The 144,179-nt window shown below is 40.9% G+C and overlaps 2 protein-coding genes across 3 annotated transcripts; both read right to left on the reverse strand.

The window, feature by feature from the left end:
- Positions 1-11,674: 11,674 nt before the first annotated feature.
- Aqr (aquarius intron-binding spliceosomal factor) lies at positions 11,675-98,215 on the reverse strand. Of its 2 annotated transcripts, XM_074065600.1 has the most exons (35): positions 97,957-98,213; positions 94,111-94,167; positions 92,704-92,744; positions 89,735-89,770; positions 85,365-85,485; positions 83,142-83,282; positions 81,095-81,163; positions 79,963-80,063; positions 76,495-76,571; positions 73,302-73,366; positions 72,321-72,437; positions 70,932-71,045; positions 69,610-69,713; positions 67,041-67,143; positions 64,096-64,216; positions 62,114-62,255; positions 57,972-58,150; positions 54,986-55,153; positions 53,460-53,629; positions 50,023-50,264; positions 48,321-48,467; positions 47,721-47,790; positions 46,400-46,510; positions 45,981-46,090; positions 34,789-34,924; positions 33,128-33,337; positions 31,529-31,666; positions 29,294-29,365; positions 25,753-25,940; positions 24,797-24,968; positions 23,213-23,383; positions 20,177-20,262; positions 17,750-17,924; positions 16,332-16,445; positions 11,675-14,662 (listed from the first exon to the last, which is right to left on the reverse strand). In XM_074065600.1, exons 1-35 carry the CDS (start codon positions 98,029-98,031, stop codon positions 14,426-14,428), a joined length of 4,380 nt encoding a protein of 1,459 aa, XP_073921701.1. In that variant the 5' UTR covers positions 98,032-98,213; the 3' UTR covers positions 11,675-14,425. The 2 variants fall into 2 exon arrangements, with proteins under 2 accessions (XP_073921701.1, XP_073921702.1); XM_074065601.1 differs by lacking the exons at positions 11,675-14,662; positions 16,332-16,445; positions 17,750-17,924; ... (13 more) ...; positions 53,460-53,629; positions 57,972-58,150 and having other exon boundaries at positions 55,010-55,153; positions 97,957-98,215.
- A 3,826-nt stretch (positions 98,216-102,041) lies between these two features.
- Znf770 (zinc finger protein 770) lies at positions 102,042-110,315 on the reverse strand. The gene is made up of 2 exons (XM_020153604.2): positions 110,188-110,315; positions 102,042-106,274 (listed from the first exon to the last, which is right to left on the reverse strand). Exon 2 carries the CDS (start codon positions 106,194-106,196, stop codon positions 104,121-104,123), a length of 2,076 nt encoding a protein of 691 aa, XP_020009193.2. The 5' UTR covers positions 106,197-106,274; positions 110,188-110,315; the 3' UTR covers positions 102,042-104,120.
- Between the last annotated feature and the right edge of the window lie 33,864 nt (positions 110,316-144,179).

The raw sequence follows: 144,179 nt of genomic DNA on the forward strand, positions 1-144,179 counted from the left end.
CAAAAGATTTATAGTATTAAATTTTCTGTCTAGATCTAAAAGCTAACCTTAATTTTATGTAAGGTGTGAAGTAGAGAATCAAGAATTATGGGTTTATCCAGTTTTTCTGTTTGTTAAAATGACCTGCTTTTCTTTCTCAACTGAATTGGTTCGATGGTCAAAAACCTGCTGTCTTCCTCCCTCAGGGTTCTGTTCCCTAGCACTGTTCTGCTAAACCAATGTGCACCCAAAGCAGAAGACTTGGGTTATGTCAGGACTGAGGAGGCACATTCTGGTGAACACCAATCTTTCAGGACATGTCAAACCACACCACGCAGGTAAAAGGACAGCACAGATTTATTACACTATTGTTCTGTCCAATGGAAGGCTAGGATACAAGGCAAGGACCATTTAGCTTTAGCTAAATGATTCTTTTCTGATGAGCAAACCAAGTGATATGCCTCTTCTTCAATACAAGGTGGTTTCTAACCCATTTGCGACAAGAAAGCTACTTTGGAATCCAGGCTAGCATGGAGACAAAAGCATCCACAAGCAGCTAACTGCTGTGTCACGTGACAATGCTACTGTTTAGATGATGGAGATGATGGCAGTGACAGCTATCATTTACTGAGCTCCTGCTGTGTGTCTGTGCCTACATGAGTCCATTCCCACGTCTCAACATATTTAATCTTTCTAGCTCTTCACAGAGGGCATCATTACCCCAATTAGGTAGAGGAGCAAACTAAGGCCATGTGGCTGAAGGTCACTCCCTCAGCTAAGGACTAGACCACACTTGGTGGCTGGGCTGGGACAGGTGGTCATGGAGAGCACAGCTGAGCAGCAGGAGAGGTGAGGGAAGTTTCATGGAGGAGGAGACATTGACTTTGTAGAATCAGGAACTTGCGAGGGCAGTAAGAAAGAGCTTTTCCCAAAAGAAGCCACAACCAACCAATACAGAAACATGCTGCTTTGGGGAACTGGCTCAATATCAAGGCAGCACAGAGTTCATGGATGGGGCGACTGTTGTCAGGCTCTACCTGTATGCTGAGCCACGTGTCCCATGCCGGCTGTCATCACTCCTCACAGCCTCCAGTGTGTGGACACTGCCTTGCCCTGCCTGCACTGCATTTGCATTTGGTTTTGCTCCCAGATGCAGTGGCAGCTGACATTAATGCTACCCCCCTAGGACCAACCCTGGGCTTCCTTTCCTGATCATCAGATTCCTCTAACTAGTCCTCCTGTAGCGCAGGACAATCGAGCCATCCAGTCTTGCTTGAGGCTGAGGACGTTTTCCACATGCTATCTCAGTCTCATAGCCCCAGAAATGGAAGAGGACTCTATCCTCTAGGCCACTAGGAAAACATGGGTGGATGGGCTCCTCGGAATCATAAAGCATTAGAATTCTTGGGTGGTGAAGTGACTCTAGTGGTAGAGTGCCTCCCGACCAATGGCAACGCTCTGAGTTCAAACTCTAGTACAATCAAAAGAAAAAAAAGAAAGAAGAAAAAAAAACAGCTTCCAAAACATTAGAATTCTAGGCAAAATACTTTGAATTGTTAAAGGGAAATGAAGCTTTCATTATATGTTTTTCTCAAAGGGAATTACGGCTCTTCTAGAAAGGTTAAAAACACAGAAGTGCTGTCTAATGTTGTATACAGCTACTTGCTACATGTGACTATTTAAATTATCTAAATGTTAAATTTAAAATTCAATTATTAATTCTCACTAGCCACATTTCAACTGCAACTGTGGACAACGGACAGCACAGATTATGGAACTCCATATTTGTAGAAAGTTCTACTGGAAACCAGTGCTGGCTTAGATTACAGGGAGCCATCGAGCGTGTTACAGGGGAGCATGTGATTTGAAAGGTGAACTCTAGTCGCAAAGTGGAGGACATATTTGAGGAGAGAATCACCTTGAGAACTGATCTGTGCAGAGGTAATGTGGATGGAAAGGAGAGGAGGTCATGATTTTGAGAGCACTCAGGGAAGGACTGGGCCAGGGGATAGAGGCAGAAAAAGAAGTCACAAAGACTACTCTACACTTACACTTTTGACCAGTAGGAAATGCTAAATCCAGTTCCTCTCTGGTCTCTTTTCCTTCTGCTGCCCCCTTCATTTGCCCTGAACACCTGGGGCGAGGTCCTGAGTCAGGACTCCTACACTGCTGCCCCTCTGCCCATGTGAACATCTCCGGCCCTCCTTTACAACAAGTGCTTGCTTACTGGGCCTCCTCTCATCTGCATGGGGATGAGCAGGTGCGGCAATGGCCCTTACAGAAGCAGGTGTGATCGAGAGGAAATAATGGGCCATCCTGCATGGAACAAGTTTGTGGCATCCAAGAAGGGCAGGCTAGCAAAACTGCTCACTCACCCCAGGAGGCCAGTTCCTCAAGTACTCTCTCTTCCCTAACCTTCTCTCAGGAACTGTGCTGGCAACTATTCACACTAAGTCCTAACAAACCAATATGCACAAGTGAGTTTCATTTTAACATGAGAAATGGTGCTGTGTCCTAAGACAATTTCTAGTGGTGAATTTTTAAGTGTCACTGACAAGTCTGTGGAGAACAAACTTCTCTACCTCCCCCCACACTCCCCCTCCTCCTGCCCCATACCTGGCCTCCTTATGAGATGACTAAAGGAACTTTTTTTTTTGGTGAGACTGGGGTTTGAACTCAGGACTTCATGCTTGCAAAGAAGAAACTTTTGAAAAGCATTCAGCAAAGGGTGAACAGAAAATTCTTTATGACTAACTCCTCCTTACTCAGAAAGTTTAGGTAAGTCAAATGTCTCATCCCCCTACCCTCTGAGTATCTTGGTAATCACAATGCTACTGTATAATGTGAAAATTTCCACTAAGCTCAGTCCTATAAATATACATGATTAAGGTTTCAAATATAGCACTGCTTTCTTTTCATGGGGGCTATTTCTGTGTGGTGATTGCCTGGCTGATATGCAATTTCAGAATACAAATGGCTTTTCTCCATAACTAACGGGAAACTTGGCAGGGCACTGCACACCCAGACCCTCTCTGGGAAGTCTGTTAAACTGGGTGAGAACTCCAATTCTGAATTATATAAGCAGAGCTGACAGGAGGCACTAGTCAACTCCACATCCAGCGAGGATGGAACAGTGTCTGGTTTTCTTCTGGTACAGGAGGAATACTGACTCTTCTTGTAAAAATAATATGATGGTCGTGAGCACACATCCTGACTCTGTTCTAAATAAAGTAAGTACATTGGAGTACGGTTAGAAAAAGTACCAGTGGAGATTTCTCTGACCCTGGACTCATAAGGAATAAAAGTTTAAATAAGAATGATGTAAGTAACTTCATAACCACGGCAACTGAACCACACAGGAAATGCCTGAAGGAGAACCTATGGCTGACATAAACAAAAACACTGACCAAAGGGTTTACCATCTCTACCCAGTAGAGAAAAGTGGATTTAGGATCGCTCATTCTAAAAAAGTACTAAGCCACTTTTCTAGTACCATCACAGACAACAGAACCCACTTCCAAGTCAGGCTTTAGGTCAAATTTTATAATTATCACAAAATAATTATATTTTGAAGCAACTTAGAGAATGATGGATTTTGGACTCAAAGTTCAAATCCCAGTTTTCACACCAGGACTTGCCTCCTGGCTACCTTTGTTGGCTGCCAGTTTGGTCTGAGACCCCTGAGCCCAGCCTACCTTGCTGAATCATGTGATTCCTCCAATAGGGAGGTGAACTGCAGGTGAGAGTTTGCTACCAGGTAGGACTGACAACCCGAGGCCCAGGCCTTTTGAGTCACATGATTTCCACAGCCTCCTCCCAACATAGGGAGGTGAAATGCCAGTGGGGTCTGAAAGCACTGAGACCAGCAGACAGACTGCCCCAGTCCCTTAGTTCTCTCCTACAGATGTAGAATTCAATACTCTGTTTGTTCCCTGCTCCCCCCCCATTCTCTGATGAATTTGGGGGACACCCATTGTCTTGGACATTTGCTGTCCCTGGTGACACAAACTGAGGGACTTGTGGAGAAAATGCCTTGCTGCAAAATTTCCCAGGGCCAGCACCAGCTCCCAGCGTACAAAGAAAACCCTCTATAGAGAAAGCAGGCCAGAAGCAGACAGCTAACCCTTCTACAGAGACTACAGCTAGTTTTCCTTGATCTGAGCAGTGCTGGGATGAATCTTGGTGCCAAAGAGCATGTGGGAGAATGCCTGGCTACTGAGTTATAACCCCAGTCTAGTGGTGAGAAACAGCATCTCAACGCTGTGTGAACATTGAGAATACTTCAACAGAAAGATTACAGGTGATTAAAAATTTCACCCAATGACTTGGCCTCAGATGCATAAATCCCAATACAGAAACAAGAAATAGGAAAAATTAAGGTAATATGATTCTTCCAAAAGTCAACAACTCCACACCAATGGACACTAATGACAGTGAAGTTGATGAAGTTCCAAAGAACTCAAAAGAATAATTATAAGAATGATCAATGAAATAAAAGAGGACACAAATGCCTGAGTGAATTCCAAGAGAATACAAATAAATGGTTGGATGAAATAAGAAAGACAATGCAGGATGGATGAGAAATTCAGTAAAGATATAGAAATCTTGAAAAAAATCAAATTGAAATTGTGGAAATGAAAAGCTCAGTAAGTCAAATAAAAAAACTCAGTCGAAAGCCTCTTCAGTATACTGGATCAAACTGAAGACAGAAGGTCAGGATCTGAAGACAACCCTGTCTTAGATGTATTTAGAACATGCAGACAAAGAACAAAGGAAAAATAGACCAAACCTAGAGTCAGGCACTGGTGACGCCTGTCTGTAATCCCAGCTATTCAGGAGGCAGAGATCAGAAAGGTCGTGGTTTGAACCCAGCCCAGGCAAATAGTTCAATAGCCCCTAGCTTGAAAATACCAACACAAAAAGCCTGGTGGAGTGACTCAAGTGGTAGAGCACCTGCCTAGCAAGCGTAAAGCCCTGAGTTCAAACCCCAGTACCACAAAAGAAAAAGGGGGAAAAAAAAAAAAGACCAAACCTAGGAATCCTGGGCATAGAAGGTTCTCAACAGAGACTTTAAAAGTAAGAAAGGGATGGAATGATGTACTTTAAGCCCTGAAAAATCAAACAAAACAAAACAACTGCCAGCCTACATTACTATATCCAAAGCAGCCTGTGTACTGCTTGCTCAGTGTTTCCTACCATCCACTGAAAGTACAGACCTCCATGGACCACCCTGGACTTGTGGGATGTGTGGAGGGACTGCGTCACACACATACACACCAGTGCACACACACACACACATGCACACACTGGTGCTCGCACTGTTTTGCTGGGAGCCATGCAGCTCCTTTGCCTGATCATCCAGGATCTTAGGCTTTCTGCATAACTTATTAGCTTAAGTAGGGTAACATCAAATCCCAAGCCCAAAACAGGCTGCTTACAACAGAAAAATGCTAGGTAGCAGGGCATGGAAAGGTTAAGTAAGAGTGTTTTAAAAAAAAAAAAAAGAAAGAAAAGAGGAGAGGCTGGGGGTGTGTCTTGGTGTAGGGCACTGCCTAGTAAATACAAGGCCCTGAGTTTCATTACTAGCATCACAAAAAAAAAAAAAAAAAAAAGGAAAAGAAAGCTGTTGTAGGCATATTAACCTAAGACAAAGAAGTTGTTCAGGCAAGAAGCATCTCAAGTTAACGAGAAATGGTACCAAATAATAAAGGAAGTCCATCCATTAAGAAGTTATAATAATTCTGCTTCTATGCTTTTAATAACATAACCTTAAAATACAAAAAGAACTAAAATAATTAACAAATCTACAATCACACTGGGAAGTTTTTTAAACACTTCTCTCAGTACTGACAGAAAAAGCAGGTTAAAAAAAAAGATGAAATTTGAATAAAACAATTAACACACACATTCCCCAAAACTACAAAATACACAATATTTTCAAGTACGTGCAGAACATGTAGCATAAAGCTGTAAATTTCAAACTTCTGACCTCTTTTTTCAACACTATGTTAGAGTTCTTCAACAGACCAATAAAGGCAGAAAATGGAAATAAAAGACATATAGACAGAAAAAGTATGAAGAGGAAAAAAACTTTCATTATTCACAGAAGACACACTTATGTACATACAGAATCCAAAAGAATCTATAAACTGTAAGTGAACTCAACAAAATTGCTACAAGTCAGTTCAACACACAATATATGGCATTTCTGTATGCTAGTAACAATTGACTAGGAATGTAATAAAATGAGCCATTTACAACAGCATAAACAAACCAATCACTTTGGAATAAATTAAACAAGATGGTCAAGACTTTACACTGAGAATTAAAAAAAATTATTGAGATGGAGACCTAAAGAGAGGTAGTGTACCTAAGTAGTAAAGATGTCACTTTTCCCCAAATTCTATAGCTCAGTCCCAGTAACAGTATCAGCAAGATGCTGTTTAGTTGTTGTGAAATAGACAAGATGATTCTAAAATTTCTACAATGACTAAGAGTGGACAACATTCATAAAGAGCCCAGATGAAGATTATGTACAATCAGATGTCAACTTTTATGACACTTGTACAATTAAAATACACTGTTGGCACAAGAAAAGTAAACCAGTGAAAGGAAGGTTCTTCCAACAGACCAACATCATGATAAGGATGTCAGGGTGGACTTTGTGTGTGTGGTACTGGGGTTTGAACTCAGGGCCTTTACCTTGAGCTTCTCCACCAGCCCTATTTCTGTGATGGGTTTTTTTTTTGAGATAGGGTCTTGTGAACTATTTGCCCCAGGGGTGGCTTCGAACCACGATCCTTCTGATGTACCTCCTGAGTAGCTAGGATTACAGGCATGAAACACTGGCGCCTGGCTCAGGGTGGCCTTTTTATATGTACCTAGTGAGTCTACTGGCTCTGCCTGATGTCAGGCAGTATTTGAGAAGGCAGAAATAAAAGATGTGACACAAAAACATTGTTCACGACAGAGATGTGCTGATTGTTTTCCTTTGAAAGGGAGTAATGGTGGTAAGGGGTCCTACAGAGACGTTCTGGGGAGTTGGCAATGTCTATTTCTTGATTTGGGTGATGATTGCACAATTGCATTCACATTGTGAAAAAAGCAAATTCTTTGCCTGTGACTTGCATGTTTTCCTGTATGTGTAGAACACTTCATTAAAAAGCTTAAACAGAAGAGAGTGGTGTATGCACAGCTGACATCAGAACCACACGCACAGGAGTGTGCCTGTTCAAAGATACAGATCTTTAGGCTTACCCATAAGCCCTTTGCTCCATCGTGAGAGAATATAGAGTCTGCTTGCCACACGTCTTTCCAGTATGCCCCTGACATCAGAAACACTACAAGGGGGCTGTCTGGGGGTGGTGGTGGGGGAATAGCAGGAGGGGGGAAGGGGAAAGGAACTGGAATTGGGGGATGAAGAAGACACACACACATACACAAAGACAGCATAATGAAACCCACCAAACACTGTTTCAAAAGGGGGGTGCAGGAAAAAAGGGGATTAAAAGAATATAGTAGAGGGAGTGAACTTTTTCAAAGTACACTGTATGCATCTATGACAATTTCACAATGAAACCTCATTATACTATTAACATATCCTAATAAAATAGTTAAAACATTTATAGCAAAGCAAAGTGCTTAGAAGTTTACTTTTAAACAGGTTGATTTGGTCTTCTAGTTGGATTACTTTAAAGTCACTATTTTATCCTTCTCCTCCTGGAAATCATCCAAAGGCCTATAGAGAAAACAGGAAATGAAACACAAATGCCATTTCAGCAAACCAGAAAACAGCAAACATCTGTAGACTCCAAAATAGGCGAACAGAGCTGCGAAGCTGATGTCTGCACGAGAGCAGAGGCACTGCTAAGGAAGGCAGAGGACTCAAGACACTACTTCCCTTAAATGTGGGCTGCCCAACAGTTACAAAAGCCTCACCCCTGTGGGCAGCAGTTGAATAGGGGAGTCCCCTACACCCAGGTTGATTCTAAAGAGCAGGGAGTGTGAGAGACACAGAAATAAGTCACATTCAGAAGTGTGGCTGCAAAGGTCTTATCTGGTGTCTTCCAAAAGAGAACCTCCTACAACTACCCTCCAGGAAAATCCAGTCTCCTATAAGTGTTGAGCAATTAAAAACGAGGCCAACCCCAAATCCAACGAGGCCACCCCTAAATCCAAACAAAGTAGATCTAGAACCAAAAGTGAGGCGTGTGTGGAAGGAACATCAAACCATAATGGACGTGAGAAGGGAGAAAGAATGTGGAAGATGACTGAATATACAATTTCTTCATTTGTAGTTAGCTGTGTGTTAAAGATAGTATTCACAGCTGGTGAGTGACGTGACAGAATTATGACCATATTTATGAGATAAACACTGAGAACATAAATGACCAATTGAAAGCTGAAAAAAGAGGAAGAGGAGGGAAGAGAAAGAAGAACATACTAGTTTACCCACTGCCAATACTAGGGAACTAGCAGATGCTGCTTAAAGAAGTAGAATGCCTAAGGTATTCCCCAAAGTTATGCTATAACAAGAACTGCAAGAACAAAACAACACAAATGTCCTAAATTGCAAAAGCATGCACACATAATGCACACAACCCTTCAAAATATAGTAAGGTATAAAGACTTTGTAAAAAGCTATGTAAAAAGACAAAACAAGACAATGAATAAACATACCTATCAATAAATGTAAAGGACCTAAATCCAAATATTAAAAAAAAGGACTTTCCAACTAAGTCACAAGCAAAGGCAATTCTACATTGCATGTAAGAAATACATTTAAATTGAAATGATCACCACAGAAGTTAAAAACAATAAAGATGGCTGGGTGCTGGTGGCTCATGCCTGTAATTTTACCTAGTCAGGAGGCAGAGATCAGGAGGATTGCAGTTCAAAGCCAGCCAAGGCAAATAGTTAGCAAGACCCTATCTCAAAAATCCCTTCACAAAAAACGGCTGGTGGAATGGTTCAAGGTGAAGGCCCTGAGTTCAAGCCCCAGTATCATAAGAAAAAAAGATGGGTGAAGATAAATACAAATCATCTTAAACATATGAAAAGACTCAACTTCACTGTAACAAGAGAAGTTAAAATTACATTAAAACACCATTCTTCACTTAACAATGGCAAACATTGAGAAGTCTACTCTGGGCAAACAGCTTGTCCCATACTTGTCTGTGGTAGTTAGATCAATACACTTTAGGAAGGACACTGAGGCAATATCTATCAGTTACAAATGCATGTAACTTTTGGTTCTTTAATTCTACTTGTAGGGATTTTATCTTTGAAATACACTCTCACAGAGTAAGATGCTTTCAATACAAGGCTATACCTTGCAGTAGCTGGCTAGTATAAAAATATCAGAAATCAGTTCAGTGTATACTATTATGAAATAAAATTGGTTAAAAATGGTGCATGAATAAAACATGGCCTCTCCATTTATTTGTAATACTCTCTAGTTACAGAAGTGAAGATCTTTATGTATTATTATGGAAATGTGTTCAAGTTATATTAAAAGTGAAAAAGACATTAAATTCTGCATATCATGCTACCATTTGTGTGAAGATGGGAAAAGCTACAAATTTAATCTATTTAATATACAGAAATATTTCCAAAGTACAAGAAAGTACAAACAGTGGTTGCCCATGGGGGACAAAGGTAGAGGGCTAATATGTTATTATACTTTTTAATCACAAAAATGCATTCCTTATTCAAAATATTAATAAATTCTGCCTTTAAACGATGACAATCCAGAACTGTGGACTTTTTGAAAAGTCACTAAGCTCAGCTTTTCAAGAGAGCTTTTTATATTAAACCAAATAGAGATGGCTGCCTTTGAGGTTCTGGAACTCAGCTACCAAGACAGAGTCAGGTGTGGGGCATATGTAACATGCTCACCAACGTGGAGGGAAGAAGACTATGGGGCAGCCACCTCTGGAGATCAGCCAACAGAATTCACCATGTCTGATGTAAGGTAACTCTGGGGTCCTGTGTTAAACATTCTCATCAAAGGAAACTGGACTCATTTTTATTTTATTGTGGTACTGGGGTTTGAACTCAGGGCCTTCACCTTGAACCACTCCACCAGACTTTATGAAAGGTTTTTTCGAGATAGGGTCTCATGAACTACTTGCCCAGGCTGGCTTCGAACCACGATCCTCTGCTCTCTGCCTCCTGGGTAGCTAGGATTACAGGTGTGAGCCACTGGTGCCTGGCCTTTTTTTCCATTTGCCTCAATTTTCTTCCATTACTTCTGGCCCACCCTACTGGCTATGTTAAATAATTCTTTTCTTTTTTTTGGGATTTCAACTTTTTAAGGAAAAAGAAGGAATAGACACATCTGAAGCACAAACTCTTAGGGCAGGTAGGAGACCAGAAGACAAGGTCGGTGTGAAATTCTGGAGCCTCAAATGAAGATGTGAAGAGAGAGTGCTTGGTGACGTTTTCTCAGGTGGCCCACATGAAGGAGTGTCTCAGAATACTGGCCAAACTTACTAATTTGCATTTCTAGGATTCACTAGTAATGCCTGTTGACATCCGGCAAATTACACTAGAAGTGACATTTTGTACACATCATCTCACCTCGTTTTCTCTTAGCTCTGTTACTTTGGCCTCTGGTTACTTATTGGCAGAAATGTATTTGGGTTTATTTTCTAATGAGAAGTACAAGTTCTTCCAAACTGTGTCTGAGCGAATAGCTAACAATGTTGTTAGCTAATAATAAGAAATCTTGTTTCCCAAATTTATTTGATCATGGAACATGCTTTTCCAGGATTTTTCAAGTCTAATATTTTCTGTAATATATGGTAAGAAATAGGGTCAGACATCTTTGTATGTAAGTACAAAAGTTTTAACCAGCCACTGAACTAGAGTAGCAGAAAGCTAAGCGAGTAAGCTTAGCTGCATTCTGATCCACTCCTGGGGACTGGTGAGCTAGGGCTTGTCCCTGTGAACTAAAACTAGGGCGTCCACAGGGTCGGGTTCCACGCAGTGAAAACCGTTTTGGGATGCCAGTGGATGCAGGAAAAACAGCCCCGCATGTATTCATTTCCATGCCTGGCTCAGCACAGCCCAGTGCTGTTATTCTTAAACATCTATTAACATGATTGCTTGGTAATTACAAAGGGTAACCACCAACAATTTTTTCACAGGAAGCAAGGCACTGATCATCTTCAACTGCTCCTCTGGCTTGTGCAAAAGAGTCAATGTTTTAAAAAAAATCTCTTGTATCACTGTAACTGAAGAAGAATCTCTATCATTTGAATGACAGCAAGTTAATACATTCAAGGCACATAGTTAAGCAAATGAACATTACAAATGGCTGAAGGGAGGGGCAGTACGGATTCTGATATATGGATAAAAATTATCCATATCAGAAGCCTGGTGGGACCTAGTGACTTCCTCTGTCACATTGTTCTAAGAGTCTTTTAATTTCAGCAGAAACCATCCATGATGTTACAATGGACTGTCAGTAGACTTGACCTTGATCCTTAAGTCAGCTGCCACCACTGGTCCTCTTCATCGTCCTCAAAGCTAAGTGCTGTTACAGATGAGCTGGCAATATCCCAACTGTCACAAAGGCTTGGGGGGGAAATGAAAGGAGAGGACTGATGTTTACAGGGACAGAGCACTTAGGTTGCTAGATAGTTTTTATAAACATCATGCCCTAAAACAAAGAAACCAAAACAGCCTGAAGAATAGTTTTTCTGTTTTATGGATGAAGCTGGTGCTTAGTGATAACAAACTTTGTCCAAGGTTACAACAAAGACTGATAAGTGAGGTAAATTCCAAGCCAGGTCTAGGCAAGTCCAAAGTCAGTTTATACTGTTACGCTGTCTCATTATATAAAAGAAAAAAAAAAAGACCCATTTACACACTTTCTCACTATCTAGCCAAACACCCCAACTTTATCATCACTCCAGCCTCAAGAGTCCTGATATGGCTTAGTTCTTCCTATTCACTTGCCCAAATCAATGGAGATACTTATTCTTAGCTGCTGGCAATGAACTTTCATAACTCAGCATTTTTGGGGAAAAAGCCTCAATACTTGAATTGCTTCATTTCACGCTCATTCTCCCGGCACACATCTTTCTGGTCCCCTTTTAAAAATAGATTCCAAAATCATGACATATTCAAATATTCGGGGAGGACAGAGCACAGTGGGAGCGCTAATCAAAGTCGCACAGCAACTTGGTGTCTGTTGGAACCAATCCAAAATCAGAGAACTCCTGTGTCTGTGGAGCCATCACCCACATTCCATCTAGAAAAAAATCAAAGTGTTCTCTTCCGACAGTGGACTTGGACACTGCTCCTGTTCCCCAGTCAGGTCTGGGGGAGCCACCCAGGTTAGGTGTCTCTATTGTGTTTCCTCATTGTTTGAGAAATAAATCAATCTTCCAACTTCCCTTAAAAATTGTGTGAATCTGGGGCAACCCATTTGGGACCCTCCCTCCTGTGGGGACTTTGTAAAATAAATAATTTTTAGTCAAATGTAACTCCCTGGTCTTCCCAGTGAGTGAATAATTTAAAATTCAAATCCCACCCTCCTTTCAATTCCTTTGACAAAGGGCTTACACATCTTCCACCTTCATTACTTTTTAGTGTGGTAGAAAAACCAAATATCAAAGCCAAAAGTATGGTCCCCCCGCTAGAGAGTGGTAGGTAGTTTGGAAGTGGTTGATTCAGGAAAGCTGCCTCCCAACTGTGCTTATTTGGGTTGCAGATACCATAATTCATATCCGCTGAAGGACAGAAAAAAAATCAATCTTTTCCAGAAAAGAGGGTAATACAGCAAAGCTGCTGTATTTGTTGAAAACAACTCCTTGAGTGCTATTCCCCACACACATCCCACACACCTGCCTTCAAATCTTACATCAAATTATATCACATTGTCTGGCTTGATCCTTGCTCTGGTAACGAATACCCAGGGCTTCCTGGGCATTTCCGTCTTTTTAACATCTTTTTACCTAACACTTACACAGGGATTCTGTGCAGAGGGGCTGTAAGATGATAGAGGGGCTCACATCCACCAAGTCTGGCGCTGAGCACACTCGTCACTTAGCAGAAATGACTTAATGACTGGGTTTAATTTCCTTAAAATCAATCATTCCTTGTAGTGCATCAGGATTAGATGGCTTCAATGGCACTGTGTCGTTCTTGCTTATTTCTGCAAAGATCCCTTGGACGCACACTAGAGGGACACCTTGGGGAAACTCCCCTCAGCCACTCTAGCAAATGATCAGAATGGGAACTTCCCCACCCCCCAGACACATACCCAGTTCTTGTCTTCTGCCTCTGGCCACCATGCCCAGGGTCCTCATGGGCAGCGGGCATTTACCAGCAAACGCTGGTCACACTGTCAATTCTACCACCGTGGCCTCAATTCACGTAAGGATAGCACAGGACCAAACACAAAACTGCTCAGACCACAGGTGTACATGAACCACTTGAGGACTGTCAAAAAAAACCACTTCCATACGACACTAGTGCTACTAGTTCGCTAACCTCACTTGTGTAGCAAGGTCCTGGTAACTCTGTCCTCCCATGTTTGAAGCACACTTGGCCTGGTTACCTACCAACAAAATAAACAGGGCGCACAACTGAGAATCCTGCGTGGGGAGATGTCCCGTCTGTAAACGGGAGCTCAGCCTGCACGCCCGTGCTGCCCACAGAGATTTGCCAGGCTTTGCATTCAGCTGAATGACAGAACCTGGCTCCGCCTCTCTAGCCTTATCTGATGCCATGGTGGTGTGGAGAACCTGCCCTGTCTGAATTCTGACTTATTAGACCTGAAGGGACGAGACATCTGAGGTGTCCTCATGCAGCTCCAGACTCGGGGGAATGAAACGCATGCAATTCTGTGATAGACTGGAGAGAACTTTACCTCACGGTTGTTAATGTCCTTACCGAAAGAGATGAAGAAAAAGGCACAGAACTGAGCATGAGACAGGTTAACAGAAGAAGGAACACCTTGTTCCCTACTCTGGGTTATGAGCTCACAGGCATTTATACTCACTCCAGTGTATTCTGTCCTGCTTCCTAAAGTTCACACTAAGCAGTATTTCTTATGTATTCTACAGAAAAATACTTTAATATAGGTCAGATACATTCAGTGATCAAAACAGCAAAAGAAGGGCTCAAGTGGTAGAGCATCTGCCTAGCAAGAAAAGGCCAAGTTCAAACCCCAGTCCTGAAAAAAAAAAAAAAAAAAAAAAAAAATCAAAGGAATGGTTATTTGCCCTTCTGATTAAATAAACAAAACAGGAATTGTTCACATATATACGATTTAAAAAATATATATATATACAAGACAAGGAAACCAGTTATAAAAATAAGGACTGAACCTTAGTGGCACTGAAACAGTAGGAGCAAATGTAAAATACAAAAGTAACTTCACTGGGGCTTCATGAAGGAGGCGTCCCCCCTCCCTCAGAAGGTTACAGTCTGGCTACTCAGTGTCTGCTGGGGCCGTGTCAGGCCCTGCTCCAGGAGCAGCGGCCTCACACGGAGCAGGGGTGACCTCTGTCTGTGCTGGGGGGGTCTCGTGACTGCAGCTGGCATCTGTTGGACTAGGGGTGCTATCGGCATGAGCAGGCACAGTCTCTTCTTCTGTTTCCAATTCTGTTTCTTGATTTTGAACTTCCTCACTTTCTTCCACCATAGCCGGTGGTAGCTGTAAGAAGGTCTAATAAAAAGAGAAGACGACACCAATATGAGTTCAAGTGAAAATACGAAAAAAAAAAAACATTTTATAAAGCTAAGCTGTCAAGTCATCTTCCTTAAGCTGCCCGTCACATGACAGATGTAAGACTGTGTTCCACTAACAGGAAGGATTACATCTACACAATTATGGCATGTTAGTGATCAAACGCCAAGTCTTCAGAAAGACAACGTAATACGCTGTCAGGTTTTGGGCAAAGGCATCTGGTGTAACACGTATAAGGAAACAGTGGATGACCAGGCCTGACTGCCACACCAGCTCAGAGGAGGGTCGGCTGTGATGAAGGTGCCCTGATGGGTGGAGAGGAGCAAGCCTGGAGGCCATGGCAGGGAGGGAGGGCAGAGTGCAGGCTTCCATCTCGTTCAACTACAAGTTGGAGCAGCTGCAGGTGCCTAGTGTCGCCTCTAGCCATGGCAGTCTGGAGCTAAGGTGTAGCTTCTCTCCTTGTAGTCGCCACGTCTAAAGTGGAGCTTCGAGCTGCGCTGCTGCAGTCAAGGGAGTGTGACAAGGATGAGAGGACACACCGAGCATGAGCGTCCACGCCACATGATGCTGTGACTGAGATCACAGTGGGTCACAAGAGAATAAAGCAGTTTACTCCAGAAATGGTGCTGAGACGTTCAAATGGAAGCTCAAAACACACCATACCTGTAGGTGCCACACTGCACAACTGTTAGAGGGAAAGCTTTGTAACTCTGGGTTAAACTCAGTATTTTAAGATACAAAGCATGAATCACAAGAGAGTAATTTTATACACGGAACATCAAGATTCAAAACTTCTCCTTGAAAGATACTTTAAAAAATTCAAAAAAACAAGTTAGTCTATAAGGAAATATTCGTAAAACATGTACCTGGTATAAGTTCTATAGCTGAAGTACATTAAAACCTCTCAAAACTCTTAACAATAAAACCCAGCAATCTAAGCAGACACATTCCCAAACAAGATAGACAGGTGGCAAATAATCATGAGAACATTCAAATTAGGGAAAAAATGTAAAAACCACACTAAGCTCTCTGCACATCTGTCCCAGCTGCTAAAACAAGGAACACTTAGCATATCACGTGCAGTGAGAATGCAGAACCACCACTCTCACACCCGGAGAGAGGACATCGAGGAACAACCACTTTGAAAAAGAGGCTGGCAGATTGTCTCATACACGTAAAAAGTTATCCAGCCATTCCACTCCTAGGGTTACACCCAAGAGAAAGTGCAGACTTGTATGTATTATCTGCTGATAAGTGAATGAGTAAACATGGTATATCCATACAATACACAACTACTCAGCACAAAAAAGGAATGGACTACTGGTAATGCAGCAGCATAAAGAAAAGAACTCAGGCTGTATGACTCCATTCACACAAATGCCTGGAAAATGGAGCTGGCCTAGGGAGGTGAGAAGGGCACTGAGGAGAACAAGGAGTGATTACAAGAAGGCAAAGGCAACTTTTGGGGGTAATAGATGTGCTCATTATCATGGCTGTGGTGATGGCTTCACAGGGATCAGTCAGAGCATATCAAATTGTACATTTTGAACATGTCACTTTATTATATTCCAAATTCTACCCAGAGAAGACGTTTCAAGAACAGGAATGCTGCATGAAGCCCTACTGTAGTTCAGGTGGAGGTACTCACCTGTTGATAATGGTGTGTGGTCTGTATCAAATGCATGTACATGTTGTACACAAAGTTTGCCATCTGGGGCATATTCTTGATTATCTGTACCTCGTGAGATGGTCTTTCTCCATTCTAGAAGGCAGAAAGAAAGGGAAGTTTCTTGTGAAGAAGCCCTAGGAACTAACATTTTCATATCTGCCCTTCTTGAGCTCATCAACACGCACTATGACTAGGGTTTGGAGGGCACAGATGCAGGTGTGAGAGCCCAATGAGTATGTCATGAAGAGCATGATTCCATCTGAATTCAGAAAGGCAGAGACTAGGAAAGTTAAGGGTCACCAGCCTTCGAGACAATTTTGGGCTGATAAATGAAGTGTGGGTTCTAGTCTAATGATGGATGTAGAAGAACAAAAGAAAATAATCTGAACAGGTATCAACATGGGCCAAAGCAGCAGTTTTCGATACTGTGCATGCTCCAAAGACAGTTGAGATAATCAGAAAGGCCCTGATTAATTATGTTTGTCTAAAACATAAGAAGTTAATATTTATTATTATTTAACATGTAGACTGTTAGTCATGGAGGCAACTATTCAAATGCTGCCTGTTAAACTTAGTAGTAGCTGTCAGAGTTCCCTTGGGGGGTCACTGTTAGACTGCAGGTGCCTCGGCTGCAGCCCCTGAGAGTAGGTTGGGAAGTCTGGGATACAGTGAGGTGGTTTTTAGGGAGCAATTTCTGACAACAATATGACAGGATTGGTATGTATACCGTGAACACTTACAATTTTACTTAAAACCTAATGGACCTCCAGGACATTTCACTACATGAAAAAAGCAAAACTCAAAAGTCTATAGTGTGCTAACCTTCACATAAGAAACAAATAATCTAAGAAAATAAATAAGGATCTGCTCCTTTGTGCAAAAGAGTGCAAGGATAAACCATATAACAGCTTGTCTGGGGAGGTAGTAGGAAACAGGTGGAAGAGGGAGGAATAAAGTAGGGGCACTTCTGAATCTGTTGTTTGGTATGTGAGCTCTTCTGTCCCCCATTCCCCAAAAATGCAAGCTGCTTCAAAACTGTTTTTGCCTCTGTTAGTAAGTTACCAAGCTGAAGAGCGGAGGTACAGAGCAGCCAGAGCAGCGATTAGCGCTGTGGACTCTGGAATCAGAATGCCTGTGTTCTGAACCTTGGATCCTCCACCATACTAGATGCAGGGTGAAACTATTAACTTCTCTCCCCAGGTTTCCTCTATGTAAATGGGGTTAAAAGGAAATCTGAACAGGGTTATTGTTGGATGAAATGAAGTATGCCTGCAGGGTTAACTGCTTGGTGCATGGAAGGTGCTCTGTGAACGTTACAGAGGCTCTCATTCCGTTCCTTAGTTCCTTAGGCTCCTTGCCCATGCCCCCACCGCTCTGCCTCTTGGAAGAATGCCCACCTTTCTAGTGGTTGGGAAGGGCTCGGTTGGAATTATATGCAAATGAAGCGGGCGGGCCGTGAGCTGGCTGAAAGCTGGAGTGAGCTCAAAGCAGTTTTGGAACAGGGAAACTCTGGCGAAGATGTACAGTCCAAGCCTGGCTCTAGACATGGCCACCACCAAGCGACGGACGTCCCTTTGAGAAATAAAGATTAGTAACATAATTATGCAACCTATTCGTTCTTTTTAAACATATTCCAGAGAAACTACAGCACCACAAAAATTAAGCTTCTGAGTACTTAATAAACATAAAGTTGATAATCATATCACTAGTGAGCCAAGTAGAAAGTGATTCTTTGTCACTAACATCTTGGGTTTTAAATTTTATTTAAGAAGCCCCATGAGTACCATGCACAGCTGCGATGCAGGTTGCCAACGCACTGTGTTCACCATGCAGTCATCTGAACCATTTCTTTCTGCCAACCCAGGCTCCATCAAGGTCAAATTTTACTTCTCAGAGAACCATAACCACATTGCTTTATACATATGACTGTAACTGTTTCTGTTTCCTCACATTTCTCTCTCTTATTGGCAGTACTGGGGTTTGAACTCATGGTCTCATGCTTGCTCCACAGCAGCTCTGCCACTTGAGCCTCGTGCCCCAGCCCTTGTTCACTTATTTTTCAGCTAGAGTCTCGTTTTTGCCCAAGGCTGGTCTTGGACCTTGGTCTTCCTCTTCTGCCCTCCTCAAAGATGAGACTCCAAATGTGCACTGCCTTGTCCAGCTTGTCTGTTGAGATAGGGTCTCACTAACTTCTATCTTTCTGACTTCTGCCTCCAGAGTAGCTGGGAATGCAGGCATGAGCTACCTGCCCATCCAGGTTATGATTCCATTTCTATTAATAAGCAAATCCACAGAGACAGAAAGTAGACTGGTGCTGGCCAAGGGTTTGGGGGGAGGAAAGGGTGTGAGTATTAATAATCATAAGACTTTTTGCTCAGGAAATGGAAACATTCTGAGGCTGGTTTAGGAGACAGTTGCGCAATTCTGTGAATGCACAAAAAACCACTGCATTGTATTCTTAGCACAGGTGAGCTGCATGGAATGTGAATCACATCTCAAAGCTGCTATGGAAAGATGAAATATGGCAGGAAGTAGCTTTCCTTGGCCTCTGTGACATAAACAGGGAAGGGTATGAAGGACCAGCTCTAAAACCAAACTTGTAGGAAGAATTTGATAAGATTCTGGCTAAGATACTAGAATGACCCATGTGGGTAACTAGAACCAGAAATGAGAGTTGAATGGACAGAGCCTCTGTGCGGACACTGCCACCACTAGGACCTGCTAACAAAGAAGTTCCATTTCAGAAGGACACTGTGGCAAATCAAAGACGATCTGGTCATTTGGATCAGTTTTTGCTTAGGAAATTTTGACTTTCAGGGCAATACTGAAATCAGGTTCTTTTTACCCTCTGTTTACAAGAGTTTTATCATCAGAATCTTACATTCATACTGGAAGTTTTTGAGAGATTTATGTAAAACACCATTCAGATGTAGTTATCAATGTCAGTGAGGAAAAAAAGGAAATGCTTTTTGGAAAGGACTCTTAAGTATGTGCTTGGCACCATAATAAGTAGGCAAAAGTACTCTATTATCTTGGAACAACTTCTTAAAACATCACCTTTGCTTTCTCGCACATAAAGTTGATAATCATATCACTAGTCAAAGTCTCCAACAGACTCCACCTAATGAAAATATTACTAGAGAGTGAGGATTTGTTATTATACCCACCAGACAAAATAACACGATGAATGCTCCATGTAGTTCTGCTGGAAAGTCACGACACGAAGACTTATATAAAACTAAATGGCCGTGATGTAATATTATTCACTAATATTCAGCACAGAAATACACCACCACAAATGATAAAAAGGGACTGGTGGAGTGGCTCAAATGGTAGAGCATCTGCCTAGTAAATGTGAGGCCCTGAGTTCAAACCCCAGTGCTGCCAAAAAAGAAAAAGAAGTAATAAGAATAGGTTACTGTTTGTGTGACAACTCTAAATCCTGGGAGGACAAATCCTCCTTTACACCCTAACACTGAAGTGAGAGATTGGGGAGAGAGATGAGATACACTGTGCTGTGGAAAACTTACTCTGTTTTCCACCCTGTTGCCAAAAATGCCATCTATGAATGTGACTAACCAGTGAAAAAGTTAATATTAATGAGGGAGAGGAACTGCCTTCCCCACTAACACGTGGGTGTATGAACTTGAGCAGCAACAGAAGTGGTGAGCCACAGGAAGGTCGGCCATGCTACATTCTAAGAAGAAGCACCCCTGCATCATCAAGTACAGCATAAACTTAGAGGGAAGGAGACCGGCTTCACACCCAGTTCAAAATTTCAGGAGTCGAGTTCAATAAAACGGTGAAAACTTTTTCCCTCTCACCTTAGATGGCCCACTGCCCTGGTTCGTACCAGAGAAAGAAGAATGTAATCATTCTGTTGACCTTGAAATCTATCAACAGTTGTCACCTACGAGAAAAAGGGGAAATATGATGTTTTCGAAAGCAGAATAAAAAGGCTCTAGAGATTAAAATAAATAAATACCTTACCTTTAAGATACTCAATCCCCAAGGAAATGTTATCATAAACTTGGGATTGCAAGAACAGGTTACTGAACACGAGATGAACAATGCATGATCCATAGTTACCACAGCAGGCTGCAACGCTTGGCCCATCTTAACCTTTGCTAATAATTTAACTGCCTTCAGAATTCAGCCTTCCCCCAGTAGACAGCCAAATCGCCTCCTGAAGGCGGGTCTATGTCTAGCTTATTAACTGGTTTAATGTCCAATGCTCAGAAATGTAACTTACTATTTCACATCTAGCCTTACTATTTGACAGCATTCTTCTGTCAAAGAAACAAAGCCAATGATCTTCTTAGCACTTTTTGTTTGGTCCGTAAGTACAAGTATAAACAAGGAAGTTTAGGAAATTTTAGTTACTTCTGTTAGCCACCTGAGAAAAAGTTTTATTGCTTACCCTACAGAGAACATAATTAATGGTCCCTCTGCCTTTGGGACACTCACAACACACTTCCTTCTAAGTCAGCTCTGCAGAGGGGCAGTCAGATTATGAGGAAACATGCCCATGTGTGTGGACAACTAGGCATCTGTCTGGCATCTTCCACGCAGCATGACGCTCTGAGATGGCTCCATGGGTGTGCACTGTTTTACTGCTGAGCAGCGCTCATGAGTGAACACGCCATGAGTGGTTTTTCACTCACATGGACATGCTGACCATGTCTAGCTTGGAGCTGTTTTGGATGAAGATGCACTGCACGCTGAAGTCAAGTATTTTTGTGGACGTATGTTTTCATTGCTGGGAGTGAAACTGCTGGGCTGTACATGAGCTGAATTTGATGAGACCCTGTCAGTGTCTCCCAGAGTGGCTGCACAGATTCACAAACTCACCAGTGATGTCCATGCTGTGCCACTCCACATCCTTGCCCACACCTGGCATCCTCGGTCTTGACCATCTTACCCATTCTACTGGGTGTCAGTCCTGGTCTCTGAACTCAGCACTTCACGTGTGTGAGGCAGGCAATCTTCGGTCAGAGCCACACTTCTGGCCCCTGTGCTGCAGCATCTCTTTGTGCCTTAACTTACGCAGCAGCCAATGATGTAAAGCATTTGGGGGAGGGGTGGTCTTACTGGTTACGTGCAAGTCATCCTGTGAACAGCATCTGTTCAATTCACTTGCCCATTTGGAACCGGATGTCTTATTTAGTAACACATATTCTGAATGTAAGTCCTCTGCTATTATGTGTTGGCACTGCTACCCTGACCATGAGGAGAGCCTGCCTGCACTGATATGGCCTGAGAGCTGAGTTACACTGATACAGCCCAAGAGCTGGGCTGCACTGAGGATGTGGACACAAGGTCATTTGGTCACCTCACTGAGACCCCGCAGACTGCTGTGAACACCTGATTTCCATCTTCTGGGGAAGAGACAGGACTTGAGGCCTGTGTGTTTCTCCTTTTCACTCCTCCATGGCATCTATGCCTGTCTGTGTTCCTTTTGATTTTCATTTTACTTTTTCTAGCTCACACTTCACCTCTTCCAGAATTCTTACATTTCTCTGCTTTGTATCCTTCACTAAGTATTTTATAGAAATAGCTACTTTGCCACGTATTAAAAAATTTAAAATACAAAATATGTATTTTAAATCTTGTGTTCTATATCACATGCTCTCTGAAGTGTGTATCTTGTCTATGGCTCTCTCTCAAACTCTAGGCTCTAGCAATCCGCCTGCCTCAGCCATCCTAACAGCTGCACCACTGCACCCAGTCTACCTTGTCTGTGTGTTGGCAATTTTCACATGTAAACTGAGCCGTGCTAACCCTCTGTACTGTTTCTCATTGAGTAAGATCAGCTATGTGTAAGAAGTTAAGTTGGGGCTTAGGAGCGAGATGGTTTTCTAAGGGCTGGATGTTTTCCTCTATTCCTGCAGACAGTCTACATTTTGCAGACACTGCTCTCCTCCAGGCTTCTTTGGTCCAATCTGGGATCAGGAAGGCCTCTGCTCACCCAGATTCCCACACACACTGTTGGAAAATGTGGATGTAACTCTCACATTGCAAGTGGTCCTCTCTTTTTCAGAAACTGTACTTTTGTAGCACTTTCACTCTCATTCCCTAAATTCTTTTTCTCCCATGTTTTCTAACTGATCTTAGTCACCTGATCTACGTAATTTCACTAAAAATGGAGTTTATCTCCCTCCTCCTCCTCCTGTTTTTGTTACTTTTAGATGATTTCTGAGAAAAGGCAAAAGAGCTTTTACACTGACATGTAGAAAACCACAGCCCTAATTTTATCATTAGTAACACCATATTTATATTTTGTTATTCTCTATTTATTCAATCCTTTATACTCACATTTCTTTACACAAAAAGTTTAATCTTGAGGTCTGAATACACTTTGCAATCTTCACTTATCTCCCAGACAACCCCCACCACAAAGCAGTCCAAATTATATGTTTGCAAAAAACAAAACAAAATACTACAGCTCATATTTCTGGAACAGTGCATAAATTATAATGAAATTTTCTAAGTCATCATTTTATCAATAAAATGTTTTAGAAACATTTGTTTCTATGTTGGGGTTTGGCTCAAATGGTAGAGCACTTGCCTAGCAAGTGCGAAGCCCTGAGCGAGTCCAATCCCCAGTACTACCAAAAAAAAAAAAACCAAAAAAACACATTTGTTTCTGATCACTATCAACAGGTCTTCAATGTGGTAGCTGAGATGGAAGATGTTAGAGCAGTCAAACTGTTAGATAGGATTGCCCTGGATTTGCTGTTTCGATGATTTCATCAACAGATAGGCTTGCCCCCAGATTTACGGTCCCTATGATTTCATCTTCTCATACACCTTAAGAGGAATCCAAAGCGGAGCAATACAAATAACTGGTAATAAATCACCTTATTTGGCCTTCCAATCAGTGGGTTGTTCCCACAGCGTCTGTTGATGATGTCACGGATAAGGTGCTTCTGCCCGTTGTATGTGGTCAGAATGCTGATCCTGTCTGCAGGGTAGCCAAGCAAGCACATGTACATAAAGAGTGCTACTACGTACTCTGCCTCTCCAAGATTCTGTAAGGCAAACACAGCCACGTAGTGCATTCTTTTCCTTACCTTCAATTTTATAGACAAAATGGCTTATCCAGTACAACTTGCTCACCTCAAGAAGTGAACACATGAACAGTTTTGGTACTAGTGAGAGATAAGCTTATTATAGGTAATACTAATAAAAACTTTGACATTTGCAATGTGTTTATGGTACATGGCACAATCCTAACAGTTACCAACTTAAAGATCTAATACTCTTGGAACCCCAATAATCAGGATAAATGCACAATATTCTATAGAGTGCATTTCAACTCTGTATTAATGAAAAGAAATTGTAGTATAAAGGAAGGAATTTATCCAAAAGCCAACACAAAACATAGTCTAATAGCGTACACCTGAATCCTACAGCTGACTTAACTCCTGAACAGACTTTCTTACACCCTTGTGTTTCCTGATGCCTTTTCTGTGTGTTTTGTTTTTGCTCTATTCCAACTTTTGTTCTGACTCAAGCTCGTCAGTGTGGCTTACTGGTAAAATTAGAGGCTCTCGTTAGAACTGGATAAGAAATAACTTAAAGCCAGTTGGGCCAGTTCAGTGGAGACCACATTCCAAGGACCGGATGAGACGGAATGTCAAATGAGCATAAACATGGTGTGACAATCAAGAGGACAAGTGCTGAATTTCAGGCAAAGGCAAGAGGAAAATTACTGAAAGACTGTCAAAAATACCATTTATATTCTGGTTCCTGGTGAACAGCCTGAACTACCTTTTATTTAAATTTTCTAGTTCTTTAGAAGGTGAGTGAGAAAAGAAGCCACATGACTACTGGTAGCAAAAATACATTATCTAAGTATCGGCTCTAATATAGGTAAAAGAACAAACTGGGAATCATGGAATGACCATAATAAAAGGTAGAGCTGAAATTCAGTTTTCAGGACTTAGGTATTTTAGACAAGATTAACACAATGGGCTCTCAACAAACAGAATCCACTTCTGTGTTCATGTGAAAAATGAACACTGCCTGATTTAATAATCTGCTTATAGAACAATGTGAACTTCATTTTAACAAACACTTTAGAACCTGGGCCAAGCAGGTCCAGGGCACTTCAAATTAGTCACTTTTACTCATGCCTCTGTCCTGTTCTCAGACACTAACTCTTCAAATGTGCTGCCTCAGTGCAGACAGCACTCATTTGGCGGACTTTCCAACTCTTTGGAAATGTGCATGTCATCAACATTGACTCAGTACTTTCCAGTGAGGTCACAGCTTTGTTTCTTTGGTTCTTCTTTAATCCACCTGAGACTGACTTGTGTGTGCCATGTGGAAGGTGATGCTCTAAACTTTCCCTTTTGCAATGCTACACAGCTCAGCATTGCGGGACTGTGAGACACTGCAGGCCAGGCTCTTACAAACTATCCGAAAGCCTCGTGTTTTACCTGATAGAAGTAAGGATTGGGCTCAGACTCCCCAACTCCCTGGAAGTCCTCCACGTTGATGAGCTGGAAGTCGTACAGCAAGCCAGCATTTGCTGTGCTGAACTCTGGCAAGAGCTGCACATGGGGTAAGTTTCCCAGGTTCTTGTATCGCCAGTTGTACAGGTTACACAAGCTTTCCAAAACAAAACCCCAAACAGGAGAGATCAGAACATGAAGTCCATTTTAACACTCACGAAGAAGTTCCTAAGGCTGAGAGCTCCCTTTACGTTCCATGTCACCCACTTTGTTCACCTTTTAAACCTTACTTCAAGTCACAAACAGTCAGGAGACTGAAGATATTACAAAAGCAACAGCTCTACTGAGCTCTCTGAAGTAAAACGCTATTGTCATAAATTAAAAACTCAGGGAAGACCTGATAAATGGAGAACTATGGAGCTAGAGTTCTTTATGAAGTGAGGACTGGTGAATTCCCCTCTTGCTCACTTTGGCTTCATGTTTCAAAATTACATTAACTGTGTATCTTTTGGGGACATGAAGAAATGGGAAGGGAGCCAAGAGTGGTGGCTCATGCCTGTAATCCAAGGTATGTGTGAGGCAGAGAGGAAGATCATGCAAGATAATGAGACCTATCTAAGAAAAACTAAGGTGAAAATATCTGGGGGCCTGGCTCAAGAAATAGAGTGCTTGCCTAGCCAGCATGAGTTCAAACCTCAGTACTGCCAAAAAGAAAAGAAAGGGGAAGGACAATGAAGGCACCACATTAGAAGTCACTTAAAGAGCTCTCAATCGGCAGAATGAAGCAAGTAACTTATGTGGTCACTTCACACCTCCAGCAGAAGGCAAGACAGGTGCTTTCTGATCTGTAGAGGGCAGGTTAAAGCTGACACAGCAAAGCCTGCAGCACTCGGTCACAGAGTTCAGTTACACAGGAGTGACATTTTCCCCGTACCCTCTACCTGGCCCTGGCTCTCCCTTGAGCATCGAGGTCCACGGTAGGAACCCCGACCCGGACGAAGCGAGTGAAGAGAGACTGCTCCATGTTGGAATACTTCTGGAAGGCCATGTTCTTAATCACTGGAGGCAACTGGTGATGGTCACCAATCATAATCCACCGCTTCAGGCGGCTGAATCCATCCTGAGGGTTCTAGAGCGAGAAGAGGAAACAGCAGCATTCTGTAATCAGCACATCTTCCAGTCAGTCTCTAACTCATCATGTGAGACATCTGCTCTTCACCACATGGGAGCTTGGCAAACGCACAGGATGCCGGTGAACCATGTGTGGAGGAAGGACTGACTGAGAGGGCAAGTGTGGAACAGCCCTACTTTAGCAGCTGGGAAATCTACAGAGGTCCTGAAGCAAATTTAGGCAAAGGGTGCGTACACAAAGGAATGGATGCCCGGGAGCAGAAAGAGGAAGACTCAAAGGAACACCTGTCTACCAGTTCTGAGCCCTGCAAGACAGTGAAACTCCACTGCCACTTTCACTTCCTACTCTCCACGCCTCCTTGCTCCTTGAAACATACCCTGCACTGGATAAAATATGCTAGGTTCCGAAGAGCTTGGCTCCTACAAAAACCTTCTGTAACTCAATGTATCTGTAACTTAGAGCAGTCTATTCAAACTGCCAATCCCAAATCTTGTTTTTAATGCTTCAGTAGGAGAGAGTATTTCACAGTAAGAATCATTCGTAAAATATCACTATTTGGCTCAAAAGATTAGGCATAAAATAGAGAAAAGCAACACAGTGAACATAACAGACAGTTCTAGAAATACTCTCACAAAACCAATGAAGAGAACTCATTTTCCCTTCAAGCTGTGCAACAATGTGATTTTCTTGATTAAAATTGTTGTTTTCTCAAAACTATGCTGTAGATATAAACCATGAATTTTCTTTTCTTTTTTTTTATTATTCATATGTACATACAAGGCTTGGTTCATTTCTCTCCCCTGCCCCCACCCCCTCCCTTACCACTCACTCCACCCCTTCCTTCTCCCCCCCAACCCCTCAATACCCAGCAGAAACTATTTTGCCCTTATTTCTAATTTTGTTGTAGAGAGAGTATAAGCAATAACAGGAAGGGACAAGGGTTTTTGCTGGTTGAGATAAGGATAGCTATACAGGGAGTTGACTCACATTGATTTCCTGTGCGTGGTGTTACCTTCTAGGTTAATTCTTTTTGATCTAACCTTTTCTCTAGTACCTGTTCCCCTTTTCCTATTGGCCTCAGTTGCATTTAAGGTATCTGCTTTAGTTTCTCTGCGTTAAGGGCAACAAATGCTAGCTAATTTTTTAGGTGTCTTACCTATCCTCACCCCTCCTTTGTGTGCTCTCGCTTTTATCATGTGCTCATAGTCCAATCCCCTTGTTGTGTTTGCCCTTGATCTAATGTCCACATATGAGGGGAGAACACACGATTTTTGGTCTTTTGGGCCAGGCTAACCTCACTCAGAATGATGTTCTCCAATTCCATCCATTTACCAGCGAATGATAACATTTCGTTCTTCTTCATGGCTGCATAAAATTCCATTCTGTATAGATACCACATTTTCTTAATCCATTCGTCAGTGGTGGGGCATCTTGGCTGTTTCCATAACTTGGTTATTGTGAATAGTGCCTCAATAAACATGGGTGTGCAGGTGCCTCTGGAGTAACCTGTGTCACAGTCTTTTGGGTATATCCCCAAGAGTGGAATTGCTGGATCAAATGGTAGATCGATGTCTAGCTTTTTAAGTAGCCTCCAAATTTTTTTTCCAGAGTGGTTGTACTAGTCTACATCCCCACCAACAGTGTAAGAGGGTTCCTTTTTCCCCACATCCTCACCAACACCTGTTGTTGGTGGTGTCGCTAATGATGGCTATTCTAACAGGGGTGAGGTGGAATCTTAGCGTGGTTTTAATTTGCATTTCCTTTATTGCTAGAGATGGTGAGCATTTTTTCATGTGTTTTTTGGCCATTTGAATTTCTTCTTTTGAGAAAGTTCTGTTTAGTTCACTTGCCCATTTCTTTATTGGTTCACTAGTTTTGGGAGAATTTAGTTTTTTAAGTTCCCTATATATTCTGGTTATCAGTCCTTTGTCTGATGTATAGTTGGCAAATATTTTCTCCCACTCTGTGGGTGTTCTCTTCAGTTTAGAGACCATTTCTTTTGATGAACAGAAGCTTTTTAGCTTTATGAGGTCCCATTTATCTATGCTATCTCTTAGTTGCTGTGCTGCTGGGGTTTCATTGAGAAAGTTCTTACCTATACCTACTAACTCCAGAGTATTTCCTACTCTTTCTTGTATCAACTTTAGAGTTTGGGGTCTGATATTAAGATCCTTGATCCATTTTGAGTTAATCTTGGTATAGGGTGATATACATGGATCTACTTTCAGTTTTTTGCAGACTGCTAACCAGTTTTCCCAGCAGTTTTTGTTGAAGAGGCTGCTATTTCTCCATCGTATATTTTTAGCTCCTTTGTCAAAGACAAGTTGGTTATAGTTGTTTGGCTTCATATCTGGGTCCTCTATTCTGTTCCACTGGTCTTCATGTCTGTTTTTGTGCCAGTCCCATGCTGTTTTTATTGTTATTGCTTTGTAATATAGTTTGAAGTCAGGTATTGTGATACCTCCTGCATTGTTCTTTTGACTGAGTATTGCCTTGGCTATTCGTGGCCTCTTGTGTTTCCATATAAATTTAATGGTAGATTTTTCAATCTCTTTAATGAATGTCATTGGAATTTTGATGGGAATTGCATTAAACATGTAGATTACTTTTGGGAGTATCGACATTTTTACTATGTTGATTCTACCAATCCATGAGCATGGGAGATCTCTCCACTTTCTATAGTCTTCCTCAATCTCTTTCTTCAGAAGTGTATAGTTTTCCTTGTAGAGGTCTTTGACATCTTTTGTTAGGTTTACACCTAGGTATTTGATTTTTTTTGAGGCTATTGTAAATGGAATTGTTTTCATACATTCTTTTTCCGTTTGCTCATTGTTAGTGTATAGAAATGCTAATGATTTTTCTATGTTGATTTTATATCCTGCTACCTTGCTATAGCTATTGATGATGTCTAGAAGCTTCTGAGTAGAGTTTTTTGGGTCTTTAAGGTATAGGATCATGTTGTCTGCAAATAGGGATATTGTGACAGTTTCTTTACCTATTTGTATTCCTTTTATTCCTTCTTCTTGCCTAATTGCTCTGGCTAGGAATTCCAGTACTATGTTGAATAGGAGTGGAGATAGTGGACATCCTTGTCTGGTTCCTGATTTTAGAGGGAATGGTTTTAGTTTTTCTCTGTTAAGTATAATGCTGGCTGTAGATAAACCATGAATTTTAAACAGTACTCCCCAAAGCAATACAAAGAGATTAAAGGAAATTCATAGGCTTAAAATAAAATGCCAAGCAAAGCGAGGTGAAGGACAAGGTCAATGCAACAATCAGCACCCCAAACCCAGCAGCCCTCTGAGGACCCCCATGTTTGTACAACTCTGCCTCAGATCTAAATTTCTTACCTGTAGGAGAAGAGGTATAAAAGTTTCTATCTCCAGAATTTGAGCAGCTTCTTCCATTAAAATGTTGTCATACTGAGGAAGTGAGAAAGCGGAATCTGGTCACAAGATGGCCAAAAAGCCAAACATTATCACCCTAACATCAACAGTTGCCAAAGTCCCCAGTGACCCGAGGTCAAGCAGCAGCACACATGTCATTCCAACAGGAGGCTTATGACCTTCCTCATCACCACCACCCCATCCCCCACTCACGCCTCCCACCTCAGGAAGTCCCCTGAGCACACGCCACATTGAGGAGATCCTGTGCATCACTTCTTGGATTGCAGAAACATCTTAGATCTTTCCAATTTTATTTTCTAAGTTCCACATGAGCCAGGATCATTTTACATTCATGCGTGAGGTCCTTCTCACTGACATTCTTAGCCGAGGTGGTATTTTGAGGTAGCTTTCCCTTTAGGAATCATAACCATCACAACCATCTACCTCTGTCTCACACCTGAGCATTCCATCTGTCACCAAGGTATGCTGATTTTACCTTTAATGCTCCCTCTCGAATCCATCTGCTTGCCTCTATTTCACCAGTCCTGCACTCAAGTCAGAGCCACCACTACGGCTACTGGCAGCAGTTGATGCCCTCCCCATCCTGTCTTAGGAGCCACTGACCACTCACAGGATCACATCACCTCCTGGCCTTTGTTTTTACAGCGGCAGTTAAAAAAATTTCTTTATTATCATGATTGTTGTACTGGGGGTGCACTGTTTTTCACAAAAGTGCTTAGAACACATCAGACTTGAATTCTCTCACCCATCATTCTCCTTTATCCCTCCTCCCCCATTCCTGGAACAGTTTCAGCATGTCTCATTTTCCCATTTTCACTCATGAGTACATAAAATTTCCACCACATTTATCCTCCTATACCCTTTCCTTGTATCTCCCTCTTCCCACCGGAACCAACCCCCAGACAGGACCTGTTTTACCTTCCTGTTCTCCGTTTTCCAAAAAAAGACATTTTTGTTTGTTTAAACTCTTGGTTTCAAGGCCTTCATACTATCTTAGGAAAAAAATCCTCCTCATGGTCTACTCAAAGCAGGAGAGGGCAGCCCAGTTTAAGTAGGTTTATAAGGCTTTTAAATTCTTCAACAACATTATTTTTTAGAATTCACGTGAAAAGCTGTATCATAGCACAAAATGCTAGCTATGATTCCATTAGTTCCCCTTATCAGTAAGCTGATACGATTTAACATCAAATCAAAGTGTATTTTATAACTCAGTCCCAAGAACAAAATACTTAGGTGAAAAGTTCTCACTAATAATTTGCAAAAGGATAAGTTCACACCACTGTGGTTAAGTTCACACTACCTTTTAATAAATTATCGTATTTGCCCCTCCCCACAACTGAGGAAACTTTCATCCTAGATAACAACAATTCTATCACCTTGAATTTATTTAACACTATCTTTCAGTGAGCTCATACATCTTAAAATTGTCAGTTGCTTTCATCAACAAATTGCTAGCTTTGCATTCAAAACCAGTACACAAGCCCTATTTTAAACCACAATAAGTAAATCAGGTGCAGGAAAGTTAAGTGATTTGTATTAACATCAGAGTTTAGGTAGCAACGCTAGGAAAGTCACAGATATTCTACAAATTCAGATTCACAGCTCAATCATCGCATTCCACCAAGTAATAGGCTGTCAGCCACTTCCTCTTCATTTTAATATCTCATCCTGCATTCTGAATAGGAGAAACCATATCCTGAAATGGAAGTCTTTTATTTGTGGAGTGAATAAACTAAATAAATGACAAGAATTGGATATATGTTTCACATATGAACAAGGCAAGCACACGATGCCTCACAGGTGAAAGTCACTGTGAAATATTTTTATAGCCTTTAGTTCTGTTTGAAGATTTTTAAACAAGTGATAATTAGTAAAAATAAAACCTTAATAAATATGAGAATCTGGCCAGACAACCATATGGTTCTAATGTTAATTAATAGACATATTACTGATAACTAGAGATAGAAAAAAATAGATTAAGGTTCACTAATCATCTAAAAGTGGTATCATCATCACTTTCAAAAGAGATATTTTAAAGTAATTATAAATGACAACTTTCATAAAAAGTGAGCCAGTCAAGGGAAAAGGTCTAGATAATTCAAAACAAAACATATAAAGACCAAAAGCTAACAAATGAATAGATGATGGCTTAAGGAACTAAAACACAAGTCTTTGTACCTTGAAGCCTAACTTGACCAAGTCATGTCGCTTTAAGGCAGCGTGGGTACAGGTCATAGCGATGATTTTGGCTTCTTTCACCAAAAGGTATTTGGATCTGTCCAGGCCACTGCGAAGCAGTTCAGAGGCTCTGAATTCCTGCAGGAGTGGGGCCAGTGAAAGACGACTTTAGGATAACAACACAGTTTATGCATACAACCATATATTCCAGTTAATTAGGCTTAGTTCCTGAGAAGTTAATAAAATATGAAATAAGCTAGCCTAATGAATCATAATTCTTTATTATTTAGGTACCAATTGAGTTCAAGTAGTAGCTGATATTCAAGCTACAATTTGGACTATCGTTTGTAAAAGGCAAGATACTTACAGTAAAAGCAAGAATAATGAGTAAAATATTAATTACCACTGTACCTGAATTACTTCAAGTACCCATATGGAAGGGGGTTTATCAGAGCCCAGGGACTAGGGTCATAAAGCTGGAACCAGCGCAGGCCAGCCCAGCAGACACTGGGGGAAATGGACAAGAGGAACCTGGGCAGGGGCAAGTGAAGGAGAGATTCTGGATTCTCGCTTTCCTCGACTCCTGCCCCATAGCTCAGGATGTGCTTAACCGGCCAGAAGTCAGCTGACCCAGAAAGCTGCAAGGAGCAGCCTAAACCTCAGCAAAGGACCCACAGAACATAAGACAATGGACAACTGATGGGCAAGAAGGGCTAACGGGCCCAAACTGGGCCTGAAATCTGAACACTGCCTATACTTAATTTCATGTTTTTGTCTTGTTTCTTAAATAATTTAAACATTACTGATATAGCTGAGGGACTGTGTATATTCTTCTCTCCACTCCCTACTAAAGCAACTACTTCTATGAATTGAGTTTGTTTTCATCCTTTTACTTAGATGTGCTGATGTAATCATAAACATAAAACATTGTCTTGCAGCTTAAAAATCTCATTATCACACTTTATTTTTGCTATTCTGTACATCCACCCACCTATCCACATACACACCAACACTGACTGAACATCTACCATGCGTGAGATACTGTTCTAGGAAGGGGACAGGAATGTCTTAGAGATTCAAAACCAATGGACACACACTACCTGCCCTTTTTATTTGGGGTGATCCTGAAACTTTTTACTGAGGATCTGGGCCTGAGTGTGACAGCTCTGCAGGACTGCTAGTCTTCCAATGACGTTTGCTACAGGGTGTGAAAAACCAGGTGATGGCCCAAGGGCTCCTGGGATCCAGCCACATTCTTCTGTCTCTGTGTATCGATGGTTCTGACTTCACTTTAATATCAGGATTAACCATCCTAACACAGGAACCTTGCTTTCTGTCTACTGATCAAGAGGCATAAGGAACTCAGAATGGCTGCATCTCAAATTCCCATTAAAGAACTATTGTAAGTCTTTTATAGCAGAAAAACTAAAATAATGGGATACAACTCATCTTAATTTTTGCTTATTTTGTGAACTAAAAAATCAGAAATATTTTCATTAACTTTAAAGGAAAGTCTGATTTTCCAGATTTACTTCATTGGAAAAATAATCTAACCTTCAAACTTTCAAAGAAAAGTTAAAAGAACATAAAAATCCTTACCTCAAGCTGAGTGAAGATTTTCTTAATATGCCTGAAGCATCCTTCTGCTATCTCCATGTCTTCTTCATAAGACCTGCCTTTAAAGATAGGCTGAGGAGCATTTGCAAAATACTCTTGGAATGGGAAGAACGTGGAGACCTCTGTGACATCTGGCAATGTGCTGCCTTTGTTCTTCACTTTGCTTATGTACTCCTCCCAACGAGACATCACCTGCCGGAGAAGGGACTCCAGGTTTACTAGGTCTGCAAATAGTACCTTCAGTGATAAAACTAGAAACAAATCAGTGAAAAAAAGGAAACAACATGCAGTCTTTGACCCAGTGTTACTAGTTCTCATCCAAGTCACTGACAGATGGCTCTTCTTTTTAAAAAGTAACCTGAGGATTTGGGAAAAAGGGCTCCATGAAAATGTAGAAGCTGAAAAGACCCTCAAGGACATCTCATGGGATCCTGTCTGAGCACACTCAAAATGGCATATTGCCAATGCAGAGAAGGGAAGAGGGCTAAGCTAAGCTCTCTGCACAGTGGTTCCTATTTTTCATTATCTCAGTTTCTCTCCAAATGTGGTAGGCTCAGCTTGCTCACTCTATCAATTTGACACTTCTCAACCCCTTTTCCAAGCCTCTGTAATGTTTTCAATGCTTTCTAGAACTTATAAAGAACTTCTGATTGAGTATGTATTTGAAAGCTTGCCCGGTGACTTTTGTGACAAATATCTGTCTACAATGTCAGTTATGCCTCTACCAGCTAGTTCCTACCTCGTCTTAGTCTGTCTAATTCTCCTGGGTCTTTTTCTGTTACAAGTTCAGTGTTTTTCAAAGTGTAGTCCTTAGGCAGAATATCCGAGGAGCTAAATAAAAATGTAAATTTTCAGATCCTATTGAATGAGAATTTCTTAGGGCAGAGCTTGGGAATTTGACCTTTGAAATACTTTTCCAATGTTACTCTTGTGTAATTTGATTATGACTTAACACATTTAAAATTATTAGTAATTTAAGTTTATTTTTATTCAGTTTACTTGGATTTCTATTTCTCACTGGTTTTCATATTCAAAAAATTAACCTTACCAAGAGAAAAAAAACCTCACCTTCCAATTGAAGTCAACAGAGGTTTTGGCTTAAATCCCACTGTGTGATTAGTTGGTGTAATTTATCCCTGGAGATGTGAAGGAATATGGCTTCCTTCATTAGTTGATTAATGCTATAATTAAATTACAGAGCTGTACACTGTTACCACTGTGTAACTAAAAATTTAGTTATATTCCTACAGTAATGGCAGAATGAGAAAGAAAAGAGGAAAGGGAGAGAGAGGGGGAAGGAAGGAAAGAAAAGGAGGAAGGGGGAGAGAGAAAGGAGTAATAAGAAAAGAAAACACAAACTAGCAATATTGGTTTTTCACTGAATGAGTCATCAAGCAAAGTTATTTTATCAAAGAAAATTTCAGAAAATATAAAAATAAAAACACTTAACATTCACAATCGCACTGCCAACACAATATAGTCTAATAAACACACACAACATCACAATAGCTTTGGTAATAGCACAAATTTTAATCAGCAAAACAAAAAATAAGCTTTCAAGAAGAATCTCAAGAACTTATCTCTGTTTCCACCTGGAAACCACCTTCTAATGAAGTAGGATTTAAAAGCCCCTAGCAACTTACCTGATACAAGAAGAAATACCCTGCAGTCTCACAAGTGTATGAAGCATCGCCTGGAACCCCCAGACTCTTCTGCAATCGTTTGACCTCTTCTAAAAGTTCTATTCTTCGAGCCAGGACATAATTAACTCTTCCATACCTACCAATATTCATTAGATCAAAAGGCAAAACTGTGACTTTCATAGAAAATGTCAGCAAAACTCAAGAAAATCAAAATACAAACTAAAAATGGCCAACAAGAAAAATAAGTATGAATCATAATTTATATTAACTGTAAAAGGTGGTTCTTGGATCACTTTACACCTAAGCTTCTTAAATTGTGCCCTAAGGTCCAGGGCTCATCTGCAAAACAAACAATTATCTTCTTTTTTTTTTTTTTTTTTGGCGGGGGTGGGGGGAGTTGGGTGGGGAGACTATAGCAAAACTTCCATAAGCAGTGCAGTGCACCCTGAAGCTAGACGAAGAACATATGGTTTACAGTCGGGGTTCTTTAGATAGTACTGTTTTGCACTCTTATAAAAGTACATTAGTTTTAAAGGCTTTGTTATTTGCTTGTTGTCTGTCACCTACACATCCTAGCAGATAGCATGGCACCCAGACCTAGCAGTTACATAAATATTTGGTGAGTGAGTAAAAAAACTCTAAGTCTGGAAAGAAAAGAAAGTAGTGGAACCAGATTTCGATGCTAAGGTTTATGTGCACTCTATCTGCAACAGTAAAGTGCTTGCTATACCCTTCAAGGCTTAAAAAGATAAAGTGTAATCACTGCTACTGACATGTTCAAAGCCTTCACAAAGGAGAAGCATATTCCCAGCTCCTCTCTAGTTCAGAGGCTGACCTTTGAGGCAGAAAGGAATAGCTGAGCAAAGAGAAGATATAACATATGTTCCATAAGAATTTTGTTTGCTTATCTATAGTTGAATTTCTTTTCTGCAATGAGTACTTTGGCAATGAGAACAAATTAGGATTGGTTATAAAGAGTCCTATATGCACTGGAACTAGCTCCATGTAAAACTGCTCAATTATTCTGTAAATCTACAACTGTACTAAACACCACAAATAGCCTAAGTACACAAAGAAATCCTAACTGAAAGGCAGTGATGTCACTATTAGTTGTTAGTATTTATGAATGGGCATGGTCCCGCCACTACTTCGCTAGTTTTGACTTTTTCCTTTAGGGAACTGGTATTAATTTTATTGTGGTACAATCACTATTTTTCTTCTTTATTATGACAAAGAGAAAAATCAAAGAATATGTGCAGTTGAGTCAACACGCACATGGGGTTTGGCTTTTGTATCAGGAAGCAAAACTAAAAATCCCCCAGAAAATGGCAGCATATGAAATCATTTTAAAAATTCTTCTTTTCTATTACAATATTCTGTAAAAACTATAAATTCTACTGCAGTACACTTCTAATTACAGTGTCCTCCATTCCCTCTAGCACCCATGAGCACTGAATTCTGAGTTATTAAGATTTGAGTCTAACCCACTTTCGTAAGTTGGATTTAACATGAGGAAACACCTATAGGCAAAGATCAGGGAAGGATCTTAGCTGACCCAAACTTAGGAATCTAGAGCCCCACTGACTATAGTGTAGTGTTCTTTGCTCCATGCAACATACTGATCTTTTAGAAGCTAAGTAATTGTGATCTCTGTAATGTAAGAACACAGAATATATATGACACAGAACTTCAACATTCTTTTAATGTCTATGATCAGTTTAGTCAAAGGTCATGTTCAATTGCCATTAAGCACCTTGGAGGAAGCAGCTCACTTGAGTTGAGTTGCAGCAGGTGGTGGCTGTGAAACACACCCACCTGGTGGTGAGCCTCAGCTACACATCACTAAATCATCACCCTGCACCTCACGAAATGAATCAGCCTCTGAATTGGCACCTAAAACATATGGAAATAAATTTCTGGAAGAAATGTGAGGAAGGGAGCATTCAAAACTAAGTTTTCAACTGGAAACAATAAAAACTACTCTACAAACTCAAAATGAATGGCAACGTACGATTTCAAAAAGATGAGCAAGATAGTTCTCTTCCCACAAATGAGTGTGTACATGAGGTGTTGGGGTACTTTAACTTGCAGCCCACCTAGCCTAAAAATCAGCTATAACTGGCATGACCCTTGGGTAACCTCGTGAAGAGGAAGATAGCCTTGAAACTGGGTTGTAAAACATGGTAAACTGTCAATTAAAAGCTGTAACCTCGGACAGAGCTGTGAGGAATTGCCCATTAGAGCCATGCAAAAGTTCGGGACCGAGATGAAAGGCACCATGCAGAGATAAGCACCCATTCCTGCCTTTCTTTGTCTCCACTTGTAAATAAACTTTCCAAAACAGGACTCCCCTGCTGTTCTTATCTAAACCTTAGGTTTCTATTCCACTACTGGCCCCTAATTTATGGGAGAACACATTCCTTGTAACCTGATAAGTAAACCTCTGGTGTTTCTCCAGTTCCCAATAAATAATCTTACCCCACCACCAGGATGTGGGCAAGATCAGGAAAATGTGACCCCAGGGGCATGAGGAATTCCTATGTGACGATGATTGATGCTTTAAAGAGTATAAGACCTGCTTAAACTTTGCTTTCAGGGTCCTTGTTGAAACCTGCTGCGTCAGGCGGACGCTTGGACCCTAGCTAGCTAGAAAATAAACCTCGCCTTGTGATTTCGTTTGTCTCGAGTGTCCTTTGTCCTCTCAGAAGGTGGCCAGCCTCATACCCTAACAGCTGGAGGTTCCACCGAGATCGGCCCCTGAGAGGAACAAACGGCCTCCGATACCGAGGTTTAATTGGGAAAAACCGCGGAAGGAGGATTGGTCACCTCCGTTTGGAGGGACTTAGAGTCCCCATCTGAATTTGGTTGGGAATTCTCATTGAGTGAAAGGAAGGGGTTCCAGCCCTGGAGGCTTCACTATTGGAAGTCGTGGGAAACGTCTCCGACAGTCAGGAGCCGCACCGACGTCCTCAGTGGACGCCGTTTGGGCGGTCTTTGGGTAAGGATCCTGAATCTGGTGTGAATGGAAGTGCGCCTGTGAGAGTAGTCTGGTTGACCGGCCGGTACTTGTGTATGTTGGAGAGTCCTGTGTGAATTTGTTTGTCTGCTGGAATTGTCTCTTTTGTTCTTTGTTGTCTCCTTTGTCCATCTCTTCTGATCATCATGGGACCCTAGGTAACTCCTAAGACCCTTCTTCTTAGTCATTTTTCAGAAATCCGTGCTAAGGGACACAATTATGGCGTGGAAATTAAGAAAGGTAAGTTTGATGCCGTTTGCTCAGTGGAATGGCCAACCTTTAATGTAGGCTGGCCTCCTCAGGGTACCTTCTCCTTGGACACAATTAAGAAGGTCCGTGATGTCATTAATAAACCTGGTCTTCATGGCCACCCTGATCAATATCCCTACATCCTTATGTGGCAGACTTTAGTAGAGGATCCCCCTTCCTGGCTGCGGCCGTTTATCAATGAGGCACCTACAGACCGGACCACGATACTGGCCATGTTGGGGAACGCCCCACTCCTGTTAATTCCCCTAAGAAGCCTATTCTGCAGGAAGAACTGACTTCCCATCTGTCCTTGATAGACTTAGATTTTGAGGCAAGCCCCCCCTCCCCGTATGCCGCTGCCGCTCCAGCCAGAGGCAGCTGCCCCCCCTGAACCTCCCCATTCATCAACCTCCCCATCTGCACCCCCCGCCCCGGTCTCAGGACCGGCGAGGGGACTCAGGCCCCGTAGGCAGCGAGAAGAAATTCCAGAGGAGGAGCCCTCCTCCACCTCCACTGCACCCCCCATCCTCCCGGTGTGGGCTCTGGGCAGTGCTGGTCCCGATGGGGGACGCGTCTATCAGTATTGGCCCTTTTCAAGTAGTGACCTGTACAACTGGAAAGCCCAGAATCCTCCTTTTTCTGAGGATCCTAGAGGCCTGACTGATCTGTTCGAGTCCATTTTACATACTCACAGTCCTACATGGGAGCTACTGTCAGTAGCTCCTTAAGACTCTATTCACCACTGAGGAACGGGAGCGGATTCTCACTGAAGCCAGAAAGAATGTCCCCGGCGACAATGGACGACCGACTACTCTGCCAAACCTGATTGATGACCATTTTCCCTTAAACAGACCCAAATGGGACTATGGGAACGCAGAAGGTAGGGAGCGTCTCCGGGTCTACCACCAGACTCTTATGGCAGGCCTCCGGGCAGCAGCTCGCTGCCCTACCAATCTGGCTAAGGTAAAGACGATAGTGCAGGGGGAGAATGAAAGCCCAGCCACATTCCTTGAGCGCCTTTACGATGCATACAGACAGTATACCCTTCTAGATCCACTAGCGGAGGTGAATCAGTCAGCCGTTATAATGTCCTTCATAAATCAGGCTGCCCCCGATATTAGGAAGAAACTATATAAGCAGGAAGGACTTGGGGAAATGACTATCCGGGATCTGATGAAAGTAGCTGAAAAAGGTTTTAACACTCGAGAAACACCAGAAGAGCGAGAGGATAGAATCAAGAAAGAAAATCAGGAACTACAAGAAAGGATTCGGAGGGAGGACAGGGAACACCAGAGTAAGGAAAACAAGAAACAGCAGAAGGAAATGGCTAAAATATTGCTAGCAGGGGTCCAAGGTTTGGCTGGACCAGGCTCTGGATGGACTGGCCCCCCCAATCCCCAAAGAGACAATGTGCCTATTGTAAGGAATATGGACACTGGAAGAGAGAATGTCCTAGGCTCCAGGGTCACTTGAGGCCAAATAGCAGGCCCAACAATGACACCGGGTCCTGTTAACTGAATTGGAAAATGACTAGAGGGGACGGGACTCAGAACCCCTCCCCAAGTCTTGGGTAACCACATATGTGGAGGGGAAGCCCGTGAGATGCATGGTGGATACAGGGCCTCAATATTCAGTTCTAAATAAACCTACTGGACCACTGTCTCAGAAAATTAGTCTCGTGCAAGGAGCCACTGGGTCCAAGGCATATCAATGGACTAGCAAGCGTCAGGTGGATTTGGGCCGGCATCAGGTGACCCATTCCTTTTTGGTCATTCCTGAATGCCCTGCCCCCCTTTGGGATGCGATCTGCTAACTAAGGTGAGGGCTCACATTCACTTTGAGCTGGATGGAATCAAAGTGATGGATGGACGAGGACAACCCCTCCAAGTCTTGACTGTGTCTCTCGAGGATGAACATCGCTTGTTCTCCTTGCGGGACCCTCCCCCGAAACCTATTGAGTGGTCCCCTGAAATGACTTATTGGATTCAAACCTTCCCCCAGGCTTGGGCGGAAATAACAGGTGTGGGGCTGGCGAAACATAGAGCACCGGTAATAGTAGAAATTGAGGCTTCAGCTCAGCCCATCCGAGTCCATCAGTATCCCATGTCTTCCGAGGCACGGAGGGGGATTGCCCCTCACATTAACCGTATCCTGGAGGCTGGAATATGATGGCCCTGCCATTCTGCTTGGAACACTCCACTCCTCCCCATTAAGAAACCCGGGGGAAAAGTCTATAGGCCAGTCCAAGATTTAAGGGAAGTAAATATGAGGGTCGAGGACATCCACCCCACAGTCCCCAACCCCTATACCTTGCTGAGCCATTTGCCCCCTTTCCATGTTTGGTATACCACTTTGAACTTGAAAAATGCTTTTTTTAGCATAGCCCTGGCACCCAACAGTCAACACATTTTTGCCTTTGAATGGCTTGATGAAAATACGGGAACCCCTGGACAGTTAACATGGACTAGACTCCCACAGGGTTTCAAAAACTCCCATACTCTGTTCAATGAGGCTCTTAATCAGGATCTGGACTCATATCGCCGGACCACAGTTCCGTCACACTTTTGCAGTATGTAGATGACTTGCTTCTGGCAACTGCATCTGAAGCTGAATGCTGGCAAGCCACTGGAGACCTCCTCCAGGAGCTGGGGAAATTGGGCTATTGGGCCAGTGCAAAGAAGGCCCAAATTTGTAGACAAACAGTCACCTACCTGGGGTATGAACTAAAAGAGGGAACCAGATGGTTAACGAATGCTATGGAAGAAACTATTCTCAGACTCCCTGTCCCACCTCAGCTCAAAAAGTTTGTGAGTTCCTGGGGACGGCGGGCTACTGCCGGCTGTGGATATTGGGGTATGCTGAACTGGCAAAACCCTTATACGAGGCAACTAAAGATAAGGCCCTGTGGGTCTGGGGGCCAGATCAACAGAAGGCCTTTGAGGAGCTCAAGACCACCCTCCTAAGAACTCCAGCCCTGGCACTGCCAGACCCTCTAAAGCCCTTCACCCTCTTTGTAGACGAAAGGAGGGGAATAGCGAAAGGGGTACTAACGCAGTGCCTAGGGCCTTGGAAGCATCCAGTTGCTTATCTATCCAAAAGGTTGGACCCAGTTGCAGCAGGCTGGCCCCCATGCTTGCGGATCATAGTGGCAGTTGCCCTAATGGTAAAGGACGCAGATAAGCTCATTTTTGGGCAACATCTGAAGGTGGTAACCCCCCATGCAGTAGAGGGGGTCCTAAAGCACCCTCCAGGTAGATGGATGACCAACGCCCAACTGACTCATTACCAAGGGCTCTTGCTGGATGCTCCCTGTATCCTCTTCTCCAAACCAGTCTCTCTGAACCCGGCCACCTTGCTGCCAAATCTGGACCTGGAAGCCCCCCTACATGACTGTCAAGAGATCATAGCTGAAATCACCCAAGTGCGCCCCGATCTTCAGGACCTAGCCCTACCCAACAGCAAGCTGGTATGGTATACAAATGGAAGTAGCTTTGTCTCGGATGGGGTGTGTAAGGCTGGGGCAGTGGTGGTGGACCAAGGTGGGAACATAATTTGGAGTGCCCCAATGACCCCGGGGACCTCAGCCTAGAAGGCCGAACTGATCGCGCCGGCAGAGGGACTCGAGCGGGCTGAGGGAAAATGAGTGACTGTTTATACTGATAGCCGCTACGCTTTCGGCACCGTCCATGTACATGGCGCCATCTACCGGGTAAGGGGTTTCATTACAGTGGAAGGAAAGGAGCTACGTAATCTCCCGGAGATCCAGAGACTACTGATCGCAGTGCAGAAGCCTCAGGCTGTGGTGGTAGTACATGTTCCTGGTCACCAGTGTTCCCAGACTCCGGAAGCTATGGGGAACCGGCAAGCGGACGAAGCAGCCCGAAACGCTGCTTTGGCCTCCACGACCCTAGCACTGACTTTACCCATGCCCGAACTTCTGCACTTGCCACCATGACCCAAGTACACCTTGGAAGACGGACAGGGGATCCAAGGTCACTGATGCCCGGAGTCCAACCAGCAAGGCTGGTATCGTGATGACGAAGGGCAACTGATCCTTCCTGAAAAGTTAGGACTGTTTCTCCTCTTCAACCTACATCGAGCCAACCATTTAGGCAAGAAAAAACTACTCGGCCTCCTTGAGTCAGCCCGCCTCCAGTTCCCACACCAAACAGCCCAGATTCAAAAGACTGTGGACCAATGTGCCGGGTGCCAGGCTATGAAACCAAGCAAAAAGGGACTCCTACATACAGGTACACGGGTACGGGGGAGGGCGCCAGGACTGAGCTGGGAAGTGGATTTCACTGAGGTGAAGCCGGGAAGGTATGGGTATAAGTATTTGTTGGTTCTGATAGACACCTTCTCAGGCTGGGTGGAGGCTTTTCCTACAAAACGAGAGACTGCTCAGGTTGTAGCTAAGGTTTTGCTGGAGGAAATCATACCCAGATATGGCATCCCCGAAACTCTAGGCTCTATGGTCCGGCTTTCATCAGTAACGTCCTACAAGGGCTGGCCCGGGCAGTGGGGACTAATTGGAAGCTGCATTGTGAATATAACCTCCAGAGCTCAGGGCAGATAGAAAGAATGACTTGGACCCTGAAGGAGACCTTATCTAAATTAGCCATCGAGACTGGCGGAGACTGGGTGGTCCTCCTACCCTATGCCATCTTCCGGGTTCGAAATTCACCATATGTACATGGATTGACACCTTTTGAAATTCTTTATGGGGCTCCGCCCCCCATTGTTGTCTGAACTCTACCGGACCAAGACCCCAGTATGGCCCCAAATTACTTGGCTAGCTTAAAGGCCCTACAGGAGGTCCAACAAGAGATCTGGCCCTTAGTGCACTCCTTGTATGAGACCAAAGATGCAACAAACCCAGAACATGGCATTGTCCCAGGGGATTGGGTATGGGTAAAGAGACACAGAGCCCACACTTTAGAAGAAAGATGGAAGGGCCCTTACATGGTCATTCTGGTTACCCCCACGGCTCTTAAGGTTGACGGTGTTGGGCCTTGGGTCCATCACTCCCATGTGCATCAAGCCTGTCAGCAAGAACAGGAAGAGGCTAGAGTGGATCACACGGCGACACCCCAATAATCCATTAAAACTGAAGCTCATCCGGCGTGATGATTCATCTCCACGTGACTCTCAATGCCCCCCCTGCAGTGACCTCCGGACCAGGCAGACCCCAAGGCCCACTGGTCAGCAAGATGATAAAATTCCTCCTGTGCATTCTAAGCCTTCCGTGTCTATACTGGGTGGGACCTGCCCAGAACCTTAATCCCCACCAGCCCTACCACCTCACCTGGGTGGTCATAGATACATCCACAGGGGAGACTCTCACTCAGACCTCCAAGGTGACCCCTCCCAACGTCTGGTTCCCTGACTTAACTTTTGATCTGACAAAACTGGTGGCCCGTGTGGGGATTCTGAAGGACAACTTTTACGTCTGTCCAGGACACCTAAAAGGTAAAAGTAATAGTAAACAGTGCAGGGGGGCATCGAATTATTTTTGCGCTTCCTGGTCTTGTGTGTCCACTGGCAACATCTGGTGGCCACCCCCTGAAAAAAACAGACCTAATTACCGTGTCTAAGGGCTGTATAACAAAACAAAGAAGCCACTGGAGGCCCCGCTGTGACCTTGTAAAAATCAAATTTACAGAAAAAGGTAAAGTTGACACTCGATGGATATCAGGCTTCATCTGGGGAATTCGCCGCTATGACCCAACGAGGCTCGGGGTCCAAGACCAGGGAGCCCTATTTATCATTTGGCTCACACAGCAACCAGCCCCTACTCGGGCGATAGACCCCAATAAAGTACTTAAGCTGCCCTATATGGAGCCACCTCCCTGACCTCGCATAACCCCGGTCCCTTCCCGACCTCACACAAATGCTAGTATTACAACTCCAGGACCGCTAGGAACTGGCACTTCCCTGGGAAGGCCCAGCTCCATGACCGGGTCTACGGACCCCCTTTGGAATTTGGTAAATGCTGCATTCCTAACATTGAACCACACCAGCCCTAATATGACTACCTCCTGCTGGCTGTGCTATGATGTGAGGCCTCCATTCTATGAGGCAATAGGACTAAATGCCACCTACAATGTCTCGACTAGTGAAAACCCCACTCAATGTTCCTGGGGAAACCGTAAGAGAGGTCTGACCATACAACAAGTGAGCAGCCAAGGAACCTGCTTAGGGAAGGTGCCGGCAGGAAAACAGGACCTATGTGCTGTTGTAGGTAACAACTCCACCTGGGGCGATGGTATTAAGTGGGTAATTCCAAAAGACAATGGATGGTGGATATGCTCACAGTCTGGGCTCACCCCTTGCCTATCGACTAATGTCTTTAACGGCTCCAAGGAATTCTGTGTCCTAGTGACTGTGTTGCCCCGCATCATCTATCATTCTGAGGAGAGCCTATATTCACAATGGAATACAGGAACGGGTGAAAGAAAAAAGAGAGAGCCTATTTCTGCATTAACCATTGCTACCCTACTTAGCCTAGGAGTGGCTGGAGCAGGAACCGGCATAGCTTCCCTGGCTACTCAACATAGTGGGATGTCCTCGCTGCGCGCGGCCATAGATGAAGACATAGAATAGAAGCCTCCATTAGTCACCTAGAAAAATCCCTTACCTCCCTTTCTGAGGTAGTACTTCAGAACAGACGGGGGCTAGACTTATTGTTCCTTCAGCAGGAGGGAATATGTGCCGCCTTACAGGAGGAATGTTGTTTCTATGCTGATCATTCGGGAGTAGTTAGGGAGTCTATGTCTAAAGTGAGGGAAGGACTGGCAAAAAGGAAGCAGGAAAGAGAAGCCCAAGAAAGTTGGTTCGAAGCTTGGTTCAATAGGTCCCCCTGGTTTACTACCTTGGTCTCCACCCTGGTGGGTCCCTTGCTTATACTGCTGCTTTTCCTAACTTTCGGTCCATGCATTCTGAATAAGCTAGTGAACTTTGTAAAAGATTGAGTTAGTACAGTCCAACTCATGGTCGTGAGACAGCAATATGAAGGGCTACCTAGCCCTGAAAATGTTTACGCGTATCATCCAAATGAGCATGATTCCTCATTATGAACATCTAAAGGGAGGAATGTTGGGGTACTTTAACTTGCAGCCCACCTAGCCTAAAATTTTCAGCTATAACTGGCATGACCCTTGGGTAACCTCGTGAAGAGGAAGATAGCCTTGAAACTGGGTTGTAAAACATGGTAAACTGTCAATTAAAAGCTGTAACCTCGGACAGAGCTGTGAGGAATTGCCCATTAGAGCCATGCAAAAGTTCGGGACCGAGATGAAAGGCACCATGCAGAGATAAGCACCCATTCCTGCCTTTCTTTGTCTCCACTTGTAAATAAACTTTCCAAAACAGGACTCCCCTGTTGTTCTTATCTAAACCTTAGGTTTCTATTCCACTACTGGCCCCTAATTTATGGGAGAACACATTCCTTGTAACCTGATAAGTAAACCTCTGGTGTTTCTCCAGTTCCCAATAAATAATCTTACCCCACCACCAGGATGTGGGCAAGATCAGGAAAATGTGACCCCAGGGGCATGAGGAATTCCTATGTGACGATGATTGATGCTTTAAAGAGTATAAGACCTGCTTAAACTTTGCTTTCAGGGTCCTTGTTGAAACCTGCTGCGTCAGGCGGACGCTTGGACCCTAGCTAGCTAGAAAATAAACCTCGCCTTGTGACTTCGTTTGTCTCGAGTGTCCTTTGTCCTCTCAGAAGGTGACATGGTGCAAACACAGAACACAAGCTGAGTGGGAACATCACCAGACTTTAAGGTTAACATTTGGTCTGAGAGGGTTACACCAGAGCCTTTCAGAATTAAGCCTGGATATTTATAGCTCTCTCCTCTTAGTGCTTCTTTAAGAAGAGAAAGTTGAAAATTCTTTTGCACACTGTTTGAAATCTGCTTACCTGCTGAAGTCTTTCTCTGTCTCTAGCTCTTCCTCTCCGTGACCAAGACGCAGCAGATGGCGCTCATCGATGTCTAAAGCCATGATCTTCTCAAACAACTGGTTCAGGGCCTGGAAATAAAGTAAAAGAATGATGGTGAGTTTCAGAATTCAGTGGGTGACTTTCAACAGTAAAAACTGGGCTAGGGGCATGGCTCAAGCACAAGGCCCTGAGTTCAAACCCAGTACCATCAAATAAATACATATACACATACATACAAACATTCAGAAGAACAGAGCAGAGTACTACTCAGTTGAACACCTTAGTCATTAGGAATATCCATTCTACTAAATAAAGAAAAATGCTACTGATTAGGGCTGGCTAACGTTTCCAGTTTTAATGTGAAAGAACACCCTCCCTACACATACCCTGTCACCTACCTGGTTGGAGTGAGTGACAATTAGTGTCCTCTGCTCTGGGAAATTGTGGTAGATGTTGGATATGATCTGGACTGCCACATCTGTCTTTCCTGTACCAGGTGGGCCCACAACCTAAAAACATGATGAACACTAAGTTATCACATTACCAGAAAATGGAAATCCTAAAACTAAAAGATTAAATAGTAAATAAGAAAATTCAGTGGATAGACTTAGTAACATAATAGACAAGAGTCAGAAAACTTGAAGACAGATCAATGGAAATAACCCAGTCTGAAAAGCAAAAAAAAAAGATTGAAAAAAAAGTAAACAGAGACTCAGAAGTCTCTGTAATAGTATCAAAAAGTCTAATATCCATGTCACTGAATTCCTAGGAAAGGAAAATGTGCCCAGGATAGGAAAAATTTTTGAAGAAATAATGGCTGAAAATAAAGTAACAGATCCTAAGAATAGGCTGTTTAAAAGACACTCACTTCAAATAAACTAGAGATGTTAGAAGTAAAATGGTAAGACAGAAATATCACGCAAACATCACTCAAAAGGAAGGTATAGTGACTGTTAATATGAGCCACAGTGGACTTTGGAGCAAACTGCAGTGATGGGGGCATTTACATAATAGTAAAGGGTCAATTCACCAAGACTACACAATAACCTTGAAGACATGTGTACCCATCCTCAAAGCTCCAAAATACAGGACACAGAAACTTCCAGAGATGAAAAGAGAAACAGATAAACTCCTAACTATAGGTGGGGAATTCAATCTTCTCTCAGCAATCAACAGCAATGACTGTTTCAGTGGACAAACCATCCATCAGCAAGTAGAGAGAATAACTGAACAAAACTAGCCAAAAGGATATAATGGACACTTAAAGTTTGCTCTACAGAGCTCTAATGCATGTGAAAGTTCACAAACACAGAGCATATTCTAGGCCACACAATAAATCTTAATAAATTAAAAAGGAAAACAGTAATCATATGGTCAGACCATAATCAATAACTGAAAGACAATGTCCAGGAAAATTTCCAAAAACTTGGAAATGAAACATACTTTTCAATCAGTTATTGGGACACCTTTTCCACAAAGGGCAGAGAGTGAACATCATAGGCTTTGCGGGCCACACAATCTCTGTTGCACATACTTAACTCTGTGACTATAGCACAAAAGTGGCCATTAGTAATATAGAATTGACAGGCATGATCACATTCTAATAAAGCTGTATTTATGGACACTAAAGTGAGCAGCAAGATCTCCATATGCAGAAGATGCCACAAGTACTTATTCTACTCTTAATCCAGTAGCAACATGTAACAGCAGTTCTATTACCATAGTCAGCCCGGGCTGCATTCCAGCGCGGATGGCCTCTATCTGTGTATGAGTGAACTGAATGGTATTGCTGCAAACACAAGAGCACATAAGCATAGTTAGGAGTCACCAATGACATTCATAAATCTGGACAGCAACAGCTGAGGGTGAAGGTCTGTCCTGCACACGCGCAACTCTTTACTTTTACCCCTGGCCCCAAAATGACTACACAGAAAAATCTTATGGAAAGACCAGTTTTCACTACATGTAGCTCATTCCAGACCTCCTTTGGTCTGCCAAAGTTCCAATTCCTAAATACAATGACACTTTTTTAGTTATGGCACACATCCACGAGGGCTACTGCTACATATAGCATGGGGTTGTGAAGTAGAAACTGTGCTTGAACTAAGGCAGCCCTGTGACACTGATTTTCCTCAGCATCTAAAAATGCTTCTTTTTAAAAAATTATTATTGAGACTGGGTAAATGTCTGGGTCTTCAGCCAACTAACAGAAAAGAAGGAACAAAAGTATACCAAGGTCTTCAAAGAATTAGAAAATGTAAAAATACCACTGACTCATTTTAAGCAGCAGAGCATCATGAAAACAGGTAGTGGACTCACCGTTTGGGCTGGTTGTAGGGGTAAGGACCCCTATTGGGAATGACGTGAGGTTCAACAATCAAGGTTTTTGCCTCTTCAGTGTCTTCATCTTCAGTGTCTGCATCTTTCCTTTTCTTCCCCTTTCCACTTCTTACTGGGAAAGTTATCCTACAAGAGCAAAGCCTTTGTTCATTTTTACAATTAAGTAAGGCTTACTAAGCACCTATCTTGTGTCTTTGGGTGAGGAAAAAGTCATCCCTTTAATGGGAGAATCAAAGAACATTAAATATTTATGTCATACACACTAAAAAGTGTTTTTATTCATGTGCTTCATGTTTAATTAAGAAAGACTTCCAAGGGCAAGTACAGGTATGATGGGAGGGATGGAAGTAAAAGCAAGGACAAGTGGCTACATTTTGCTGGAGCCCTGAGACAGACAGAGGGAGAGAGACAGGCTAGAGCCTTGTCATGATGCCTCAAGCTCTTAAGGCAGAGGTTCCAGCCTGCAGTTAGGGGGCAATGCTCCACAGATACCCAAGGGAATTCATGAGCTCCTAAAAACTAAATTTAGCAATTAACCCTCTACGTGTACTTTTCTCAGTCATCTTTCACATTCTTAAAAGGTCAGACAGTACCTAAAACTGCTGAGACCTCAAGAAGCTAAGAGGTTAGGATCAACAGAAACAATCGGCTTTTAGGCATGGATCATTTCTAGTGACGAGACAGGCAGGGAAGCCACCACCACCATAAAGACTGGAGGCATAGCAACCAGGAGTGACAGATGACAGCACTGCTCCTCAAGCAGAATGTAGCTATATGGAACAAGTCATGAGAGTAAAGAGACTCAAAAATAATGCTAGATTTCAACATTGAGGGGGGAACAGAATTTGTGCACATGGTGTGGGTGCTATGAAGGATGTTTTCAGCATGTTGAATTACGTTCATACTTAGCCATCAGTTGGAGGTGTGTGCTCTAAGTTCTAGTGGAGAAGGTAACCCATGTATTACCACCACAGGTACTTGCGCGTGTCGTCTCTAATCTACAACCACGTGCTTCAGATAGTTCACTCTCCTTCTGCTCAAATTTTAAACCAAAAGCTCGTTTAACATTAAAAGTAACAATGTTCTGAATCCACATCACGACCTCTGATTTGAAAATTCCAATTCTAAAATGTTCCAAAATCTGAAGCTTCAAAAATTTTGGATTTTGAACATTTCAGATCTCAGACTTTCAGATTAGAATTCTTAACTGGTAAAGTTATGTAAATACTCCAAAATCTGTAAAACCCAGAAATCTAAAATACTTCTTGGCCTAAGCACTTTAAATAAAGGGTACTCGACCTGCATTTAAAATCTCTGAAAGCAGTAAAGGTTCAAAGAAAAAAATCAAAATAAAGTTGAGCATCACATGCTTGTGTGCATTAACTGGGAATTACACTAGAGTATGTACAATATGCAAAGATCTATTTCTTTAGTCAAATAATGTGCTCATGCAGTTCTCTTCAGACAACACATGCTGACTGATCCTTTATATGACATGAAGCTTGTGGTCTTAAAATAGGTTCTCCACTAAGAGTTCAAAACAGATTCAAATATAATAAACATCCCAGCAATTACATGGTGATGGTAGGGATTGCTAAAGCAAAATCCAGATATAATAGTCAAAACGCAGTTCAATCAACAGTGCTGTGGTCTAACCCTGAGTGCTTATGGCTGACTTTACCTGAACGGGGGTATCTGCAGAGCTGGGTCGTCAGCAGTGACTTTGACATTGTGACCAGGGAAGCTGGCTTTCAAGTGCTCAATGGAGAGAAAGGTATCGTTGAAATCAAGGGTGGCAATCTGATTAGGCATTTTTGAATAATGGGCACTACTTGGGTCCCCATAACCTAAGATGATATCATGCAGCCAGTCAGGCACCACACAATCAGTATTCATCAGGTTCCGAATAGTCTCCAGCACAGCCTGTGAGCAAAAGAACAGAAAAGAGTGTCAATGCAAGACATCTGAAACATTTGGACTCTTTGGAACGCAGAGCTGGTGCACTAATCCAGAGTCCCAAGTGTTTCAGGGCAAGAAGCTATTTTCTGCTGACAGGTGCTTGGCTGGACTGAATCGACAGCTATATATTTTCAGCTGATACCATACGCTGAGCTAAACAAAAGACTGAACTTAGCAAGAACAGTTTATCCGTTAAGTGTTCACTTCGACAGAATGACATACGTGAGTATGCCACTTGGCTCCTACTGAGTAGGACAAAAATCAGACTCACATCAACCCAACCCAACAGCAAAAAGCACTGAACAAGCCCTTAAAGAAAATGCTTCTTCTTGGACACTCCTGAAGTCTCCACTCTTTTTGTACCCCATAGCTCTTTAACGCTAACACCCCACAATCAGAAACATTAATGCATGCCTCAGTTGTGAAAGAGCCCACAACTTAGAAATACTCAAGTCAGTACAGTGAGAAATAAGAAGAAAAATGAACAAAACAATAAAACAGAATGAAAGATTTAGGACTACAATAAAAGATCATAGCAATTAGCAAATACACGGTCAAGAGGCATTACCAAAAAGTCAAGGCAAACTTTGAGACAGCCAAAAAACCATTTCCCACACAAGGAAATTAGGAGGCAAGGTTATTAGTTTCAAATAAAATAACCTAAATGATAATTCTTTAATCATAAATTTCCAACTTAACAAAACCTTTAAAATCCAACTTCAATATATATAACCCAACCTTAAAAAAAACACACTATCAACTTTACTTGTACAGTCTATGTTAACTGAATTGCCTAGTTCTATGTACTTGCACTTATCACTCTTTGTTGAGACTTGGCTATTCGCTTACCATTTGTTTAAGCCACACTAACAAAATCTCCAGAAAAATAAGGACCTAGAAGAGTTTAAATAGAGGATGGTTGAATGGATGAAAAGCATAGAGAAGGTTCACGTAGCACTGGTGACTAAGATGAGAACTCTGATCTCTAAGGGAATTAGAGATAAAGTGCTTGACAATGATATAAAACAACAGAACGTGGTACAAGATGAAGACCATCACGAACTATGATGGGAGTGTGGCCCCAGAGATGGGAAATGGATGCAGGGGAGATTTAAGATTAGGAAAGGTTTCAGAGGAAATTTAGCTCAAATAAACAATTTTAGTTTAGCTTGAGTAAAAACTTTCTGAAGAGGTCTATTTATTTTTTCATGAGTGCAAAGTCGCAGAAATGTTTTAAGAAGCAGATTAAAATGACCCAGCAATAGGACGAGTGTGAAAAACAGGTGCACCTGATTGTGAGGAGACTAGGAAGAGAAAGAGGCCAGCCAACGGTCCCAGTAAGAAGTGAAGTGTCCAGGTTAGAAGAGGTTACGCAGACTGGAAAAGAGAAGGGAATAAATGAGGTGTGCAGTCCAGGTGCACAAGAGAACCACCCCCTTTCCTTCTCTGACCTCCTGTGGCACTGTCACCTGCACCCTTCTCATATCTGTGGCACCTCCTAATCATTCATGGCAGTTATGGACTTATATCTCTTAACTCTTGCACTGTAGTTAAGCTCCCTGAAGGTGAAAACCATGTCTTATTTATCTTTATAAGGTTTAGTACAATATCAGACACAAAATAGACATTAAATAAAATGGTCAAATAAATAAATGACTTGAGATTCACTAAGTGTGAGACCATCCCAGATACTAAAAACTTGGAAACAGACTTTTCCATTTTTTATTTGCTTTACAAATGCTATACACAACAGGCAAAACAGAGCACCTCCCCTCACATACTTGAAATCTAATGAGGAACTCAGCTATAAGTACCAGGTATGATAAGGGCACTGAGGAAAAAAAAAGCGCTAAAGGGCAGAGATTAGCAAGATGTGGAGAATAAAGTAGGTAATCTCACCTCCTGCGGTAAGATCACCAGGGCAGGCCTCTCTTAGGAGGTGACATTTATGCTGAGGAAAACTGCCTAGGGAGAGGGAGCGCCATGTGCAAAGCCTTGTGCTATTAATCAGCAGAAAAGGTCACTGTGGCTGCTATGAAATGAACGAGGGAAAAGGACAGAAGAAAGCGGGCAGTGTCAGGTGCCTAGAGGCACGTCTCTAGGTTATGTAAAGACTTTTGAATGTGATAGGAATCATTACAGAATGCTGAGGAGATATTAACAAAGACAATTTACATCTTTTTGTTTTTGTGGTACTAGAGCTTGAACTCAGGGCCTTGTGCTTGCTTTACTACTTAAGCCACTCCACCAGCTACAATTCACTTCTTAAAAGGCTTCTTCTGCCACTAAGTGGAGAGCAGTCAAGAAAGAAGCAGGGGTGTGAGAGAAGACAGTGTCTGGACATGGCACTGAGGCAGGTGGAGAGCCAGTCGGACCACCGATAATCGGATGTGGAGTGAGAGACAAAAAGAAATCAAGGGTATCACCACTGCTTTACGTCTTCAGCAACACTGCAAGGTGGAGAATGAGTTCCTTTATGTGAGAGGTTTCATTTATTTTCACACAGCAATCATTAAGAGAAGGCCATAAAGGGACAGGAATATACAAGAAGTAATGCACTTCGGGGCGGAGAGAAAAGAGAGGCACACTGCACAACTACATGTTAAAAGATGTTACAACTGCTCAATCTTAAAGTTTTATAATGTAATTTAAAATAGTAACTTTTGAATCTCCCTTTAGTAAAATTCTTCTCCCTACCAAATTATAAAAGTAAAACTATAAGTTCCCAAGTCTCCCCTTCCCATTGAGAAAAGTATCACTCTACTAAAGCATAAAGTAATTCAGAGCCTTAAGGTTCTGCATATATATTCCTAAAGATATTTGGAAGTTCACCTATTTTTAATCTAAATCCCCAACACATAAGTAAACCACTTCCCACACCTCATACTGGGGCATATACTGAGTATCTAATACAGGCTGACCTTTACAGCAATCCTGGGCTTGTTCATGACTTTACCTCCTCAAGACAAATTGATTCAGCAAATGAATATCCTTAAATTTTATATTTAATCAGCATGCTAAGAATTCAAGAGGATTATTTAGAATAAAAAAGCAATGGTTTTCTTAACAAATCTTTTTTATCTAATACTGATGCATATATGTTTTAGAATTACTTAAATTATGATGTGAGTACTTTTAGAGACAGAATCAAGAAGTTACCTTAAAGTTGTTTTCCTTTGGTTTTCTCCTCATTATCACGTTGAAGGTATCATACACATCTTCTACTCCATTTTGTATTGTATTGGTCATGTCCTGTTGATACTGGTTTGGATCCAAAAACACTCTAAATGTCCTTGACTCCCCTCTAAGATTGGGTCTGGGCTCAGGTCCTGGACATTTATTAAAGTTTGTTAAAATGAAAATACACTTTTCAAATGCAGAGTAAGTTAACAGTATCTATTTTCTACAAATGAGGGTAAACTGCCCAGACTCCAGCCACCCATCCTTATAACATCCTTCTACCTTTTTTTTTCCCAACCCATGTAGTATGTAGACACAGCGGCATGAGTTGCCCTCAGCTAAAACAGGAGCGTGCAGAAGTCAAAGACCATTTCTTTACTTCTGTCAGTCACCCACAGCTCTCACCAGGGCCTTACATATACTTAAGGACTCAGTAAATATGTTCTGGTTAAATAATTGGATGTACTTTACAATTCAGGATGTAGCTTTTCTATTTCTTAATTTGGCAAAGGTTGATCAATCTTTTCAACCTTCCACATTCCACCTAGTATCGCCAGCACAGAAGGAAACCTCATACACAGAGATACTAGTAGCTGAAAGTTCAGAGTCTCTTCCTGAGCCTTCTCTCCTGTTTAGGGTCAGACCATGGCCTTGGGTTTATTCTGCCTCCATTCCAGAAAGGAATGGCTTAACCATCAGCAGTTTAGCAACTGCCTGATCTCAAACTCACAGATGGCAGACGCTGATCAAGTTTTGAAGGAAGTGAAGCTGTGAAATAAGCATGAGAAGGATGCAGCTGTAATTTAATCACAAGTGTTTTTACAAAGGAAGTCAGGACAACAGAAGAAAGAATTCAAAGGGATGAACATTGCCAAGCATGAGAATTCAAGAGCTGATGGCCTCATAGGGCAGGTTTTGAGGAGGGTGATGCTGGACCTCAGCCACAAAATGCCAAGAGCCTGCCATTCACCATCCCTGTCCCAGCTGTGACAATCTCAATGTCACCATAAATTTCCAAATGCAGGGCAGAACTGTTTCTAGTTGAGAACCACTGCCATAATGAATCAAAGTAGTAAAACTTAAGATGGAAGAAAATTAAGACACTTACATCATTCAACACAGAAAGCTTTGAACAATTCCAAGAGGTGTTTAGAGGTTTCTAAAATTAAAATCATGAAGTATTGTAAAAGATTTGAATAAATGTGATTTGGAAAGCTCCCATCCTTTCTAACATCTAACCTAGAAGTCTTAACAATACTTAATGACACATAATAAAGGTGTGTATTTATGAGGTATAATGTGCTATTTCAAAACATTTACCACAGAAGTTTTGAACCATAATACCTATTTCTAAATCCATGAAGTATGTTCCACACACACTTATATTTTAGACATAATCTCTTTTGTCTGTAATATGCAAGACAGCTAAAATTTTTACCTACAAGGCAAAAAGGGAAAAGGCAAACAAGCTTGTCACTGTGCACTCTCCGCACAGAGCAGCGTACCGTCCTCGATGACGCGACCCCTATCATCCAGCATGCCCTGGACCTCGCAGCCTCGAACGTAAACCAGGCCGACCTGCTCAGTGAAAGGCCTCCTCCGGTCACACTTAGTGCCATAAGGTTTTGTGGGACGCACGGTAATTAAGAAGCAGACATCATGCTTACGAAGACCTAATAAAACATAAAGACACTTTATGTTTAAATATGTAAAATATTTACAATAAAAACGGTCACCAATGATTCCATCTGTGTAACACAAAGATGATTTTCATATAATTGTTTGCTAACACTCAGTATTTCATAGCAATAATTAAAACCGTTTTGTATTAAAATTAGAAAATTTTATGCCATGAGTTCATTACTGAATAAGCCTTCCAACTCTTGCTGCAGCTCCAAAATTGTATGTTCGTCATCGCTCCTATTTTTAACATTCTTAATAAGTGACCAAAAATATGGTTGGCATATAATTCATCTGTGTCTTATCTAGCAGGTTTCTGCCACCAGTTTAAGCTATCTATCAGTGTCATTCCAACCACAGCCAAACTGTACTTCACTAAAACAGTTCTGTTTACAAATCCTGTCTACAGAAAGACAGCTGAACATATAGTTTCAGTTAGCAAATAGTGAAAATTTTTATAGGTGAATGTCAAGAAATAGATTTGTGCCAACATCCAAAGCTTGTCAGTCACCAGATCAAAAATGGACCCAATTGGCTTCCTAGTTCAAGTACAGATAACAGAGGACAAGGAAAACTAAAGTTACTGTCACACCACTTCATCTTCATTTCTTTTCTGGTTCATTTTTGTTAGCTACTGTGTGATATAATTGTAAACTTAAATAGTCTGCTTGCTTATCTTAGTTAATGAGATCCACACCTGAGTTAAATAGGCAATGTGAATGTGTGGTTCATATTACTAGGACCCTTAGGGTTTGTTTCCACTTGTAGTGTTTGAGAGCGGGTAAAGCTAGAAAGACCTCTGTCAGTAAATACTGAAGTTCTATGCAGACACAGGAAAGGCAAGGGGCACCACGGGCACGGTCGTTCTATCTCGGTTACACTGCCTGCACAAGGAATCTGCATAATGCACTGAAACTTCTAAGCGCTAGCACTCCCCACTGAAGTTATCACACTGTAGGATGTCTAACGTCTACATTTTCTAAACCTGCATCACAGTAAGCTCACTTCTCTCTCTCCCCAAACATCTGTATTCACCGACTCCTAGCCATGCTTTCTGGAGCACACTCACCATTCAGTTCTGGTAATTCTGCTTCTTTATGGGAGAGAGGGGGAGATAAGGGCCTGAGCTTCAAATCTTCTGGAGGTGTAAAAGGAAACTTTTGATTTTTTACTTTAAATTTTTCAAAACTTTTCTCTGATTTTGCAACACTTCCATTACTATTTATAGAGTATTTCTTTCATTTTTTTGGCTCCCATGATAAATTCAGGAGATGAATCTGGGTGCTGGCCCACAATATCCCATAAAATGAATCACTCATCCTCAAACACGTCACTGCTCCCTATCTTGTTCATCAAAATATACCCATTCTATTTAATTCTCTCAAAGGCCTACATTTAAAGGAGAGGAGAGAGAAGGGTAGGAGGATAGGAAAAGGAAGAGGGAGGAGGAAAGAGGGAGGGAAGAAGGGGAGGAACAGAAAAAAGGATAGGAACAGAGAGAGGGAAGAGAGGAAGAGGAGCAAGGAGAGAGACAGGGGAGGAAGAGGGAGAAACAGTGAGAAACTGTGTTTACTCCTCCTTAGGTTTCAGGGAGTGATAAGCACAAGACCTTGTCTAGAAAGTTTATATATATATTTTTTTCCAGGTTCTGCAACAATAAAGATACACCCTTTCTAGAAGTTCAAAATGGACTTCTCTGGAAGGGTACAGAAGTCACAGAACCAATATCACCAATGACACCCACTGGAGTGGCCATCTGTTAAAACAGATGGCCAGTGTCACTGCTGTGTGCCTTCAGAATTCTTAGGTAAATAGATCATACATTCCCCAAGGTTACAGCTATGCTGGGAGCAACAACTTCTGAAAACCGACCCATTAAAGGACTAACCCTTTCCTCCGGTATTCAAAGAAGGTGGCAGGAGATTAAAGCTACTAGCTGCTATTTCTCACAACAGGGCTGCAAGCAAGAGCTCTTACAGACAGCTGGGGTAAAATACATGTGCCACTTCTGGCACAGGTGTTAGCGATGTTTTCATTCTTTTGACTAACTAACTCTGGACATTTCATCCCTAAAATCTTAAAAAAATAGGAAAACAAGTGGTTTAATTTCTATGCAGCTGTGGCACACCCTTGAGAAAATCTGATTTTGCTGGCTCTTTATTGGCCCTCTTCCTGCAGTAAAAACAAACCACTGCTTCCTTCCGAGTTATTCTACTCTACCTCTCTCCCCACCCAAATTCCTTTCTGATCTTTATTCTCTTCACAAAGTATTTGCATCCCTATTCTTTTACCCTTTGAAAATATTGAGTCTTCCTTGTAAGTACACATATACACATTACTTGTGGTTCTGACCTCTCTGGAGAGCACAAACATTTCTATTCTTTTTGTATTGACCCTACAGTCCATGAACATCTAGCCAAACATGAGTAAAAATGCTTGCTTTGAAACTGCAGCTTTCAAAACCTTTGACAGGTATGATTCTATGCTATTAAAACAAATACACACAAAATCCTATGTACTTTTACTACTGGTAATTAGAAAACAAATGCATTTCTTTTTGCTTGTTTGTGTTGGGTTTTTTTTGAGACAAGTTCTATATGCAGCTCAGGCTGGTCTCAGATTGTTGGGATTATAGGCACAAACCACCATGCCCAGCTTCAACTGCCATTCTTTAAATCAAATTTCAAGGTTAAAAATGAACAAAAGTTTAAAAAAGACAACATTCAGTAAAAGTATTATGCTAATACTTTAAGTGAAAACCTATGCACTAAAAAGGCAAACAGTGACTTCACTTCTGAAATACAGAATTACCTTCCCACTCATCTTTGATGTGATCTCTGACATTCAGGTTGATGGTGACGTCTGCACGAACTCGGGTTGGCCAGTTCTCACCTATGTTGGGCTTGGCAACCTCAACTACAGTAAAGGCCACAATGGGCTGGGCCATCCGTGCCCAGCCACCAAACACTACACCACCGTACTCAGACTGCCTGAAAGCCAAAGAAGTGGATGATTATGCCAACAGAAAACAGTGCAGCTGCAACCCCCGTTAACACTTAGACAAGTAAAACTTCCAAGAAAACATATTCAGCCAGTGTTTAAGTCCTAGAATGGGTTATCCACAGTAGGATTTCCTTCCTTTTCAAAGCTCTAGTGTATGTATAAGTACACACATTTTTATACTCTTGGCCACAGGTTAACCCTCATGGCCACAGGTATGTTCCTGTCTTGGCTACTGTGAATAGTGCTGTGATGAAAACAGCACTGATACTGTTCAGGATAGTGGTTTCACCTCCTTCAGATCTACATTCAGAAATGGGACTGCTGGATCACAGGGTTTTCATTTCTGAGAAACTGCCACACTGCCTTTGATAATGGCTGTACCAATTTCTATTCCCACTAACAGGTGGGAAGCTGTCTCTGAGCTTCTGACAACAGCCATCCTACCAGGTGTTCAGTGATAACCTAACTGTGATTTGAACTTAACTCCCATTGATGATAAGTGACAATGAACACCTATTTATATCTGCTGGCCATCTGCATGCCTTCATTGGGAGAATGTCATTCAGATCTTTTGCCTTTTATGTTTATTTATTTTTGCTATGGAGTTGTATGTATTCCTTATACATTTTTGGTATTAACCTATTATTAGAGAATGCTGTGTAAACTTTTCCTCCTGTCTCTTAGGGTTTCATTTTCAATTAGTTGTTTCTGTGCTGTGCAATAAGTGCTTAGATCAGTGCAGTCCCCACTGGTTTTAATTTTGCTTGTGTTGTATCAAAAAAATAGTCAATGCTAAGACCAACATAATAGCTGTTTTCTTCGAGGGCCTTTATGGTTTCTGGTCCTAGGTTAAGTCTTCGGTCTATTTTGGGTTCATTTCTGGATACAGCATAACACAGAGATTAATGTTGGGTTTTTTTGCAGGCATATCTATCCTTTTTCCCAATACCATTTATTGAAAAGATCATCCTTTGCCTATTGTGTATTCTTGGCAGGTGTCTTATGTGCATGCTTCACCCCTGGGCTTTCTGTTCTTATATACGGTTCTATGTGTGCTGTTCTCATCACAGTAGCTTTGTAATATAATCTGAAACCAGAAGAGTGATGCCTCCAGCTTTGTTCTTCTTGAGCCAGATTGCTTGAACTACTCAGGGTCTGTTCTTGTTACTGACTGGCATTCTTCCACTTCACCTTGAAGAACTCCTAAAGGCAGGTCTAGTGGTGAACACCCTTAGCTTTTTGTCTTTATCTCACCTTCATTTCTAAAGGACAGGTTTACTTAGTTTTACTTTATATGTTTATCCCCTTTCCATAAAAGTCTCAATTGCTAATATTTTTATATTCTGTAGTTATTTTATAAGTTGCTTCAAATGCATTTTAGAACGAGCTATAATTTAAAAAAATAAAAATATGCAAACAAATATTTATACAAACACCTCCTTTAGGATATAATGTTTAAATGAAATGACTTAGAAGATGCTGAGGATTGGAAGGAAAAATAAGCTAATTGTAGTAACTAGAGCCACTAATATCTCAATGCCTATTCTCCATGTTAGTCTAACTTGTACTTTGTTTTTAAATTAAAGTTTAATCAAAATACAAAAACCGCCGCAGCCAGGCACCAGTGGCTCATGCCTATAATCCTATCTACTCAGGAGGCAGAGATCAGGAAGATCACAGATCGAAGTCAGCCAGGGCAAATAGTTCTGTGAGACCCTATCTTGAAAAAACCCATCACAAAAATAGGGCTAGTGAAGTGGCTCAAGGGGAAGGCCCTGAGTTCAAGCCCCAGTACCTCAAAAACAAACAAACAAAAACTGCAGCAGCACTACAAAATTTGAACGAAAAGTCATACAACTTCATAGAATCAAGAGAAACTACTTAAAAATAAAAGTTCTGCAACCAATGCTTGGTTAGCTTAGCAGTGGTACAATTTCTAAAGGTATTACCTTGGGTTTAAACCATATAAAATAATTTTCTATCACTACTGACACATTGGATAATCAGTCTAAAGCAGAAGTGACACACTTTTCTGAAACCCATTCATTCTCAATATACAATTCAAGGACTTTTAGTAAATTTACACAATGGAATTTCAGAACACTTTCACCATCCTTAAAAAAGATCCTTCTTATCCAACTGACTCACTTCCTGCTCCCATTCCAGGGACCACTCATCCAGTCCCCTTTCTTCTTTATCTTGTACAGTCTACCTGGAGTACAATGCACTGAAAAGCATAGCTGTGCACCCCTCGTGAGGGTACCACTAGGTGTCCACAGCCTGAACATGTGTTCACAGAAACAATGGGCAGAAAGAGGCAGAGGACACTTTCCCACCTTCAGGATACATGGCACAGGACAAAGTCTGCCCTGTTCTCAATCCCATCATTTTAAGTCTTCAAAGATGGCTCTTGGAATGTAAATTTAGAAAATTTTATTATTACAAATGTGAATGAATTAACTCCAGAAAGTGACACTTTCTTTCTCCCACCACAAAATGCTGTAATTAAAGTTGTTTTCCTCTATTAATAGACCATAAGAACTTCAAGCATTTTTGTTTTATTTGGCATTTAAATAAAATATAAGTGAATTCTATTTGTTGAACTGCTAGTTAATAAATCGCTATTTTGCAAAATGGCCAAAATTAGGCCCTGAATGTAAACACATCAAATCAAGGTAACCATAATTGTAAGGAGGCTCTCTGGTGAAGCGCTCCCGCCGGGTCCCAACAATGGGCAGTGAGCTCAGCAAGCCGTGGGCGGGACAATCAGCCAGCAGTGTCACATCTCACAGTGCTGGCTGCTCATGGACTCAACTGATTATTAAGTCAAAAATACTGTGTTGTGTTTTGTAGTCTCACCAGAATAACTTTTCACATGACAACTAATTAGAAAATAGAACTGTGTATAAAATAAAATATGGAACAGAAAAAAACCAGGCCATAATCACAGCATCTATGTTAGCTCTCTGTAATTAGTAAACAGAGAAGCCTGGAAGATACTTGAGTCAGTATATGGAAATAAAATGCAGTATATAAATTTAATCTGCTTACACAGTATAACTGTAAAGAAATGAAAATGCATTTCACAGAATTAAGTTTACTGATTTGCAATGAAGAGCATTTACTCAAAGTCAATCAAATCTAAAAAGCTAAAATTCAGGCTGGTGGAGTGGCTTAAGTGGTGGAATGCCTGCCTCGCAAGTGTGAGGTCTTGAGTTCAAACATCAGTACCGCCAATAAAAAAAAAAGAAAAACCCTAAAATGAATCTTCAGAAATCCCATAATGCAGAACCATCAACCATAACTAGAATGAAAGACTTTTCTTAAAGAAATTCCAGATATAAGCTGGCAGGTAAAGAGTCAAATTTAAACAGAAGTGTTCCTCAAATAACTATGCCTACTCAACTAGTCCTACAAATAAATCCTGGTAATTTAGTTTCTTCAAGGCATCTCTGGACAGAGGGCCTCAGAAAACTTTGCAATGTACCTCCAGTCACACCCCTCATCCCTGGCCAAATTCCCAGAGAAACTGGGCCTGAGCTGGCTGGAGCTAACAGGCAAGTCCAAGAGCAGTGGGAGTAGAGAAATTATCCCTTTATTCTCACTTCACCCATGACTATCCTGCTCTAGTACAGAAGGCTGGTCATCCACGACCTCCCTCTTTACCCGCACAAAGTCCAGCCTACTCCCCTGGACATTTCTCCCTTCCTGCCTAAGCAGGACAATATCTCCTTCCTATCCCGAGTTCCCCAACCCCACCTCCAAGTACTAAGATGCATTATTTTATGTTTTAGCACTTCTGATGTATTTTAATTCACACCACAGAACTTCTATTTTGGAAGGCATCTTCATGCCAGGTATATATTTTAAAAACACTTAAAAGAGTTTCTGACAGAAGTGTACGAGTTACTGCATACACTCTTCATTACAGGTGAAACCAATTTACTAACCATGGCTTCATTCTGCTGACACTGTCCTCGATGTCTTGCCTGATTTCATATGTTGATTCTAAGCGGAAGAGATTGAAATTCCTTAGGAGGTAGTCATGTAGAGTCAAAAACTGCAGATTCAACTTGGGAAGCGCAAGACAACCTGAAAAGGAGATTATCAACAGTGACTTACTCTTTTAATCATGCTCTATGTGTAAAAAATGTATCCAGACACTGAATAAGACTCTTACGCAGAGCATTTGCTAAAACCTTTCTTTTCACACAGAAATTAAAACCAGGTTAACAATCACTACCTCTTAGGAACTGAGGGTGGAGGATGAACTGTATTAATACCTATCATCTGTGAATCAACAATTCAAATGCACACAGTGCTTATTAAAAGTATGTGAAAAGATTTAACATGAGTGCAATCTCAAGTAATTTAGACCTGACGGACAAGCATATGTTTGTTACTACAGACTTGCTCTTCTCTGTTAATGAACCCTATTCTTTCCATGATCCTCAATTACCACTGTTTCTCTTGGAAAGTAAGTGATCAGCACTCCGCAGCATTATAAAAAGTTTAAAATAAGCCACAGCACATATTACTGGCAACCCATTAATTTCATGATCCTTATTCATACTATCAAAGCAACAGTAAATAACTTACATGAAAGAAGCACTGATCATCACAACACTTGTATTACTGAAGTCTGGCCTGTACACTGACGGCACATTTTTGTTCTTAAAAAAGAATTAAAATACTGCACTCCATCTTGATTGAATCAGCAGATGTAAATATTAAGAATCAATGACTACTAATATTTCAAAGAGAGAGACAGCCAGTGTTGCATCTCCTGGTGAAAGAGTACACCACCCTGACACTGCCAGGAGAACCCTGCCTCATGAACTCTTGCACCCAGGTGCCGAGTTGTAAGGCAAGGGAACAGCAGAGCACGTTCTGGGCCCAGAATATTCAACCTGAAAAATCTAGATGGGGAAGCTAAAGATCCAGCACCCAGACTCTTCAGCAGAGGGGAGAAGAGGACACATGGGAAAATACACCAGCAACATGAAGGGCATTTTAAAAGTGAAGCCTTGTGGTCTCCTTGTCAGCTGGCCCAGACCCTCCCATCTGCCCTCTCCTAGCTACAACTTCTTCCTTCCCTCTGAAAGTGACTCTTCCTGACTTTCACGGGAATCACTTTTGAATTTATCCCTGAAGGGAACATCCCTAGGCATTTGAGATCAATGCAGTAATCACAGTAAGAACATAAAAAGGTATGAAGACTGTCCGCTGTGAATCTAGCACAGTTTTAGTATGCTGGTTTTACTAGTTATGCATCTATGATAGGACAGTGAAGTAATTTTTCTTTTTAATAAATGAACCAACATGTATACTTGGAATGTCATTAAAACAGTTACATCTCCTTTAATAATGATGCAATTGGTTAAATGGCGTCTTCCAAAAGAGGCCTTCAAAAGACACAGAACGTCCTTCTGCATTAACTCAGTTGTGCCAATTCTCATTCTCGGGGGATGAGTGAAGAGCACTCAGAACCAATCTGGTGAAATAGTAGGTGAACAAACCAGGCAACATCACTGTGGACCAAAACTAAGTTTATGAGCTACTACTGAATTGTCTTTTGTTGGCAGTCATAACTTGGCTTCACAAGAATTCAAGAGCCTTTATAAGAGGCTTTCAATAGTAAAGCTCTATCAAACAGCCTTCACAGTGACACAATGAAAGCAATACTCCTGCATGATTAAATCTCCTTAAAAACATGTATTTTATACAGGGCGATATATATTCTAGCATATAGTTTAATTTAACACAATTCAAACTTCTAAATCTTTCCAATTTTCTGAAGTTGAACTTCAGACTTCCAGAAAAACATCCCAACATATAGAACAGAATGGGGTACATTTTCAAGTATACGTGATGATCTACATTAAGCTTCAGGTTACACCTGAGTTCTCTATTTTTTTTTTCCCAACCATACCTTCCCCAGAATAGTACTCAGTTGGGACAATATTTTCATCCCATATAATTTTCTCAGTTGGATACAAAGGCATCTGATTCAACTGCTGAATCTGAGAAATTCGACGTTCATGGCGAGAAACCTAAAAGAAAGGAAATAGGTTCAGTCAGAAAGTAAGTACCTTTGTTCAAAATAATTTATGGAGAAATCCACCCATTAAGTACAGAATGAGAACCTGTGTCTTTCAGTCCTTGTAGCACTATAACAAAATTTTCCCCTTCCCCATTTTCTCCGTAAGTCAGATATGAAAGCAGTATGAACGGCCTCAGAACAAACTGACCTGGGTCAAATCCCACTCCTCTACTTATGAGCAATGTAAGATAAAAACAGGCAACTTACTAGACCTTGCTGACCTGAGTTTTCTTCTCAATAAAGAAGACAGAATGACACCTACCTCTCAGGTTTCTTACAAAATGAAATGGAATGCTGTAAAATAGAGTGAAAGTCCCTGACGTATGCCAAGAGTATAAGAAATGCAAAATTTAAAAAATTGAAGCCCTGAGTCCTGGATTTGCTTTCCTTCTTTCACTAACCAGGTTACACAATCTGGGAATATTCTCCCTTGCGGAATGGGAGGTGGAGTGATCTGTAGTTCCCGCCAGTGATGACCTCTATTACTCTTGATATTAATCTATGTCAATATAAAAGTAAGTTTGTCACCTAACTTACAATGAGAAAGCAACACATTTGAAACACATTACATTTTCTTCAGTAAACATAGCATTATTTTGGGAAAAACCATATTGTGACATTTAAGCAATCTGTATATCTCAGCACATTAGCTGTACTTTGGCTACCAGGAGAATCCAAAAAATGAGGCACTCCTTCAGGAAAAAGAAGAAACAAAAGCCAATGTTTTATCACTGTTAAGCTATAAAACTTTATCTTTTGCATAACTAAATTTTAAGGATAAAATTTTAGTTACAAGACACTGGAAGGCACAGGACCTATATCTTACTCAAACTTATTTCCATTAGAACAATTTCTGGAAAAACCTCTTTCTTTCATTAATAAAGACTTATTATTAATCCCAATAACCTGACTCACTGGAGATTTTACATGGTTAGAATGCAGCATAAGGAACTTTTAGGAAGCAGATGTAGTTAAGATGGTGAAAAGTGATCTGTCAGAAGAAAGACAAAGACAGTAGCTTAAGACATCTTTACGTGAGTAAACATGTTAGTGAAAAAGTATTTTCCGAACTCAAATTAATATAAAATGCTTCCCAAGGATTCCTCCCCTAATGGCATCTGAACACCTGCTACTATACTTTAAACATCTGTTACAAATAGTTTCTTATCTCTGTCCCCCAAAACTAGTGGGTCATCATCTCTCCTACAGCCACGACTGTGCTTTACATCTTATGTTAAAACATCAGCTTGGGAAATAAACCACAAAAACAGTGTACCTAATATGGCTCCCAGTATGTAAGAAAAATATATATACACATCAACACAGTATGCTTGTTTAGGCACAAAAAAATGAAAACTGCCTTAAATATGTGAAAAGTTACTCAATTTTATAACAGTGAGCAAAAAGAAAATTAAAACCGTTTTCTTTAACCCATCAGAGACTGGTAACAATGGGAAAGGGATAGCACCCAGTGGTGGGAAGAGCTCAGGGAGACAAGACTTTAACTTGCTTGACAGAATATATATGCTGTGGAGGATGATGTGGCAGCTCCAGGTTTTTCTCCTCCATGTCCACATATGGGCACAGAGGCATACACAATGAGAGCACCATTAATTGTAAAAGTGGAACTGCCAGCAGCCTTTTAAATATACATTGCTAGAGTATGGTTAAACACTCATCTATTCATGAAATATTGTACTAAAGTCACAAACAAGGCACATCTACACTACACAGTGAGCTAAACCCCAAAACAATGTAAGTGAGAAAAAAGCAAACTGCACAAGAATACAGCATGATCCAAACATGATCCAAACTGTGGTTTAAACACACACACACACACACACACACACACACAAAACTAGATTCCTACATTACTTGCAGCTGTTTTTTAATAAGAAAACTCTGGAATGATTTATGTTTTCTTTTCCTCCAATGCTAGGGACGAACCCAGGGATGCCAGGCCAGTGTTGTACCCCTGAGCTCATCCCCAGTGTGAATTTTAACTATATATTCTTCATTACAACAAATTGCACTCAGTATTATATAGTTCACTCAAGTAATTAAAAATCACAAATTTAAAAACATCTGGAAGGATGTAGATGAAAGTCAGCAGTGCTCACCTCAGGGGCTAGAACATGAGTTCAAAGAGGATAAGAACTCTACTTTTGAGCTCCAAATACATGGAATTATGTTTTATTCTTAACATCATAGAAAACTAAGATTTCCATGAAACTATAAAACCTGACATGGGGCTTAGATGATGGAGAAAGCCCTTAGAGTTCTGAAGCACTTAGTGATAGCCCACCATATCTCTAACACCATGAGCTTCTCTATTCCTAAAGGTCACAGCCTGCTAACCATGGCACTGTCTGTGAGTGATTACTTTAAAAGTAAACCCAGATGAATGTTTATGCAACTATGTGTTTTTGTTTTTGTTTTTTTTGTTTGTTTTTTTTTTTTGTTTTGTTTTTGTGTAACCTCATTAAAGAAAGGAATGGTGTAACCTGTACCACAATGGATTAACCCAAGGCTCACAAATGCTTGTTAATACAATGAATTCTTGACAGAAAATAGTTTTAAGAGATGAAAGACTTAAGAGAAGAAACTCAAGAGATGAAAAAACAAATGTGATGAAGTCAAATGGTAATTCCAAACAGGTGATAATAAACTATCTAATCTTTAGTCCAAAAGAAAGCAAAGCAAACCTACATCTTTCTGAATGGCTCAAAATGTATGGAACCCATGTGAAAAATTTATAGCACATTGATATTTACCAGTAACTCTAGAAGAAATTCTTTATCAAAAGTTGTGTCCTCATTTTTAGGAAGGGTTGGCAATAAGCAGAGGTATGACGCCACCTGGTGGAGGGTGTTTGAACTGCAGAATAAAGAATACTGAGATGAAATTTCACTTTTGAAATACTTACTTCCACAGGCAGCAAATACAAAAAGACAGCAGTGAAAAATAAACCGTGAGTGCAGGATTTTCTACAAACTTTATGGCAACTGAAGTGAAAAAATATCACTGCAATTAAGTTTGGATTCTTAAAAAGCCATTTAAAAAAAAGTCTATCACAACACAGGAAGTCCACAATTTTTCTGTGAAAGAACTGAGGGACTGTGCTTATTTGGTGTTGGATAAATAGTGATTTTTTTCAAATTTGAATGAAGTACGCCTGTAACTTAAAGGAAAACAACTAGTAGAACTCACTGCCAGTGACATTTTCAACTATGAATGGAAACCTGCATTCAAACTGTCCCAACAATCCCCCAAATCCTCTCATGTCACTTGCTGTATCAAACCCCCTCTGCACTGCAACCCCGACAACTGCTAACCTATTTTCAAGTCAGCTAACTGGTTTAACACACCTGGCGGCCTTGTGGTGCTGGCTGTGCAGTGCATGTGGAATTGTGCACTGTGGTGCAGGTCCCTAACTGGCTCCTTCACGTTGCTCAGCAGCACTCCACTACATGGATGTACTCGTGGTTATTCACTTACCAGGTGAAGACATTGATGGATTCTAGCTTTTGACAATTATTCAAATAAGGCCATGGTATATGGTTTTGTAGATTTTTGTGTGAACGTTTCATTTCTCCTGAATATACCTTTACTTATTTCATTTTATTTCTTTCTTGAGATGGGGGTTTTGCTTTGTAGTACAGGCTGGTCTTGAACTAACAATCCCCCTGCCTCAGCCTCCTGAGTGCTGGGATTATAGGCATGCACCCCTGTGCCAGGCTGGGTGTATCTTTCAATGGGAAACGCTCGATCATATAAGTTAGCACGGTTAAATTTCCAAAGTGGGTATCCCATTTTCAGTTCCCACCAGCATCGAGAAGTCCAGTGCTCCCCACCTTTGACAACAGTTAAAGTTTTCTGCTTTTCTTTTTTAAACAATTCTGACAGGAAGGAGTGGTATATCATACAATTTAAACTTATTTCCCAAATAACTAAAGATGCTAAGCATCCTTCTGTGGGCTCGCACAGACATTTCTCCTCTCCTGCCATTTCTTTATTGAGTTACTTTCTTGCTATTGTGCTCTGAGGCTTTTGGTAGTAGCTCTTCAGCAGACACATGCTTTCTTTCACCCATGTTTTCTCCCAATTTGGGTCTTGACTCTTCATTCTCTTAACTATGTCTTTCACAGAGCTGACATTTTAAAATGTTATTAAACATCAAAAAGCGTATCTATTTCTCCATCGTGCTATGGTGTCTACAGAACTATTGGTACAAACCACAATCACAAAGACTCCCATGTAAGTTTTAGTGTGGACACAGCAATCTGCAGTTCACTCTGAGTTAACCTGTGCGTGTGCCTGTCCCGCTGTTCCAGCACCACTGTTGAAAATTATCCTTTCTCCATTTGGTTGCTGTAGCACATCTACTAAACAAATATGTACACTGTACGTGTCTGCAGAATTATCACAATGAAACTCCCTTGCACCATTAATGCATTCTAATCAGGAAAACAAGCAACAGAATACAAAAGAGCAAAGAACAGCAACAGGCAAGTTTACAGAAGGAATTCAGATGACCAAGAAAAACACTCCATTTCCCACAGATGCTCTCAGCTTCCCACCTGCTGTGAGGTGAGCATCTTCTTTGCCAGAACTCCTTTTGTGATGTCTTGCCACCTCATGGGCCCAATGCAAGTGGACCAAGCAACCCTGTGCTGAATGAAGTCTCTAGAACTGTGGGCCAAAACAAACCTGTCCTCTTTAAGTTGACTTATCTCAACAGCCACAGTGAGCTGACTGCACAGATGCTTGTTAATAGCCAAAAAATTGAAAATTAAAGATCCATCAACAGGACAGCAATTAAAACACAGTGTGGTAGTACCACTTAACAAGAGCTCTCGGCAGTTGTGTAAATATCAATGGTTATTTTAAGTACACGACACAGTTTACAAAGTAAATAAACAGGCTATTACTACTTTCCAAAAAGTATTTTAGTAGATAACTAAGGGCCAAAGAAGATTTCTAGTTCTATATATCTTAACCACACAAAAATTCTCCTGTGCCTTGCCTATAATGTCACGCAGGAAGAAACTTTACCAGCTTCTGTTACTTGTGGTTCTGACTAGTCAACGCTCCAGTCTAGGAAAGATGCATGCTCTGGGAAAATACGTAAGTCATGAAAAATGAACATTTTACCCCTCCCTCAAAAAGAAAAAGATAAATAATAATATTTAAGTAACTTAAAGATACCAAAATGCACTAGATAAGCAGCAGTTCTAGACGTCCACAAACAGTAATATAACAAGTACCTAAAGTAGGAAATGAACAAAAGTAAAACTCAAGCAGCATGGTACTAGAAGGCCTCCTTGAAGTTGTGCTGCCTACCTAAGAGGTCCAAAACACTTGACCAAGGACTCCCGAGTATCCACCTCTGCCACATTTGAGAGGGCAAAATCATAGAGCTCAGGGAAATGTGCAAAAGCAGCTCTCTGGAAAGGAACAGGAGAAATGTCAGTAAGCACCATCCATATACCACAAAGTCATCTCAGTTTACATGCTATTTGGAGGAAAGGTTCCATAAAAATATTCCTGCATTACCTCTTTTTACATGTGCCTTCTCCGTGACCTCTGCCTTATTCAGACAAAAGCATGTAAGACAATGGGAAAAACAAGAACTGTTCTATCAGGAAAGCGAAAAGAGTCACTGTTCAGTTTATTTCTAAAAGTGATTCAGAATACACATGAAAACAGAAATGAACGCTAGGTTCATTGATGTGAGGAAGGAAAAAACAAACATTTTATTATTCAGAACTGGCCTAAAAAGACTAAAAGGAAATTCTAAGGGAAATAATCCGAGGAAGGACTCCACAATGCAATGTGCCCATGGCCTGCTTTTGTTTGGAAGTCTGGGAAGAGAAGGCTGGCCAGGTGACACTTCAGCACCATGAAGTAGGCTGCGAGAAGATAGCACTAGCAGCACTGTGGTGACTTGGCTCCTGGGGACCAAAAATCACACCTGGCCTGTGCCAATGGGCCAGACCGTGCACAGCAGCTAGGGTCACTTCAGAGCAGAGGCAAAACAAAACACTAGTGCTCTGAGAAAAGCAGGAAAAGATGTCTGAGCTCACTCCTCCTCCAAAACAATATGACTATCAAATGTGTACCCCAAGGGCCACCTGGGGAAGTAAGAGGGAGATCAGAAACTCAACAGGGCAGAAGTGACTACGAAAGAGTTTGAACTGACTTTGACTAAGTCTACGCCCCCAGAAAGACTCTACAGCAAAATGACACACCTACTTTAGATTGACAAATAAAAGTTCCCCTCTGCCACCAGAGGAAAAGGAGCACAGGAGCAATGAGATGAATTAAGAAGACAAGGGTACTTTTGTGGCCATTTTGAACTATACTGGGTAGTTTCAATCCTGCTGTGTATATTTATCTTAAAAATGTGCAAAGTGCTTATGACACCTTGCCATATAGTGAAGATTATTAAAATAAAACAGCAGGGCTGATATTTGTATACTGATTTATAGGATACTATGAAAGTCATTCTTCTCATGAATTAATCAGAATTAGAAACATTTAAGAAATTGAAAATGAAAACAGTATTAAATTAATACCTTTTCCTATGTGCATTTATACAAAACTGAAGTATAGTATCATACAGCCTCATGGAGCTTAAGAACAGCCATGTGCATGCTGGTTACCTGCAGAGAAGTGATCCTGTCATAGTGAATAGTGGTCATCTCGTTCTCTGTCAGTGCATTTCCAGTCTGGTCATTAATTTCAAAGCCAGTGTAGAACTTAAGCATGTCTAAAAGCTGAAAAACGGGTTTAAGTTACTAAACTGTGCGAACACAATACCAAGAGGGCCTAACTCTATTTAGAAAAATAAGTTCATGCACTGTCTTAGAGGTGCTAAGAAAGTCTGGAAAGCAGCATTGCACGAGTACTTCAGAACACACCCAAACATGTTTAGTTTATGTGAAAATAAAGCATGCACCTCATGAATAAAGTGTTAAGTCAATTTTATATACACAATCTACTTCTACAAAGAAAATTTAAACTGCCATCCCAGTGCTTGTGAGACATTAAGGAGATAATCCAAGGAAGCCCAATATTTTAATGAAAAAAAAAAACAAAAAAAACCCAACAACACTACGAAACCACACCACTAGAGGGACCTCTACAGTTCACGTAGGTAGACTTTACTAAATGAGGGTTCTGTAACCATAAATGTTCTTTCCTATGCACTATTCAGTTAGGGAAAGAAGCTCACTCACTCCTCTCACAGTCCCCAGGCCAGATGACCTCTCGTTAGCTCCGCTCCTGAGGCTAACAAAGCCCTGAGTTCCCACTGTGGGAGCAGCACCAACACAGCCTACTGGCTGTATTCATTCCAAACCTCCATTATTTTCAGTTCTAACCTCTGGTGGATTACACATCAATCAGATCTTAATTGGGTCAATGAGATACTGTTAAGTTTTTAATACGGCAAATCACTGGATAAAAATCTATAGAAAATGAGGAAGAAAAGGATTGTTTTACAAACACAGATAAATGAATAATAACACACAAAACTTCATCTCTGATTAAGCTCTCACTGAAAACCAAGAATTATAAGGTCAAGACTTTAATCCCAGATACCTGGGAGGGGGAGGTAGGAGGACTATAGTACAAGGCCAGACCCAGGCAAAAAGCATAAGACCCTATCTGAAAAATAATTAAAGCAAAAAAAGTTGGAGGTGTGGCTTAAGTGGTAGGCTCTGTACGGTCCTGTACCCTAGTACCACCAAAAAAAAAAAAAGGCGAATTATTTCCATTACATTTCATGGAATTGAAATATATCAACATGAAAGACATATCACAATTTAATCTAATGATAAAACCACAACATAAGGTTATTACATACAATTGCTAGCTTGCATAGGTGCACCCAGGAACACATGCACTTTAGGCATGCAGATTTTACTTTAAAATTCAATAATATTCAAAAACTTTACTTCAAATCCTGCCCTGGTGCTCCTTCCAGGTGCATAATGAATGGAAAATATCAACTTGGAAATGAAACAAAAGTACCAGGTGCCAGTGCTCACCTGGGAAAAAAGATGGCCATCTTCTTCCCTGTGGACAAGACTGGAAAGGTAACAGTGAACCAGAAGGTGAGAGTCATCCAGGATGGTGTTAAACCAGCGCCTCGTGGGGAGCAGGGCCTAGGGAAGATACACACAACAGTCACAGGTGTAGTCTCTGCAGCTGAACACCACAAAGCACCTTCTGGCTTCCCCAAAGACATTCTGCACACAAGGCAACAGGCCTGGTCCATGCTATAAATAAACCCAGTGGCAAGGCTTTTAGCTTTAAAACCAAGAGTAGCAGAACTGAAAGATAAAGGTACAGGAAGGAATCTCAGACCATCTCAGCTAGCAGGACTCAAAAAAAGCCTACATGAAACCCCAGGATGCACTATGTTCAGGTTTAAAAGTGGAGAGGCTCTAAAAGAGAAGGAAGAAGGTCCCCTAAAAGGGAGAGTTCTTCTCCATTTCCTGTCCCCATGTCCTCCTATGACAGCCAGAAAGATAATGAGAAACTGAGGCTGTGATATTCTGAACACTACTCATATCTCATCAAATATTCTCATTTAATAGAACCAACCTATTGGGAGGTCATAAATTAGTTACTGGCAGAGCCAGAATATGAATGGAGAACTTATGAATAAATGCCACCTCAAAATGAGAAACTTGCAGAGTTCCTGTCCATCTCCCACGTAACAGGGAAAGAAAAGGAAATGGATTCAAGCTAAACTACATTAAGTCTTTATTTGAACTTCTTATCAAAATCCTGCACCTAACAGTATGAAATCTCCTTTAAATATCTTAATTTTAAAAACTGACAATACACAGCAGCCCATGTGAAACCTCAGGGGATGAACACCTGTGATTTGCTTGTGTACATAGCACTTGGAACAGGTATAAACTCAGGCCGGCGGAGGTGGAAGGAAACATTCCAAGTGCAGTCACAGGTCCAGCCTTAGATTCTTATGGGTTATGTCAGAGGTCACTGCAGAAATTTCTTACCTCTAGATCAATCATAAGTTCAATGAATCTTTCACAGTAATGAACCTTGTCCATAGTGACCGGATCTAGACAGAGAGAATCATGTTAGACACTTTGTGTGCTATTTCTTAAAACTGGCAGTTACTTGATAACTTAAGCAAAACCATTTGTCTCTTACTCATCACAACCAGACTAGGAATCTCACGAGTATTTTGCAAAAGGTGGGTCACACCCTCATGTTTAGCTTTACAAATATGAGAAATGAAAACCAGCTTGGGTCAAAGTGGACTTTAAAACTTTGGTGTACAAAGGTATTTTTAAAGTGCTACCTTTTAAAAATCTATACTTAACGATTAGATTTTGAAAAATTTGGAGCTATAAAAACCAGAAGCTAGTTTTACATCAGATTTTGCTTCACTTTGCTTCTATAAGTACACAGACACACACATATATGTATGTATGCACAGGTGTGTATCTGATATCTGTATCTACCCTTAGAAAAGATGGGAGAGTGGCTCAAGCCATAAGAGTGCCTGCCTAGCAAGTGTGAGGCCCTGAGTTCAAACCCCAGTGCTGCCACAATAAAAGTACATAAAAAAAAAAGAAAGAAAACACATGATAAACACACACCAAGAGAATCAGAGTAATTCATACTATTTTTTACCACTGTCCATGTATTATTTTTCCTCTTTAATATTTTAAAGGGGGATTTATTACAGTGGCTCTCGAGAACAGTGTCTTACTTTTGGCAGTAACATGCCAATGACACACACAGCAGCTCAACATTTTTACATCACAATCACATTATTTGTGGGCATAATGCACGGCTTTTACAAACTTTTTTTTGTTTTTAAATAACTAGAGTCTTATATAACTTCTTTCCCTTCATATTTTGAACCAACACCTTGTTGGGCTCATTGTCAACTAGTTAACAAACTGTGATCAGTGATTAGAACTATCTAAGAGACTTTGTTTTCTCACAACATATTCCACCGGTAGTCACAGGTAACGGTTCACAGGCTGCTGAGACCCCCGCAGGCCCGTGCTCCACTACTCACAGCCAACCCCACTCTGCCAAGGTTGTTCCAATCAAAAATGGAGAACATGTTGGGGTCTCTGTTACTATTTGGTCTAAGGACTTCCGGCAGTGAGTAAGCCAGTGCCAGACCTGTAAAAGGCACCCCATAAGTGCTTTTATAAACTGTATTTATTTGTGGTATCTAGAAAAATGAAGGGCTTTAGGTGAAGAAAGAAATAATAATACTGTTCTGAGTAATATATGGATCTGCTAGCTGGAATTTGCCCTGGAACTTTTCTAGTTAACAAACCCCTATAATGCAGACCCTGAAAGAATAGAAACATAGAAGTGAATAACTGGAAAAGACCTTAGGGGTTTATTTTTGGTACCATTTTCCAAATGTGAAACTGAGGACACAATAGGACCTGATGAAGGTGGAGAACTGGACCTCAGTTTTCTGATCTTGGCTTAGGCCATACAGTTGTTTAAAAATTTTAAGAACAATGTTTAAATTAAACCCATTCAAAATAGCCAACAGTTATTATCTTCCATCCTTGTAAATGTCCAAAACTACAAAACCAAGTAAGCTCTGTATTCTGTATCTCTATTTACAATTTGAAAAAAACTGATAGCAATGGCCTAGTTAAAATTAAACAAAGCTTGATGTGCAGCTGTGTACTCTGGTGGACAGAGGTGCCTCGGCATAGAAGCCATGTAGTTCCAATTTCGGACACAAACACGTCCTTACCATTTCTCCCTCAGACAGACTCTTCTGACAGCGGTCCTGACACCTCCCACCACCCTACACAAATTTCCTACGTAACAACTAATGTGGGTGTTTTCGTTATCGTTATAGCTCTATAAAATGAAAATACAATGCTTCTCCTTCTTTTGAAGATGAGTTCCTTCTAACTAGCTCATCCATCTTCATATTTGTACAGTATCTTTGACATCTTTTTGGTTCCTTTCCCAACAAGTCAAATTTTAATTAATGTTCAAGACTAATCTAAGATATCTTGTTTTCTTGATATTAAAAGTAGTGGCCACACCTAATGGTTTACAGGCTGTTAAAATTCCTAGATGACCCTAAATAAACTTTCATAGTTAGACACATCAATATTTATCACTCGGATTGTTACAGACACCAGTAGTTCAAAGCATTCATTGTAACTGTTTGGGTCAAAAAAAACTTCTACTCAGGAGGCAGAAATCAGGAGGACTGCAGTTTTAAGCCAGACTGGGCAAATAGTTTACGAGACCCTACATCAAAAATACCCAACACAAAAAAGGACTGGCAGAGTGGCTCAAGTGGTAGAGCGTCTGCCCATCAAGTGTGAGGCCCTGAGTTCAAACCCCAATACTGCTCACACACAACCCCTCCCTCCCCCCTGCAAAAAAAATGTTAAGACTTCTTTTCAGGTTTAAGACACTTAACAAAAAAGACTTAAATGACTTGAATTATAAACAAACATCTGACAATTTTTTCCTTATACTGAAACTAGAAGGAGTGTTATGCTTCCAATCAGGCAGAGCTGAATTTCACTAGATTTTAGCAATGGATCTTCAGTTGTCAAACATTACTTGGAGGGTCAGCATTAATAAATAATTTTATTGTATTTTAGACAAAGCTGTAATTTCTGATGCAAAAATATAAATGATACAATTATAAAGCTGCTTCAAGTTTATATTCTACTTATAAAACATTATTAAATGATGACATCACATACATGATTATGCTTTAAGTAAACACCATTCCATATGCATTCATTAAATGCTTAAAAGATCTTACAACCCAGTGTATTTAGACATATGCACCCCATAGGTGTGCATGTGTGCACAGCATGCTTCTAGTGCACTCTACTTTAGTCTGCATCTATCCATACTATGTATTTACATTAGTTTCATCAATAAATGGGGGTCATAATGGAACTTGACCCATTTCATCTTGTAGCTTAAAAATCTCAAAAATACAACAAAAGTCTGCTAACTAAATCAACATTTCAATGACCACCCTGGTGCCTTTAAAATAACCCTTCAAGGCAGTCCTAGTGCTCAAACTGGCAATCTATCGGAATCAGAAAGGACACACACTGTGGCCTCACAACTTAAGTCATCCTAAGAGCAGCTTTTAGACCAGAGAGAAGCACACCCTAGAAGCATGTACGAGACACGTTCCAATGGGCCAAGAAGAATTACCAGATAGTGGCACTGATTTCAGCACAGAGATGAACTTCTGGATGAGCTGTGAAAGAAACCTCCTTTCTTGGTAGGCCCTACAATCAAAGAACATTCAAAGTTATTTATGAAAAGCGTGATTTCAAAGTAGATTTTAAGTGCTGAGCAAGCCTTTCTTACACTGTTCAAATGTTCAATTTCTGTCTGACACACTGCATTTTCTTTGTAAATGCAGTGCTACATGAAGACAGGTAGAGCCTCACTGTGAAGTCTCACTTATCTTCACAGTCAGGACTGCAAAGGGCACTTCAAATTTCATTTATACTCTGCCACTGACATTAAAAATCTAATGTTCAATGAAGTTAAATTGTGAGGAGCAATTTTATTCTTGAATGTGTTTGAAGTACGAAATACAATAGTATTACAATGGCTAAAATCAAATGTTAGTTTAAAAATCAGTTTTCTACTCATTACTAATTTAACCAATTAATCAACAAACATTTATCAGGTATCAGACAGCTGCAAATGACTACATCAGTTCTGTTGGAAATGTAAGAGAGGGGAGCAATTAGAGCTTCCGAGAAGTGATATGTCAGTGTACATGATGAGTACACAGGACGGTGGGGAGTGAGCAAAACTGCCTGCCAGTAACAGCAGTGCTCTGCCAGGGTGTGAGTTGTGCTGGGCACTTCTCATGAGTGGTCTCACGACTGATGTCACCTGATGCCAAGGTCAGTCCTATGACACAGGCACCTGGCTCAGACATCACACTCAAGTTCAGAGAGTGGGGGTAAGCTGCCAGTCACACAGCACTTGTATGGGACCAAGTTACATCTGAACAATGATACATATTCCAACCACTACACAGAGCTGGTATGTTTCAGGAGTTCAGAAGAAAGCCCTGTGGTCTAGAAAAGTGTTTAGATGGCTAATACTCAACTAAGTGGAGGGGAAAGGAACAGAGAGGACACTGAAGAAAGAACTGGACTAATCCAGAAACCTGGAGATCATGAGAAATAGCTGGAGGCTTTGGAAAGCCATTCAGAGCTTATCCCCAAGAACAGGAAACCAGCAGGGACTTGTGGGAAGGAACATGGCACAGTAAACACAATCCTCTATGAAAAAGGCTACTTAAACTGCACGACTGTGGGAAAGATGGAAGAAAGGCCAAAGAGGACTTTATTGTAGTGGCTCAGTCAAAAGGCTGCTAAGACCTGAATTAGAACACCAATGGGCCAATCAACAAGCCAGGTATGGTGGTACACAGTTATAACCCCAGCTACAATGGAGGCATAGGCAGGATCTCTGTCACAGGCCAGCCATGCAGAAACTGTACCAGAAAGGTAACTGAAGCAAAAAAAAGAGGTTCAGTTCAAGCATGAGTCTGAGTCTTGATAATAGTTAACACCCTCTCCCCACCAAAAAAAAAAAAGAAACCCCAGAGATATTCTGACTTTGACCCTAACAGTTCTCATATCCTCACTCTGAGACCCACTGCTCTGCTCTGTGCTTTTCAGCTCCTGCTCCTCAGAAACTACCAGCAGCATCACCCCAGGTCTCACTGTCTTTGTCCTCAGCCCTCTGCCCTTGGCCCACACACTGCAGTAGCCTAGAAATGCAGCATTAACTTACTTCTCCCAACCATGACCTCCAGCTGGCTTTCTACATTGGGCCTGGTAGAGCTCAAGTCCTCTCTCTGCCAGGCCACTCTGCCCCTTACACTCCCCACTGTGGGAACTGACACGTCAACAGCTCTCCGTTCTGTGTCTCCTTTGCCTCCAATTCCACCGCTAGTTCAAGTTCTGACTACAGGTATCACAACTACCTTCCATCCCTGCCTCAAAGCCTGCAGCAAGACTGCTGCAAAATTGAAGTCTGATTATATCATTCTATTACTAAAATACTTTTCTGCCTCCTCTGTAACACAGAGTATAAAATTCTAATTTCTTACTTGCAAAGTGGTCAGAGAAAATGGTTTATTAGACAGAAGGCAGTAGCTCCAAATTAGAATTCTGTCAAATACATGGATTTGTGTCTTTGGGGAGAAGGCTCCCATCTTTCCCAAACAGTGGTCTCATAAACCCCTAGGGCAGTGGGGATGACTGAAGGACAGTAAATAAAGCCCCGAGGTGGCAGTGCCTTGGACGTGGGAGCCAGGAAGACACAGAGGAAAAAAATCCAAAAGGAGAGCAAGCTGGAAAGGTTGTAGTAACTAAAGCGGAGGGATGTATAAGAAACAGAGCACAGTCCACAGGATCCAAGGAAGGTCAGCTGAAATGACACTATGCAAAGACCCCACACAGTGCAAATGAGAGGAGATGTCAAAAAGAACAGTGCAGGTGGGAGTGGAAAGTGGGAACCAAAATTCAAGTAAAGGAACAATAAGTGTAAGCTCTTTTCCTAAGTAGAAGAAAAAATAATACAGAGTTTAAAAAGTTACCAAAGGCTCAAAGTCAGTCCTGAATGAGTGCATGAGTGCATTACATGCATAAAATGAAGAGAAAATGTTAATGGAAGACAGCAATCTAAGACAGAGAATGCCAGCCCACTGCTGTAGTTAGTGCAGCTAAAGCCCAGGCCAGTTGGCCTCAGAGATGAGGGAAACCCATGTCTGAGGGCACCCAGGTCCTATCTGTGTCCCAACAGCTCAGTGTTCCAATAAACGCTATTCAACTCCTATTCTATTGATAACAAACATTACTATTGGAAATAACCTATGAAATAAATTGCACTCAGTACACTTCTTATTGATGAAGACATTAAACTTGGTAGAAATAATCAATTTAAAAAAAAGCTTTGATCACATCTAAAACTGATGGAAGATGAAGGAAAGAAAGGATGTGTGTTGTAAGATTCAGGTCTGAGAATTCTGAGCTTAGATTGGTGGCCATCAGTCACTCTCACTTTTTCTTTAATCCTTGTACTTGATTTCTACTTTTCGTTGGTATGAATCACCATCTGACAAACTTCACCTGTTCACTGCTATCTTTCCCAACTAGAATATAAGCTACACAAAGCAGGAATAACTTTCTGTTCATTCTCTCCTGTGTCCCCAATGCCAAGAATACTACCTGGCAAAATAATGACCACTCAGTACTTGCTGAATAAATGAATGAAGGCTGACAATGTAGAAATCACTGGTAAGAGGGGAAGGGTTGGGGATGCAGCTCAGGGTGGAGTTGCTTAGTGTGTGCAAGGCCCTTGTACAATCAACAATGCCATAAAAAGCACTAGGAAAAAAAAAAAAGAGAGAGAGTGAAGAAGAAAAAGTAGGACTGATGGAAGACTGTGGAGAAATCCATAAGGGTCAGACCAGGGGCAACAGCAAGGGGCGGGGGGGGACTTATCCCTGCATGGAGAACAAGGGGACAGTGGCACTTGTCCCTGCACAGAGAACGACCTTTGTAAAATAAATATTCCTACAAGAGTCTAAGTAAAAGCGCTTGCTACTAATTGAAGCTGGCAAGGGATGCGGCTTTGCCACCGTACTGCTCTCTGGCGTCTGGGTCCATCTTCTCATCATTCTTCCTAATCAGGTTCCAGAACTTCCTCAGCTTTGGTGTCTTTTTTAATTCTAATTCCAGCCGTGCCTGAAAGAGAGATGTGATGCCACATCACCAGTAATTCAACATTCACAGTGATCAACACAGTAATGACGAATGTGATAAGACCTGAGTGCACCAAGACAAGCCTTGAAAACTAAGAAATAAATAATATTTTTAAAAGTTAGTCAACTCTAATACTTGTTAATAAAAAATAAGACAGAAGAAATAGTCTCTCCTAATCAGAGTTGTAAGCTCAAAAATCAACTAAATTTTTCTCTCTGAAAAATATAAACATGAACACTTATCAGCATAATCACTGAAATTTGAAACATATGAATCTCAAACAAGGAGTGTAAAACAACTATCAAAAGTAAATAAAGTTGGGTGTAGTGGTGTATGCCTGTAATTCCAGAACTTGGGAGGGTGAGGCAGGAGGATTACAAGTTTCAGGCTGACCTGAGCTACAGAGTGAGACCCTGTCTTATAAACAAAACAAAACACAAGCCAGTCCATAAGGAATGCGACCCACATCTGCATATTCTCTCTGATGGTGCTCACCACTTTTAAACGTACTTTTAAGCACTACCATCAATGGGTACCAGTGAACGAGTCTGCCGATTTGGGTGTGTGCAGGAAACAGAATTCCAAGCATTTGACAGCTTTAACTTCCCTCCATACTGCACGTAACTGGGCACGTGGACACTGGCCAGTAAGTATTTGATGAAAACAATGGAAGTGGGTGCCATTAAACACAACCACACATTCCTGAGCTGTACGTACAATCTACTCAGGGAAAAAAGTCAAGGCTGCACTTAGCCTCCTCCAGCGCCAGGCACCAGGATAAACACACATTTCCATGTTTCTCTACAAGTTCAGTAAATATGACTTTTTTCACCTTATCATACCAAGTTTACACAAAACACATAATAGGATGCACAGAAAACCTACATGCACCCTGAGTTACTGCACAGTGACTTTTCTAAGCAGCGATGGATGGGGTTTTTTGCTGACACTGTTATATCTGTATTAAAGCTACACAGTCTGAAAGCACAGAGAATTCTGAAATGGGTACTTACAGGCTGCAAGCCCATCCACATGGGGAGCGAGATAAGCTGCTGGACCTGACTTCGGATCAAGTCTACTTCCTGTTTAAGGCATAAAGAAGACAAATGTGTGCACATTCCAGCATTCCCACCTTCAATCTTTATTAGGTAGTGTACTGCCCTTTGAAGTCAGGGAGGAAAACATGCCACCACTACTTTCAAATTGGTGACATTTTACTATTAAAAAGTTTCATACTTAAAAAAATGGTTTTCACATTCTCAGATTTCATATTCTCAAATTCACCTACTCACAAAAATCTGTAAGCCAAAGCAACACTCCTTCACGATGGCAGAGTGGCAGAACTTGTGAGCTGCCTACTGTCCCTGCTCCCAGTGAAGCTTGAGCTCTGCTTCAGTTTCAACTCTCATTCTTCAAACAAGGGAACTTTCTGTGCCTAGTTAACACTACTTTTGTTCATTTTGTATTTTGTGCTGGTGATGGCACTGTTTAAAGTGGGCTTTGAGAACAAGGCTCAAGTGCTATCCAATATTTGTGGGTGTAATACGGCTATGGGGGGTGTGTCTTACAAAGAAAGTATGTGTGAGAGGTATGGTTCATGCAGGACTAAGCTAGTGTTGTTGACAGTGAGTTCAACAATATTGCACCGAGTAAGATATTGTTAAAACTGAAACACATAAAATAAGGTGATGAGCCAAGCATGGTGGCACAAACCTCTAATCCGAGCATTGGAGAGACGGAGGCAAGAGGAACAAAAATTCAAGGTCAACCTGAGCTACAGAGTCATAACATGTCACAAAAAAAGAAGCTAAAGGAGTGGCTCAAGTGGTATAATGACTGCCTAGCAAGCACAAGGCCTTGAGTTCAAACCTCAAGACTGCCAATTAATAAATTAATTAAATCAAGAAAGAAAAGAGAACAGTGATGCATTAAAGGTTTGATAAAAATACAGTAACCAAAGCTAGGGATGAGGCCTAGTGGTGGAGCCCTTGGCTAGCACGTTTGAGGACCTAGGTTCAATTCGATCCTCCGCACCACAAAAACAAAGTGACGAGAAACTTGCAGGAACTTAACCGTGTACTTCCTACACATGGCTTAATATTGGCTTATTCTGTGTTCACAGCTACTTTAGAGAACAGGCACACCTGTCCAAATAAGAAATGAAAGCATACTGGAAAAGACAAAAGCATTTCCATAATACACTAGAGTTTAAGTTGTTTAAACCTAGCACCAAACTACTCATACTAATTAAATCTGCTTTTCTGATAAGGAATTATATTTACTTATTTTTTTTTGCAGTGTTTAATTTAATAAATGCTAAAGGGTAACAGAAGTGCCTACTGGGGGTATCATAAATCTTTTTTATGCCTTTAAAGATACAAGTGAGGCAGTACACAGAAACAGACAAAACAACTCATCAAGCGATATTCAACACTGTTTAAGGTTAGCATGAGGTTCATGCATTTTCCTCCAAGTAAGGACATTATCCATATATTTATTTATAAATAAATATGCATATCCCTTCAGATAACCACACTAGGGAAACTCAAATGAAATATCAATTACTGAAAAGATTTGATTTCTTGGAAGATTTGATTTCTTGGAAGATACTTTTATGAAGGATGATTATCACACAGAAGGCATTTTCAAATCTCATGTACACCTCCTAAGTCCGTCACTCATTCCAGTGCCCCTTGCTGACGAGCCAGGCTGGCAGGGAGCCTGAGGAAGTCTGAAACACAGGTCAGCGCATGGCCTGCGACACAGACCACTACCAAGTGTGTGTTAGGGGGCTCCTGCTGCTTCTAATTTCTGTGTTGTCCCTCTGGTCTCTCCCTCTTCTTAGAGCCCAAACAGAAAAACAGAAAGGATCAAGTCCAAAAACATTAAAAAATGAGCAAATCTTCCAAAACAGCATTACTGTGAAATGGCTGAAATGGAGCTTTCAGGGTCATTGTGTTTCCCTTGACTCCGGGGGAAGAGGAGGCCTAAAGGAGACCTCATCTAAACTCAATCAAAAGACAGGAAAACCTACAGGCTCCCTAGCATAAAGTTGATTACCAAGCTGTTGAAGCAGTGATCCAGAAAGAGCAGCAGCACTGTCTGCTCATGGAGAGAGAAGTCACCGTCGGTCTCTGCTAGTGCTGCTCTCAGAATGCACTTAAAGAAGAAGGGGAAGTGCTCTGGCTTCTTCTTGAAAGTCTGCAAAGACAGAGATCAAAGTCTCACTTGGAACAGGCTTGCTCATTCATTTTTCTTTCATAAAGAAGCATTGGTAGGAAGCTTTTTAGGAAGCTATTATCAAAACCAAATAATGACAAAAAGGTTTTCGTATCTGTGTACAGCTGATGGAATAGTCAACTACTGGTTTCTGACAGAACTGCAAGGGACTGGCAGAGACTTTAGCCAGTCAAAGAACGGCTTTGCTTCTCTTTTCTTGTACAGATTATTTCATCTTTGTTTTCTTGTTAAGGATCAAGTACTTTAATTCCTCTGATTTCAACAAAAGTAACTGTATTGTTAGCAAAATTACAGTTTTCACACTACTTATCCCAGTAATAGCTTCTCCGGCTTCATGTTAGCTCTTTTAACATGTGCATAACATAAACATGTTCAAGCCTCTTTGATCCACCTCCCTTCTGTTTACCGACACTGACAAGCACAGTAAATACATGGTCTACACTAGGCATTTCTACTCACTTCTCTAAACAAAGCTTCCACTCATATTACTCCTGTGATGCTACTGGACCCTTATCAACCCTCAGCTGCTTGGTTTTGGCAGTACTGGCACTGAACTCCAGGCCTCACATGTGCAGGCAACGGCTGTAACATCGCGCCACCCCAGCCTCCTCAGCTCCTTTTCACTGTGTGGAGGCTCCTCTTCCTTTGACTCAAACAGTGGGTTTCTAAGGCTCTCTCATTCTTCTTCCCAACTCACATGATTTTACCATATGCTAATGACTCAAAATATACAACTTGAGTACAGATATCTGTCCTCAGAGTTCTATGCCTACTAGGACATTTTATGTAGACATTACAAAGGCAATTTAAACTCAAAGAGTTACTCTGAATTTGACAGTTTTGTACCCTCCAAAGTACTTCTTAATCCTTTCTATTTTGGTTCTACTCAGGGGCCCAATTTTGTAAGTTATTGAACGTATCACTCTTTGCTAACACTATTTCAATTAATTACTAATCTTCCACATTCTCTAATCTGGACAACAGTCTCCCCTTACCCACAGCTTGGCCTTCTACAGTTTCAGTTACCTGTGGTAACGGCAGGCTGAAAGTATTAACTGGAAAATTCCAAAAATAAGCAACTCATGTTTTAACCGTATACTGTTCTGCATGCACATGCCAAGGTGTGGCAATGCTTATATCCAACTAACTGTTACCTCAATAATAGCCTTAGTGCAGCAGTGCTGGTGGGAATGTTAGTGTATGCCTACCTTAGAAGCTGAACGTTATTGTACATATGCAGGTACAGGAACTTGCAGAACACTAGGTTCAGTGTACTGAGGTTTCAGGCAATCTACTACGGATAATCAGGGTTCCCTGAGCTGTTATTTCTCTACCTTAAACCCTAGTCACCCAAGTCATCTTCACAACATCAAGGTGATGAAGTCATTATCTGGCTAAAACATCCCCTAGGACTACTCCCTAAGACATGACACCCACAGTTCACTCAGCTGCAATGTGCATTTGATATTTGAGAGAAGAATCCACAGATTCTTCTTAGCAACTCTAATATCTTCAACACCATCTCACTCCAGAGATACTTTCTCAAAATACCTTTTCTTTATGGTGAGCAAGGCAAACCCACATTTTGGATTTCTGCTGAGCATACCAATGTGGAGCCAGCACAAAGAAAACTTTACCTCATTAAAAACTTAAGAAATAAAATATAGATCCCAAATCGAAGAAGAAAGAGACTGAAATTGCAATATAACCATCTGTGTTGACTTCTGAAGTTACCCATTAGCGCTCACAATACAACTTACTGTGCCAGCTCCTAATGTAGTCTCTAAATCCAGGCCGTCCTCTGTTTCTAAGCACAGAGCAGGAAAAGAATCTACACTCATTTTTTATTCATAGCAACTTAGTTGGAAGAAAGTACTGAAATCAAAAGAAAAGTGCTACTATCTTTTACATATCCACTGTTTTCCTTAATAGTACTTTACTGTTGGGTACAGTTCTACCCTAAAAGTACTTTTATTATCAGTTGTGCTAATTTATAAAGGCTTAAGTGGGCACAGTGTGAAAGCTATGGTGTAGCTCTGTTACCTCCCATGCAGGCACATTCTCTCTGAACTTCTCATTCACCATACAGCAGATGGACATCAAGTAGGCCTTGCTGGACACCTCTGGGGAATAATTCATCCATAGATAGTTCTCGAGATACTGGCTGCAGAGAGTAAAAAGCATAGAATTTTCATTAGTTACCACCAGTCACTGTACTGCTACCACTGACCTAGGAAAACATCTAAAAATGTATACTTACAATTATTATCACCAGCAGACCACTACATAGTCCTTATCTAGGACTCTCAAGAAGCAAAAGACAAAAATACCTGATCAATATCAGCTCTAAAACAAAATGACATAATGAGCACTTTCACAAATAAATGTATTAACACCAACTCAGATCAGGAAAAAACGACTTTCAGAAATTGTCAGACTTAATCAAAAGGAGATTTTGGAATATTTAATTTAGAAGGCATTCAACCTAAGTCAGTTCTCAAGGTAACTGGCATTTCCCCTCAGGATACCAAAATTCTTATAAGACTTGTGGAAATATTCTTAAATTTAAATATTTCCATTTGCAACTTGTAACTGAGCCACTTCTCAGCACTCAAAGTAATTAAACACATCAATTACTGTGTTGGGCTGCCAGCCACTAGCGGGGAAAGGCGGGATTTGCTGGTGCCTTACAGCACCACCCACACAACTCCAGCACACTTGTCCTTGTTAACAATACTATGGTTTCCTGCTGCTTCTTACACTTCAGAGTTTATGCTCACTGGCATTCCCAAAGGGCTACCTTTAGAAATCCTTCTTGGTTAATTTGCAACAACCTAGGGAGCTAGATAAAATTTTATACAAAATAATAGTCAAAAGATTCCAAATGGGAGACTAAGGAGTTTGCTATTTGATAAATGAACAAAAATTACAAAATTGAAAAGAAAAAAAGACAAATGAGTGAAGCTTCATTTTATTCCTTTCTCACAAGGGCCCTGTGGAATTTCTATCTGCAATGCCCTGTTAATGTAGAATCCTGGGAGATGGTATTATGTTTCTATGCAGAATAATGGAGTGTCTCATCCCACTACCTTCTCTACTGCTAAAAGTGAAAAAGCTGCAACCTGTTTGTCCTTTGTCCTCCTTGTGTAACAGGTCTTGCTGGCCTAGCAGATTTTAGGACCTCCGTTCTATCTTTGTTGTCCTGCTGTGGCTCTGTTTATGTTTCTACTGTTTCTGGAATTTAAAGACTTTAGGGAGAGGGATAAGAGCAATGGAGGGGAAATATGATCAAAGTACATGCATGATGTGTGGAAATATCATAATGAAGCCACTAATTTTAAAAAAGGAGATTCGTGTGTTTCATCACTTCTAGAAAATCCCTGAAGATTACCTCTTCCAAACTGCACTTTCCCATTCCCTAATCCCTTCAAAGTTCTCCTAGACTATCATGTCAGTGTAGCCTCTGTATCTCTTACTTAATTTTAATCTTTACTATTTTCTAGTTAGATTCCTCAGATCTATCATATCACTCACTAATTTCCTCTTTAGCTACACTTAACTTGCTACTTCCTTTGCCCATTTCATTTTTAAGTATCAATGATTTTATTTTCATTTTGCCCAAGTCTGCCCATTTTAGTGTCTTGTTTCTTGATCACAAACCCTATCCCTCTTATGCCCATAACAAATTCAAACATAACAATGTGACAGTGTATCTCAAGTTCTAATTCTGTTCTTGCCTGTTCACCTTCAGTTAGTGTAATTTGCTTTGTAATTTGGAAGTGTGAACTCTCCTTTACCAGGGTTAATTTGTAGATTTTTTCCAGTGATGTAGGAATATGTATTCTTCCAGGTTATCTTCATATTTGCTTCTGTTAAATGCTCCAGGGATATCACTAGCTTGCCACAATTTTTAATAATAGTGTCTTATTTTGTGTGCCATCTGACTACAGAGTAAATTCATATCTATCTATCTATCTATCTATCTATCTATCTATCTATCTATCTATCTATCTGTCTATCTATCTATCGCAGTACAGAGGTTTTAACAAAGGGCCTTACAGATGCTCTTACCACATGAGCCACACCCCCAGCCTGTTTTTTTTTTTTTTAAGTTACTTTTTGGAGAGGGTCTCGCATTTTTGGCCAATATAGATAAGGTACTGACTCCAACTACATCTCTTTTCTCAGACTGATGGGTGTGTTTAGTATCTCTCAACTGCATTTTGGCATTGCAGCAAATGCAATCTGTATAATATGTAACACTTCCTGCAATGACCTTCCATAGAAGCGTCCTTCTCAGTTCACCTTTCTGTGCCCTGATAGCTTTTCCAAGCCATCTCACTTTTTTTTCTACTACAAGCTTTATACTTGTGTCTGGAGGGTGGCACAGAGAAAATTACATTCTCAAACGGAAATTACATAAAAGTTCCCAAAGATAACATTCACTTCCTATTAAAAATCTCTCAGTGTCATGAATGCCTCCAGAGTGTTTTGTTGCTTTCTTCTGTAACTCCTGAAATGCTTCTAGTTTTTTTTGGGCAGCACTGGAGTTCGAGCTCACAGCCTCACACCTTCTACGTGGGCACTCTACTACCTGTGCCTTTTGAGATGGGTTGGTTCAAGATAGGGTCTGAGTCTGGCTTTAAACCACGATCCTCCTGATCTCTGCCTCCTGAGTAGCTGGGATTATAGGTGTGACCACTGGCACCCAATGCTCTTAGTTTCTTGGCTCCCAAAGTCTGATTAATCTTACATGTATACCAGCACCCTTCCAACTTTTACCTGCCTTTGTTACACTTTATATCTTGAATGTCCCCCAAAGGCCCATGTGGCTATTGTGGTGGAACCTTCAGGAGGTGGCACCTAGTGGAAGGAAGTTGGATCACTGGGAGTATGAACTTAAAAGGAATACAGAGAGCCTGGCTCCTTCCTGTCTCACTTGCCTCTTGATTGCCACATGCTCCCACCACAAAGTACTGGCTGTCACAGGTGCAAAGCAACAAGGCCAACCGGGTAAGGACTGAACACTCTAAACCCGAAACCAAAATAAACCTTTTTATTATTATTATTTCAGGTATTGTGGAAAACCAAGTTTTCTCAAAAGGTGGGTCTACTTTCTAGCTTCAACTTTCTCTCTATAAAATAGGAAGACTTTACTAGACTATCTAAGTTTTAAATTAGACCTTGTCACAATCCTAATACAGTTCTTAAGATACAGTGGGAACTCAACTCATTAGCTAATTCGTAACCACAACCTTCTATTTCCCTCTATGAGAATGACAAGGCCATGTACGTCATACCATTCTTACGAGGTTCAGAGGATAAGTTATTAATACAAGGGCTCTATCAGACACGGTGGCACACATCTGTAATCCCAGCTACTCAGAAGTTGGAGACAGGAGGATCCCAAGTTCCAGGCTAACACAGGCAAAGTTAGTAAGACCCTATCTCAAAGACAAAACAAACAAAAGGGCTGGTGGAATGGCCTAAGTGGTAAGAGTGCTTGCTGAGTCTGTAGTGGGCCCTGGCTCACTACTAATGCTAATGATAATAATAAAATGGGAGGCCCTGGGCTCTGATGCAGACTAGATTTCAAGGGAACAGAGTAAAGTGGAAAAACCATGAGTTTTAACATCCCAGCTCTGTCATCACTTTACTACACTGTAATAACAAACAACCTAACCTCCAATCACAGCTTTTTCCCGTGAACAGAGAGGATGATATTCACTTTGCAGGGCTGCAATAGCTGCTCTGTACATAAAACATTTTCCACTATGCCTAATACAAGGCAAGCATCAGTAAACAGCGAGTATTACTGTCACCGACAACAACCCTGGCTTTCATTTTCAACACACTAGCCAAACCTGGTCATAACATGACCTAATACGCCTTCATAATTAAAAGTTGAACACTCTCTTTTGTATTAAATACTTAGGTTATCAGTGGCTATGTGAAACAACGCTGCTTTGGTAGCAGGACTTTAGTGGGGAAGGAAGAAAATATGGCTATAGAATATACCCTAATTTATTCCCACAGATCACCAGAGAAACCAAGCAAAACAGAAATTGCTCCCCACATGTTATCCCAACTGGTGAGAAATGAGGAAAACTACAAGTCATCTTGACAATGGGGCACATCTGAAGACAAAGGACACATACACACATTCAAAATAGGCCTAGCACGCAAAGATCAGTCTTCACAAATTTAGACTTTGTGTTTTTGTTGCTGCTGCTGCTTTGGTGCTGAGGACTAAATCCAGAGCCTGGTACAAGCCACACCTACCTGCTCTGCAACTGAGCCTCACCACAGCCTGCAGAATTCTTAATCACTTGCAGAAACACATCAAAACTGTAGCTGAAACTTAAACCACACTGTCATCTTTAACTTTACCACAATAATGCTTTTTAGCTCACCTAAATTCCAACAGCATTATCTTTCTGATGGCAAACCTTAGAAACAAAAAAGAAAAAGAACATTTTAAAATACGAAATATTAACACCTCAGAGTTCTTAATGCAATGTTTTGGAATCTTGTTTTAAAATTAAGTCATACATTAGACTTTATAATACCAGATCCCAGCTGCCAAAAACCAATCTGTATCAAAGTCTTAAGGACTAACAGGTTTCACTTCATGGGCACATCTATTTATTGTCCCAAATGTGGAAGTCAGACGTTTCACACACTTTTTACTTAGTCTTGACAGTGAACCTAAACTATTACAGAGTATTTCATAAGGATTAACAGATTCTTCACATTATTACACTGTCTTTTTAAAACAGAAGTACTTGGTTTTATATGAATAAACAATGGTATAGTCACGAGGTATCTCTCCAAAAGCAGGTTCAAATGGCCACGAATTCAGCTTTACCATTTTGTAATACTGGAAATAAAGTAGCCAGACCAGAACACTGCTGTTAGATTAATAGTTTTCAGGTTGCAAAATTGAATGTGTATGAACTATAAATCTGGACTACCCCAGAAGACCACTATCCTGCCAAAATCCTACTCTACTGATTTCTGACCTCTTAAATAGTTTCACTGAGCAAGTAATGTCACAGAACTCAGGGAGAATGAAATGAAGGTTTTGACTGTGCAACAGCACAAAGACAGAAGAGCAACGTGCAGGCACTGGCTTCTACAGGTGGATATGCCACCTTGAGCCACACTCTAGCACTCCAGCCTAACTGCGTGCACATGAAGACACAACCTAATCTTGGTGCTAAACTTCAGATCAGAAGAGCTGCAAAGTATGGAAAGTCAGGAATGCAAGCACTTGAAGAATTATACACTTTTGTAAGTTACCTGCATTTACTGACAGCATACATTTAGGCCTGGCAGGGTGCCAAAACCTTAAATCTTCCCCAGTGGGACAACTGAATCAGTACCTGCAAGACTAAATCTGGTAAGAAAGCCAGGGGAATTCCTCGGCTGCCACATTGGCACCTGCTTCCTCTCTTGGGGTATGATTATATGAAAACACAAGGTCTGGAGCTGTGCAGCCTCTTGCAAAAGCAAAAAAATAAAAAAACCCAAAAAGTTATGTTGAGAACCTGACAAGGGCCCCAGCATTGTGATCTTAACTACTGACTTTCATCTATTTAAAAAGATGGGCCAGCCACCAAAGTGTACATTCTATGTGATTCCATTTATTTAAAGGTCAGAAAAAACCCAAATGTAAAGTGTTCATTTTCACACTTACATATTAAAATGTTACAGCAAAGGAACAAGAGCAGTTTCTGCAACAGTGACACTGATCTGGGCTTTCTGTTTGTTTTTACCTATGTGGTAGTTACGAGTTACTATTACAAGGCTGTACGCTTCTGTTGTGCCCGTTTAGTATCATGTTTTATAATAAAAGGGTTTGTACATTTAAAATATAAACAAACATAAACACTCTGGCAAAAATAAAATGCTCTGTAAGTCACTCTTTTTGGATAAAACCCATTTGGATGGAACCATACTAGGGTTCATAATCAGTCAAGTGTGCAAGTTAAGAGATTTCTAGAGGCCAACGGATGGGGTCCTGCTTGAGAACACCGCACTGCTAACAGCCAGGGAAGAGGATGTAATGCCTGGCTTCTCTGTACCTCACTTTCCTTAATATGCAGACAATAAAAGTGTCCCAGGGTTATTGTGGGGACGAGCTGCTACATGCACGGTGCTTAGAACAGAAGCTGGTATGTACTAAGCACTTAGCCAATAACAATTATTATGTTTAAGACTTTTAAATCAAACTTGGATAAAAAAATACATTAAGACAAGCTTGACAAATCTTAGAAGGGCAACAATAGCAAAACCAAACTGTATTAAGATGCTACATAGTAAGTAGGGGACTGGGCAAAGGCCCTTCAAGAATTATCTAATTTTGGGGGGTGGAAGGGAGAAGGAGGGGGTAGGGGACAGTGAGAGAAATGACCCAAATAATGTATGTACATATGAATATATGAATAAAGAGAACAAAAAGAATTATCTAATTTTGAAATATTAGAAGTGATCTCTTTTACACCATAAGAACATTAAGAACTGATTAACTTACTTCCTGGATGCCTTCTGGAATGGATGTTATGAGAATGCCTTAGAAGTACAAACTGCCTACAGGGTAATAAATATTATATAAGGCATTCCCTAATACTGAAATGTCACATAGCTCAGCAAAATCATTTGCTAGGTGCTAGTCTGAAATACTGGTCATTAAAACTTTTTAAAATTTAAATGTACTCCAATGTATGCTATAGATGTATTCTTTGTAATCAAACTATGTACAAGATAAGAAAATGAACATTGAAAGTGCCATACTGAAGCTCTTTGAGTCCCAACACAGTTTAAAATGACAAAAATAATGTAGCTAATAATTAAAAACAATGTAGCCAAGTTTCTATGGCTTAAAAAAAAATCACTGACAGTGTTTAGATATTTTGTTACAGAAATTATCTGAGGAAGGATTTAAAAGAAAAACAATTACTCTCCACTAAAGATTGTTCAGATTGGTATATCCTTAATATAGAAGCAAAAAGGATCCTAGAAAATCCTTTCTCTCACTATACACACACCTTTTACTTTTCCATTTATAATTTTAAAGAATGTTTTTAGAAGATTTATCAGAAATGATAAGAAATTACTGTTAGTGGAATGAAATAAACCGCTGTTTCCTCTCTCTCACATTCCTTCAAAAGCCAAACAAACTATATGTGATCTAATCCCTCTAATCAGACCCAAAACTGAGAAGGTACAGAAACCACTTGTGAGTCAATGGCATGAAGTTTTTCTAGCCACCATCTCCCCAACGATCAATACAAAAGTTACCATTACAGTCAGCAGCTGAGACAAGATCCAACCTGGTCTACCTGTAATCCCAATGTGTGAAAATTAAACTCATTCCTACCTTGACTTGACAATCTCCTTCTCATATATATCTTCAATAACCTATTGACAAAAATATAACAACGTTTAATATTTCAAACAACTTCTTCAGACCCTAATTGGTAGTTTTTAATTATTGAGACTACACAAAATAAATTGGTTTAGGAAAGCTGCTAAACATTGCTACTATTAAAATAACACGACATTTTTTTCTAATTATCACGTACTTCTCAAAACATGAAATAGCAAAAAGCAAAGTAGTAGAAAAGGCAAATAACAAAATTTATCCACATAAAAAGACCCCTGAAATGTTCATTAAAATGTGTTAACAACAACTATATGTGGAGAAAATACTTCAAAGATCCCATTTTATTTCATCTCATTTCATTTATTTACTTAGTGATACTGGGGTTTGAACTCTGGGCACTCTGTCATTTGAGCCGTGCTGCCAGCACAAAATCACATTTTAAAACTTAATCTTGAAGTATATACATGCTATCAGACTCCGTCTATGAATCTTAACAATGAGTTTTCAAAAACCAGACTGACAATAACTTAAAAGTATGAAGACATAACAGAAACACATGCTACTTGCTACATACACCCTATTATCCAGATGAGAGCCAGGGTAGACAAAATCCAGCCTGCAACATGTCGTTACTTGGGTGACAGTCTGCAATACGTAGAATAAGCCCCACATTTAGGAGCTGTTTCTTTCATTGATTCTAAATTGGTTCAGTTAAACCCCAGGTCCATTCCCTTATAGAGTATTACTGGTCCTAATCATCTTCTCTTCTGGATTAAGCAGCTCCCTCCTGACACCATTTTCTGTCTCAGTTTACCAATGTAACATTAAAAGAGGAAACAGTAGATGACATCCTAAGTGAACTGCCAAAAAAACCTTGTATTAAATTTTCTTCACATTTAAAGACATTTATTATATACATTCCATAAAGAGGAAAATGGTTAAATAAATTACATACATACATATATTTTTTGAAAAGCTTAAAGGAAACAAAACAGTAACAGGTTATCACTGGCTAAGGATTTTTATTTTCTTATGTGTAACTTTAATTATTTTTCAAATTACCTAACATGAGTAATTACTAATTAAAACTGTGTTTTTAACTTAAAAGCTATGGAAAGCTTTTGTAAAAGTAACCCTTAAAAACTAGGTACAAAGAGCATAACTATTCAAAAACTAGATTGCAAGCCAGGTGCCGGTGGCACACCTGTAATCCCACCTACTCCAGAAGCAGAGATAGGAGGATCTCAGTTCAAAGCCAGCCCTTGAAAAACCCCATCACAAAAAAGGATTGGTGGAGTGGCTCAAGTAGTAATAGTGCCCACTAGCAAGACTGAGGCCCTAAGTTCAAAACCCCAGTGCTACCAAAAAAAAAAAAAATTGTGTGCAAATCAAAATGCTTACCTTTATATCAAAAGGTGATTTTTTCTTAATGTGAGGAGCCCAGTATTTACAGGCTAACTGCAAAACAAAACCGTACCAACAGTAAGTCAGACTTGCCTCTGCAGAGCTGGAAGACAGAGATCACAGAGTGGTCAGCTCTTCCCACCGAGGTAGGGCTAGTACTAGGGGTGCAGCAATTCTAAAGGAACACCACAGACTTCCTTTAGTTGGTGTCTTGGCCCCAGTCCACTAAATGCCAGCAGCGCTCTGCACTGAAACCAGCCCTGCAGCTTCAAAAACCAGAACAGACCTTTCCAACAACCCCCAGGAAACAGTATGGTCCAGTTAACAACTAGATCAAACACCTGTGGCACAGTGACAAGGAAATCCAGGTCTTGGGTGATCTACCCACAGTCACAGTTAGTCAATAATTGGGCAAATATAAAAGTCAGATTCAAAATCTTCATGAATGTTGATGTGGAAAATAATCTTTAAATTACCATACACCCAGAAACACAAATAAATCTGAAAAAGTCATCTATAAACCTGTTACAGAAAATATAAGAGTGCTATGTTAAATTTCAGCAGATTAGGTTTATCTAGAAATGTAAATACATATATAATCTCTTCAGATATTTAGATGGATTATATAATATTCAAGAAACAAAAGGTTCTTATTGCTTTTCAAACTAGACTGCAACCTCTTAAACAATAGAAAACTCAGCCAGGCGTACACCTGTAATCCCAGCACTCAGGAGGCAGAGGCAGGAGGAGTAGGAGTTTGAGGCCCTGGCTTATGGCATACTGCTGACACGCAGATAATGTCTGACAGACAGATGGAGGGATAACTGCATGCAATAAAGGACAGAGACAAATGAAGTAAAATGTGAAATGCTATGCTTCTGTGAGGCTTCTTCAACACCACTTGATGATGGTAATCCCGGTTTCCTTCTCTCTGTTTTGTAAATAACTTCTATCTAGTCCTATCTTCTGTATTACAATCATTTGTCTGCTTATTTATCTTCCTCATCTAATTGGAACGTCTGAAATATGGCACCTGCATCCTCTTTGCTTTAATAGCTCAGCATCTAACAGTGTGCTTAGAGAACTCTCAAAAAGTGTCTACAAACATTACAGCAACCACATCACACTTTCTCCAACCCAGTGGAAAAACCCATCATTCTGTGATGTCCTTATTTCCTCATTCCACTCCTATGGGCATCCCATAAACTCAGCCATCTGTCCTTAAATCATACTCATAGGAAAATGAGTCTAATGTGTTTTGATGGATTCAGGAACTTACAGATAAAAATCTAAGTTCTGTCTCAGTCTGAGTCTGACTTAAACAACTTCCTGCACCTCTGAAGTTGCCTAAAGAGCTGCAATCACTTATTAGACATCTACCAGGTCTCTTTTCTCTAGGTTTCTCCTTTTGGAGAACTAGGGTTCTAATCTAGAATCTCTCAGATACCATCACCTTCAAGTACATCCTGCCTGCCCCTACTCTCCAGTACCAGGTAAAACAAAAACTTTTAAATGTGATGTCAAAGTTCAGATCTTTAATTTTTACATTTAACTCCTCAATCTCATTTGTCTATATAAACAATAAAGAAGATCTGAGATGTACCCTCTACCTAGAAAATGACTTTCCCCACTCTGCTGTCTACATCTCAAAGTCCATCTCAAAAGGAATTTTCTAGGTTGGAAAATCTCCCTTAGACAAAGGTAATCATTTAAAATTCTCTTCTCAAGGCTTCCCTCACATCTCTATTCTGGAATTTCCTTCCAAAGACTGTGACCTTAAAGATGAGGACTACCTTTCCCTGAAGCCTAGAAGTGCTCACAGAGCACGTGGCAAACTCAGGCTTCAGCATTTGCTGCAAAAGCCCCTCTCCTCCAGCTCAGTGTCTGGCACATTTGTTCATGACTCACTCATCCATTCATTCAATGAGCAGTTACTGATCACACCTCAAGAATGTTGTACAGTGCCAAGTGCTGGGAAATCGCAAGAACAAAACAGACCTAGACCATAGACTCAGCTCTCACAATCTAACACAAATGCCATAAATGTCATGTGATTACTTACAGTGTTCTCTGGGACATCTCCCTCATCCTGCAGTTGTAGCTGTCACTGTGGCTTGATAATCCCCGAATTTATATTTAAGCCCAGATATGCTTCATCCAATGTGCTTGCCAATATGCTTCATCCTGACACATTCAAGTTTCTTCTCAACAGTTTCACACTTTATGTGGCCACCACAGGACTGAACCTTCTTCCTCATCTCAGTAACTGTGCAGACCATCCACCGGCTATTCAAACTATGCTTCATTCATCTCTTTCCTGCACCTTCCCTACCTTAGTCCTGCTGTCTCTGCCTTCTCAATAGAACAAACCTGTAACCATGTCACTCACTCCCTTATTCCCATCCAGTCTCAACCTTAGCCAGAGGGACCTTTCAAAAACATTATGTACAAGATGTCCATTAAAAGCCACTGTACTTAGAATGAAATCTGAACTCTGGTTCCTACACAGTGCTCTGTCTTCAGCCTATACCATTCTCCCTCACTCCCTGTGCCTCAGCCACCTCATCCTTCCTCACACTAACACCCCAGCATCAGCACTTGCTTTCCCTGGACTGTTCCCTTGATCTAAAACCAGCTCCTTCTCTGTCTTCAGGCATTAGCTCAAATGTCACCTTAGAGAGGACTGTCCTGACTGCCTTTCATGTGCCCCACACCAGTCACTGTCCCATCATTTCATTTTCTGCAGAGCACTTGTCAATGTCTGCAGCTATACTGCTCATTTGTCTGGCTCTCCCCTCTCAAAGCGAACGAATAACTTTCACTGCAGTTAAAGTTATTTAGCTCTGATGTCAGGAAACGGCTCTGTAAAGAGTGTAGAAGGATATCAAGACCAGAGGAATATGAGACTAAAGTAAGCATTACAAACAGAGAGAAGCTGTCAAAAAACCAGGTGAATACCATGGTGCATACCAGTAACTGATGCAGCTCACTATGGCTAGGGAGTAAAGTGAGAAAGGAAGAGAAAAAGAGAAAGGAAGAAATAAGCACAAGCTAGGTCACATATTCTAGTCATTGTGGTTACTATCCTAAGGGCAATTAGAACTGTTTATAAACACTTTAAGTCCAGGCTCGATTCAAGGCCAGCCCACGCAAAAAGCCAGTGAGACTCCCATCTCAACCAACAGCCGAGTGTGGTGGCGCACGCATAAATAGAAGGATCGCAGTCCACGCTGGTCCTGGGCATAAATGAGAGACCCAATTGGAAAAATAAATAAAGGAAAAAGGGCTGGGGTACTGGCTCAAGCAGAAGAGCACCTGCCTGGTAAGCAGGAGGCCCTGAATTCAAACTCTCCAATACCGCCTCCCCCCCAAAAAAAAGTTTATGGAAGGCAGGTGATACGATATTTGCACCTGCTTGAGGTCACTGAGACAGCAACAAGAACCGGCTAGAGGGAAACGGGACGCACAAGATGACAGGCTTAGGATAGCAGACGGATTTAAAGCACAAGAATAATGTAGGAGTGGAGTTGGAGGTCGGGCAGGACCCCAGGTGACTCCGGGCTCGGCCGTGACACACCGCGGGGACAGGGCCAAGGGCGGCGCCGGTGCACGGCGCGCTCACCACGCTCCGCGAGTACGGGGCTTGCGCAGGTGTTTGTCTCCTTACTATCCCCGTGCCCACCACCCAGGCACTGGTGGCCCACCTCTGATGGTCGAGGCACAGCCAAGCATTCTCGGTCCTCCGGGTCGCAGACCCAGGCGGGGGCCTCTGCCCCCGGCGACCACTAGGCCCGCGCGAGGCACCGAGCATCCCGCCCCCAGCACCCGCCGGGCCCGGCGCACCTGCGTCACGAACTCCGCGTTGATCTGGGACACCGTGGGGGCCACGATCTTCTTAGGTTGCGCAGGGGCCGCCATCGCAGCACTCTCCCGCAGTCGGAGCAAATGAAACAATTGCCCCAACAGCGGCGACCTAGTCGCGCTTCCAAGCAGCAGCCGCGGAACCTAGTCCAGAGAGCAGAAACCCAGTGACCGGATGTATGGGGCGCTCACGGTACCTCCGGAACCAGTACCGCAATCCGTGCGTCCCACCGGAAGTGGAACGGAACGGGACCGGAAGTTACTATAGGCATTAAGTCCCGCAAGTGTATGGCGGGCTCGACCTCCTGCGCGAGCGCCTCCTAATGGCAGGCCGAGAGAAAACACCCAGGGCGCGATACTGGGGTCACAGGAAGGGACAGGCAGGTGGTGGTGTGCGAGTTCTTGTGGTTAGTGAGAGGGGCGGTGGGACAAATGGGATCTTGGGGTTTCTTTCAGTCATAAAGAAAGCTGTTGTGTAAAAAACGAGACTTTATCTTTATCAGCTTTATGGAGGTATAGCCATACGATAAACTACACATATTTGGATTGCAAAATTGATGTTTTGACATAATTCCAGAAGAGTTTCAAAGAGCAAAGTTGTCAAAACTGACAAATGAAAGGACAAGATTTCAAATGGCATAAGTTTGAATTAGGAGACTATTGGTGACCATTGTTGGTTGGAATATTTTTTATTTAAAAAAAGAAAAAATTAAAATTAAATTAAAATCTGTATGTGTAATAGATTTTTTAAAAATCTAGTGACAAGAAGGCTTCAGGCACTTGGCTAGGTATGAGTTCCATTTCTCTGTGACTCTTTTGGCTTTGACCCTCACTTAATTCCCTCTTGTTTTGACTTCATGGCCAGATGTGCATACTTCATGGTACCAATGTGGAGAGAGCTTTTGTATATTACCTCTCCTTCCTCAATCACTGAAATAAGCACACATTTCCACTCTGTTCTCACATCAGTGTTTACCCCTTAACCAATCTGGTCAAACCTGGGTTACCTGTTCCTGAAGTCATGATTGTGAAGGAGGTGTGAATATTCTGATAGCACAGATCATGACTCATTGCTGAGCAGCAACTAGGATCAGTCAAACTGAGACTGCCAGCTGATAGGGGTGAAGCAGAGGAGGAGATGCTGGCATTGTAACCAATGAGGACCACTCCAACAGCCATGATGACAGCTCACAGGGAGGTGAGAGGCACCAGATAAGAAAGAGCTAAGAGTAAGGAGGTGGGAGACACATGTTCAACAGTTCTGACCATGAAAGAGTAAAACGACAGCAGCCAGAAAAACAAGAATAAAGTCGCTTGATCTCACTACCACCTTTAAGCTAGGCACAGGGACAATGTTGACTGCATATTTCACACACCCTCACATTTGGCCAGTTTTCCCTATCATCCCCAGGATACCATGTGCTTAACAGGAAGTGGAGTTCCAGCTCCAGCTTGGGCAATCCTATCTCTGCTGACAGTGGTCACTTCAGGAATGTGCTGGTGAAGCTGTTATGGCAGATGATAGAGTGAGGTTTGCTGTGATTCTAGAAAAGTTGTTCTTTGCTCCTGTGAGAGTTTCTGGATCTCTCAACCACTTCCTACACCTTTCTACCCATCATAAAGGAAGTCTGACACTGATTACAAAGCATCCTAAAACCACAAAGCTAAATAGCCTGTCACCGTGAGAGGCAGAGTAGATGGAAGAAAGCAGTAGTGATTTAAATGTATGATTCAACAGTTTTTCTAGCCAGTGGACTCCAATTTATGCAAGCCAATAAAAGTCCTACTAGTAAAGCATTTTGAGGCTCATAACTAAACATTAACACACAGTGTTTTAATTTTTTAGGTAGAGAGAATCAGTAGAGTGGAAATACCAGTTAACAGAAAAAAGGGACAATAAGTGAAGTTTGTGGAAGAGGGCAAGGAAGAAAGATGGAAGAACATGATTCTGAAAAAGATGAGGAGACACAGAGAAGGGGTAAAGATGAGAAGCATTTGTGAGTGAGGAGGAGGGAAGTTTGGAGCATGCGTGTCTCCTGGCTTTTGTTTCAACACAACAGAAGGCAAACTCATTCTCTGAGAGTTAATGAAAGGATCTATGAAGTCACAGGTTGACTATCCATCAGCCAGGTCAACCACCACTCTGTCTAGGGCTGGCTATTGACTCCTGACCTCCCCCTTCCTCCCAGGGAATCTGTCTCTATCTTGCTGGTGCTTTGCCCAACTTTCTCTATCTTTGGTGCTTATGAGACCCCCTCATTCCGACACAACCCTGTCTAAAGACTGTCCCAACTGTCTGACTCTGTTTGCTGCCCAAAGGATGACTTAGACTACAAAGGGTCCAATGGCTTCCTGGTCCCCTCTTTTTTCCACCTCTGCCACCAGCACCCCAAGGTCAACACCACAGGCCAGCGTTTTTCTCCTTTATCCAGGACCACACCCCAGTCATTTTACACCATTATATAAACATAAATGTATAAATACCTTATGTGAAGACATCCTAGGGTTTATTTTGAAACAATTTAGGCTTCTTTCAGGAATCTGTGCTTCCTGTACTGTATTTGTGTAAGTGCTTTTTTTTGTTAAAATATTCCAAATATGTGATAAAAGGTATAAATAATTGCTACATTTCTTTCTTTCTTCATTCGGCACTTGAAAAACCTATTGCTTTCCAGACACTGGATTCCGCCCTCTGTCGAAAACATAAAAAATGAATTGGCTTTCCAGAAGCATGGAGTTCATTTCAATGGTGACAACAGCAAGTTAACCTGTGTAAACAACAAATGACCCCAACACTGAATCAGAAACCATGAGGGTGCAAGGCAGTGCACATGAAGGTTGGAAACCACTGGTGTCTACAAATGGTGACAACAGGCGCTATGGTTTGGATCTGTAATATTCCCAAAAGGCCCATGTGTTAAAGGGTTAGGTCCTCAGCTTGGTGCTTTGGAAGGGTGGCCGGAACCCACAAAGGGTGGAGCTTGGTGGAAGGTCTCCAGTCTCTGGGTTGTGACCCTGAAGGGGACTGCGAAACATGATCTTTTGCTCACTCACCTTCCAGCCACCAGGTGAGCAGCTTGTTCCAACACATGCTTCCCGCCAGGATGTGCTGCCTCACCACAGACCTAAAGAGCCAAGTGACCAAGGATGAAACCAACAAAACTCAGCCTCAATAAACCTTTCCTCTTTTTATGTATTTTGAGTATTTTGCTATGGTATCAGAAAACTGACTAACAAAAGAGTTATAAACAAAAAGTGGAACAGGGGATGAAGTGCCTGGGTAAGCCAGAAAAGCTCCCGGAGGAAGTAGTGCTTAAGTTCAACTTCAAAGAATCAGTAAACATTTGCCAATGCAGATGCAAAAACAGTTCTATGTCTCACCCTTTACCACCCGCTTTTTTCCCCCAATTGTTTCCTCACTGTCCCTAGTGCTCACAGAATTCTACTTAACACTGGCATTCTAAGCTCTTCTCACTGGTAATAGGAGAAATCACAAGATGGGGATTAACTCTCACCTTCCCCGAGGCTTCTAAAAGGCAGACACATTCTGCATCATAGAAGTCCTTGCAATCATTTCTAATAAAGGGTTCCTCTTAGATACCCACATTCCAAATGTTCTAAGATAGCTGTAATTCTAATTGCTTGTTTTACATATGTAAAATTTTAAGCACTGTTTTCTCCCATAATTGTGAGATGAAAGAAAAAAGAAACCTTGACTAAGTTTCTTCTTTGAATAGTGTGAATCTGTATCTAATTTCAGCTAACACTACGTACACAAGATAGAGGCAGAAAGAATAATAGTACATACTGGAGAAGTGATTCTGTATTTCCTTAGTACAGCTCTAGAGAAAAATCAGACAAGGGTGGATAAGAGGATGATGTACATCAAATGACATGCCGTGAAGCAACATACCCCTTTGCAGACAAGGAGCTATCAAAGATATGGAATGCTAACAAGTAAGTCGTTAGTGTAGAAGGTGGACTGGAGCAGACCCACAAGTGTTTGGCAATTACTGGTAATTTGTTCCAGTATTATGTGATTTTTTCCTTAAAAAACAAAAAGTACAAACTGTGTAACTTGAAACTTTATTTTTAAAATATTCTGAAATTTTATTTTTCAAGAATTTTTATCACCATCTACATCCCATCAACACATACATTTTATCTTAAAATTACAGGTCCTTTTGCAATACAAATCAACAATAATAATTCTACTAACTCAGCTAATCAAACTCCTTCAGTAAAGAATCATGCAAAAGCCTGGAATCACCCAAACAAAAGAAATCTAGCCCTCTGCAAAATTATGTATTTCTTCCAAATTCCAAAGTAATTAATTCAAGAGTGCCCACAGTTTTAGCATGCAGCAATCCGCCATTTAACATCTGCCTAATCTTCTCAACATGGATGTATACTTTCTTCTCATTCCTGTAAAGTTTCCATTAAGAAGCTTGCAATGATAATGAAGGAAAATAAGTACTTTGTTACAGGTACTTCAAATAGCACTACAGAACATCTCTGACAAAATTTTTACAATATCCCAACTTTCAATATGAAACAGTTAAAAAAGGCATGGATCAAAGAAAAGTATATCACTTACGCAAACAAAACCTCATAGTCATACAAGCACAACCCTTGGACCTCTCCCTATTCAGGTTGGGAAAGGACTGTGTAAGACATTTCCTTTGAATAAAATTACATAAACAGCTTAGGGAAATGCCCCAAATCCATAATTCCAGATCTATGAAATTATGAACTTCTATTCTTAGAGAATATGAACTAGGGACTCCTTGCTTTGATATAACGTATGTGTTCTGGAAAAGTTTTGTATAAAGCCAATTCTGTAAACCATATCTTGCTTGCACTGGAGAAACGTATCTCAAGGAAACCTAAGAGATTTTCCTCTGCTGTAGCTGGATGTTTCTCCTTAACCAGGTACATCACTGGGGTATTTTACTCATATTGTCAACTCTGTAAGTTAAATCCAACTTACTTAAAATTCACTTGGGGTAAAAAAAGCAAGCAAACCAAACCCATCCCATCACATTCCCTCACAAAAAAACAGCTCTTAGAACACAATGAAGGACTTACAATTATCCGTATTTTCAATACAGGACTTTTCACTATATTCATGTGTGCTAACATAAAATACCCACCTCCACTTCACTTTTGAAACACAATGTTTTTTTTTTATTGCTAGTAAATGTCATCCTTAAAAGATTTCATAAACTATGGCAAATATAAAGGACATTTTGTGATTACTACAATTGTTCAGAAAAAAAATGGTACCTTAACCCTACAAGCATCCAATTCCTATAGGAATGACTACCTTATTATTTAAAATAAAAATGTAGTAAGGACCAAAGTAACACTTTTTACTATTAGTGTCTTGCAAAAACACAGAGGAAAACTAAAACTAGATATAGTCATGCCATTTGAGCAAACTTGGTAGTTGTTATAGAACCACTCAACTAAAGAGGCAGTAAAACAAAGTTTTACTTAAGTAAAGTCTTTCTGGAAATGCAGTTCTCTAGGTGAGTCTTACCTATGACTACTGCTGTCAACCACTAACAAGCAAATAGATGACCTGCATTTATTGCTCTGAAAAGGCAAAATTATACACTATCAAAATGATAATGGCACTTGGAAAATAGTCCTGGTAAGTTAACACGTACATAGATGCAACCTAGCTTCTCTTCTACTTCTAAGTTCTTTTAGGGAAGACGACAGACAGCAGCCCGGATTTAAAAAAAAAAAAAGAAAAATCATTACCTAAGGGAAAAGAGGCAAAATTACCAGAGTTCCAAGAACAGCTTTGAGAAGACGAGCAAATATAATTTTTCTACCCATTTTCACACTTACTAGCTCTGTAATTTTCTCTTGCAAGAAAAGTTTGTTTAACAAAATCTGAGTCATAGGTAACAATTACGTAAAACAAATACAGTGGGGATACTTGCCGCAGCTACAATCTAAAAGAGGACTAGTTCAATGGATGAGGCCGAGCTGTTTGTACCACACCATGGATTTACATTTCCCTCCACACTGTATTTTCTCTGATCTTACTCATGTGGGATAAGCATGTGCCTACAAACCCACTCAACTTCTGACAAAATACACAATCAGTAGAGATCACAAATGTTGGTGCCCAGTTACATAACTGAGTCAGAGACTACTACTTTCACTTGTGATCGGTCTTTAAAGTGAGTAAGCTGATGTCTCTTCCAATGCGGTGCCTGTCTGAATGTTTTGCCACAAACTGAGCATTCAAATGGTTTCTGCCCTGCATGAATTAGATAGTGTCTTTCCAGCTTTGATGGGGATCGGAAACTTTTACAACACACACTGCATTGGTAAAGAAGGCCATCATTTCTCTCAGGATACCCTGCATAACCATAACAATGACTCTGCCCTGATTCCAAAAGTGCATTAGAGAGATAGGGCTGCCTATTTCTATCATAGGTACCAAGAATGAAATCCTGGGATTCTGCCTTAACTTCCATCCCTGATATTTGATCTGACTCTGAAACTTCATATTTTTGAAAACCAAGAGCCTGACATTGTTGGGAACCATTATAGTTATCATCACTTGGATGAGTGAAGAATTGGTCCACATTTTCAAAATCCTGGAAAAAAGATCTTCTATAGGGACTCTTTTCAGTATGCGTTACTTGATGTCTTTTTAAGTGAGCGGACTGTCTAAACGATTTCCCACAAACATTACAGCCAAAAGGCCTCTGTCCAGTGTGAATTAAATAGTGTCTTTGCAGTTTGGATATTGAAGGGAACACTTTCTCACATCTATCACAGGGGCAAATCTTATTTCTAGCAAGGCTTTCACTTGGAACTGGAAACCCACAATGAAGCAGATCACAGTCATCAAAGAACTCCTCTCCCGACGAAGCACAGACTGGCAAGTCTTTGCTATTCACAGAGCCATCTACTGGTAATATGCTTTCTGCAGTAAGGAGCCCTTTCAGGCTTTTCCCCACGTTCTGCCTCTGGAATTGCTTTTGCCAAGAAAATGGTAGAGTCAGTCTCTTCTTTCTTTTATTGCCAACTGTCTTATAGGTTCCATGTTTGCCAAGAGAACCCATGAATGTTCTCCTAGTTTGTTCAGAGTTCTGCTCACCAGAAACACGACCACAATTTTTCAAGAACCTGTTTTTATATGCTTTTTTCGCTGATCGAAAGTTATGTATTTTTTTACCCCCAGCACGTTTAAACTTGGCCAAGATTTTTTTAACAATGGTTTTATAGTTGTAGCTTCTTTTCAGCCTGCTTGGAATTTTGCCACCTCTGGCAGGAAAACACTTGTGTTCATTGAGAATCTGCTCTGATTCAAAACACTCTTCACACTCTGAACACTGAAAGGGGACGATGTAAATAGAGTGGACATCAGGTGGATTACTCTCCTCAGATTCACCCATATCACCATGTTCGAAACCTTCCTGCTTTGCATTTAATTTATTAGGCAGGAGGCATGATTCTGGATTCTTCAGCTTTAATGAAAGAGCCTGAAAGGTCTTACTCCTGGTATGGATTTGTTTATGCTTCAGAAGTTTGCTTTGAATCTTAAATCTTTTTTGACAAAAACAACATTGAAAAGGTCTTTCCTCTGTATGTGTGAGCTGGTGGATTTTTAAGTGAGTTGCCTGTCGGAAAGATTTACTGCACAGGACACACTTAAAAGGCCTCTGACCAGTGTGAATAAGTGTGTGCCTATCAAGTTTTGACTGTGATGGAAACATTTTGCCACAGATTGCACACGCATGAATGTTCTTTCTTCTCTTTGCAGTGCTGTCTGTGGGATCAGAGTTAGAGCATGGGGGTAAGGCCCATCTCTCCTCTGTGGTGATATTATACACTCCATACACTGGGTTTTCTTGCTTGGCCTCCAGCAATCTTCTGACCTGTTTAACATCATTCTGATAGGTATCACTGTGAAGTTGTTGGTGTTTCACAAACATCTTCAAATTTTTAAAGTGGCGTTGACAAATACTACATTTAAAAGGTAGATTATGAGTTAATTGATGCCTCTCCAGATGAACTAGTTGTCTAAAGGTTTTATGACACACGTCACATTCAAACGGCTTTTGGCCAGTATGAATGAGATAATGCCTAGCTAACTTTGATGGTGTTTCAAAGTGCTTGAAGCAAATATTGCAAATGTAGGGCCTGTTTCTGGGTAATCTGTTTGCTACTGCACACTGCTCAATCTGTAGCATGTTTCAATTGCTCTCAGCCATCACTCTTCAGTGATACGCTCTGATGGGCTCCATGCTGTTCCTACAATCCACAGATGTCTAAAAATTAAACAGAAAATATTAGCTTTAAAACTATACATATGAAAACAAGTAATGTACTCTTTGGCTAAAGATATTAAGGGTAAGGAAGAATCTAGACTTTTCTTGTGTTTATAAATAAACCAACACTCATTTTAGATGAATTCTTTTAATCATAAAACTAATTTCATACATATAGATGAGCCTTTCGAAGAATCTAAAGTTTTCAGCTATGTTTGTACTTGAGAAGCTGCATTAAAAGGGAACTGAACTGAATTTCTTAACATTAAATTGACTTCAATTCAATTTTTCTATTCTTTCATTAAATACATTTTTCAATATTGAGTTGCCTTGCTTTTTTTTTTTTTTTGCAGGGCTGGGGTTTGAACTCAGACTTGGTGTTTGCGAAGCCGGTGCTCTATCACTTGAGCCACACCTCCAGTCCATTTTGCTCTGGTTACTTTGGAGATAGGATCTGCAAACTATCTGCCCAAGCTGCCCTTGGACCACAATCCTCCAGATCACAGCCTCTCAAAATACCTAGGATTGCAGGTGTGAGCCACTGGGACCTATCTCTTGCTTTGCCATTTTTTAAAAAATGGTCTAGAAAAGTAAAGTAAGAATAAGATGTATTTGCATTCAACTATGGCACATATTGTACACATGCTCTGAGAATTAAATGTTTCATGTATAAACCTAAGATATTTTAGGTGCAACATTAACACCATTTACTCTTGATTACTTCTTTTTTTGGGCGGTACTGGGGATTTAGACTCAGGCCCTCACACTTGCTGGGTAGGCACTCTACCATTGGAGTCACTCCGCCAGCACTCAATTACTTCTTTTGATCAACATGGGCAACTAGGAAAAAAAATAACCCAAGGCCTAAGTTCAAGTCCTTGATTTGTCACTGTGTTATCTTGATGGCAAGATGAAGGAAACACAAGACTCCTCATCTTTAAAATGGGGAAATGACACTAGGCACCTAGCTACTTAGGAGGCTGAGGTCAGGAGGATTGAGGTTCAAGATCAGCCCCAGCAAATAGTTTGTAAGACTCAGTCTCCAAAATAACCAGAGCAAAATGGACTGGAGGTGTGGCTCAAGCAGTAGTGTGCCTGCTTTGCAAGTGTAAAGCCCTGAGTTCAAGCCCCAGTCCCACCAAAAAAAAAAAAAAAAAAAAAATTAAGATGGAGAAATGTCTCCAGGACTGCCTGCCTCATCAAGGAGCTGTGCAATTCAATGACGATAACGCATGTATTAGAAAACTGTGAAGCAATGTATATTAGTTCAACACTAATCAAATTTGTAAAGCATATTCCTAGCTCCTTAATAACATGTTTAGGGTTTCTAACTTAAACACAATGAATTTAGTTCTTTTTATTTTCTTTTCTACTTTGTTGTGGACTTCCTGATAAAAACAAGTACAGAAAAATGAGGTAGACAAATTGCAATGATCTACACATTAGCTATCTTCTTTTTCTTTTTTTTTAAAAGAAAGCTATGCTATCTCACTCTGATGTATCTTCTATTTGAGATCATAATGTTGATAACGCCACCTGAAACTCAGCATTCTTTTGTCAGATTTGGCAAACCAAGATATATGCTGTTTGTCATCTTCTAGAAGATACCCTTCACCACAAAATCAAATACTCTGTGATTTTTTTTTTCAACAATTTGAATTAGAAACAGGAAAAAAAAAAAGCGTAAATATTTTCTACCAGTTGCTTTACCTGTGTTTTTCAAACTGTATTTCACTGTTCACTATTGGATTGTGAAATCAACTTAGGAGCTTATGATCAGCACGTCGTTTAATAAAATCCAGGAGATGTACTAGAACACATACCACATATAAGGATATAAATACTGCTTTGTGAGACTTCTGTAGGAAGGAATCAAGTTTGTGGAAGATTTTCCTGACATGCTTCACACAGCACTAGACCGTGGAACTACAAGAAATCAGTGACCTTATTCAAAGTGGCCAAGTAATCTATTAGGGCGACAAAGAGTGGGGCCCATAGAATGAGACAAGATTACTAAGTATCAGTGTCCAGTTTTCTTCACTTGGTCATAGCATCCCAAAATATTTATTTAAAATTCATTGAATTAGAGACCAAGTGGAAAATGCCACACAAATGTACTATATTAATTTATAAAATACATCATAAACCCAGCAACAATCAGCTGTTGGTGCTATTAATACCCATTTTTACTACACTGAGCAGAGAAATTTCAGGTGAACAACCTTCAAAATCCCTAAACATGCTGACACAAAGCAAGAGTCGTGAGGATTAAAATTAAGTCATAAATCCAGTGAACTGCCAACAACTCAGCAATTTATTTAAGTCCTGTTGAGCAATTAAGTGTCAAGGTGGTCAATCAGGACAATGAGCCAAACTGAGTTTGGCTCTATTCATGTAGTATGACAGTGTAAGGAAGAAGCAAAAAGCAGCACTGGTTTCCCAGGGGTCTTAAACAGAAAGATTTCAGGTGAGGGCTAAGTGGATGGAGCACACAGGAGGAACTCTTGCTGCAAAAGAGCTCCTAACAAAAGGCTCCTGACTCCTGTGGACCCATGGGCCAGGGGAGGGACCATAAAGAGCTGGGGATAGAAAGGACCTGGGTCAAAAATGGATTAAAGTGCCTTGGCAGTGGAGGCTACTGGGAAGTGACTCAGCCAGGGTCCTTGACAGGACAGCATCCAAGCCAAGGCACTGCACCAGGAAAGAGGTTATGTTCTGAATATGGTTTGTAGCATGGAAGGGACGAGTCCACAACTGCAATTACCCCCTAGAAACCCCAAAGCACTGCCAAATGCACTGCCAGGCAGTGAGTCTGGTTGCTATGGGAGGGCAGCTTCCCATGACGCCAGGCTGGCAAAGCCGAGTAATTGCCTAAGGTCAGACGGTAGGATTCTGGTCTGAAACTGAGACTTCTCAATTTTTCTGGATGCTTCTCCTTCCATTTAACAAGTGTTTACATGGAACATACCAAAAATAAAAGCCCCACACAAGGCAGCTATCTCTGATTACAGGATTGGTTACCTATAGCTCCCCTGCCAGGAAGAGTCTATAGTTGATCACTGATCACTAACAGTAAGACTGGATACTATTGTCCCTTGTCATCGCATCATGTAGGAAAGTACTTAACCAAGAGCCCTATATTGTGAGAACCATGGGAGGCAAGTGGTGATCTCATCTCCTATTTATAAGTGAAAGGTCAGGGATTTCCACACTCAAGCGCCATACCCCTGTATTTAAAGGGGCTCGAAAATCCCATTGCAACGACGTTCTGCGCTCTCCGCTGGTATTTTTGACAAATAACATCCAAAAAAAAAACCTAAGACTGTAATTTTTACATTAAACTGAAATAAAAAATAAACAGATCTGCTCCATGGTTCAACCCAGAAACTATTCCGACAAGAGCTGGGCACATTAACCTGTTGGAAAAACCTGACCTCAATAAAATCCAATGTGGCCTCCAGGCTGAAGGCCTGCTCAGTCTTAATTAACAGCCCAAAAAAGATGTGGGGAATGCAACAAAGACAGACCTGCCTGCCAGCTTTGGGTTAGGAATAATGTCCTAAGGCCTTGGCCTCCTCCCTAGGGGTTCTGCCCCTCCCCCACCCTCCCGGGCCGGCCTTGAACCCCGCCTTCTCCCCCACTCTGACCGAAGCCCCGATACTAAAACCTCACACTTAGGGAGCAAGAGAAAGGTAGCCGGAAAAGGTGGGGGAGGTTAGAAAAGCAGCCCTGGGTGACAGGCCCCGCGGAGGGCCTCTCTTCCAAGCCTCCTCTCAGACACCCCGCACCCCGCGCCGCGGTGGGGAGGCTGAGGTCGTGGCGCCCCACTCCGGGTCCTCGGGGACCAAGGCAGGCCTGACCCTCACCGGGTTCGCGCCACCTCCACCCGCTTCCTCGATTCCTCCGCACGCACCTGGAGCTGGTGGGGGCCCGGCAGCCGTACATCGGGGCCCGGTGCCGCGGAGGCCGCGAGCGCACGTCCGCAGGGTCCGCGGCGACGGGCGGAGTGCGCAGGCGCGGTGCGCGGGTGCTCCCAGGAACGCGGTCCGGCTTGGAAACAGACTTCCCGGAACTCAGGGCCCAGGTTGCTTCCGATCCGCGTGAGGGGTTCCAGGGATGAGAACTCCCGGATGCAGCTCTCCTAACCCAATTTCCAGGGAGAGAGAATAGAGGACAGTTAGGTAAAATGCATGCAAAGTACACAACGTAACTACTGCTGCATAATAGGCCCGCAAAGACCTGTCATACTTTATTTATTGTACTTCTATATTGCCTACAACATTTTTGAAATGATAGGATACTATTTTAAGGTGAAGCTCAGAAACAATAAGGAACTTACCACCAACAGCTCATGAAAGATAGAGGTGGGATTTGAACTCTAGTTCTATCTAATACCAGACTTGCTCTTCATTTCACTACTCCTTTTCAAACTATAACTGTTTCAACATTTTATGTAGGCATAATTTAGGACCAAAATGCATATAGTTACAGATTAAAGCAAGTGTCACATATCACTAAAGATTTTTAAGTATGAAGGCATTAGAGAAGGATTTGTTGTAGATTTTTGCAGGTTCTGATTGTAATTGCCTCACCTTGAGAGATGAGGAAAAGAGAGCAAGTATCAAGTAACTTGTAACTGTAAGCAACTTGGGGGATTACTTTCTAAAGACCATTGACAACAAAGATCATTAGCTTCTGATGTTGGTATATTTTCCTCCACCAAAGAAAAAGAAGTGATAGGACCAAAGAAAAGTAAGTTTCTACTTTGGATGTGGTAACATGAGAAAATGGCTAATAAGAAATAAGCTTTTGCTTCTCATACAGGAACCCTGAAGGAGTCATAATTGGGAAGGGTTGACATTGCTTCTTCCAACAAATGCATAGGTGGAGACAGGAAAGGAAACGCATTAGGTGTCCTGAGTACCAATCCCAAGGTGGACATGCTGTTAGTTCAAATAATCTGTGGAGACTTGCTGCATTCTGCAGCTTTACCTGGGGAACTCAACTCAGTCAAATCATGCAAACAATTACATCCATCACCAGTCACAATAATTCTGAGGAGAGATATCAAGACCCTGAGAGACAGTGCCTGAAATTGCAGACCAATGGAGGGTGGGATTAGTTCTTTATTCACTACCTGCAAACAAGTGGGCCTTTGCACCCAAAGCCTGAGTATAGAGCATAGAATTCAGTTAGGGTTTAGACAAGCTATTCTCCAAGATTGCATACCCTACGGGATATCCTTTCTCATTTACCCTGAGAGCAATCTTAGGAGTCTCCTGTAAAAAAGGAAGAAATCAATGTAAATAAGAGTCATCAAGGAAAATTTCATTGAATAAGTGAGATTTGATCTTCCATTTAGTAATGGATTGAACATGGGTAAATAGAAAATATGGGGGCAAGACAGAACATGAGAGGCAGGATGAAACAAAAAGGTAGGGTGACAAGGAAAAAAAGAAAAGGAATGGTATGACATATGTTTGCATTAGTAACTTACCTCTGCAACTTGATAGTTTGGTTCTTATAAGTTATTTAACCTTTCTGGACCCCAGTTTCCTCATCTGTAAAATGGAGATATAATCAACCATTCATTTATTGATGACATATCACGTACCAAACACAAGAATTCACTTCTAAGTATAAAAGATGAAGCAGTGAGATGTTTGACCTTAAAGTAGTTTTCAGCTCATAGGAGAGAACAATATATGGACAAATAAGTACAATATGATAAGAGATGAGATGTACAGGGCATATGGGAAAAGTGACATCTAAATATGCTAAGGGCTTCAGGTAGAGATAGCCCCTGAACTGAGATCCCAATTATTTGGCCATCCATCCAGTCATCCACTCATACCTATCTGTTCATCCATCCACCTATCCAGTCAACTAGCCATCCAGCCATCATACACCTATCTATTCAGCCAGCCAGCCAGCCAGCCATCATACACCCATCTATTCATCCATCCATCCTTCCAGCCAGCCAGCCAGCCAGCCAGCCTACATATTTTACTAGGCACTTCCTGTGTGTCAACTCCTATTCTAGGCACTGGGGATAGAGTAGCAGTCAAGTCACATAGGCAGATTTGTCAGGATTTATATCCAACTGAGGGAGGCAAACAATAAGTTTATACATATAAATGTATGTTAAATAGTGGTGCAAATTAAGAACAAAATGTAAAGCACTGGACTGAACTGGGAAGATTTGGGGGGACAGATTGTAGCAGAGATGGTCTTACTAAAAAGTACTGTGATTTTTGAGTCAAAACTTGATGGAAATGAGGATAGAAGGCTGTGAGAGGCAGGAATTCAGCAGAGTAGGATTTTGTTTAGTAGACAGTAGGGTGTACTGTAGATAGAGAGTGGAAATAAAGGAAGGAGGGTAGAGAATACACCGAACACAAAAAGTTTGAGAGAGTTTGCAAATGAGAAACCATGAGCATTTCAGAACTGCTGGAGTATGAACTGCAGGTGAGGAGAGTGGGGAATGGCAGGAAGCTGTTCATTGAGCCAATGATTTGGAACAAATAGTACTCACTAGGCTATTTGCAAGAAAACCTTCCCTACAAATGTTTTCTTCTTTCTATTATCTTTATCTGTTATCAAAGACAACACTTGAAAGGAACCCACACTTTTAGCATTTTGGTATTTCTAAGGCAAAATTTTTGAAACTGAGTTTTAATGCTATTAGAGCTGCCTCCGGCCCTCAGTGACAGGTCTAGCAGGGAGGTGATATCCTCGATTCCTTCCTACCTCTCTTCCTCTTTCTCTTCCCCCTTCCACTGCGGAGCAGTTAACAAAGCCATCTGCTTGCCTCCTTCAGATAACCTACCAAAACGTGAACCCCTCAGAAGACAGCTTCCCTCCCCCAGGCATTTATCAAAGAACTTTCCCAACAAAGACATCACTCCCTTTCTGAGAGGATTTTTGGTGAATTAATGCTCTCCTTTCTAGCATATACCTCCTCAGCAAAAGTAGTTGCAACCTCTTGTACATTTTGCTACACAACTCCTGAGGAGCTTAAGGCATGGGGAGTGATGTGGAGGAGGTGGAAGGCAGGAAGAGAATGAACTCAGATCCGGAGATAAAGCACACTGTTTCTGTATTTTACTTAGTGCAATCAGACCACCTCTGACTCACAGGCTAGCTCCAGACTCCTATCAAGCTGCTGAGAATCTGTAAAGCTTTGCTGCAATAATGCCTGTTGGACTTCTGGGTCCAGTCAGGAAGTAGCATCATCCCATCCACCTCACACAGCAATCCATGTGCAGGGGATGTAGCTCAGTGGTAGAGCCCTTGCCTGCCATGCGCAAGGTCCTAAAGTTGGATCACCAGCACCATGCAAAACAAAAAAATCTGTAGCACTGAGGTTTGAGGTTCCAGAGATACATAGGAAGAAGGCAAGATCCCTAACTTGAGCCATGCTTCTAGTCCTTAGCTTGTTTGTGTGTGTGTGTGTGGTGGGGAAAGTACTGAGATTTCAAGTTAGGGCTTCGTGCTTGCAAGGCAGCTGCTCTACCACTTGAGCCACTCCACCAGCAAATTCTGCATTGGTTACTTTGGAGATGGAGGGTCTTGCTTTTTTGCTCAGACTAGTCTGGACCACAATCATCCCTTTTTAGGCTTTCAGCCTTCACTGGGATGACAGGTGTGGGCCACCATGTCCAGGTTTTTCAATTGAGATGAAGTCTCTCAAACTTTTTTTGTGTTGGCCTGGAACTGTGATCCTCCTGATCTCAGCCTCTCATGTAGCTTAGGATGACCAGGGTGCATCACCTTGCCTGGCTTTACTTTCCTTTAACCCATTTTGAATAAACTTTTGTATATGGTGAAGAATGGGGTCTACTTCATTCTTTTCCATATGGATGTCCAATTTTTACACTGTTTACCAAAGAGTCTGTCCTTTCCCCAATGTATGTTCTTAGCACCTTTGAAGGAAATCAGTTGACTGTAGGTGTGTAGGTTTACTTCTGGGCTCTCTATTCTGTTTCATTGATACATGTGTCTGTTCTCATGTTAATACCATACATTTTTGATGACTGTAGCTTTGTAGTATATTTTGAAGTTAAACACTGTGCTTCCTCTAACTTTGTCCTCTCTGGCTTTGGCTATTGGGTTTTCTTTGGGGGGCTTTCATACAAACTTTAGGTCTGTTTTTCCTAGTTCTGTGAATTATGTCATTGGTATTTTAATGGAAATTGCATCAAATCTGCAGATCACATTCGGTAGTATGGGCATTTTAACAATACTGATTCTTGACATCTATGATCTTTCCTTTTTTTGTTTATTGAATTTCTTTCATCATTGTCTTATAGTTTTAATTATAGAAATATTGAACCTCTGGTTAAGTTTATCCCTAGGTATTCTATCTATTGTAAATGGGATTGGTTTCTTGATTTCTTTTTCAGATAATTTGCTGTTAGCAAAGAGAAGTGCTACTGGTATTTGTGTGTTGAGGTTTTATATAAAAGATCCTGTCATCTGCAAACAGTGACAATTTGACTTCATCCTTTGAAACTTGGATGCCCACTATTTCTTTCTCTTGCCCAACTGCTCTAGCTAGGACTTCCAGTACTGTGTTGAATAAAAGCGGTGCAAGTGGGCAACTCAATCTTTTCCAGATAAGAGAGGAAGCTCTCAGCTTTTCCTCACTTAGTATGATGCTAGTTTGGGCTCCCTATGTGCAGCATTTATTATGTTGAGGTATGTTTCTCTTATACCTACTTTGATCAGCATTTTCAACATCTCTATTTGAGATGATCATGTGATTTAAAGCTTCATTCTGTAAATGTGGTATATCACATTTACTGATTTGCACGTGATGAACCACTCTTAGCTCTCTGGGATAAGTCTCATTCGAGATGGTGGAACAATCTTTTTTATATGCTGTTAGGTTATTACATTTGCTAGTATTTCACTGAGGCCTTTTGCATCTCTGTTCATAAAGTTAGCCTGTAGTTACTGCTGCTTCTTCTCCCTCTCTAACTTCTTCTTTTTCTTGTTTAGTTTTGGCATCAGGATAATTCTAGCTTTTAGAATGACTTTGGGAGAATTCCCTCTTCTTCAATTTTTTTGTAATAATTTGAGAATTGTTAACTAGTTCTGGTTTGGTAGAATTTAGCAGTGAAGCCATCTGGTCATGGACTCTTCTTTGGTGCAAGACTTTTTATTGCTGATTCAATTTCATTACTCATTTTTAAAAATCTGTTCAGATTTTCTATTTCTTCATAATTGAATCTTAGTAAGGTCTATGTGTCCATTAATTTGGCCCTTTTTTCTTGGTTATTGAATTTGTCAGTGTACAGTTGTTTGTAATGATCCTTTGTATTTCTATGTGTGGCAATGTCTCCTTCATCTCTGATTTTATTTATTTATGTTTCTCTGTTTTCTTAGAGGGTCTAGCTAGGTGTCTGTCAATTTTGTTTAGTTTTTTGAAAACCAATTATTTGTTTTATGAGTATTTTTTTCTTTTTGGTTTCCATGTCATTTATTTCTGTTGTGATCTTCATTATTTCTCTCCTTCCACTAACTTGGGGTTTCGTTTATTTTTCTTTTTCTGGTTCCTTATGTGTAATGGTAGGTTGCTTATTTGAGATCTTCTGCTTTTTTGATGTGTCATTGATTACTATAAATCCCAGTACTGCTTTTGCTGGGTCCTATAGGTTTTAGTTTTTGTAGTTAGATCTTCATCTGTTATAAGAAAAATTTAAATTTCCTTCCTACTTGCTTCCCTAATCTATTGGCTGTTTAAAAGAATGTTGCTGAGGATTCCAAGACTGCAGCTAGAGGGAGGAAGCAGACAGCGAGCCTCCTATAGAGAAATCTTGGAGAGACACTGGAGACACACTTTGCAGGCATAATCACTGAGAAGAGGCAAAACTTTGACCCCTCCACCCCTCCAGCCGGCGCAGAGAATCTCCACTTCACGTTAAATGGAGAAACCAGGAGGGCCCCCGGGCCGCCAGTCGCCCGCGCCCAGACAGCTTGGGAAGACATGGACCAGGTGAGCTTTGTGGTACTGCTGTACTCCCACAGACAAGCCTGGGCCAGAGCAGCATAGCCCCCTGGACAGACTGACCTCCACCTGGGTAAAAAAGAGAAACTGAGTAATAAGCAATAAGAACAATAAAGACACACGGGAAAGAGGGTGGGGCGCACTGAGCGCCAAAGATTGGGGGAAGGGAATCCTTCCCAGGATTGTAAATAAACAAGCCAGGCAGGCCAGAGAGGCTCTGGAGGGAGCAGGGGCACATGCCCAGCAACCAGGAGTGGGAAAGCTTGTGAGAGTGGTGGAGGGAGGAAAACTCCACAGGAGAGGAGGAAAGACCCACTTCTCACATGAACTGAAAACAAATATGGTGGCGGGCAGGAGCAGCAGCACTGCCCAGTAATCAGGAGCAGGAAAGCTTGTGAAAGTGGCGGTGGGAGGAAAACTCCACAGGAGAGGTGGGAAGACCCACCTCTCACATAAACTGTAAATAAACACGCAGGCCTGAGAATGCGGGTGCAATGTTACCTTTCCCAGTGAGCTTGGAAAGGGGAAAGCTAGTAGCAGAGGCTCCCACAAGGAGAACTCTGAGCAAACAAATCCTGTGGGGCCAGGTGAATGCTAAGGTCACCCCAGAGATCTGCATGAATAACGCCACCAGCAACAGCAGGCTGACAGCAGCGGGCAGGCAAGCCACAGCTGCAGATACCACTCTCAGAACTGTCTCCAGACTCTTTTTTTTTCTTTTTCTCCCTACCCTTGATGAGAGAACAACCGAATTACACCTGCATGCTGGAAAACTTACTGAAACTGTATTGCATTTGAACTTGGGACACTTGGTGGGTTTGTGTGTGTGTGTGTGTGTGTGTGTGGGTGTGTAGTTTTGTTCAACTTTATGCATCCCCTTTGATGAGACAACTACAGAACAACATCTGAGGCACCATCTCCAGAATTAGAGACTCAGACAGACACGCAATTTATTAAGGCTGAAACTTCACTGCATTTGAATTTGGAGGGTTTTGCTTTTTTGTTTTTTTTTTTAATTTTCTATTTTCCATTTTATTTTAATTCATTTTTATATATAGATATGTCTTTCATTTACTTATTTTTTATTTTTATTCTTATCTTTTTTTTAATTTTTGATTTTCAATCCTCTGTCTCTCTAAAGTCTGTTCAGCTTACTGTCAATTAGTACACTAATGCTCCCTGTTTATACTTTTGAAACTTTCTTGTCTGAAACCTTGATCTGCTTTCTCCCTCTTATCGGTGTATTTGTTTTCCCCTTTTCTTTAACTTCTTGCTTTCCATCTCAGTTCACCCTTCCATTCTAAATATTACCATTGTTATTATTACAAGCTAGAAACTACTTAATTGCACACAGTACATGGACAGTAACAACACCAAAGACAATGACGGGAAGACAGAAAAAACAAGGAAACCAGTTTCCCACAGCAAAAACTTAGTACAGGAACCAGAGGGGAATGAAGAAAACAGAAACTCAGATCCAGACTCCAACAAAATGAAGATAAACTATGCCAAAGGACCCAATGAAGCCCACAAGAATAATTTAAAAGAAGACATACTACAGGTACCCATGAGAATTTTATAGAGATGGTACTGGATAGGGTCAACCAAAATGTACAGGAGACACTCAAGAAATTCCAAGACAACAAAAATAGAGAATTTGAAAAAGCAAAAGAAGAAATAAAGGAAACCATAGAAGCACTGTATAAACACCAAAGTGAAACAGAGAACACGATGAATAAACGGATAAATGAACTCAGGACAAAAATAGACAACATTAAAGAGGAAACCAGCCAGGATACGGAAAACCTCAGAAAAAAGAATGAAACAGAACTGCAAAACAAAACAGAAGGCCAATCCAGCAGAATAGAACAAACAGAAGACAGAATCTTAGAACTTGAAGATGAGATGGTAATTAAAGGAAAAACCGAAGAACTATTAATTAAACAAATCAAGACCTGTGAAAAGAAAATGCAAGAACTCACTGACTCCATCAAGACCAAACTTGAGAATCATGGGCATCGAAGAAGGAGAAGAGGTGCAAGCGAAGGGAATGCGTAATATATGCAACAAAATAATAACGGAAAATTTCCCAAATCTAGAGAAAGTTATTCCCATACAGATGCAAGAGGCCTCCAGGACACCAAACAGACCAGATCAAAATAGAACTACCCCACGACATATCATCATTAAAACAACAAGTTCAGAAACTAAGGAAAGAATATTGAAGGCTGTAAGAGAGAAAAAACAAGTAACATACAAAGGTAAACCCATCAAAATCACAGCAGACTTCTCAACAGAAACATTAAAAGCAAGAAGAGCGTGGGGTGAGCTCTTCCGGGCACTGAATGAAAATAATTTCAACCCCAGGATACTCTACCCAGCAAAACTATCATTCAAAATACATGGAGCAATAAAAGTCTTCCATGATAAGCAGAAACTAAAATATGTGACCACAAAGCCACTACTACAAAAGATTCTGCAAGGGATTCTGCACACAGAAAGTGAAACCCAACTTAACCATGAAAAGACAGGCAGCACCAAACCACAGGAAAAGAAAAAGCAAGACAGTAGAGAGTAACCTCAACTTAGGTGCACACAATCAAACCTTCAAACAACTAAGACAACTAAATGACAGGAATCACCACATACCTATCAGCACTAATGCTTAATGTTAACGGGCTTAATTCATCCATCAAAAGGCACTGCTTGATGAAATGGATTAAAAAGGAAGATCCAACAATTTGTTGCTTACAGGAGACCCATCTCACTGATAGAAATAAGCATAGGCTTAGGATGAAAGGCTGGAAGAAGATTTACCAAGCCAATGGCCCCCGAAAACAGGCAGGAGTAGCAATACTTATCTCTGACAAAGTAGACTTCAAACCTACATTGATCAAATGAGACAAAGAAGGACATTCCATGCTAATAAAAGGGGAACTAGACCAAAAGGAAATAATAATCATCAATCTGTATGTACCCAATGTCAATGCACCCAATTTCATCAAACGTACCCTGAAAGACCTAAAAGCATATATTAACACCAACACAGTGGTTGTGGGAGACTTTAACACCCCATTATCATCAATAGATAGGTCATCCAAACAAAAAATCAATAAAGAAATCCAAGATCTAAAATATGCAATAGATCAAATGGACCTAGTTGATGTCTACAGAACATTTCATCCAACCTCTACACAATATACATTCTTCTCAGCAGCCCATGGAACCTTCTCCAAAATAGATCATATCCTAGGGCACAAAGCAAGTCTCAGCAAATATAAGAAAATAGAAATTATACCGTGCATACTATCTGATCACAATGCAGTAGAAGTAGAACTCAACAACAAAAGTAAAGACAAAAAACATGCAAACAGCTGGAAACTAAATAACTCATTACTTAATGAAGAATGGATCATCGATGAAATAAAAGAGGAAATTAAAAAGTTCCTGGAAGTCAATGAAAATGAAAACACAACCTACCGGAACCTATGGGACACAGCTAAGGCAGTCCTGAGAGGAAAGTTTATAGCCATGAGTGCATATATTAAAAAGAATGAAAGATCCCAAATCAATGACCTAATGATACATCTCAAACTCCTAGAAAAACAAGAACAAGCAAATCCCAAAACAAATAGAAGGAGAGAAATAATAAAAATAAGAGCTGAAATCAACGAAATAGAAACCAAAAACACCATACAAAGAATTAATGAAACAAAAAGTTGGTTCCTTGAAAAAATAAACAAGATCGATAGACCCCTGGCAAACCTGACTAAAATGAGGAGAGAAAAAAACCCAAATTAGTAGAATCAGTAATGCAAAAGGGGAGATAACAACAAACACTATGGAAGTGTTTGTTCAGGAAATCATCAGAGACTACTTTGAGAACCTATATTCAAATAAATTTGAAAATCTTAAAGAAGTGGACATATTTCTAGATACACATGATCATCCAAAACTGAACCAAGAGAAAATTAATCACCCAAATAGATCTATAACACAAAATGAAATTGAAGCAGCAATCAAGAGTCTCCCCAAAAAGAAAAGTCCAGGACCTGACGGATTCTCTGCTGAATTCTATCAGATCTTTAAAGAAGAACTGATACCAACCCTCCTTAAACTGTTCCACGAAATAGAAAGGGAAGGAAAACTGCCGAACACATTCTATGAAGCCAGTATTACACTTATCCCAAAACCAGGCAAAGACACCTCCAAAAAGGAGAACTATAGGCCAATCTCCTTAATGAACATTAATGCAAAAATCCTCAACAAAATTATGGCAAACTGAATTCAACAACACGTCAAAAAGATTATTCACCACGACCAAGTAGCCTTCATCCCAGGGATGCAGGGGGTTTCAACATATGAAAATCAATAAATGTAATAAACCACATTAACAGAAGCAAAGACAAAAACCACTTGATCATCTCAGTAGATGCAGAAAAAGCCTTTGATAAGAACCAACACCATTTCATGGTAAAAGCTCTAAGAAAACTAGGAATAGAAGGAAAGTACCTCAACATGATAAAAGCTATATATGACAAACCTACAGCCAGCATTATACTTAACGGAGAAAAACTGAAACCATTCCCTCTAAAATCAGGAACCAGACAAGGATGCCCACTATCTCCACTCCTATTCAACATAGTACTGGAATTCCTAGCCAGAGCAATTAGGCAAGAAGAAGGAATAAAAGGAATACAAATAGGTAAAGAAACTGTCAAAATATCCCTATTTGCAGACGACATGATCCTATACCTTAAACACCCAAAAACCTTACTCAGAAGCTTCTAGACATCATCAATAGCTATAGCAAGGTAGCAGGATATAAAATCAACATAGAAAAATCATTAGCATTTCTATACACTAACAATGAGCAAACTGAGAAAGAATATATGAAAACAATTCCATTTACAATAGGCTCAAAAAAAAAATCAAATACCTAGGTGTAAACCTAACAAAAGATGTCAAAGACCTCTACAAGGAAAACTATACACTTCTGAAGAAAGAGATTGAGGAAGACTATAGAAAGTGAAGAGATCTCCCATGCTTATGGATTGGTAGAATCAACATAGTAAAAACGTCGATACTCCCAAAAGTAATCTACATGTTTAATGCAATTCCCATCAAAATTCCAATGACATTCATTAAAGAGATTGAAAAATCTACCATTAAATTTATATGGAAACACAAGAGGCCACGAATAGCCAAGGCAATACTCAGTCAAAAGAACAATGCAGGAGGTATCACAATACCTGACTTCAAACTATATTATAAAGCAATAACAATAAAAACAGCATGGTACTGGCACAAAAACAGACATGAAGACCAGTGGAACAGAATAGAGGACCCAGATATGAAGCCAAACAACTATAACCAACTTGTCTTTGACAAAGAGCTAAAAATATATGATGGAGAAATAGCAGCCTCTTCAACAAAAACTGCTGGGAAAACTGGTTAGCAGTCTGCAAAAAACTGAAACTAGATCCATGTACATCACCCTATACCAAGATTAACTCAAAATGGATCAAGGATCTTAATATCAGACTCCAAACTCTAAAGTTGATACAAGAAAGAGTAGAAAATACTCTGGAGTTAGTAGGTATAGGTAAGAACTTTCTCAATGAAACCCCAGCAGCACAGCAACTAAGAGATAGCATAGATAAATGGGACCTCATAAAGCTAAAAAGCTTCTGTTCATCAAAAGAAATGGTCTCTAAACTGAAGAGAACACCCACAGAGTGGGAGAAAAAATTTGCCAACTATACATCAGACAAAGGACTGATAACCAGAATATACAGGGAACTTTAAAAACTAAATTCTCCCAAAACTAATGAACCAATAAAGAAATGGGCAAGTGAACTAAACAGAACTTTCTCAAAAGAAGAAATTCAAATGGCCAAAAAACACATGATAAAATGCTCACCATCTCTAGCAATAAAGGAAATGCAAATTAAAACCATGCTAAGATTCCACCTCACCCCTGTTAGAATAGCCATCATTAGCAACACCACCACCAACAGGTGTTGGCGAGGATGCGGGGAAAAAGGTACCCTCTTACACTGTTGGTGGGAATGTAAACTAGTACAACCACTCTGGAAAAAAATTTGGAGGCTACTTAAAAAGGTAGACATTGATCTACCATTTGATCCAGCAATTCCACTCTTGGGGATATACCCAAAAGACTGTGACACAGGTTACTCCAGAGGCACCTGCACACCCATGTTTATTGCGGCACTATTCACAATAGCCAAGTTATGGAAACAGCCAAGATGCCCCAGCACTGATGAATGGATTAAGAAAATGTGGTATCTATACACAATGGAATTTTATGCAGCCATGAAGAAGAATGAAATGTTATCATTCGCTGGTAAATGGATGGAATTGGAGAACATCATTCTGAGTGAGGTTAGCCTGGCCCAAAAGACCAAAAATCGTATGTTCTCCCTCATGTGTGGACATTAGATCAAGGGCAAACACAACATTGAGATTGGACTTTGAGCACATGATAAAAGTGAGAGCACACAAGGGAGGGGTGAGGATAGGTAAGACACCTAAAAAACTAGCTAGCATTTGTTGCCCTTAACGCAGAGAAACTAAAGCAGATACCTTAAAAGCAACTGAGGCCAATAGGAAAAAGGGACCAGGAACTAGAGAAAAGGTTAGATCAAAAAAAATTAACCTAGAAGGTAACACACACTCACAGGAAATCAATGTGAATCAATGCCCTGTATAGCTATCCTTATCTCAACCAGCAAAAACCCTTGTTCCTTCCTATGATTGCTTATACTCTCTCTACAACAAAATTAGAAATAAGAGCAAAATAGTTTTTGCTGGGTATTGAGGGGTTTGGGGGGAGAGGGAGAGGGAGGAGTGGGTGGTAAGGGATAGGGTGGGGGCAGGGGGGAGAAATGACCCAAGTCTCGTATGCCCATATGAATAATAAAAAAAAAAAAAGAAAGTCTACAAATCTATTAAGAGCGTGTTGGAGAATGTGCTGAAGGCGGGGTGTGCTGAAAAGGAAATAAATTTTCACTTTATAAACCTCCACTTGTTTGTGGTAGGTAAGATTCTCCAATGGTATGTGTGAAAGCATAAGCAAGCATGTGGAGATTATCAAACCATTGGAGAGTGATTAAGAAATAATCAATTATATACAGCTATGCATATTTTGACGAGCTGGCTCATGAGGAATATTCTAGGGCCATTTTATGCACCAGTTATTTATCCCTAACTATGCATAAATTACTGTGCTAGTTTTATCAGACTTTTATTTTGCTAATGCTATGGATTGGGAGGTTTTATTTTCATTAAAACTTAAAGAGGGGAAAAGTGTCTTCCAAAGACTGGGAAGTCAATAGTTAACGCACAGGTCCTTCATTCTTCTATGTTCTCTTCAGAAACTCATATACACATTTATATGGACCATCACCATAATTCATACTGTTAAATAGAAAAGCTTCAGACAAATTAAATTCAGCAGACACACATTTCCTCAATGTGTGTCTCTCCTGCTGTTTCCATGCTCCCTTCAATTGTCACATGCTGCATTCCTAAGAGACCCTAGGGCCTCCCTTCCTCTGCTGCTTCTCCATTCTGAAGTTTGAGAGAAATTCCAAATCCAGACCCTTAGGTGCTCTGCTACCCTGCATGTTGCAGCTAGCACGGTTCCTTTATTTGGCATAAGAGCTTCTTTATGGCACAGCCTCAGTCCACTTTTCTCCCTGTATTATTCTGCTGCCGACCCCTGCCCGTTCCCCACCTGCAAAAGTCTAGGCACATGCAAATGTCTCCAATTCACTATAGACAGTCCTGTGTTGTCGGAGCAAAAGTCTCAGAGCCTAGAGATATTTCAGATTTCCTCATCTCCACATTTTTTTAGGTTTACTATAGGTAATCCCACACTTAAATTATATATTACCCAGCAGGATCTAAGGTATCAACTCATCAAACACATTAACATTTCTGCAAGAAACCTAGAATATTCACTTAAGGTGTGGTAAGGTTGCAGATAACCTGGGGTAAATTCTGGTCTGATATTTTTTGCCATGCTAGGTAACTTCCCTGATCTTCCAAATCTTTTATCTGTGCCCCCAGAAACATTTCCTGTCTGAGCTCCACCCTCCACACCTCTGATGGGTCACAGCCAGGGGGAGCCCATCAAGCGCTCCAGGAAGGTTGGAGTGTTTCCCTTCCCTGAAGGACACTCACTGTTGCTGTTAGGCAGTTGTCTTCCCCACTTGTTCCTTCTGAGTCCCAAGAACCACTCCCTCTCTCTTCTCCTAGGGATCAAAAACAGCTCTGCTATTTCTAGGACCAAGATACCATCCCACAGTCACACGGCTGTCCCTTGTGTCAGCACAGTCCCCTATGTGTTCTCGGTACTCCACCCCACTTTTGTGAGTAGCCTTTTTATTAAATCCTCTTGAAGTGAACCCAACTGGAGAAGGCCACCCATTTACTCCTGGGTCACTTGCAAGTGTAGCACACCGATGAGTTCAGCCTGAGTCAGGCTGGTTTTCTTGTCTAATAAGTTAAGCTTCCAGTTTTTGGAAATTTTTAGATTTCAGAACGATAGGTAAGATACTGTGAATCTGTGGACTACTGTTTCTTTGTTCTGTCTAACACACACTGTTCTCACCTCTATCCTTTCTGTCCTTTCTCTTCTTATCCACCTAACTAACTTCAATTTAGCTTTCAAACATCATCTGTCCTGTGAACAGACAACCCATCACCCAACAGCCTTGGGCATGTGTAAGGTCCTCAGAATAGCCTTAGAGAGCTTGTGTGAGAATGAATCTTCAAGGAAAACCTCACCCATGGAAATGACGGTCTCATCAGTATGCATTAGGTGTTATATGTGTGTTGGATGAAAAGTTTATAATGTCTTAGCTGGGCATCTGGTGGCCCATGCCTGTAATCCTAGCTACTTGGAAGGCTGAGATCTGAAGGATCATAGTTGGAGGCCAACCCAGGCAAACAGTTCACAAGATCTCATTTCCAAAAATAACCAGAGTAAAATGGACTAGAAGTGTGGCTCATGTGGTAGTGTGCCTGCTTTGCAAGTGTTAAACCCTGAGTTCAAACCCCAGTCCCATCAAAAAAAAAAAAGGTTTATAATGCCTTGATGTGCCTGAATGATTCAAGAAATTTTGGAGTATGTGCACCCATAAATGACCAAAATTCTTTGGTTTTAAAGATCTTCTGATCATTCCTCTACACAGACTCACAAACAAAACATTACAGAATTTTGTGAAAAATATTCACCTGTACTGTATGCAGTGTCCTCAGGCATGTTCCGGACTATTCTGTCCATAACACTTTTTTAAAATATGGATCATCTCAGAATGGATTGTGCCCTATGCAGCGTAAAAGACACTGAATTTAAAAACATATTCACTGGCAAATTCTCTCAAACTTTAGCAAAGTGTTAACTGAAATTTTATGTTTAGGTGAGGGGTTGGCCATTTACACTTTGCCTATTATTTCTTCCTATTTTTGGTGACTCACACTCTTGAACAGGGCAGAAATTCCTTTCCTAAAGTCGGGTGACATCTGGTGAAACCAGAGGACGTGTCTAAGACAGAACCCAGAGCACTGAGAACCTAGGAGTTGGGGCTGTCTTCACCGGTTTTTAATAAGTTTTGGTCACCTTATCTGAGATCACATTTTCAGTCTCTCTGAATGCGGATTTTATTTTGTAATTTAAAAAGAATGTTTATGTTTAATGATCTGCGTTAATTTTAAGCACGGATTTATGAAATGTGAGCTGCTGTCAGGAAAAGGTGGGTCACTTGTTGCTTCTCTCTAGAGGACACAGTAATGCTTCAATAGAGCCTAATAAAAAGCCTATATTTCTTTTAGAACATAAAAAATAATTCAAAATATGGGTAGGGTAGAGGCTTTTTGGTGTGTATGAAGACTAAATTGCACATGATTTGAGTAAGAAAGAACTGTTCTAATTAGACATCTGCTTTTAACAAGCAGATACTCATTTTGGTGTCCTTTTGAAAAGGTGTTGATTTCAGGGTATCAAATCATTTGTGATTAGCACTGGCTGCACATGGTAGCAATCCAAAATAGTGGTGACGTATATAAGGTAGTATTTATCACTCTTGCAAAAGTCCAAGAGGTAGGCAATCCAGAATTAGCCTGGCTCCGTGATGTCGAAGGCTTGGGATCTTTTTCTGCTGCCCAATGGGATTCCCAGTAATACAGTATCTAGCCAGCTGGAAGAGAGAGGAGATGTTGCATTTCCCTTTCTTTAAGAATATGTTCATGAAATTATTCACCATTCCCCATTCCCCCGATCGCCCACTAAACAGAATGTATCTCGTAGCTGTGTTTACCTGTGTGAGAGGCCAGGCAGTGCAGTCCTTAAGCTTTGTGCCTAGCTAAAAGGTGGAAGAAGGTCTCTGACATGGATGGCAAAAGCAGACACTGGGGAGAATGAGCAGTTTCTTTTATTTTCTCTTATTCTCTTATCATTTCCATTTGATAAACTGATCCTTCATGTTCCACTTCTGCAACTTTTGCAACAGGGCAATCTTTGCCCTGTCTTCTCAAACACTCAGTCTTCTTCTCCCTTAATCTAGGGTCAAAGGGAATTACAGAGAGAATCAGCCTGCTCAGTTGAGTTTTTTACTTTCCCCTATAGACTGGAGCCTGTTGGGAAGCTTGTAGCTGGCTAAAATCTGAGCCAATCAAACCCTAAACAAAGTCTGAAAGTGAGGTCTACTTAGGAACCAGGACAAGGGAAATGCGTATGGGGCTCACTGTCTACAAATGTCTGACCCCAGGGTCTAAGAAGCAGTTCAAAATTGACCATTCAGATCAGAATATTTGGTTTCTCTCCTAAGTTACACTTCCAGAAGCAATACCATCCACCCTGCTGTTTAAACCAAAAACCTCTTAGTGTAATCTTTGAAACAACTTCTTACTCTGCACATTCAGTCAGGGCTGGTTACATCATATGTAGGCCCAGTGGAAAATGAAAATACAGGGCCATTGCTGAGACATTATTAAGACTTTCTAGAAGACTGCAGCAGAGCAGTAACCAAGGGTTTGTCCTTCTAAATGTGAGACCTAGACAACTGCATATGAAGACACCTAATTCACATCTACACATTTTGTAAGGTCTGCCTCTGCCATGGTTCAGTGTACCTGTTAACTTGACTGAGTCACGCGGTGTGCAGACATTTGAGTAAATGCTCTTGTCCATGGCTGACCTCGACAGTAAGAGGAAATGCCTGCTGGACTGCTTGGGCTGGTACACTAGTCTCTGCCTGCATTGGGCTCCTCTGGAATATCAGCTTGGGTGTTGAGCCTCTGGCATTCAAATTAAAGCTTATGCCATCAATTCTCGGCTCACAGGTGTTTGGACTCAGACTAGAACCACACCAGCAGTTCTCCAGGTTCTTCTGGATTTCCAGTGTCTGCATGCTTGTATGAATCAATCCCTTATGTAAATTTTTTTATTCTCTCTCTTTTTCTCTCTCTCTTTCTCTCTCTCCCTCCACCCATACACACCACTTTTTAGTTCTCTAGAGAACCATAACACAATATCCAGAGCATTTCTTAAATTGGTCCTTCTCCCCATCTCCATGACAACACCTCTGATTCTGTGATTCTGGACTAAATAGTGAAGGCCTTTCAACAAGTGTAACTGCTTTCACTTTTGCTTTTCCTTCATTGGCTTTCAATCAGAGAAGCAGAACTATAAAGGATGGGAGTACAAGATATATAAATAAATAAATAAATATTTACATATGCACACAAATATATATCAAAATATATAAACATCACATTTTATGTGCAAAATTAAATATATGTCACATTTTCATATAGAAAATATATTTAAATATATACAATATAGCATATTTTACATAAGACATTAATAGAAACATACAAATATATATAACTATGTAAGTAATTATAAATAACTATGCTTACATAAAAATGTACATTCACATCTATGTGAATTTAGTGTAGGGTTTTCACCTTGAATAACTATAGGAGCTGACATATTATGTCTGGAGTCAGAACTCAGGCGGTTCTGAGAAGGGATGATGGGTGCAAAGACAGGGATACAAGAATCTGGAAGGATAAACTTGAACTTGAGGACAGACTGCAATCACAGGCATTCTTACAACCTCCAAGCCTCCAATATTGATGAGGGTGTATGTCCCACAGGAGAAATGATTCCTCAGCTAAACTGACAATAGAAATCCTCCACACCCCTTAAACTAATGCCAGCACAGCAGCAGTAGAGTGCATTGAAAATACAAATCAGACCATTTTTCCTTCTTACTGTCTTCCAAGTGCTTCCCATTACATCTGGGATGACATCCAAACTCTCTACGGGGGATGCAAGGCTGTACCAGACCTGACCCTGACACTCTCTGAGCTCCTTGTGTGTGCTGCCACCTTTTGCTGGATCACTATTCTTGGGTCACCGGCTTCCTACTCTGATCTCTGCCTGAGACCTTTGCACTGGCTACAACAGCTGCCTGCAGCCCTCTTTCCATTGACTGGACTTCCCAGCACTTGCTCTTTCTTTGCATCTGGGCATCAGTTCATATGTCATCTCCTCAGAGACTTTCCTCTCAGACTACATAACCTAAACAAGTGTCCACACACCCCAATATTCTCTCATGTGACATATTACCACTTCTTTAGTGCTGGGTTGAGCAAGGCTCCGGGTTCAATCCCCAGTATTGCAATGAGAGAGAGAGAGAAAGAAGGAAAAGAAATTATCTTGTTAATTGTCTTCTTGCTTATTTTCTCTTGCCCACCACCATCACAATCAGAATATTGGCTATGTAAGAATAATGGTGTTCTTTTTTCTCTGCCTAGTACATGAGAGTGTTCAATAATGTTTGACAGGGGACTATAAAAGGATTTTCCTTAGAACAGTAGTGCTGCCATAACAAGCCGGCACAAAATAGGTGATATAATACAATTTATTTTCCCATGTTCTAAAGGCTAAAAGCCCAAAAGTAGGTGTTAGCAGGGCCATGCTTCTCTGAAGGCCTCTTCAGCTTCTGGTGGCCCAGGAATTCCCTGGTTTATAGCATCGTGACTCCAATTTCTGCCTTTGTCTTTACATAAACTTCTCTCTATGCTTCTCTGTGTCCCTTAGTGTTCTTATAAGGAGACCAGTCATTGGATTTATGGTTCACTCTAAACCCAGGATGATTTTATACTGAAATCCTTACTTACTTATACAAAGACTCTATTTCTAAACAAAGTCATATTCACAGCTACCAGGGGTAGCACTTGAAAATATCTTTTGGGTGAACACAATTCAGCTTATTACTGGCTAGTTAAGCCCTGATTCTTCTACTGCACTAGGATTCCTTATAGATTTGACTCTGAACTTGGGACAGTTTATTACAGCCACATACCACATAAACGTTGTTAGGCAATGCAGCAAGGAGGAGCTCTACATTCCCCTCTCAAGAGTGGTGGTTGGTTGGGATGGGGACAATAATTGTTTCCAGAACCCAGAATTAGGAATTTCTTTGATCTCTAAGGTGTCAATTCACCCTGTGGGAGTACTCTGGGTAGCTAAATGCCTAACACTATTTGACAGCATGGTAAGGTGCCAGGTTTGTAAGTCAGGTTTTTGATAATGTAATGACTGGTAGGAGAAATGACCTTTGTAATTGTGTTAGATTTTAAGAGGCTTTAGAAACAAACCATTTCATGTTGCTGTTAGAAAGTCATTTCGAAAAATCAGGCTTGTTGGATCAAGTTGCTATAGGAGAAATTTAAAGCAAAGTATTACAGGAGAAGCTCAGAACTTCCTGTGAAAATTTGAGATATCTTCTCCATTCCTTTTCCTTCCCCCTTTCTCTTCCCTCCTCTCCCCCTGCTCCTTCACTCCTCCTCCTTGCAGTGCTAAGGATTGAACCCATGGCCTTGCATGTGCTCTACCACTTGAGCTATGCCCATGGCCCCCCACTCCTTATTCTAAAAGAAGTTATTTAAAGGTGGAATGACTATTCAGAGAACTGTTCAGAGTTAGAAGTAACTAGCACCACCCGCCTCACTGTGCAAAGCTGCCAGTAAGGGAGATGAAGTCCAGACATTTGACTTCAGATTTCTATCTCCCTCTAATGTGTAATCTTAACTGAATTAAGGAATACCTAGGAGATGAGAAAGCACATCCAGAGGTGTGTCTAGAATGGCATTTCCAGAGACAGCTAGATCATGAGGGCTTCAACCTATTCAATGGATTAATCCCTTGATGACTTCATAATCTGATGGCATTATTGGGAGGTGGTGGGAGGTGAGAAGTCACTGGGAGTATGGGTGGGGGCTCTGTATTTCCCTGGCCTCTTCCTATATTGTCGTTCCTCTGCTTCTTGGTTGCCATGATGCATTACTTGTCCATGCCCTTCCTGCCATGATGGACTGATACTTCCAAAATCATGAGACAATATAAATGATTTTTCCTTTTAAGCTGTTTATGTCTGATGTTTTGTCATACCAACACAAAAATAACTAATACACCACCAAGATCCTCTGACCAAGGGACAACTGGGTTCCTGACTTTGGGTAAGAATATACAACTAAAAATCTCTGGGGCCTTGAATAAAAACCATAACTACCTAATTGGGAAGCCAGGTCTTGAACAGGAGATCAGTAACAACTCAGGTATTTAGTTGTGGAATTCAGCAGCCACTAGAGACATTTAAGAACTTTGAAAACTCTACAAATGCATGTAATTAAGCAACATTCTTCTTTTTTTTTCTTTTTTTTTAAATTTTTTATTTTATTATTCATATGTGCATACAAGGCTTGGATCATTTCTTCCCCCTGCCCCAACCCCTCCCTTACCACCCACTCCACTCCCTCCCTCTCCGCCCTACCCCCTCAATACTCAGCAGAAACTATTTTGCCCTTATTTCTAATTTTGTGAAGAGAGAGTATAAGCCATAATAGGAGTAAAAAGTGTTTTTGCTGGTTGAGATAAGGATAGCTATACAGGGAGTTGACTCACATTAATTTCCTGTGCGTGTGTGTTACCTTCTAGGTTAATTCTTTTTGATCTAACCTTTTCTCTAGTTCCTGGTCCCTTTTCCTATTGGCCTCAGTTGCTTTTAAGGTATCTGCTTTAGTTTCTCTGTGTTGAGGGCAACAAATGCTAGCTAATTTTTTAGGTGTCTTACCTATCCTCACCTCTCCCTTGTGTGCTCTCACTTTTATCATGTGCTCAAAGTCCAATCTCAATGTTGTGTTTGCCCTTGATCTAATGTCCACACATGAGGGAGAACATACGATTTTTGGTCTTTTGGGCCAGGCTAACCTCACTCAGAATGATGTTCTCCAATTCCATCCATTTACCAGCAAATGATAACATTTCGTTCTTCTTCATGGCTGCATAAAATTCCATTGTGTATAGATACCACATTTTCTTAATCCATTCATCAGTGGTGGGGCATCTTGGCTGTTTCCATAACTTGGCTATTGTGAATAGTGCCGCAATAAACATGGGTGTGCAGGTGCCTCTGGAGTAACCTGTGTCACAGTCTTTTGGGTATATCCCCAAGAGTGGAATTGCTGGATCAAATGGTAGATCAATGTCTACCTTTTTAAGTAGCCTCCAAATTTTTTTCCAGAGTGGTTGTACTAGTTTACATTCCCACCAACAGTGTAAGAGGGTTCCTTTTTCCCCGCATCCTCGCCAACACCTGTTGGTGGTGGTGTTGCTAATGATGGCTATTCTAACAGGGGTGAGGTGGAATCTTAGCGTGGTTTTAATTTGCATTTCCTTTATTGCTAGAGATGGTGAGCATTTTTTCATGTGTTTTTTGGCCATTTGAATTTCTTCTTTTGAGAAAGTTCTGTTTAGTTCACTTGCCCATTTCTTTATTGGTTCATTAGTTTTGGGAGAATTTAGTTTTTAAAGTTCCCTGTATATTCTGGTTATCAGTCCTTTGTCTGATGTATAGTTGGCAAACATTTTCTCTCACTCTGTGGGTGTTCTCTTCAGTTTAGAGACCATTTCTTTTGATGAACAGAAGCTTTTTAGCTTTATGAGGTCCCATTTATCTATGCTATCTCTTAGTTGCTGTGCTGCTAGGGTTTCGTTGAGAAAGTTCTTACCTATACCTACTAACTCCAGAGTATTTCCTACTCTTTCCTGTATCAACTTTAGAGTTTGGGGTCTGATATTAAGATCCTTGATCCATTTTGAGTTAATCTTGGTATAGGGTGATATACATGGATCTAGTTTCAGTTTTTTGCAGACTGCTAACCAGTTTTCCCAGCAGTTTTTGTTGAAGAGGCTGCTATTTCTCCATCGTATTTTTAGCTCCTTTGTCAAAGACAAGATGGTTATAGTTGTTTGGCTTCATATCTGGGTCCTCTATTCTGTTCCACTGGTCTTCATGTCTGTTTTTGTGCCAGTATCATGCTGTTTTTATTGCTATTGCTTTGTAATATAGTTTGAAGTCAGGTATTGTGATACCTCCTGCATTGTTCTTTTGACTGAGTATTGCCTTGGCTATTCGTGGCCTCTTGTGTTTCCATATAAATTTAATGGTGGATTTTTCAATCTCTTTAATGAATGTCATTGGAATTTTGATGGGAATTGCATTAAACATGTAGATTACTTTTGGGAGTATCGACATTTTTACTATGTTGATTCTACCAATCCATGAGCATGGGAGATCGCTCCATTTTCTATAGTCTTCCTCAATCTCTTTCTTCAGAAGTGTATAGTTTTCCTTGTAGAGGTCTTTGACATCTTTTGTTAGGTTTACACCTAGGTATTTGATTTTTTTTGAGCCTATTGTAAATGGAATTGTTTTCATATATTCTTTCTCAGTTTGCTCATTGTTAGTGTATAGAAATGCTAATGATTTTTCTATGTTGATTTTATATCCTGCTACCTTGCTATAGCTATTGATGATGTCTAGAAGCTTCTGAGTAAGGTTTTTGGGTGTTTAAGGTATAGGATCATGTCGTCTGCAAATAGGGATATTTTGACAGTTTCTTTACCTATTTGTATTCCTTTTATTCCTTCTTCTTGCCTAATTGCTCTGGCTAGGAATTCCAGTACTATGTTGAATAGGAGTGGAGATAGTGGGCATCCTTGTCTGGTTCCTGATTTTAGAGGGAATGATTTCAGTTTTTCTCCATTAAGTATAATGCTGGCTGTAGGTTTGTCATATATAGCTTTTATCATGTTGAGGTACTTTCCTTCTATTCCTAGTTTTCTTAGAGCTTTTACCATGAAATGGTGTTGGTTCTTATCAAAGGCTTTTTCTGCATCTACTGAGATGATCAAGTGGTTTTTGTCTTTGCTTCTGTTAATGTGGTTTATTACATTTATTGATTTTCATATGTTGAAACCCCCTGCATCCCTGGGATGAAGGCTACTTGGTCGTGGTGAATAATCTTTTTGATGTGTTGTTGAATTCGGTTTGCCATAATTTTGTTGAGGATTTTTGCATTAATGTTCATTAAGGAGATTGGCCTATAGTTCTCCTTTTTGGAGGTGTCTTTGCCTGGTTTTGGGATAAGTGTAATACTGGCTTCATAGAATGTGTTCGGCAGTTTTCCTTCCCTTTCTATTTCGTGGAACAGTTTAAGGAGGGTTGGTATCAGTTCTTCTTTAAAGATCTGATAGAATTCAGCAGAGAATCCGTCAGGTCCTGGACTTTTCTTTTTGGGGAAACTCTTGATTGCTGCTTCAATTTCATTTTGTGTTATAGATCTATTTGGGTGATTAATTTTCTCTTGGTTCAGTTTTGGATGATCATGTGTATCTAGAAATATGTCCACTTCTTTAAGATTTTCAAATTTATTTGAATATAGGTTCTCAAAGTAGTCTCTGATGATTTCCTGGACTTCCATAGTGTTTGTTGTTATCTCCCCTTTTGCATTACTGATTCTACTAATTTGGGTTTTTTTCTCTCCTCATTTTAGTCAGGTTTGCCAGGGGTCTATCGATCTTGTTTATTTTTTCAAGGAACCAACTTTTTGTTTCATTAATTCTTTGTATGGTGTTTTTGGTTTCTATTTCGTTGATTTCAGCTCTTATTTTTATTATTTCTCTCCTTCTATTTGTTTTGGGATTTGCTTGTTCTTGTTTTTCTAGGAGTTTGAGATGTATCATTAGGTCATTGATTTGGGATCTTTCATTCTTTTTAATATATGCACTCATGGCTATAAACTTTCCTCTCAGGACTGCCTTAGCTGTGTCCCATAGGTTCCGGTAGGTTGTGTTTTCATTTTCATTGACTTCCAGGAACTTTTTAATTTCCTCTTTTATTTCATCGATGATCCATTCTTCATTAAGTAATGAGTTATTTAGTTTCCAGCTGTTTGCATGTTTTTTGTCTTTACTTTTGTTGTTGAGTTCTACTTCTACTGCATTGTGATCAGATAGTATGCACGGTATAATTTCTATTTTCTTATATTTGCTGAGACTTGCTTTGTGCCCTAGGATATGATCTATTTTGGAGAAGGTTCCATGGGCTGCTGAGAAGAATGTATATTGTGTAGAGGTTGGATGAAATGTTCTGTAGACATCAACTAGGTCCATTTGATCTATTGCATATTTTAGATCTTGGATTTCTTTATTGATTTTTTGTTTGGATGACCTATCTATTGATGATAATGGGGTGTTAAAGTCTCCCACAACCACTGTGTTGGTGTTAATATATGCTTTTAGGTCTTTCAGGGTACGTTTGATGAAATTGGGTGCATTGACATTGGGTACATACAGATTGATGATTATTATTTCCTTTTGGTCTAGTTCCCCTTTTATTAGCATGGAATGTCCTTCTTTGTCTCATTTGATCAATGTAGGTTTGAAGTCTACTTTGTCAGAGATAAGTATTGCTACTCCTGCCTGTTTTCGGGGGCCATTGGCTTGGTAAATCTTCTTCCAGCCTTTCATCCTAAGCCTATGCTTATTTCTGTCAGTGAGATGGGTCTCCTGTAAGCAACAAATTGTTGGATCTTCCTTTTTAATCCATTTCATCAAGCAGTGCCTTTTGATGGATGAATTAAGCCCGTTAACATTAAGCATTAGTGCTGATAGGTATGTGGTGATTCCTGTCATTTAGTTGTCTTAGTTGTTTGAAGGTTTGATTGTGTGCACCTAAGTTGAGGTTACTCTCTACTGTCTTGCTTTTTCTTTTCCTGTGGTTTGGTGCTGCCTGTCTTTTCATGGTTAAGTTGGGTTTCACTTTCTGTGTGCAGAATCCCTTGCAGAATCTTTTGTAGTAGTGGCTTTGTGGTCACATATTGTTTTAGTTTCTGCTTATCATGGAAGACTTTTATTGCTCCATGTATTTTGAATGATAGTTTTGCTGGGTAGAGTATCCTGGGGTTGAAATTATTTTCATTCAGTGCCCGGAAGAGCTCACCCCACGCTCTTCTTGCTTTTAATGTTTCTGTTGAGAAGTCTGCTGTGATTTTGATGGGTTTACCTTTGTATGTTACTTGTTTTTTCTCTCTTACAGCCTTCAATATTCTTTCCTTAGTTTCTGAACTTGTTGTTTTAATGATGATATGTCGTGGGGTAGTTCTATTTTGATCTGGTCTGTTTGGTGTCCTGGAGGCCTCTTGCATCTGTATGGGAATAACTTTCTCTAGATTTGGGAAATTTTCCGTTATTATTTTGTTGCATATATTACGCATTCCCTTCGCTTGCACCTCTTCTCCTTCTTCGATGCCCATGATTCTCAAGTTTGGTCTTTTGATGGAGTCGGTGAGTTCTTGCATTTTCTTTTCACAGGTCTTGATTTGTTTAATTAATAGTTCTTCGGTTTTTCCTTTAATTACCATCTCATCTTCAAGTTCTAAGATTCTGTCTTCTGTTTGTTCTATTCTGCTGGATTGGCCTTCCGTTTTGTTTTGCAGTTCTGTTTCGTTCTTTTTTCTGAGGTTTTCCGTATCCTGGCTGGTTTCCTCTTTAATGTTGTCTATTTTTGTCCTGAGTCCATTTATCCGTTTATTCATCGTGTTCTCTGTTTCACTTTGGTGTTTATACAGTGCTTCTATGATTTCCTTTATTTCTTCTTTTGCTTTTTCAAATTCTCTATTTTTGTTGTCTTGGAATTTCTTGAGTGTCTCCTGTACATTTTGGTTGACCCTATCCAGTACCATCTCTATAAAATTCTCATTGGGTACCTGTAGTATGTCTTCTTTTAAATTATTCTTGTGGGCTTCATTGGGTCCTTTGGCATAGTTTATCTTCATTTTGTTGGAGTCTGGATCTGAGTTTCTGTTTTCTTCATTCCCCTCTGGTTCCTGTACTAAGTTTTTGCTGTGGGAAACTGGTTTCCCTGTTTTTTCTGTCTTCCGGTCATTATCTTTGGTGTTGTTACTGTCCATGTACTGTGTGCAATTAAGTCATTTCTAGCTTGTAATAATAACAATGGTAATATTTAGAATGGAAGGGTGAACTGAGATGGAAAGCAAGAAGTTAAAGAAAAGGGGAAAACAAATACCCAGACAAGAGGGAGAAAGTAGAATAAAGTTTCAGACAAGAAAGTTTCAAAAGTATAAACAGGGAGCATTAGTGTACTAATTGACAGTAAGCTGAACAGACATTAGAGAGACAGAGAGAGGATTGAAAATCAAAAATAAAAAAATAAAGATAAGATTAAAAATAAAAAACAAGTAAATGAAAGAAATATCTATATATAAAAATGAATTAAAATAAAATGGAAAGTAGAAAATTAAAAAAAAACCAAAAAACCAAAAACCCTCCAAGTTCAAATGCAATGAAGTTTCAGCCTTAATAATTTGGGTGTCTTCTCAGTCTCCAGTCCTGGAGATGGTGCCTCAGATGTTGTTCTGTAGTTGTCTCATCAAAGGGGATGCATAAAGTAGAACAAAACTACACACACACACACACACACACACACACACACACACACAAAACCCCACCAAGTGTCCTAAGTCAAATGCAATACAGTTTCAGTAAGTTTTCTAGCATGCAGGTGTAATTTGGTTGTTCTCTCATCAAGGGTAGGGAGAAAAAGTAAAAAAGAGTCTGGAGACAGTTCTGAGAATAGTATCTGCAGCTGTGGCTTGCCTGCCCGCTGCTGTCAGCCTGCTGTTGCTGGAGGCGTTATTTATGCAGATCTCTGCAGTGAGCTTAGCACTCACCTGGCCCTAAAGGCTTTGTTTGCTCAGAATTCTCCTGTGTGGGAACCTCTGCTACAAGCTTTCCCCTTTCCAAGCACTGGGAAAGGTAACACTACACTCGCATTCTCAGGCCTGCATTTTTATTTACAGTTCATGTTGGAGGTGGGTCTTCCCCCCTCTCCTGTGGAGTTTTCCTCCCTCCGCCACTCTCACAAGTTTTCCCACTCCTGGTTGCTGGGTGTGCGCCCCCGCTCCTGCTTGCCCGGCTTGTTTATTTACAGTCCCAGGAAGGATTCCCTTCCCCCAATCTTCGGTGCTCAGTGTGCCCCACCCTCTTTCCTGTGTGTCTTTATTGCTCTTATTGCTTATTACTCAGTTTCTCTTTTTTCCCCCGGGTGGAGGTCAGTGTGTCCAGGGGGCAATGCTGCTCTGGCCCAGGCTTGTCTGTGGGAGTACCATGGTACTGCGAAGCTCACCTGGTCCACGTCTTCCCAAGCTGTCTGGGCTCGGGCGACTGGGTGCCTGGGGGCCCTCCTGGTTTCTCCGTTTAAGGTGAAGTGGAGATTCTCTGCACCCTTGTAGACTTTCTGTTTGTGTTTGAGTGTTAGGTAGAAGTTAATCATGAGTGATGGCTGAGACAGGATAGATAGACAAGAAGACAGGGAAATAGTATTATTTTTAGTAAATATTAAAAGGACCAAACTCAGATTTAAAAACAAGAAAGTGAAAACTGAAAGGCCAGAGCAACTAGCCACCTCTTCCCACCTCCTCTTGGATGCTGAGTTGCAAGAACATGGAGACATACCAGGGCTGTCTGCATCTGTCTTCCCCTGTGAGATGTTAACAAGCTCAGAAAGTGAGACTAGAAATGAGGACCACCATTTTGAGTCTCAGCTCCCATTTCTTCCAAGGGAGCAGAAAATGTTTGTCCCTTTCCCCACTTTTATCCTGTTACACTAAATGCCTTTCCTAATAAGCTTTACTAATTCTTTTATATTTTCCCATCTTGCCTGAATTCTTTTGCTGGACACAAGGACAGAGGTACACACCAGAGCTAAACTGTGTGGTAACACAAATATGCCTGTACGCTCTAGACACAAAACCCCAAGGTTGTTCTTGTGTGATTTCCCACAAGAATGACATAGTACTATGAGAGCTTTTTGCTTCCCCCCACTAAATAAAATATTACACATGCTTTTTCATGTAACTGTCATCAGATGTACCTTATTCTTTTTAATGCTTGCTTTTGTAAGAGGTGCTTAAACTGTTTTTGCTGAAAAGCACTAACTCCTTACTCCTCATGAATTAACTAAACACAGGAGAGAAGCTTGGCACCTCTGTCTCCATTTTGCACCTGTTGTTCTTTGCTCTGAGCCATTCTCTCCTGCAGCCACCTTGGAATCAAGGAAGGACAGGAATGATTGATAACATCGTTATGGCAAGGGATTGAAACTTCCCCTAAGGAACAGCAAGCAGAGTCTTACAGGACAGACTACCCTCCAAATGAGGACAGATACCCATAATGATGAGGCTGCAACCTGGAGCAGGAGTAATCATCTCATGGGAACCAGATTGCTCCCCTCAAGTGATGACAGTGATAACAACTTCTCCAGAGCCCTACTCTGGAAGACTCAGACTGAGATAATGGTCAACCAAGCCTCTTTATTTGGCAGAGAGGGGCCAGTGACTGGACCTGACATGTGGAAGCCCAGGAGTTTGGGCCGGGGTCCAAAACTCTAGGTTTCACTTTGTGTTTTATATTGTATGTGTATTCCTTAATTTAACCTTCCTCTGCTGATGGGAAGATAGATTCTTGTTCAATTTTTGTTATGGTGATCCTTCAAGCAAACTTTCTTATATTATTATTTTTTTTTTTGGTGGTACTGGGGTTTGAACTCAGGGCCTCATGCTTACTAGGTGGGCACTCTACCACTTGAGCCACTCCACCAGCTCTTAGGTTACTTCCTTGTAGTACTTAGAAGAGCTTACTTCCTAAGGTCCTCAGCCAAAAGAAATGTATTTTGTAGGAACTGATACCCTTTTTTCCCCTCTTAAACCAAAGAGAACTCATTTATACCAATGTATAAATGCAGCAACAAAAGTATTTTGATTTTTATGCAAAGATGAAGTGATTAGGGAGTTCAGACTGACGAACCTTGCTGTTTTCTCCTTCAGGCAACTGACGTCAACTTCTTCAGCAAAGTCATTGTGGAGGTTGTTATTTGGAGTTAATTTCCTCATCTTTTATCCTAAGAATATCTGAGAGGTATACACCAGAGGAAGACTCTCCTGGTTAAAGAGGCAGAACTTGCTAGAAGTTCAAAGTAGTATTTCCACATTTCATAAATGACATGCTAACCCCACTAACCCCTTTCAAGCCCCGTTTCTTCCTTCAGTAATGAGCTACTCTGAGAGGAGCAGAGGAATATGGACCCTGGCATCTGTTGCTCGTTAGCTGTAGGCCTCAATGAATAGCTTAACCTCACTCTGCTCAGTTTCCACAGCTGTTTTGTTTTTGGTGGGACTGGGGTTTTGAACTCAGGACTCTGTACTTGCAAAGCAGGTGCTCTACTGCTTGAACCACACCTCCAGTCCATTTTGCTCTGGTTATTTTGGAGATGGGGTCTTACAAACTATTTTCCTGGGTTGGCCTCAAACCATGATTCTGCTGCTCTCAGTTTCCCAAGTAGCTAGGTTTACAGGTGTGAGCAAATGGCACCCAGCTGCCTCAGCTGTTAAAATAGGGACAATGAAAATAAGGCAACATTGCCTACTCTGTAGGGTTCTTATGAAAAGCCAAGAATTAATATTTGTGGAGCGTGTACAGGGCGTAGCACCTAATAAGTGCTCTGCAGGTTTGTTAAGCAGAATCATCCACCGTGTATAGGCACCATGGGTGTTCTTCCCAGATTCCTGAAGAAGCAGGTGCTCCTGAACCTTTCCCAAAGCTCCAAGGTGGGGAAGGTACCCCAAATACTTGGTGCTCTCCCTCCCTCCTCCTCCTCTTCCTCCCGGCCCCTTCCCTGTGGCTTCTCAGTTGGTGCTCTTAGAAGTCCTGTATTTCAGTGGTCTGATCTGGACTCTAAACTTCGAAGGAGAGGTGGTATTTTCCTTAGGTTACAAAGAAATGGATGACTATTGGGTGTCAATTTCCCAAACAGTTGTTGGCACACTCCTTGTGCTCAACAAAATATTTTAACAGTAAGAGAAGATTTGCAAAATCACATCAACAGAAGAAATTGAGTCAAGTTTCAACAGTCTAAGTGCAATGAAAATTGCTGAACTCTCAGGAAATTCTGTGACTTCCTGAACATAAAAAGATAATGGGAAACTCATGGGGTGTGTGTGTGTATTCAAATCTTACAAATTTCAATCTTACCACTATTAGAAACATATCCAAATTTTATTTGTTCACAAGCTGATTAAACAGAGCTGAGATTTTCTGAGTCTTTAGTTATTATTTCCTTTGCGCCCACCCCGGCGATATCCTGCAGTTTGATCAACTAGAAAGATTCAGGTAGAAAGGTTTTTTTCCCCTTAAAATATTTCCAAGGCAAAGTGTTCCTCACTTCCTCTTTAGCAGAAAAATAAAGAACTAAGGACCTCCTTCTGGGACATACATATTCTCTGCAATACTTTCACGTGGCCTGGAATTGCACGCTCTGATGGAGGAGTTTGGTTGGCTGTATTGTGACATAGTTTCACAAAGTTGAATGTCTGGCTTCCTCATAGTGTCACCGTCAGGGCTGGGGGCTTACACTAGCTTTCACCTCCTCTTTGGTGTACAATCGTATTTGTAGAACTTTGGCGTATGTTAGGGTTTGAATGTCTGTGTTAATCCTAATCTCCATGGTGATGGTATCAAGAGGGAGGAAGCCTAGAAGGCAGAGGCCTCATGAGTGGGATTAGTGCCCTTGTGGAGAGACTGAGGACAGGTCCTTGCCCCTTCTACCAGGTGAACATGGTGAAATGGTGCTGTCTCTAGACCAGACACCAAGTCAGCTGGCAACTTGAACATGATGGACTTCCCAGCCTCGAGAACTGTAAGGAATACATTTCTGCTGTTTATAAAGCCACTAGCTTCTGATTTTTTTTTCTTATTGTAGCCTGAATGGACTGCAACAGGGATTTCTGATGCCTAAAGAGGGAAAGACCAGCCTAGTGTGGTGGTGCACATCTGTAATCCCAGCACTCAAAAATTAGAGGCAGGAGGAGTTCTAGTTCAAGGCCAGCCTGGGCTACATCAAAGGGAGACACAGCTAGAGAAAGAGAGAGAGGAAGAGAGAAAAAGAGTGAGAGAGAGAGCGAGAGAGAGAGAGCGAGAGAGAGAACTAGCATGCTCAGGGCATAGAAAGAGTTGGCTTCCAAACTTTCAGACTGTGATTAAAACACTAAAGAAAGACACTATATTAGAGACGACCATAGCCAACAAATAATCAGGTATTTGTTTGTTTCTTTGATATTTAACTTTATTCTAGCGAGTTAAGCAGTGCTATTTTGGGATACCTCTTTGAAACAGCAGTGGGAATGTACAAAGCTCTGATTTTTTTTTTCTTAATCCTGAGCCTACAATTTCTTTTCAAACTTGAGTAGCTCAGGAAACAACACTCTTTGCTCTGACCCCATTTCCTGATGAATGGTCTTTTCATTTCTTTTCTAAATCTTAAAGGTTTTTCATATTCTGCAATTGTCTCTGCAAAATAGCTCTAGGCGTAACTGCTTGTAGAATCATAGACAATCATAAAACCTTAGGTTTGGAAGGAAGCTTAGAGGCCTTCTAATGGAACCCCTTCATTTTACAGTTAAAGAAATTGAGCACCCAAGAGGGTAAATAACTTGTTCAATTTCGTCCAGGTAATTGTACACTGGGTAGAATTTTACCAAACTAATTTTTTTAACTTGGGTAGAACTACACCTAAACCATTTTAAAGCGCACATATATACTTTTACATCCTTGATTTTTTTTTTTTTGAAATGCCACAATAATGTAATTTACAGAACCAAATTTGTAAAACCGTCACTGGTGATCTGAAAAGCACTGTGATGTGAGAAAACAGTTAGGTGAGGTTTGTGATTTATATGTGGTGTTTTTTTTTTTAATAGACCATTCATTGCAACTCTGGTCTCAGAATCCCTAGTTAATTGAGAGTTGGCATTGGTCTCAAGAGACTGCTTTGCTTTTCCTAATGAATTTTTTTTTCTGGAAGAGTTGAAGGAAAACAGACCAAAACAGACAGAAAGAATGTCACTATGAGAATCAGGTTAGGCCCAATAATCTTTTGTCGTAACTATTTAATTTAGCATCACACTTTGTGCCCATAAAATCATGACTCCAGTGTGACAGTATGAATTCCAGACCAGGAATTTTAAATTACCTTTGTACCCAGAACTTGAACCTAACTAGAGCCAAATATGAAAAGTCTATGGCTTCCTCATTTTTCCCTGTCCACTCACTGCAGGTGGTGGTTACTCCTGTGTGGCGGGAAGTAACTCATGGAGCATCTAAGGGACTTTTTCTTGACTGCTCTGTGCCCTTTTTGTATGGTAATACACCCCACAGGAAGGACCATTTACCCACTTGTGAGTTTAAAGAGAAAGTGCAAATGGTGTCTCCCACGTTCTCCAGTGGACCACCCACACTTCTCTCAGTCAGACTTGGGGAGATGTGTGTAGACTCACATCACATATCTAAACTCTATTCACACTCCACACACATATTCTGAAAGCAGCCACTCCTTCACTACTCTTTGTGCAGTATAACCTGCCCTTAAAAGAACAGAGAAGGGCAGAAGCCCAAGTGGATCCTGGAAGCAGTTTGGGCTTTCTGGGAAGGGGAGCTTGGTCTAGGAGAGAGAGGGAGGTTTCATGTCACAAATCTCCTTTGGCCCCCCAGGTCCATCACCCTGTAGAGAGGAGAAAACCAGACGGATCCAAAGCAGTCTCTTCTAATACATAGGACCAAAGAAGGGGTCTGGTTGACTGAATTACAGTCAAGAGAGCACTGGAACTGGGCCTCTACAGGTGTTATCTATTGGGTTAGACCTGTTCAAAGAATGGAAGCAAACACATCTGAAAACCAGAAGTAAGTGGCCTTAAACAAGTCATTTTTTTTTTAAAGAGAAAGTCCAGACATGTTATAAAGGAGCATTTAAAAGATCCTGGTGTCTAAGAAAGTCAAGTGAATCTTGACTGCACAACAGCACTATCCAGTTACCAGGAGGAGGACCAGCTCTGTGGGATGGTTTTTGTGACTCAGATAGGGGTGAGTAAGGTGCAGACAGACTAGACTCCCTTTTCCACGGCTTCAGTTTCAGCTCTTCTCAGTGTGGAAATGACATTTCCCATGGAAGCCACTGGTGGGCTGGAAGAGGATTCGGTGGGTCCTTTGGAAATAAAAGCAGGTGCAGGTATGGCTGTAGGTACTGCAAGTATCAGAACCGAGCTTGGAGTCCTGGGTGGGAAATGTAAGGCAGGCAGCTTCTACCATTGTGGATGACTGTGTCAAGATCTTGCTAGCCATGGTCTCACCTAATCCTCTGATAATAGCGGTAAGTCATGTTATTTCTTTTTCCTCCCAGCCTCCTTCCTTGTCTTTATCCTTGCTTACTACGGATGTAGCAGTCAGCAAAGCAATGCCTCTTCTCCCCCAAAGAACCTCCTATTACCGAGTTAATAACTCTGCAGCTGGAGTTGAATTCAGATTTCACTGACTCTGAAATGTGCACTTCTTAACAATAAAGTCTGGTGAGTCTAGAATCTTATCACCTGACTTACCCAGG

The sequence above is a fragment of the Castor canadensis genome, chromosome 2, assembly GCF_047511655.1.
Source record: "Castor canadensis chromosome 2, mCasCan1.hap1v2, whole genome shotgun sequence".
NCBI lineage: Eukaryota > Metazoa > Chordata > Mammalia > Rodentia > Castoridae > Castor > Castor canadensis.

Coding starts and splice junctions, on each gene's coding strand:
- Znf770 (XM_020153604.2), bottom strand. CDS start 106,196: ATGCTACAGATTGAGCAGTGTGCAGTAGCAAACAGATTACCCAGAAAC.
- Aqr (XM_074065600.1), bottom strand. CDS start 98,031: ATGGCGGCCCCTGCGCAACCTAAGAAGATCGTGGCCCCCACGGTGTCC. Junction 92,745..94,110: donor AATCACCTTTTGATATAAAG/GTAAGCATTTTG, acceptor TTTTGTCAATAG/GTTATTGAAGATATATATGA. Junction 80,064..81,094: donor TGTGGATGGGCTTGCAGCCT/GTAAGTACCCAT, acceptor TCTCTCTTTCAG/GCACGGCTGGAATTAGAATT.